General features: G+C 40.6%; 9 protein-coding genes across 11 annotated transcripts; 5 read left to right on the forward strand and 4 right to left on the reverse strand.

Moving 5' to 3' along the window:
- Positions 1 to 2,017: 2,017 nt before the first annotated feature.
- Positions 2,018 to 6,119, reverse strand: si:ch1073-303k11.2 (LRRN4 C-terminal-like protein). The gene is made up of 2 exons (XM_066642674.1): positions 5,989 to 6,119; positions 2,018 to 4,193 (listed from the first exon to the last, which is right to left on the reverse strand). The coding sequence occupies exon 2, from the start codon at positions 4,184 to 4,186 to the stop codon at positions 3,440 to 3,442; it is 747 nt and encodes a 248-aa protein (XP_066498771.1). The 5' UTR covers positions 4,187 to 4,193; positions 5,989 to 6,119; the 3' UTR covers positions 2,018 to 3,439.
- Positions 6,120 to 18,597: 12,478 nt separating this feature from the next.
- Positions 18,598 to 62,950, forward strand: slc16a2 (solute carrier family 16 member 2). Of its 2 annotated transcripts, XR_010795154.1 has the most exons (8): positions 18,598 to 19,388; positions 39,010 to 39,154; positions 43,299 to 43,794; positions 46,776 to 46,919; positions 48,034 to 48,262; positions 54,378 to 54,615; positions 54,803 to 54,933; positions 56,870 to 62,950. XR_010795154.1 is itself a non-coding variant. In XM_066641749.1 (7 exons), the coding sequence occupies exons 1-6, from the start codon at positions 18,983 to 18,985 to the stop codon at positions 54,596 to 54,598; spliced, it is 1,641 nt and encodes a 546-aa protein (XP_066497846.1). In that variant the 5' UTR covers positions 18,598 to 18,982; the 3' UTR covers positions 54,599 to 54,615; positions 54,803 to 62,950. The 2 variants fall into 2 exon arrangements, 1 of the variants encoding a protein (XP_066497846.1); XM_066641749.1 differs by having other exon boundaries at positions 54,803 to 62,950.
- Positions 62,951 to 68,300: 5,350 nt separating this feature from the next.
- Positions 68,301 to 71,922, reverse strand: LOC136664448 (uncharacterized). Its single transcript, XM_066641630.1, has 3 exons — positions 70,427 to 71,922; positions 70,085 to 70,123; positions 68,301 to 68,421 (listed from the first exon to the last, which is right to left on the reverse strand). Exons 1-3 carry the CDS (start codon positions 71,920 to 71,922, stop codon positions 68,301 to 68,303), a joined length of 1,656 nt encoding a protein of 551 aa, XP_066497727.1.
- A 1,039-nt stretch (positions 71,923 to 72,961) lies between these two features.
- f8 (coagulation factor VIII, procoagulant component) lies at positions 72,962 to 91,026 on the reverse strand. Its single transcript, XM_066642119.1, has 25 exons — positions 90,826 to 91,026; positions 90,541 to 90,638; positions 90,122 to 90,244; positions 88,353 to 88,565; positions 87,748 to 87,918; positions 87,109 to 87,333; positions 86,714 to 86,990; positions 85,704 to 85,860; positions 85,439 to 85,526; positions 83,958 to 84,175; positions 83,436 to 83,586; positions 83,052 to 83,261; positions 81,595 to 82,756; positions 80,797 to 80,962; positions 80,140 to 80,385; positions 79,783 to 80,008; positions 79,450 to 79,632; positions 78,929 to 79,045; positions 78,752 to 78,823; positions 78,548 to 78,633; positions 77,693 to 77,854; positions 77,055 to 77,199; positions 75,738 to 75,886; positions 74,329 to 74,511; positions 72,962 to 74,157 (listed from the first exon to the last, which is right to left on the reverse strand). Exons 1-25 carry the CDS (start codon positions 90,972 to 90,974, stop codon positions 74,002 to 74,004), a joined length of 5,133 nt encoding a protein of 1,710 aa, XP_066498216.1. The 5' UTR covers positions 90,975 to 91,026; the 3' UTR covers positions 72,962 to 74,001.
- A 1,854-nt stretch (positions 91,027 to 92,880) lies between these two features.
- ints10 (integrator complex subunit 10) lies at positions 92,881 to 105,354 on the forward strand. Of its 2 annotated transcripts, XM_066641548.1 has the most exons (18): positions 92,881 to 93,083; positions 93,737 to 93,804; positions 94,681 to 94,784; positions 95,223 to 95,362; positions 95,492 to 95,573; positions 95,809 to 95,949; positions 96,842 to 97,013; positions 97,276 to 97,445; positions 97,792 to 97,931; positions 98,450 to 98,603; positions 99,080 to 99,162; positions 99,288 to 99,434; positions 99,793 to 99,904; positions 100,424 to 100,503; positions 100,796 to 100,961; positions 101,357 to 101,450; positions 103,518 to 103,586; positions 104,471 to 105,354. In XM_066641548.1, the coding sequence occupies exons 1-18, from the start codon at positions 92,955 to 92,957 to the stop codon at positions 104,625 to 104,627; spliced, it is 2,208 nt and encodes a 735-aa protein (XP_066497645.1). In that variant the 5' UTR covers positions 92,881 to 92,954; the 3' UTR covers positions 104,628 to 105,354. The 2 variants fall into 2 exon arrangements, with proteins under 2 accessions (XP_066497645.1, XP_066497646.1); XM_066641549.1 differs by lacking the exon at positions 103,518 to 103,586 and having other exon boundaries at positions 104,471 to 105,351.
- Positions 105,355 to 105,460: 106 nt separating this feature from the next.
- tlr1 (toll-like receptor 1) lies at positions 105,461 to 108,875 on the reverse strand. Its single transcript, XM_066641547.1, has 2 exons — positions 108,744 to 108,875; positions 105,461 to 107,912 (listed from the first exon to the last, which is right to left on the reverse strand). Exon 2 carries the CDS (start codon positions 107,906 to 107,908, stop codon positions 105,467 to 105,469), a length of 2,442 nt encoding a protein of 813 aa, XP_066497644.1. The 5' UTR covers positions 107,909 to 107,912; positions 108,744 to 108,875; the 3' UTR covers positions 105,461 to 105,466.
- Positions 108,876 to 112,338: 3,463 nt separating this feature from the next.
- Positions 112,339 to 119,369, forward strand: klb (klotho beta). Its single transcript, XM_066641631.1, has 5 exons — positions 112,339 to 113,091; positions 114,116 to 114,629; positions 114,855 to 115,123; positions 115,585 to 116,719; positions 118,942 to 119,369. The coding sequence occupies exons 1-5, from the start codon at positions 112,339 to 112,341 to the stop codon at positions 119,367 to 119,369; spliced, it is 3,099 nt and encodes a 1,032-aa protein (XP_066497728.1).
- Positions 119,370 to 121,080: 1,711 nt separating this feature from the next.
- On the forward strand, positions 121,081 to 128,508 carry ube2ka (ubiquitin-conjugating enzyme E2Ka (UBC1 homolog, yeast)). The gene is made up of 7 exons (XM_066641550.1): positions 121,081 to 121,451; positions 125,247 to 125,340; positions 125,646 to 125,704; positions 125,988 to 126,070; positions 126,350 to 126,449; positions 126,540 to 126,668; positions 127,683 to 128,508. Exons 1-7 carry the CDS (start codon positions 121,389 to 121,391, stop codon positions 127,755 to 127,757), a joined length of 603 nt encoding a protein of 200 aa, XP_066497647.1. The 5' UTR covers positions 121,081 to 121,388; the 3' UTR covers positions 127,758 to 128,508.
- A 4,937-nt stretch (positions 128,509 to 133,445) lies between these two features.
- Positions 133,446 to 139,575, forward strand: LOC136664450 (neuronal acetylcholine receptor subunit alpha-9-II). Its single transcript, XM_066641632.1, has 7 exons — positions 133,446 to 133,461; positions 134,507 to 134,652; positions 135,865 to 136,019; positions 136,554 to 136,734; positions 137,346 to 137,697; positions 138,818 to 139,141; positions 139,283 to 139,575. The coding sequence occupies exons 1-7, from the start codon at positions 133,446 to 133,448 to the stop codon at positions 139,573 to 139,575; spliced, it is 1,467 nt and encodes a 488-aa protein (XP_066497729.1).
- The last annotated feature ends 4,604 nt before the right edge of the window (positions 139,576 to 144,179 follow it).

The raw sequence follows: 144,179 nt of genomic DNA on the forward strand, positions 1-144,179 counted from the left end.
TACATCTCCTGTTTAAGGAGGCTGTTTAAAACATATTCCCAGATTTGCTGACAAACTTAATGTGAGATAATATGGGATTATTCTCATCCTCCATAAAGCGCACCAGCACCATCTTATATAAACCAGCAGGGGGCTGCAAATTCCATGGTAATATAGGGAGTAAAACTACCAATAGAATGACAGGCCGCTGCATATGAACCTAAAGACACACTGCTCAGAGCCAAGCTAGAGGGGTATAAAGTGGATCTGCACTCTCTGGAGTGATGCAACTCCATCCAATACATTTCAGATGAGTTGGATGCCATTTATGAACCAGAACTAATCACCCAACATCAGTAACTGACATAATTAATGTTAATGTGACTGAAGCACGTGTCTACCTTTGGTTCTGTGAGACTTTTCTTCTCCATAGGGACACACTTCTTTACCCTTGTTAAAAGAGGAGGTGATGCAAGGTGTTGGTTAATGGCTGCTGCGGTCCACATCTACAAGCCCAGTAAACACCTGACACTCAGAGAAGGTGCAAGTGTTTTTTTCTACCCACATTAATAGCTTAGGGCACACTGAAATGTTTCCTTTATCATGTTAAATGTGTATAAATGTTTATCTTTTCGGCTAAACTACATGTTGATACATGACACAGAACAGAGAGCTAGAGATGAGACACGTCATCTACAATAATTAATCGAAAAATATTTTTAAAAATGAGCAAACACTGTTTATATTAGCATTGAATTATGATCATTTTTAATAATCCAGTGCAAGTCGTGTGATGGAAAACAAAGCTACTATGAGGTAACCATAGAGCAGGTCCCCCACCAGAGGAAGGCCCTTGTTTAATAACAATTTAGCACAGAATCTCTGATACATCCAGGCTACCAGTCAGTAACACTGCTGTTTATGCAATAAAGAATCATTTAAAAAAATGAGTAATTCCTCCTTTGAGTAGGAAAGGAGCGTCAGAGTTGAAAAGAGGAAGAACTTTTTAGAACGAAGGGAAACCCTAAAATATCCTAAGTGGCAAATGTGATGAGGAAAAACTGAATATATCTTGTGAAAAATGGGTATTAATGACTAAGCCTCCAGTAATATTAGCCATTAAAATGTTTCTAGACAAACTGAAGTCATAAATAGCAGGGTGTTGTCAGTCAAAAATGGTCAGTTTTCGTTTTCATGAGCCAATAAGCATTCATTATTTCAAAACCAAGACCCTGATTGGCTGTCCAAACTCTGCTTGATTGGTTTATAATTGTATGTGATCAGTAAATATGCCCACCTTCTGCAACACACACTCAGTTCTGCTTTAGAAAGGTGTAACAATTGTTTGGACTGCAGTTTCCAAATCTTATTTACACCTTAGATTTAAACAGGTTTCTTTGGATACTCTGTTGTTATATGTTAATAACCTATGTTCTGATTGACTGATCCCTATTATACCATAAAGGGTGGCAGGTAGTGTGGCTGTCACACAGCTCCAGGGGGTGAATACACTAGTGAAAGTCCCGCTCCGGGTGAATGTCTAAGAGTAGATCGTGTGTTCTCCCCATGTCCATGTGGGTTTGCTCCGGGTGCTCAGGTTTCCTCTCACAGTCCAACAACTCATGTTGGTAGGTGGATTGGTGACTCAAAAAATGTCCCTAGGTGTGAGTGAATGTGTGAGTGTGTGTAACCCTGCAAAGGACTGGCGCCCTATCAAGCTATGCTTACTGGGAATCCATGGATATGACGAAGAAAATTCTCAATTATCAACATAATACAACACCTGGTCAAGGGTCTCTGGAAAACTGCAAATGGATGTGTAACATTAATCTAGAACTATGGATGGGTCACAGGGACAAACTACAAAAACGTGTTAACGGCTTTTAAAAAATAGAGTTAATGTTTTTACCAATAAAACCTCCTAGATGAGTAAAAAAATAATGTAGATATTTTCTCAGTTTCTCACAGTGTTTCAGTGGACAATGGACAATATCTTTAAAAACAAACAAACTTGACTTCATTTGGAAATGTACAGTTAAATAAAACTTTATTTAAAAAAAGTTAGTTTTGAAAAAATGAACCATTTAACAACATATTTAACAAATTATATCACACTTACAATCCAAAAATTTACAACGAATTATCCATAAAGCCTTAAAGAAGCACCAGGCTTCTCCCAATGTTCCAGCACCATTAGTGGAATCAAACAGTAAAACAGCTATCAAAATGTATTATTATTATTATTATTATTATTATTATTATTATTATTATTAACTTGAAACACAATGAACGTATAGAGTAGCTTTCAGCAGGTTTGTGTTGGGCCTAAAGCAGTGTTACTTTAAAGGCCAAAAGTCTGGAAGCAACACATACATGTTTTTCTTGGGGTAATTTGCTATGTGTCCAAAGATCCACCACCAGCAGCCGCTTTGGGCTGTGCGATGGCCACCCATTCAGTACCTTTGGGATGAGTTGGAGTTGGGTTTGTGATCCATAGAAAAGGAATAATTAACTCAATCCACATATTTGTCCTGTTTAAAATGCCCCTGAACACTTGATCAAGTCATCCAAGTGTGTTTCAACTGGAGCTTGGGTTTCTAGACATCGATTAATCATAATCTTGGGCTAAATTGCAGTATCAGTGATTAATCATCATCTTTTCTGTGGTTAAGTTATATTTCAGGGAAAGCTTTGTACTGATAGTTTAAACATCATCCTCATGACAGTACTCATATCCACTTCGTAAACACTATACTCTTGGGTTTGCACTCCTTTGCTTTCACCCCTCATTGCTCACTAGCATCTCAACACAGAGTAACCACATTTCACACTATGTCTGCTAGGCAATCCAAGTAGCTGATCATTAATTACAATATAGGTACAGGAATATTACAGTTTACTAAATGTAGTAACAGTGTAAATCTACCTTTAAAAGCACAACACAGGTTCTGAAGTCCAGTTGTGTTCATTAAAGGTACATTACATTCCCTCCATTCCCTCCATTTCATTACACTCCAGAATGAGAGTTGTCTTCACAGAACATCTATATAATAAATCAAGTCCTGGAGATTAATAAAAGGGGCATATGAAATCAATGCAACTCTACAGTTCACATAGAATATGTTACAATTATGTTCCCTTAGATACCACCACAGTGAGTTTTTCTGAGAGTGTATAGAAACAGCAACCACTCAAGTGAAACCTAGAGCAATTAAAAATGAATGCAAGTGCTTCCACATTTTTGGCCTGTAGTGTATGTGTTTCATAACTCACACAGCGGTGCAATATATTATTTCAACTTCTTAGTAGTGCTCTCTTCTACCTTATATTTAATACTTTATGTTAGCTTGTGGTTAACATTCTGTAACACTCCCTCAGTGTAACCGTCTCACTTCTTTCACTGTTCAAACAGTACATCAATGTTCAGTCACAGTATCTTTACTGTCCCTCTCTTGACCGATCACAGCGTTTCATTGGTGGTGTATGAGGGATTCCTGAGCCCCTCCCCATCCAAAGTCCCACTCTTCCTGCAAGACTTCCGTCTCCATAGTAACACCACAGCCAATGAGAGCAGTATTAAAAAGCCGACACATCCAGCTATGATACCAGAGGTGAGAACAAGCTGGCTTGTCTTTAGAGGCTCAAAACGGGCACATGACTTTTCAGACTTTATGCTGTCCCCAGCGTCATTGACGGCCACCACACACACTTCAGACCCAGCCTTCAGTCCCTTGATCGTTCCATTGCGGGTAAACTCCCCATAGATGGAGCCATGGGCTTCTCCGTCTTCGGTCATCACTTTGTAGTGTGTTACTCTAGAGAGTGGGGCACACCAATGGACTTCCACTTCCCCAGCGGACCCCGGCTTGACCTCCCGCAGCATTGGGGATTCAGGGGGCTGATCTGGACCCGTAAGCCCGGGACAGTAGCACTTGGTCTGTGCAGAAAGAACGGAGCAGGGCACGTCTGGAACCACACAGGGGTCATATTCACACTCTCGAGGCGGGAACTGGGCAGTGGTTAACCGAGTAAGGCCAACATTTTGGGAGGGCTGGGGGGTTTCTTCATAGTCATCATCATCTCCAATGTACAGAATACGAGTTTTTGTGACAGGAGGGCGAGAGCCTAAGGGACTCACAGATGCAGCCCTCAGGAAGTCCACTAAGAAGACCACCAGGAAGAGTGTGTAGTTTGACACAAACATCATCTTGGCTCTGTAAGAGACATATAAAACTCATTAACGTTTACGATTCAAACATTCTCCCGCTCTCTCTTTTGTCTTTTTTATGTTGAATGTTGCGTTGTTTTATTAATGAAAATTGTCCTTTATTCAACAAAAATGGCCTATAATTGAAGCTGTTTGACCATTACCCAGAAGTGGGTGCATTCATTTGTTCTGTTCTTGGGAACAGTTTTATATTTAGATTTTTAAAAATAAAATTACACAGCTTAAATGAAAGGAAATTTAATTATGCCTGTTTGGATTGTGTGAGCGGCGCGGTGGCGCAGCAGGTAGTGTTGCAGTGGCACAGCTCCAGGGACCTGGAGGTTGTGGGTTCAAGTCCCACTCTGGGTGACTGTCTGTGAGGAGTTGGTGTGTTGTCCCTGTGTCCACGTGGGTTTCCTCCGGGTGCTCCGGTTTCCTCCCACAATCCAAAAACACACGTTGGTAGGTTCAAAAGTGTCCATAGGTGTGAGTGAATTTGTGAGTGTGTGTCACCCTGTGAAGGACCTTCGCCCCCTCCAGGGTGTGTTCCCGCCTTGCACCCAGTGATTGTGTGTAGGCTCCGGACCCACCGCGACCCTGAACTGGATAAGCACTTACAGATAATGAATGATTGAAGGTTTGGATTGTACTTTACACATAAAACGTACTTGTACACCTACATACATAACACATACATAAATACATAAATAAACTCTCTTATGTAAGTGGCCTGTGTTCTGATTGCCTAACCCCTTCACAAGTGAAACGAAGCACACTACATTCATGAAATAAACAGAACACATTGTGAAGTTCAGACAGAAACCCTCAGTGACCTATAAAAACTTTAAGCTGCTTGTTTCAGGTATGTTAATCCTTAGAAAGATTACAATAATACATGTCCATACACACAGCCATTTTCCTGCAACTTCAATGTCATTGACTAAGCGAATATCCACAAGAACAACACTTTGAATTACTTCTACTGAAATGGTTTGGGATGAGTCTGGAACTGTGTGTGGGCTCCAGAACTAAGAATCTGACATCAGTAACTGATCTTACTAATGTCTATGTGGCTGAATGCAAACAAATATCTACTTTAAAGCCTTCTGAGTAGAAGTTGCTGCAACAAAAGGCGACCAACTTCCTATTAACACCCTGAATTTCAGAAGTAATATTAAAGAATTGTGAAATAAAATTTACCCGAATTGTGTTTTATTGTGTATAGTGTCCTTTAAAATAAAAGTCCTTAAATGGCTCCTACAGCCAGTGTACCTCAGACGTCGGAACCCAACCTAGCGTAACCAAGTCCAGTTTGTTTCCAACCACCATGTGAACAAAACACCAAAGCAAGCCACAAAAGTCAAGTACAGTTCCCTTCACCGTTCCATAGATGTGGGACGTTCTGTTCCCATAGACGGACAGATTCACACAGTAAACATTGGAGTCTATTCTTACAGACTGCAGCACTCTGGCCAGCTACTCAAGACATACTTCATCCCTGAAACCCTTCTGGATTCCAGCCAAACTGTTTCTGTGGGAACCTGGCTAGTCCCCAGGTCCAGGAGAAAAAGATCTATTACATTATATTGAAACATAAAATCAATTCCATTTAATAGAACTGGATTAAAAATGGTAGCCAGTGTTGTATAAGAATAGTGGTACCACTATGTGGACCAACAGTTACCAAACTCATCCAGAAAGTTATTATAGCATTGGTGCACCCTTAATCCTTGTTGCATTCATTGTCATGGAAACCTGTTTCTGTACCGACAGACAGAGTTGAGAAAAACAGAAAAACATACCTGTAAAAAGTTTTTCTGTGGCCCTCAGATCTTCAAGTATCTCTTGATTCTTGTCGGACTCCTTTCCCTCTGAGCCACACCAGTCTTTCACCTCCCTCTTTTCTATTCTTCCCACTCAGAAGTGTTCCCTCCCTCTCTCCAGCCTCATCCTCCTCCATGCACACACGACTCCCTGCTACTATAGGGTTCTCTCTCTCTCTCTCTCTCTCTCTCTCTCTCTCTCTCTCTCTCTCTCTCTCTCTCCCTCCCTCTACCTCTTTTTACTTTCATCTCCCTCCATCTGGCCCATTCCTCTTTTCTCTTTTCTTTCTTACTTCTTCTCTTTCTGTCACTGTCAGCTGGGGGTGAGCAGTTTGAAGTTTGTTCCCTGAATGTTAATTACTTTCAGTAGTTGAAAACATGTCTAAACATATTACACACTGTGTTAATGTGTGTTTGTTTTTATGCAGTTCCAGAACATAAATGTCCTGACACAGTAGTAAAAACACAATAAAAAGGGTCTTATTTCTAAATCTTAGGTACTGATATGAAATATACACACAAGTCTGAGGCCTGTGCTCTGGAAATCACAGACAGCTTCTTTGTTTCATTTTCTAATGTTAATCATTTGTGCCTCTTCCCTTTTCTCAGTAATGGCCTCTTCCCAGCTCCTCATCCTTTCAGACCCACAGTGACGTGTTGTCTTCTTACAGTGGAAACTGAGGACAGAGTTTCTCCTGTCTCTCAAAGATGAAAGCATTCAATGCTGTTTAAGTGATGGGTCCTTGTGTGGTTTTTAATACATTTTTGAGCATTTAAATATTTCTTTGAACTTATTTACAAAACTGAACACGGAATTTTCTGAAATTAATGAAGTTTACATTTTATTAGATGTATAAATAATTTTAAAATATTTTTGTGTCACTTATAATTGTAATTCAGATTGTGTAGTATTAAAATGATCCATTTTTATTTTATTATTCATCATTCATTCATTGTCTGTAACCGCTTATCCAATTCAGGGTTGCAGTGGGTCCGGAGCCTACCCAGAATCATTGGCCGCAAGGTGAGAACACACTCTATGGGGGACTCCAGTCCTTCGTAGGGCAACACACACACTCACACATTCACTCACACACCTGTAGACACTTTTTGAGTCACTAATCCCCCTTCCAATGTGTGTTTTTGGACTGTGGGATGAAACTGAATCACCCGGAGGAAACCCACGTTTTACACGGGGAGAACACACCACACTCCTCACAGACAGTCACCCGGAGGAAACCCATGTGGACACAGAGAGAACACACCACACTCCTCACAGACAGTCACCCGGAGGAAACCCATGTGGACACAGAGAGAACGCACCACACTCCTCACAGACAGTCACCCAGAGGAAACCCACGCAGACACAGGGAGAACACACCACACTCCTCACAGACAGTCACCCGGAGGAAACCCACGCAGACACTGGGGAAACACACCAAACTCCTCACAGACATTCACCTGGAGGAAACCCACGCAGACACAGGGAGAACACACCAAACTCCTCACAGACAGTCACCCGGAGGAAACCCATGTGGACACAGAGAGAACGCACCACACTCCTCACAGACAGTCACCCAGAGGAAACCCACGCAGACACAGGGAGAACACACCACACTCCTCACAGACAGTCACCCGGAGGAAACCCACGCAGACACAGGGAAAACACACCACACTCCTCACAGACAGTCACCCGGAGGAAACCCACGCAGACACTGGGGAAACACACCAAACTCCTCACAGACAGTCACCCGGAGGAAACCCACGCAGACACAGAGAGAACACACCCCACTCCTCACAGACAGTCACCCGGAGGAAACCCACACAGACACAGGGAGAACACACCACACTCCTCACAGACAGTCACCCGGAGGAAACCCACGCAGACACAGGGAGAACACACCACACTCCTCACAGACAGTCACCCGGAGGAAACCCACGCAGACACAGAGAGAACATACCACACTCCTCACAGACATTCACCCGGAGGAAACCCATGCAGACACAGGGAGAACACACCACACTCCTCACAGACAGTCACCTGGAGGAAACCCATGCAGACACAGGGAGAACACACCACACTCCTCACAGACAGTCACCCGGAGGAAACCCACGCAGACACAGGGAGAACACACCAAACTCCTGACAGACTGTCACCGGGAGCAGGACTCAAACCCACAACTTCCAGGACCTTGGAGCTATGTGACTGCAACACTACCTGCTGCGCCACCATAATTAAAAAAATTAAGGAACTCTAACATCGAAATCACCATCTTTAAATTGTTTAAACCAAACCTCACATGTATTTTGTATATAATATTATCCCCAAGAACAGAACTAATTGCTGCACATGCTTTTGTGGTGCTTTTTCCTGCCTTTTTTCCTTTTGTGGCGCATTTTTTTATTCTTTTTTTTTTTTTTTTTTTTTACTTTTTGTAAAATAAAATAACAATTGTCAACTTTTAAAATTGCACATATCCAAATTCACATGGAAAGATGTGAAAGACCCCGTGACTTGACATGACATATTGTGTGTGGGTGCGGTGTAATAGAAAATATTACGAAAGTCAGGGTTTGATCACTAACCACATAATTACTCATTTCACTACCTCCAGTTATTTGTACTCAGCAGCATAAAGAAACATAATATGTGTGTGTGTGTGTGTGTGTGTGTGTGTGTGTGTGTGTGTGTGTGTGTGTGTGTGTGTGTGTGTGTGTGTTTATTTCCAAAAGCCCCTGCTGTGACATTCCTGTGGACGAGGCCTAGGGAAGGTGGTCATAAACTAAAGTCACATCCATATATGGTCCCGCCAGAACATCTGTGCACGTCTGCATAAGAACTATGTCAGTACCTGCCCAAAGGAGGTGGGGCATAACTCACCTTGGCATTACTCATAGCTTCTGACACACCCTGGGCACACACTTATTTTGGCTGGAGTTTGACAGCGTAGATAAAGCCTGCACGGATGTGTCTGAAGTCTTCAGGTTAAAAGAGCCCCAGCCTCTCATTCATTTCCAGTCACTGATGTTGTCTGGACATGTATCAAAACTACAGAGACGTCCCTTTCAGTGAAGCAGGGCCACAGCGAGAACAGAACAAATATACAAAAACATGATAAGAGCAGGCCCACTGCTGTGAGGCAAGTTTTCTTTTGTTGTGTAACCAGACAGGTTTTTTCTTAAATACACAAGATCCAGATGTGAGGCTGATGAAGTTCCTGATAAATAATTTCAGCCTTGAGTTCAGCCATACTTTGGTTACAGAGGTCAATGCATGTCATGATTAATATGTAATCACCCTACATTCAAAACAGTTTTCAAATGAAAGACATTGCTTGGAACATTGCTGTAAGGATTTTATGGCATTCATACTGATGTTGGATGATGTTCTGCATGACAAACCCCACTCCAACTGACCCCAGACGTGTTCAGTACTGCTTTAATATCACTTTAGAATTGGGCAGTTAGCATTCTCCCACAAGTGTGCTGAACTCTCTAGAGGCCTTGTGTTAGCGGCAGTTTGAAAAGAAGTTGTGTTTGGCTTCACGTCTTAGATGTAGTACATATGAGTTGCATAGTTTAGTTTTTACGAATCAAACATCAATAAGACCTTCAAACATTTCTTGTCATGTCCTTTGGAGATGTTATAGTCTTCATTAGGGACCCCTCCCTCATGCAAACCCCTTCATTACCTAGAGCACCTCTGCACTAAGAGTTCAGAAGGTGACATGTGCCCAGCCTATAACCCAATCATTAGGGTGACTCAGAATTTTACGAGTGAGTCACGCCATTAGGAGAGAAAATGTGTCTCAGACATAAGGGATTAGTTAGAGTGGGCAGAACACACAGAGGTGTGTGTGGTTGTTTGTTTGTTTAAGAAAAAATGTCAGGACAATATTCGAGACAACACATACTTCTCGGGACAATGTTCAGTTTTGGTGATATTTCAGGACAAAAAAGAATACCCTGACTTTTCTACACATTTTTATTTCAAATATAAGGATTTTATTCCAAAAACTAAAAGTGCCAACATGTTACATTTAGTTACTGAGGTTAGTGTTTAGTGTGTGTGTGTGTGTGTGTGTGTGTGAAAGAGAGAGAGAAAGAGAAAGAGGATGAGAAGGCAGACAATACGTATCGTCTGGGCATGGGCACAAGCATATCCCAATGTCTCATACATGTGTATGAGACACTGGGATATCTCACTGTCCTGTCCCTGCATCAGTCTGTCTCTCTTGTTATCTCTGTCTCTCCCACTTCTTTTTCTCTTTCTTGCGCTCTTACACCCCCCCCCCACCCCCATCTCTCTGGATCCCTGTCATTCATTCATTCATTCATATTCTGTAACTGCTTCATCCTGATCAGGGTCAACATGGGACCTTCGGCCATGTGGCAGTAACACTGTAGCACCACCACGCCATACCACCACCTTGTTTTATAATGTCTAAAATGATTCCATTGTCCTTATGTGCATCTATGCAATAGAACTGGAGCACAAACATATGGAGTTCATCCACGGTTTCTTTGGCACTTTGCCAAAATGTGTTTGTATTACACCACTATAAAGAGTGTTCCTGGGGGCTCACAGCTGTATAATCAGATCAGTGTTTAGACTTCATAAACTATATTTCCAAGAGTTTGTTCAGATTCTATTCTTTTAATGATACAACTGTGTAATAAATATTTATATAATCTCTATAAGTGAATTTGAAGTGCCCCAGCACTGGCCAAAGGAGCAGTGGAATTGGATTCTCTCAATTAATGGAGCTCCATCCATCACTTACGGGGTGATTTTGAAGGAGCTTGTGTTCCACAAATAGTCACCATTCACTGGGGGCAAACTCTCAGTGAACGCCCTACAGGCCACCGTAGGTGCAATAAACAAAAGACATTGATGAAAATCTTGTTTATTGCAATTATTATTGAAAGTACATTAAATTACTCATTGAACCATGGTGTATTTCATCAACTGTACCTAATTTTTCATTCTTTTATAGAAGTAATAGGCCAGTGTAGTAAATACACTGAAACATAAGGCTTCTTGTGGTGAATGAATTTCATTATTGAGACTGAAACAGCCAAACAAGGACTGTGATAAACAAGAGATTCCATCTGACCCTTGGGACCTTAAAATCAGGACAAGTTTAAGAAAACACAGACACACACATACACACACACGCAAACACACACACGCACACACACACACACACACACAGACCCCTATTCTGTATCTCTTCTCCGTGTCTCTGCTATATGTATTAGATAATGTCTCACTTAACTACACCCCACCCCTCTCACCCCCCTCTCACCCCCCCAGCCCCCACTTTCTCTTTCCCTCGTCTTCTTCTCTCCTAGGATTAAAAGAATCTGAGCGGCAGGAAATAATCTGACCAGCTCCTGACCTTCTCACCTTTCTCTTACTCACACAGTCCAAAGTTCTATTTTAGGTTGAGAAAATAAAAATGAAAGAAAATATAATAATGATCAAATATAGTGAAAACATCATCTGCGGTTTACATCATGTGAAAATTTGACATTGTGTAGACCGTTCCAAGAAAAAACAGTAATAGGTTTCTATATTGAAAATGATTATTCTTCCTGCAATAAATCACTGGAAATATGCCATCCATAAAATATCCTGTAATCTATATCTGTATTTATTTATAAAGTCTTTTAAGAATAAAATATGTGCTTTAAAACAGTCCAAACACTGTCCATTAGAGTGTGCATTACAATAATGTCGCTAAAATTGACCACTGGGCTTTGCTAAACGTTTTATATTACTGTTACAGTACATTCTATTGATGACAATGATAACTCCAGACATGACTGATTTTCTAAGCATGGACTTCAAATAAACTGATCTCATCGATTATGTTTCTGAAACATGACTCACTTTTTCTGTATTTCTCCCCCTCATTGAATGTAGCTTTATATAGTCATCTGCTGTGTGTCACTCATTTTACAAGAGCACGTAGTAGCTTCGTTGCATCATATACAGTGTGAATGATTACAGCGAGGAGTGACCATGGGAACTTAGGTTTGCTGTGTTCATAATGAATGGCATATATTTCTTTCATTCATTCATTGTCTGTAACCGCTTACGCAGTTCATTATTCAAACATCAGGACCCCCTGCTGCAACTAAGTGAAGAGTTTTTTAATTTTTTCATTTATTTTCATAAACTTTGCAAAGCTTTTGATTCTTTATAAAAACTTCGCTTTCCCTCAGTCACAGTGTTCATCCTTGTTTTTATGTAAATTCCTCTGCAATTATTTATTAGATTAATATAGGTTTAGGTATGATACATTAAAGTAAGATGGGAAACTCCTAACTGTAAATCTCTCTGAAACATATTTTGCATTCTAACAGCTCCACAACATATTACAGAAAAGAAAGGAGGAAAAAGAGTAGCGGAGTAAAGATTTAATGAATGTTTTTATTAGAAAATGAAACAACGCAGTGCCAGGCTGATGAGGGTTTTTAGTGAGAAGTTCTCAGGATTCAAAAATGCCGAAAGGCTATTTAGAACATTAAGCCATAATTGCCTCGAATTAATTAGTTCCAGTCGTAAAGCCTTCATTCCAACCACACTGACCTGATGGTGGCCCTGAAAAAGGGGGTTTTCAGACTTTGTGTATACACAATTATACAAATGGTAAATTCATAACTGCTGATGAAAATGACCAAAAACATTAGGAATGTATTCAGATTTCTGATTAAATTGTATTAAGTTATAATTATTATGTACTGCATGTTCAAGTCCCGCTCCGGAGTTTGGTGTGTTCTCCCTGTGTCCGCGTGGGTTTTCTCCAAGTGCTCCGGTTTCGTCCCACAGTCCAAAAACACACGTTGGCAGGTGATGACTCAAAAGTGTCCCTAGGTTTGAGTGTGTGAGTGAATGTGTTTGTGTGTGTGTGTGTTCCCCTGTGAAGGACTGGCGCCCCCTCCAGGGTGAGTTCCCGCCTTGTGCAAGAAAATGAATGGGTTACTGTTCCATTTTAATAGTGACTATTTTGACATGGTCTCTGTGTTTGTTTGTATTTGTGCCATTTGATTTATTTTATATTTTATTAATAATTAAAGGTGGCACGGTGGCGCAACAAGTAGTGCTACTGTCACACAGTTCCAGGGTCATGAGTTTGTGAGTTCAAGCCACATTCCAGGTGACTGTCTGTGTGTTCCCCCTGTGTCTGTGTGGGTTTCCTCCAGACACTCCAGTTTCCTCCCACGGTCCAAAAACACACGTTGGTAGGTGGATTGGCGACTCAAAAGTGTCCATAGGTGCGAGTGTGTGAGTGAATGTGTAAGTGTGTGTGTTGCCCTGTGAAGGACTGGCGCCCCCTCCAGGGTGTATTCCCGTCTTGCGCCCAATTATTCCAGGTAGGCTCTGGACCCACCGCGACCCTGAACTGAATAAGCGGTTATAGATAATGAATGAATGAATAAAGGTGGCACGGTGGCCCAACAAGTAGTGCTACTGTCACACAGTTCCAGGGTCATGAGTTTGTGGGTTCAAGCCACATTTCAGGTGACTGTCTGTGTGTTCTCCCTGTGTCTGTGTGGGTTACCTCCCATGGTCCAAAAACACACGTTGGTAGGTGGATTGGTGACTCAAATGTGTCCATAGGTGTGAGTGTTTGAACGCGCCCAGTGTTTCCAGGGAGGCTCTGGACCTACCTTGACTCTGAACTGAATAAACATGAATAATATAATTTAATAATGAATAATATGAGTAATAATTAATAATTAATATGAATAATAAAAATGTTTTGAGTTCATTTGGGCAGCTCAGAGAAATATACTTCAGTAGTATTACAACAATACTGAAAATGTTGAATGTTAAATTTCTGTAGAAGCACAGTGCCACCACTTCCTGTCTGCCCAAGATCAGTCACAAGGTTCTGACCACCAAGGATTGATTACAGTGCTTTTTCAGCACTCTTCAGTACTTTCGGAATCATCCTCACTGTGAACAATAATAAAAGCATGAGGTAATTTTATAGTAACTTTATCTGTTGAAATCAGCATTCTTTGCCAGCTCAGGGGCACCCATGATTCTGCAGTTCACTGTGTGACGAAGGTTTTAAACTCTCTCTGATACACCTTATCACCTTAAGGATGACCTTAGCACTACGACACTTTTGAGGAACTGTACTCTGAGCAGTTATCATTCTCCTCCAAATGTGTTTACTGTTGTTGTGGTAGCAACACAAAAGGAAGTATATACGTCTTCACTTCTTAGAAGACCTATGTGTTTGCCCTCCCCCTCGTATCATTGTATCAATCTCAGAATTTGCAAGTGAGCAAAATGTGTTGCATGCGAGGATACCACAAAGAACTACTTCTGCGAGGATAAAAAAGATTGACAAGATTGTTGTGACTGCTCTGTCAGCGGTCAACAAAGGACATCCAGTCTCAACCAAATTCCATTAAAGTGTAGTAACCGATCTCATGTTACAGCTGTTGTACCTGGGCCTCATCATTTTGGGAATGCTTCATTTGAGGAGAGTTTAAAGTCATAACAAAAACAAACGAAAAGATAATAGATAACTGTTTGAGGTTCATGATGAATTTAATATTGTGTCAGAGCATCTGTGGGCCATATTTTCAACACTAAAAAATTAAAATCACCTTTCAGCTCGCAGTTCTAAAGGAGAAGAATGTGTCTGATGAAGAGCAAAAGCAGAAGTTTAGACTTGCCCCATGACGTCATACTAATCTATGATTCCCCCCTTGACTGAAAGCGTGGGCTTCTCCCAGAGCAGGCAACCTACAGCACATTACTGCGGCATTACAGACCTCTCTAGAGAAGTGTGGGTGTGTGAGGGGTATGGGTTTAAAAATACTTCCCTGTGAACCTAGTGGGAAAATGCAACACATTTGCATCTGGAAATAATCTGTTTCTTTCCAGTCTCAATCCGAAAGCAAATTAAATTCCTGTTTGTACAACTATTATCACATTGACTTCGTTTAAATGTAAACCACATTCATATGCACACTTAGTTTCGAGTATTTTTAGTACTTCTATTTAGAAAGCACTGTGGTGCCACAGTTAGTGTCACTTTCACACAGCTCCAGGGTTCTGAAGTTGTGTGTTCGAATCCCACCTCACTGTCTGTGAAAAATCTGGTGTATTCTCCCTACGTCTGTGTGGGTTTCTTCCCACAGTCCAAAGACACATATTAGTAGGCGTAATGGCCATGCGATAGTGTCTGTAGCTGTGAATGTGAGTTTGTGGCGGCCTGAGAGGGACTGGCGCCCCGTCCAGCGTGTGTTCCTGCCTTACGCCCAGTGATTCTGGGTAGGCTCCAGACCAACCGTGACCCTGAAATGAATAAAGTGGTTACAGACAGTGAAGAGTGAACTAATCTTTTGTTTGATCTATTGTTTCTAAAACAAACAAAAAGCTGCTGTGATTTACACTCCCCTCCAAAAAAGAGAGAAAATTGAGCTATTCTTCATTTCAGAGTTGTGCTTATTCAAATCTAAGTTGTATTATTAAGCCGTTGGTTTTTACTATATATGCAATACTAGTGAAATATACATCTAACTTTGTGATCTTGTAAAACATGTAATTAACACATTTTTATTAAGAGGAATTCATTTTTAGTGATTTAATTGATGAACAAAGTGGGAATGTCACAAGGTTTCTACAGATCAGCATTAAAAATGTAGGGGCAGTGTTGGAAAAGTAGAGAATACATTTGAAATGTTTTAAGATTAAGATCCTATTCAAACCAAAATAAAAACACATTTCATGAAATATGTTTACAGGAAACATCCCAGCATTACCTAAAAACAGTCTGGTGCCTATGTGTAGGCGATTGAGCGAGTTTCATCATCTATCTACAATTCTACATCCTTTACCGAAACTCTTTGCACTTTACACTTGTAATAACACAATTTTTCCAGCACTTAACACCTGAGAGTTTGTGGTAAGTCATGGCCTAAGATAAGGTGACATTCAGTTTAGATGTTTTCATTTCAGTGTCCATAGCTTGTGAAAATGAATAGTTCTGAAGCCTGGAGTTCTGCAGTGCTGTTGTTGTTCACTTTTGCAAAAGTTAATCATCTGGGTTTAAAGAAAAGCCCATTTTACATCATCTAGTATCAACTCAATTGGCAACTTACTTTTATTTTTATTTCTCTCTCGTACATTGAACAACCCCTTATTTAATGTACGCTCTTGTTCCGGCTGTTGTTTTAGGGAATCTCTGCTGCCCCCTCGTGGTAAAGCGGGACCACCACGCCATCAACCTGGGGTTTTCCTGGGAGAAATAAAGAGGACCACTGCCTATGACATGAAGTGGGACGAGGTTCTGCTGAAAGTATCGAGATAGAACGTATGGTTCCGTCACCAGAAATCTGGCCTTTTTCTTCTAAGCAAATTTCTGATATTCTGTTTTGCTGAATGTCTGTTTCGTTCCTTAAACATTGAATGATAATTAAGTCATACCTAGTAAACAAGGAACGTCAGTGGACGTCCAAAATCCATCTTAATAAGTTAGTTAAGTGGTGACCAATCGATAACGTCAGTGGACGTCCAAAACGCGTTTTATACAAGTAATTTATTTCGGGACCAATTAATAACGTCAATGGACGTCCAAAATACGTCTAATAGTCGTCTTTTCAATGTCTGTGTCTGGACGTCTTTTCAACTTTCATTTTCAACCTTAAGAGAACGTTGATTAGACGGCAGTCATTACGTTATTTCAACGTTGAATCAACGGCTAATTGTTTACTGTGTAGGACCCACGGAAAATGAGAGTACGACTAATATGGCAGTTTAACTTGGCACTACTGAGCATAAATGTTGTTAATATGCGTGGACTCGACGGCATAATGTTTACTGGGTTAGCAGAACTCTAAAATAACTATATTTAAAATATTTATAATAATATAAAAAACATTATAACCTTAGTTTTTGTCCTGTTCATTTAAGTGACATATTTTAATTGTAGTGATAATATATTAATAATGTTTCGTTTTATATTAGCAGTTTTTTGTGTGTTAGTTTTCCCAGGTAGGTTTTGTACTATAAACTCGTATGACGACCGTCCACATTTTTATCACAGATCATCTCTGTCAGTTTCAGGCTGCTGTTCTGTCCTCTGTCCGACAGTGACGCGCGTCATGTGTCCCTCCCCCTCCATATCACAGCCCATAATGGCTACCAAAACACAGACTTTACATCAGCGCCCGTCCTTCTTTACCGCTTCCAATTCCCCGCGGCTCAGCTCGGCCTCGGACCGGGCGTACGGAGAGGATGATGTCTCGGAGCGCTGCACTCTCTGTAGGAGGTGCGTTTGCTGTTATGGAAAGTAAAATAATGTCTTATTAGTCGCACTGAGCACAGCATGGAAAGACTGTAAGAAGCTAGGTCAGACAGACAGAGCTATAGAGGAAATAATTATATGTTTTGTATTGATTTCGACTTGATTTCCCCACACTAACGCCTGGACCCAGTGTCAGTGGTTCAGGACATTTATGAAGGTTAATGTTTGACTTCTCTCCCGGCACGTTGTCGAAACTATCTGGAGGTCGCGCATGCGCACACTTATAGCTGACAGTTCTCACGACAGCCTTCGTTGCTCAGTATTGGCTCGACTCTGTTAGCCAATGCCAGCGCGGGAGAGGGATGCTACTAGCCAATCGCATCGTACGAGGCGGATACAGTGTGTCAGTCCAAGCACATGAAGTGGACAGGCTGCTACAGCACAGGACACTGACTACCCTGGACAATCCGAGCATAGGAGGCAAATCGAAGACATCCAGTCTCAGCACTGGAGGTGAATGCTGCTTGACACTCCCAGCTCTGGAAGCAAATACAATCCGATCTGAGTGAATATTAGTGGGTTGCAGTTACCCAGCTCCAGTTCAGGACCAAATCACATTACAGGAAGCAACAAATACTATCCAGCCTCAGAGCACTCTCATATAGAGGAATCCTATTAGCCAATCACAGCTCAGGAGGTAGATGCAATCCAATTTTATAGCAGAAGGGAGGGGCAAGTCTGGACATTGCTGGCCAATCATAGTGTAGGAAGCAAGACAATAGCCAATGCCAGAGCAATGCTGCCATATTTCTAGCCAATCCCAGTTCGATGCAGGTAATACTTACGTTTAACTCAGGATGGGATTAGTTGTAGCCAATCTCACATTGCTTGAAGCAAAACAGTAGCCAATGTCAGAGCAGTAGGGCGAGACTAGGAACCAATCCCAGTGCAGGATTCAGGTATTATTAGCCAGTTGTAGCCCAGGATGGGGGAATACTGTTAGGCGTGACAGAGCTAGACAAGCATAGTGCGGAAAGCAGGATAGTAGCCAATCCCAGAGCGGTAGAGGTATATTACGAGGAGGCGGAGCCTGTCGGATTACGGGTGGGAAAAGAGAGGAGGGTGTGAGGGGGTGAGTGAGTTGGAGAGTGCGAGGGAGGGAGGGAGGGGGTGGTGTCTGCTTTCTGATCCCCTGTGTAAACCCCTGCGCTGGAGGAATTTTTAAATCCGAGGCTCTGACTCGCCATTGGTGCTGAAGGTGGGCAGGAGGAGGGGGAGGAGGAGGAGGATGGGCTGGTTGCATGGAGATTGTTTACTTTAAGTTGATGACGGAGACTCAGGGAATCAGCAGCACGGGCTTTGTGCGCTGGAGAGCGGACTAGAAAGCGTTGAACTTATCAGAGAGGAGGAGCCGGGCTTTCATTCGTCGGCGGATAAAGGGGATGTGGAGTGGAGTGGAGTGGAGCTGGGGTCTGAGTTCTAGCAGCGCAGGTCCCGTGCGTTCCTGAGAGGAGAGGTCTGTTGCAGTGCCAGCATGCAAACCCTGCTTGCTCCTTGGCGTCCTGGTGCTGTTTAGGACCCGCTGGCACTTTAGTTTTTGCTGTTGAACATTGAATTTCCAGCCCCTAAAGGGATCCCCCTGCTGAAATAACCAGGCTGCGTTTGGATGTAGGCTACAGACATAGGGAAGCGAGATGCACGCGGATAACAGCAGTAGCAACCCCGCCTCCGGGGCTCCAGAGCCCGGGGACCGGAGCTTAGAGAGCCATGCGGAGACCGCGGTCGCCTCCGAGGCTCCGCCGGGGAACAGCACGCCTCCACCCCCTGAGCTGGAGAGGAAACCGCTGCCGGAAGATAGCAGCGCCGTGCAACTGATGCGCACCGGAGGTTCTGACAAGCAAAGCACCCTCCCGCCAACGCCGGTAGTCGCGCCCTCTCCGCCCGCTCCGCCCGAGGGAGGCTTTGGCTGGCTGGTGGTGCTCGCCGCCACCTGGTGTAACGGCTCCATCTTCGGCATCCAGAACTCGTTCGGGATTCTCCACATGATGCTCGCCGATGAGCACCAGGACCCCACTGACCACACGTCCCAGTTTAAAGTGGGTGAGTTCACCAGCTCGGTGCAAACACCTGTTGCCAGTGACTGCACATAACTGTATGTTATTATGTGGTGTGTGTGTGTGTGTAAGCTGATGTATCAAGTAAGTGAGAGTTCAGTACTCTATACACCACAGGTTAAACCTGGGCTGAAATGCACTCAGTTACAGGGAAAGTGACGGGACCAAGGAGGGTTAAACATAGGATAAGGGCATTCCACCTGAAACCCCAAACTCTCTAAATTTATTCAACCCACCTCTCTCTCAGAACATGTGAATATTTATTTTATTTAAGCTGTGCAAAATATACCTCTTGGAGAGCTAATGCGGTGTATGAATCAACACAACTTAAAAATTGGGGGTACTGCCTCAGTGGTGGTTTTTGGAGAGTGTTTGAGCCATATTTATCTCATATAAGCAACCCATCAGGGGCCCACTAATAGCCCCCATAGCCAATGCCAATATTGAGCCCAGCTATAGCCCAATCCATGGGTTCCTCTCGAATGTGTGCTGACTGGGATCAATTCTGGCTCCACATATGGATGCCCTCCAGGGTCAGTGATGGGACCAGGATGGGTAAAACACCATAGAGCCAATATAGCAGCTCATAATACTAATAAAACAATACTGTCTCTAAACTATCAGGGCCCTATATGTAGAGAGGACTGCCCACCAGTGTCCCACCAAAGCATATGCCCATATTGTTCCCAGCTAACCCGTGTTTAACCAATGTGTGCCAGCTGTAATACTACCTTTAAAATACCATTACTGTAATTCATATCTACTGTATCATACTGTAAATCATAGTTTAGTAATGTAATGCTATTCTGTACCATAGTTTTACAACTAGACTCAGACCACAGCACTGCAAATGGTGGGCACCTAATAGAATAATTGAAATGAAACTGAAAAATACTTTAAAATGATCACACTCATGAAAACATGTATTATTTGTTTATTATTGTGGAAACTACAGAACGTCTTGACAGATCTAATGCTGAAAATCAGGTCTTTCTGAGTTAACAGAGCTAGCAGACACTAAATCTGTTCTTAATGCTGTCTGGATCATTTTTTTCAGCCTGTGTACATTAGCGCTGGTGGAATTAGAGTGATGATGGACCCGTGTCCTTACTTTAAAGGCGCTTGTTTAATAATAGAGTGGAGAGTTCATCCTGAGTTGCACGGACTGTAATCTAGGCAGTAATCTCCACTCTTCTTAGTAATTGAGAGTGAAACAGAGTGAGTGAAGTCAGAGACAGATTATGGAATGGGTTCAGTTGACTTAGTGGAATTATGTGACAAAGTATTTGAATTCTGGGTGTGGAGAATAATCAGCCATGAACATCATGAAAAAGGGAGTTAAGTGAAATGTGGGCCTACGTAAGGTTCTTGGAGTATAATGATAGATGTAGAGGCTATGATCCAAGAGATAAGATCATTGGAAGGATAAGAGAAATAGGGAGTGTGTGTGTGTGTGTGTTATTAAATAATGAAGGACTAGTTGTGACCGTCTGTAAATCGCCTGATAATTTGATGTAAATGCAATTTGAAACAGATCAGGAGTTTATTCCTAGCACCTGTTAAATTACAGTAGCCTCAGAATATATTTGGACTCTGTGGCAATGGTTAATTGTGTAGAAAACAAACTGTGAACTTACATTACATTTATTTCAGACTGTTGTAGGTCGAAGAGTTTATGTGCAGCCAGACATTGTACATTTGTGAGTGCATTATCCTCTTAAATGTAGTCAGTACTTTATCTGGACTTTGAGATAGTGACCAAAAGCATGGACTTGGATCCTTAGATATATTTAAATGCACCAAATATCTGTGTTAAATTTTAAGCACGTTCCTAACAGAAGCCAATGGGCAAGTGTTAGAGCAAGTGCACTTTAAATCAGCACTTTTCCGTTCCTTCAGAGAATTTATTGCCCGTGGTAATAGACTGTGTGCTGGAGATGCAGTAGATAGAGGTTAGGCCTGTAATCTCACAGCTCCAGTGCTGTTTTGTCAGGAAGTCTCAGGAGCGAGCCTGAGCTCAGATGGGCATTGTGCCCCTGCCCGTTGTGGTGGGTGCCGGGCATGAAAACAAAGGCAGAGGATGAGAGAAAAGGGATCAAGCAGCGTGTTACCGGGAATTGTGGGAGATGAAGTCCTGTTTGCTTTCATTGCCAGATGGAGTGACAGGATGGAAGTGCAGGGTGCTGGGTGGCACAGGATGTAAACAAATCTGGATAAGGAATTAACAGTGAGTTCTGATGTCGGTTTATGCGAGCACGTGAGTGTGTGTGAAAAAGAGAGAGGGAGAGAGAGGCTACTTGAAAGTGTCCCTCTACCAGTCCCTAGGAAGTGCAGCAACTTGTGTGTCCAGTTTGTAGAGAAAGTGACAGCTGAGTAAAGTTTGTAGAGAATGTTTCAGGACTAGTTGCAAACACAACATGCACAGTATCTCTCTCTATCTCTCTCTCTCTCTCTCTCCCACTGCCCTCACAATGTGGTCAGTTTTTGTGCTGTTTAATGTAGGAAAATGGTTCCAGTGTTGCCACATGAAAGAAGATTTAATTGGGCCAAGTGGAGCTGCTGGACTGAAACAAGCACATAAAGGGCTTAAAGCAGTAAACATTCCCTTTCCTTCTTTCTCTCTCTCGCTCTCTCTCTCTCTCACTCTCACTTTCTCTCTTACATAATGCGTTATCAGTTGTTTCACTTCAATTCAAAGTACATTTACCATCCTAAGTACAATATAGAGGTCCTTAATCGCATATTATAAAGATATTTTAGAATGATAAAGTTGTTTAATTTAGGTTTTCGTAGGTATTTGGAGAGCTTAACAAACTCAGACCACCTGAATGTTTTATTTCAAAGTGGTAGATGGTGAGTAAACAAGCTGAAGAAGATCTGAGAGTGCACTTAGGTGTGTGAAGGTCTGATTTAAAAAAAAAAAAAAACAGAGCTCCATTATTGAGAGCATTGTAGGTGAGCAGGAGGATTTTGAACTGAATGCCATATTTAACCGGGAGGAAAAACAGGCTGATGTGGTGGTGGGACCGGGTGTGGGTGAGGAGACGAGCAGCAGAGTTCTGGATCATCTGACGTTTATGGAGTTTAGCGAGAAGCTAATGCCAGGAATAAATAAAGAAAATGGCCGGATGGGACTTTCAGCAGCGGACTGGGAAAGAGTTGTCAAGGTGAAAGAAGGAGGTTTTCATAATGTAACCAGCACGGGAGAATCAAATGTGAGAGTCAAGGATGACACCCAGATCTCGGACCACGGAGGAGGGGGGCAGAGCAACATCATCCATTGAGAGTTTGAGGGAATGGGTTAAGGTTTAATCTCAGCAGGCGATTAAAAGAGATCGGGGCTCGCTGTTAGCTTTAGTACAGACTACAATCCAAATTGAACACTGTCGTGTTCCCAACCACTGAACCTGCTTGTCCTGCGAGAGAAGCGTGTTCAGCCACTTAATTGTTTTTTTTTTTATCCATGTCTAATCAGATTTGTGCCACTAGTGTTGCTGAAGATAAGATAAGACAGGTTTTACTGCCGTCTATTTGATAGTTCGACAAGGAAAATGAACACATACAGGGCTCTGATTGGCACTCTGCTCTGGAAAGTGTTCTAGGGGAAATGGTTCTCTTATTATTATTATTATGTACTTGCTCTGGTCTAAGCAGTGCTGCGGCTTGTGTGTGTGTGTTGAGGGGGGTGGTGATTCTTACAAAATATTGTTAAGACATGGGGCAAAGTTCAGAGTTTAGATCACGCAGGAGAGAAAATCCATTTAAAAATATTAAGCGACTTGTGGCTTACGTGTGTGTGTGTGTGTGTGTGTGTGTGTGTGTGTGTGTGTGTGTGTGTGTGTGTGTGTGTGTGTGTGTGTGTGTGTGTGTGTGTGTGTGTGTGTTTATTAAAGCCCTTTATTCAGAGCAGAATTACACTTCCTTGATGTAATTTGAAGTATTATTAGTAGTAATGTATTAATATAAGTAATAATTCCAGATAAATCGTTGGTATAATGCGAGACATTTCTCTCTCACACACACACACACACACACACACACACACAGGCGATTTGCAGACAATTACTCCTGTTCACTCTGGCATGCTAAAACCTCCTCCAAAGAAAGTGCTGTGATAAATATGTGGAATTTTCTCCTCCGTAGGAAGGTTTGAAACCATGCTGTAGCCATAATAATACTTTCAGAGTACTTAGAGCATGTAGCGTACAATGTCTTATGAACCATGCTGGTCTTTTGTAGGGCTAACTATAGGTGACCGTACAATCCACTGTACAAGTCCACTGACTGTATATGCGCACTAACACACCACCAACACCTCAGTGTCCCTGCAGCACCGAGAATGAGCCACAACCCAATTCATACATGCCGTGTGAGGGTTTTGTGGGGGTCCTGACTACTGAAGTGCAGGCTAAAAGTGGGCAAACTAAGTATGCAGAGCAACAGCTGGACCACAGTCTGTAATCTGAGAACTGCAGAGTGCCCCTGTGTGATCAGTGGAGCTGATAAAATGGACTTGAAGTAGTAATGTTATTGCTGATCAGTGAATATGCTATTTGTCCATAAAATTAGTTGCTCATTCAAAATGTAAAATGTATCTATTCTGAGGTGCACCTATTGATTACAGTTAGTTTTGGACTGTGGGAGGATGCAGGAGACTTGGAGGAAATGCACAAAACCCCTCATAGGCAGTGACCACAGGACCATGGAGATGGGTGAAAGTGACACCACCTGTTGCGCCACCCTTAGAAAATAATAGTTCATTCATTCATTATCTGTATCCTCTTATGATCACGGTGGGTCTGGAGCCTACCCAGAATCATCAGGCGCAAGACAGGAACACACCCTGGAGGAGGCGCCAGTTCTTCACAGGGCGACACACACAAACACACACACATTCACACCTAGGGACCTATTCACACTTACACCTAGGGCCACTTTTGAGTCAATCCACCTACCAATGTGTGTTTTTGGACCGTGGGAGGAAACTGGAGCACCCGGAGGAAACCCACGCAGACACAGGGAGAACACACCACACTCCTCATAGACAGTCACCCGGAGGAAACCCACACTGACACAGGGAGAACACACCACAATCCTCACAGACAGTCACCCGGAGGAAACTCATGCAGACACAGGGAGAACACACCACACTCCTCACAGACAGTCACCCAGAGGAAACCCACGCAGACACAGAGAGAACACACCACACTCCTCACAGACAGTCACCCGGAGGAAACCCACGCAGACACAGGGAGAACACACCACACTCCTCACAGACAGTCACCCAGAGGAAACCCACACAGATACAGGGAGAACACCCTACACTCCTCACAGACAGTCACCCGGAGGAAACCCACGCAGACACAGGGAGAACACACCACACTCCTCACAGACAGTCACCCAGAGGAAACCCACGCAGACACAGGGAGAACACACCACACTCCTCACAGACAGTCAAGTCACAACCCCAGGTACCTGCTGCACCACTGTGTCGCCCCTAGAAAATACTCGTTATTTAAAATTGCAATAACAGTATTGATCAGAAAATTACAGCTAAATATTTCTCCCATCTTTTTTCCCGCCCTAGTTCTCTACAGATATTTCCCAGATACCAACACAATTTCTGCTCCCAATGGAACAGCTTAATCTAAAGCAAGATTCATGGGACAATGTAGGGTGCGAAACCAAGTCAATGACGCTTTGTAGGCCATTGTAATCTCATGATACTTGACACACCATACAAGAACTAATACTGTTTCTGTGCTGCAATTTTTCAATACAATGCCATATTCTCAATGGCAGCTCTCCAACATTGTCAGCTAGAATCCTTTAAGAAACCATTCTTTGTGCTGGAGTAATTGAAGGCACATCACTATACACATGCAGGCACATTTTGGTGAGATCCATAGAAACAAACATATTGTATGTCAGTGTATTTATGTGTCCAGCTCCGTCTGCCTGCTGTGTAACTCAATAAGGGCCAGTGCAGTGGCCAAATCAGCTCAGTGTCCAAGCTAAAGGAGCATAATGAAATCAGTTGTGTGAGCTGGGGTGAATGAAAAATGGGGGAAAGTGAGAGAGCTGATGTGTTTATTCAGGTGTGAGAAGGAAAAGGGGCAGATTTTATGAAAAAAGGTGAAACAAGGGAGGCATTGACTGTCTGGCGAGATAGGTGTCCAGCCAGACGTGTCTGGACTTAATGGCATTCACTTTCGCAGATAACTATCAGTGGAAACCTATACTTCACACTAGGGATGTATAGAGATTAACTCGGTTGTGAATGTCCTCCCATTACTCTGAGTAGCTTCAAAACCCTTTCGCATTTTCACACTTTCAGAATTATCATTATCACAAATATTTGAAAATTATTCTTATATTTAATATTTTATATATTTCCCCATTGCTAAGATTTGTATTCAATTAGCATAATTAGATAAATAACTGATAAATAATTCTTTCTGTAATGACCATTCTGTATTAATCTGTAGGTTTGGGGCAGTCTGAGTAAGGTCCTTTCTGTTCTCAACTGATAGTCCTCTAGCGAGTTCTTGGAAAGAAATGCACTGGAGAGTATGCTATCTACGCTATTCAGAGCAGTAGGAAAGCATTTGGACTGCACTGTGCCATTAAGGTATTCATCATCTCAAACAATAGCCCTATTAAAGACAGGTATGGTGCTTTTAAACTGCAGGGTCCCCACTCGACTCAACACAGCTCAACTATGCTTTTAAATTCGGTCCTGTTCTTGGAACCGGGTTCCTTTTTAGTCCCTGCTCTCTTGTGGTTCTGAGCGAGCCGAGTAGGGACTAAACCATGGCGTGTAAACCTTGCACAGCACTGATTGTCCAGAGAGAGTCGTCACTCTACGCCACGCAACGCAGACGTCCAGCACCAACTTTCCATCTGTAAAATCTTCAGCTACAGCAGAGATAACATTTGTTTGTATCCGACTCACAACGGGAGCTCGTAAAATTACACTGTGGTCTTTTGAAGAGGTTCAAACACTCTTTGGATCAGTGGCCAATGTAAGAATCCAGATTCTGGACGCTGCAGCAAGGAAGGAACAAACTGATGACAGAGCTGTGTTCAGTCCCAAACAAAAACAACAACAACAACATGCCAAATCACGATTTGTAAATGACAGTTAACGTTACTGCTGTCATTGTTCTGGTTTTTAAAACCTGCTGTTTCTGTCAGAGAAAGGGGTTTTGAGATGACAATGGATAGATTTCAGGGGGGAGCTGTTGTAGCGGAAAACAAACCAGGTACCACGGACCAAACAGAGTAGAGTCGAACAGTCTGGCTGTAAGATATTGCCAAGATATCTCGCTAGCATTGACTTACAAATACTTCTGTGAAATACTGTTGAATATTAGTGGACTAGTCCATGGCCATGAGAATAAGGACTGAAAATCTGTAGCCCATTAGAAAGAAAACAGATGCCAACCTTGTATGTGAGTACAGGAAAAGGTTTCACTGGTTGTAGCTGCTCTGTCTCTGTTCTTTCACAGCGGTGGTTTGTATTAAGTAATCCCGAGACACTTCCTTGGCCTCCATGCGGATGGATGACAAATAAGCTCCATGCTGGGAGAAACAGCACTGCTTACTATTCATATTCAGTCATGCTAAAACGATGTTGGTCCTAATGGAAGCATTTGTGTACGTGGTGATGAATATCATCATCTGTTTTGACAGCAAGAGTATTTAACTCTAATCCGGATTTATTTACAGTAAACTGTAATACTTTACTTGCAGCTTAGCCAGTCCGGCATTGTATTGTGTATTTCACTGTAATTTCACTTACAGTTATTGTAGTTTTGGCTGGATTGGTTCAGCAACAGTTAGTGTCACTGTCACATAGCTCCAGGGTGCACTGTTTACTATCACTGTGTAAAAGAAACACCATGCTACCTCTGATGTGTGTATCAAACTCTCTCTCTCTCTCTCTCTCTCTCTCTCTCTCTCTCTCATTTACACACACTTTCCATTATATCAGTGCCAGGCTTAGACCATATATAATAATATCATCTGCTGGATATGGGAATAAAATGAAGCGGCTTCAGAGGTAAAAAGAACTCAAGATGAAAGGACTCATTTTCCACCTGTTTCTGGCACTTAACTCTGGGCTTTGGATCAACACCAGTAATGGGCAGGCATTTGGGCTGCACGCCTTGGCTTTTCAATGGAAGGAAAAAAATAGGCCTCTATCCATCTGTCCATCCATCTAGTAGTTCTGCAATTACAGGCTGCAGTCTACCTGTTCCTCTTCATACTTTCTCATCCCCATATTCTGCATACTTTTTTTATCCTCTGGTAGGAGTCCAGACCATTGCAATGGGGATAAGTAAGTATGCAGAGCAAGAGATGGGTTATAGTCTTTAATTGTAGAACTACAAAGTGCTCCTGTGTGGTCAGTGGAGCTGATTAAATGGCCAGTGAGTGTAGATTCAAGTAAAACAAATCTAATACAGTGATTGTTCAGTGTGCAAGACAGGAACACACCCTGGAGGGGGTGCCAGTCCTTCACAGAGCAACACACACTCACACACCTACGAGTCGCCAATCCACCTACCAGTTTTTGGACCGTGGGAGGAAAGTGGAGCACCCGGAGGAAACCCACACAGACACGGAGAACACACCACACTCCTCACAGACAGTCACCCGGAGGAAACCCACGCGGACACAGGGAGAACACACCACACTCCTCACACACAGTCACCCGGAGGAAACCCACGCTGACCCAGGGAGAACACACCACACTCCTCACAGACAGTCACCCGGAGGAAACCCACGCAGACCCAGGGAGAACACACCACACTCCTCACAGACAGTCACCCGGAGGAAACCCACGCAGACACAGGGAGAACACACCACACTCCTCACAGACAGTCACCCAGAGGAAACCCACGCAGACACAGAGAGAACAGACAGTCACCCGGAGGAAACCCACGCTGACACAGGGAGAACACACCACACTCCTCACAGACAGTCACCCGGAGGAAACCCACGCAGACACAGGGAGAACACACCACACTCCTCACAGACAGTCACCCGGTGGAAACCCACGCAGACACAGAGAGAACACACCACACTCCTCACAGACAGTCACCCGGAGGAAACCCACGCTGACACAGGGAGAACACACCACACTCCTCACAGACAGTCACCCGGAGGAAACCCACGCAGACACAGGGAGAACACACCACACTCCTCACAGACAGTCACCCGGAGGAAACCCACGCAGACACAGGGAGAACACACCACACTCCTCACAGACAGTCACCCGGTGGAAACCCACGCAGACACAGAGAGAACACACCACACTCCTCACAGACAGTCACCCGGAGGAAACCCACGCTGACACAGGGAGAACACACCACACTCCTCACAGACAGTCACCCGGAGGAAACCCACGCAGACACAGGGAGAACACACCACACTCCTCACAGACAGTCACCCGGTGGAAACCCATGCAGACACAGGGAGAACACACCACACTCCTCACAGACAGTCACCCGGAGAAAACCCATGCAGACACAGGGAGAACACACCACACTCAAACATATATACATACAAGTATACAAAAGCTCATATTTATATGGTGCTTTCCTTTTCTTTACATTTTAACACATTACTGGGCTGCTACGATTAAAAAAAATAGTAGCTGATTTTTACCTTTAGTAATGTTGAGATGTGTTCTTTCTTCAAAGCAAACAAACTGATAGTGTGTAATTTGGAGGTTTATCTTTGTAAAAATAAAAGGAATAACAGTGGAGAAAAATAACCTCTGATTTTCTCTGCATGTTTCTATGAGCTGTAAATGAGTAATTGTATTGAATTACAACATCCTTTTCTTGTTGCAGCTCAGACCAGCCACTTCTGATGGTAAACTAATTGAGTAAATGAACTTCTAACCTTCTATTTTTTTACTGCTGAAATTATGCATGTGACAGCAAGAGTCTGCAGAATTTCATAGAGTCATCTAACATTAGCAAGCCTTCTGCAGGAAAACTGAGCGGGACCATCTGCTGCATGTCTGCATTAATGGCATTTATGTAAACTGTGTAGGATTAATGTTTAATACACATGGCCTCCATGCGCATTATTAGGTTTATAGCTCTGCTGAATCATTTACATTAGCCAATATATGTTAGACGAGCACTTTGTGGCTTGGATTAAAGCTGTAGTATGATCCAGGCACATCTGGTTTCAATACAAACTGTTTAGAGTCCTGTCCAAAAGTGTGTGGATTCCCTTTTACTAAAAACAGCTACTTTAGGATGCAGCCGTTGTGGATGCAGATGTTCAGTTGTGCAAAAATCGCTTGTATAATCCCGATAGAAAAGCATGAAATGAGAAGCTCTGGAGCAGATGCTCATGAGTGTAAGGTCACCGTACCCAATGCCAGGCTTCAATTAGAGGGGTCTAAAGCAGTGATGGAGAACTATCTGGTTACTTTGCGATAAGTTGGAGTTGGGCTTGTGAGTCACATCTAATCACCCCACATCTACAACTGACCTCATTACTGTACTTGTCGCTGGATGCCATTAAATCTTCATAGCAGTGTTCCAACATCTAGTGTAAAGCTGGACGTGTACTGAACATGGTTGCATTTACGTACACGAATCCCTGCTTTAATCTGAGCTGATGTCTATGAGTAATGTATTAGAAATACAGTTGCTTCTTATAATTTGTAGCTCTGGCAAGTCGTTTTATATTTTCCAGCTGTCTCTCCATGCAGATTCAGTCTCTAGGGATCCAGAGCTGCTGGGCGCTTCTGTGGTTGTGTGCAGACTTCAGATTTTAACTGTAGTTGTGCCTGTCTCACACCTTTCTGTTACGGGGCGTCAGGGTGACGACAGCGTGTCCTGAGCACGAAGTTTTAACAAATGCCATTTTAAGAACGGTGATAAGAATAATGAGCTGTTTTTAATTGCTTCGGATGGAGTCCGGTGATGCTTTCTTTTATGTCTTTTTTTAAAGAAAGGGACTGGAAGAACAACTGAATTATGTGCTCGGATGAATACTACCTTCACTGTCTCTCCATAACTGTCCCTGAGGGGAAATCTGGGATATGAAGATGAATTTTCAGCATGCCACACTTCAGATGGAATGTAGCCTCTTGTTGCAAGACCTTGGGTTTCCAGATAAAAGCCACAGATGCAACGAGCAGCTTGATCTGCCATTATAAGACCAACAATGGAAAGTGCACAGGCACTTGCTTAGTATTGTATTTAGCTCAATGGCACTGTATAATTTACACCCACCAAATTGTGTGTCATGCTAAGAGACTTTAGTCTTCTAAATAACGTGCAGGAAACAGGCAGGTTTTGAGATGTAGATTTGTGCAAAGAAGCATTTATCGTTCACATTGCGGATTTAGCACGGACAGTTTATTGGACTACGCTGGAAATAACTTCACATTAGGATGTGTTTTTGTTGTTTTATGTAGAGGATGTGGGGCGGCACGGTGACGCAGCAGGTAAAGTCGTAATCACACAGCTCCAGGGACCTTGAGGAGTTGGTGTGTTCTTCCTGTGTCCGCGTGGGTTTCCTCCAGGTGCTCCGGTTTCCTCCCACAGTCCAAAAACACACGTTGGTAGGTGGATTGGCGACTCAAAAGTGTCCGTAGGTGTGAGTGTGTGAGTGAATGTGTGATTGTGTGTGTTGCCCTGTGAAGGGCTGGCGCCCCCTCCAGGGTGTATACTCGCCTTGCGCCCAATGATTCCAGGTAGGCTCTGGACCCACCACGACCCTGAATTGGATAAGCGCTTACAGATAATGAATGAATGAATGAATGAATGTAGAGGATGAACAGTGCAGGCTCTTTCTCACTGGCCTGATTTTTTTTTTTTTTATTATTCTTATTGTGTCTTTTGCTGAAAATAAATAAATAAAAAAGAAAGCTAATAATAAACACTATCAAATAAAATAAATGTAAAAATATACTCCTGAACCCACTGGGGGATATGTTTTATTTGGCTAGTCAGTATAAATTTACAACAGCACAACATCATATGTGCATCATCAATCAAATGGGACACGGTAGCAGCCACAAATGAGCCTCAGAACCAATGCCAAGTGTCAGTGAGGGGTAAAAAGCCTCCCAGCGTTGGGCTGTAGAGCATTGGAACTGCATTTCCCTGGCGTGATGTAGCACACTCCAATTCATCTGGGATGAGTTTGGAGTGTGTGAGTGGTGTTTGAGGTCCAGACATAATCATCCAACAAATTTGAGCCTCCGAATACCCCAAAGTCATGCTGTGTTCCACATAAAATGCTAAATGCTTTCTGTTTATCATCTGTGTTTGTTGCTTTCCTGTCAGGGACTTCCTGTTTCACTTTCTTTTTCCTTTTCTTGGATCTTTTTCTGAAAGAAAGTCAAAACGTTTGAAAATATATTTTTAAATTAATTATCCTAATTGAATATTCATAGTCATAGATCCATGCATACTGAATGAAACAAGGCTTATAGTGACTTCTAAGCTGTTTTAGGCGTTGGGAGACTTTTAAATATGCCGTTATGTTGAAGAGAGATGGGTGTTTAGGTGTTTAATCCGTGACCAGAGGGGGTTTTAAGTCAGGCCACGTTGTTATGGAACAAATATTATTTTTTCACTTTGCTTCTTTACATAATTCGTAACTCAAGCCGTGCAGAAGTATGCTTCTGTCAGTGTGATGAGCTGAGGAGGATAGTTTTCTTCTTATAAAGGGTTTTTTGTTTGGTTTTTTGAGAGGAAGTGAACTGTCAGACTACAGCAGAGGAGAAACATATTAAAAGGAGATGGATAAATCAATTATTTTTCCTCTATTTAGCGTCTGAATACAAGAACAAAGCGGGCACAGGATCAAAGCAGAGGGCTTTAGGGGCTTGTGTTTACTGTGGCGATGGCTGACCGGAGTTTGATTTGTGCGGCTTACTGTACTGAGTTACTGTACTGTGCTGAAGAATGTTTTCCTATTATGAATCCCTCAAAGACAATCAGAGTTTGTTGTGAATGGCTGAGCTGGGAGTGTGAAGTGATGATGGGAGGGAGAGAGAGCGTTTAATAGCTTGAGGCAATGAATAACTCGTATACTGTGGAGAGTAGTGGTCTTGTATATTAAAGGCAAGAAAGTGAAAGTGGGCAGGAAGGAGAGTGCTACAGAGTTGAAATCTGAATTTATATCACATCAGGACCCCTCCACAACGACCCTCCAAAGGGTCACAGCAGCGACACAGCAGTGACGCTGGAGTTTTTAATCCCTGTGTCCACTCTGTTAGACACACCTACCTCATTGGCCCATCTTGTAGGTGTAAAAATCAGAGACAATAGCTCCCCTAGTCCTCCATCAGTGGACACAGGATGCTGTTGGCTGGGTATTTTTAGTTGGTAGACTATTCTCAATCCAATCTCAAATCATACCTGCTCTGTGGGGGTCCTATGAGGGTCCTGACCATTATCCATTGTTGCAGAAGGAGTAAAACCTTCGCTTTTCTCAAATTTTGCTGTTGTGGTTTCTATATTTAATTTTCATACCTTGTACACATTCCTGGGTTAAGTCACAACCACTGTCTCTTAGTAATATGTAAAGAATGAAAGAAAGTGAAAACACTGTAGTGATACCAGCTCTAATTCAGTCTGCTCTGGGCTCCACAGCTCCTTCAGGAAACTAGAACCCAGTGGTTTTTTTCTATCTGATATTATAAAGCATTCCTTCCATTGCTTTGGCAACAGTTATTAATTACACTCTATGCGAATACAGTTAGTTAGAGGTTAAATCTTGAGACAGACAGAGAGAGGGAGAGAGAGAGAGTGTGGGCGAGATAGAGAGGGAGACAGAATGCTGAATGTGTTTCTCCCTCCTTCAGCTGTGGAGCTCTAGCCGGAATCTGTCAGAGAGCATCTGTCAGTGTTAGTGGGTCATGCTCTCTCTCACTTTCTTTCTCTCTCTCTCTCCTAGTTGTTGTCTGAAGTTGCCTGTCCTAATTCTTTCTAATGAGGCTTTTTTGATGTTTCATTATTAGACCCTTTAGCTTCAACAGAATTGATGTTAGTCAAAGAGAGAGAGAGCAGTACATGCTCTCATAGAGAGAGAGAGAGAGAGAGAGAGAGAGAGAGAGAGAGAGAGAGAGAGAGAGAGAGGATGTAAGAAATTGAGATAGTTAGGAGTTGTTAGCCAAAACGGAGATTAGAGGGAGAACGAGGGGTCTTTAGATGGAGGGATAGAATGTGCTTTGGGTGCAGATGGAGGAGGAGGTGTGTGCATGGGACAAACACATAGAGAGAGATGTGTGTTTAACATTTGGCCTCTGTGGAGCTGTTCTAACAATGTGGTATTGGTTTAAAGCCCAGAAAACCTGAAAACTTTACGCCATATAATATTTTCTTCCTTACTTTGCCTTCCTAAGGATGTGCGTATGTCCAAATTATGTAAATGAAATCACTTTAAAGTCAATACGTGTTAATGTAGGGATAAGGATAAGGATAGGGTTTGACTAGTGGCAGTTATGGTTAAGGTTAAGTCTCCACAAAATATATGGAAAGCTATTTGATGTCCCCTGAAACCATGGTGACGTGAGTGTGTGAGTGAGTGATGTAACATTTATTATTAAAAGCATTTTTTATGTTTTCTTTTTTTTCAACCACCAGTATTGACCTGTTGTTAACATCCAACACAATACTCTTATTGCTGCTATGGCTTTTCCTCCCCCACCCCCTCTCTATTCTTATTTATGTAACCTCTCTCTCTCTCCCCTTTGCTCTCTCTCTTTCTTTCTCTCTGTCGTTCTCACACATACAGACCATTGCCTCAGTTACTTTCCATCAGCTCAGTCACTGAACTGTGAAGATGATTAAACCCTGTTTCAATGATTTCAAACAACACAAACATGAGCAGAATTGGAACCCAGAGGCTTGCTGGCTTGAACCCTGAGTAATAACCTGCCCAGGCTGATGCTATGATACTGCTGTCCTTTCTCTTTCAGCCAACTTTGCTATTGTTTATTGGCAAAGAGTGTCCTCGGGTTTAAAAATCCCTTGTAATAAACCAAACGTACTACACAATATGCTTAGATTGTAATGGAAAGTGTAGCATGACATTTTTTAAAAAATTCATATATTTTTGACTTATTAGTTTGTCATTTGAATGTGGTTCCTCTGAATGTTCCTTTCACCTTATTTTTCCATGGTCAGGACCCCCACAGGACCACCATAGAGCTTCAGTGACGCTGTCGTGGTGGTGGTGTGTTAGTGTGTGTTGTGCTGGTGAAAACAGGATCAGACACAGCAGTGCTGCTGAAAACAAATGATATCAATATTTGCCCCATTGACCATTGAGTTCTCTTAGATATTCAGTGTATGTCATTTTATACTCAACTTTAATACCCATTTTTCCCAGTGCTGTCAGTGTGGAAAGATGTTTTACATCTGCATCTGTCTCAGAAGTACATCCAGCCTTGATTTTATACTACGAACGCTAAAAAAAAAAAACATAATCCTGATCGAAAACATCAGTATGTTAAGCTCAATTCAACTGAAATAATTCACAAATAAATCTGCCCTAAGTAAGTGTGTGTATGCGGGTGCCGCTAGGCCCCAGCCTGCCGCCCAAAAGTGATTGGATCATACACTTGTTTCGTGATGCAAATCATGGAGCTTACTGTATGGAGGCAGAGATGATCAAACAAGAAATGTCTTTGCTTTCACTAAAGGTTTTTTTACAGTCTGAGGAAGTAAAATAATCCATTCTTAATAATGAGTGGAATGTCTAATCTTTTGGGTTTAGGGGCAAAATCCTTTCACCATGGCCTTATGAGCCCCTTAACGCACACACACACACACACACACAGAGTCGCACACAATCACACACAAACACAATCGTCTCATGTTTCCGCTTTTCTCTCCGAGTTTTCCATAACAGGCCATTCTTGACGGAACTCTCTCTCTATTGTTCTGCAGCGCTCCAGTCCCATAAGAACATCAACCAAAGACCCTTAAACGGCAAAGCCAACAAACACAATGCAATCAAAGTCCTGCACATGTAATGTGGTAAAATGGGAAATATGGGACAGGACGGTCAGTGTGCTGTGGATGCACAGGTCCGTGCTGGTCAGATCGGGGCTTAATTTAAACCCCGACATCCCACTTTTCCGAAATATGTGTAAACACTCGTTTGTTTTCACGTGTTTGTCTACCGATGGCTTAATGGGGGGCCGGGTTGTTGCATTGAGCTGCAGCCAAGGTACACTAACGAGAACATCTCACACACACACATCCAGTCTGATGAACACACTTGTACAAACACACACACACACACACACACACACACACACACAAAAGAAATCTTGTGTGTGTGAACTGTGAGGGCATTACACAGATTTACATTTATTTTGTGGGAAAGTACCATGGACTTTCCTGTAAGGACTGCTGGCTTAACTCTTAACTTGAACTCTAACTCAACTTTAAAATATGTCTTCACCTTAAAATGGCCCCGCATTGTATATTCCTGGCCCACACACACACGCCATAACAATACACACTCCAGATGCAGCCAGCACTATGCAAGAATACTGTACACTGCCTGGGAAACATCCCTGGACACTAGGGTTAGATTGAATTTTACAGCACATTTCAAAACTACAAGTGGTGTTGCTGTCACACAATGAGGACGCTTTCTCCTTCTCAGTCCTACGTCCCACGGTGGTGCAGCAGGTTAGTGTCGCAGTCACACAGCTCCAGGGACCTGGAGGTTGTGGGTTCAAGTCCCGCTCTGGTTGACTGTCTGTGAGGAGTGTGGTGTGTTGTCCCTGTGTCTGTGTGGGTTTCCTCCGGGTGACTGTCTGTGAGGAGTGTGGTGTGTTGTCCCTGTGTCTGCATGGGTTTCCTCCGGGTGACTGTCTGTGAGGAGTGTGGGGTGTTCTCCCTGTGTCTGCGTGGGTTTCCTCCGGGTGACTGTCTGTGAGGAGTGTGGGGTGTTCTCCCTGTGTCTGCATGGGTTTCCTCCGGGTGACTGTCTATGAGGAGTGTGCTGTGTTATACCTGTGACTGTGTGGGTTTCCTCCGGGTGCTCTGGTTTCCTCCCATGGTCCAAAAACACAGCTTGGTAGGTGGATTGACAACTCAAATGTGTCTGTAGGTCTGAATGTGTGAGTGTGTGTTGCCCTGTGAAGGACTGGAGTCCTCTCCATGGTGTGTTCCTGCCTTGCGCCCAGTGATTCTGTGTAGGCTCCGGACCCACCGCGACCCTGAAATTAATAAATGGTTCCAGACAATGAATAAATTATGTTGGCAAACCTGCTATTCATAACACTTAATACACAGTGATGAACACAAACATTGAGTATTAAAGCTATATACTCAGTCAATGAGCTGTTTTTGTGTTAAATATTTAAAATAAATCCCAGTTTATCTCCTCGGATCATACTGTAATACTAAATAAAACTGTATCTTTGCTGATGTATCATGATCATATCTTGTCGTTAGTGCTTCTATTCCCAGCTTTACTGTATCAACACTGGTGATGTTTAATAAAGTCCTCTGAATATTTAAAAAAAATTAATCTTTTGATGGCTGCACTCACTCACACACACACACAGAGGTGCCAGATGTGCATCACAGATGTCACATACACACCATGAGCCTCCAATGTTTAACCAGTGTGCTCCAAACCAAACAAGTTGTGCAGACGTTGATCTACCTTTGCACCGTCCAAACACACCATCTGTTGGAAAACTGGACTCAGTGTTCAGCCAATGTGGACTGTCTGTCTGTCTTTTTTTTTGCATAACCATGTGAATGTGCGCGTATGTTTGTATATGTATGTGTGTTTTGTTTTCTGTTTGTCTGTGTGTGTGTCTTTTTATCAGTCATTTTGTACTTCTACAATTACAGATTACGTATTAATTTGTTATCGCTTTTTTGAAGCCTGTTCAGGAGCATTAAAGAAACACTATGTAGCATTTCTACATTAAAATTACAGCTTCTAAATGAAGGTTATGTTCCACGGAGCTGTAACAGATAGAATAGGGCCTCTGCGGCTGCTAAGCTGAGCCCGCTGCTGGTTTACTGGACTAAGCAAGTTCTGGAGCGGAGTGCTCTCCTGAGAAATGCTTAATGCTTTACGGCACAAGTCTCACGGGTGGTTACCTAGCTACCAAGAGAATCTAGGTTTGTATTCCCGGTATGGACTTTATGGCAGAGAGTGTGAGAGAGAGGATATGCAGACACAATTAGGAGTAGTAAGTAACTTGCATTGTAACTACTTTCATGTGTTTTGGCATTAGTCAGTGATAGGTTTACGGCACAAGTCTCACGGGTGGTTACACACAGACACACACACACACACACACACACACACACACACACACACACACACAGAGAGAGAGACTTGCATTGTAACTACAAAACAAAAAGTGGCAAAAGTGTTGAAAAAAGTGGTTGAAAAAAAAAAAGTGTTTTTGGGAGTTAATGTGCAGTGAACCAGGGTTTGTGGCTGCGGACTTTAGCCAGATTAGCTCACTTTTTAGTGTTGGACATTGATTCTGGTAATAAGTGCTTTTCTGTGGTTGCTGTGTGGTTATAACGGCAAGGGTTAGACCAAATTTACATTTTATGGTTTTAATAACATGGTCCAGTTTATATTATGAGCAATATATTGCTTTTATCATGTAGGTATGATCATTTTATTTGATTACACACTTTCCCCTGGCTCAACATCAGCGGAAGCCCAGAGAGCCGTTTGCGACTGATATAAATATCACTCGGTGAGAGTGAGAGAGAGTGGCAGGGGGAATTTTGGAGACAAAAAAAGCCAATTCCTGCATTGTATTCCTTTAAGTTCAGGTACTGTTGAGGCCTGAATAGTTCTAAATCACAAATGCCACTCCAAGTGATTACACAGAGGTACTGAATCGAGGTGGATCACTCCAGAGGTGGGGACGTATTAACAGAATTAACAATAAAAAGGGATGACGGTGGCGTCGCAGTCACACAGCTCCAGGGACCTGGGGGTTGCGCGTTCAAGTCCCACTCCGGGTGACTGTCTGTGAGGAGTGTGGTGTGTTCTCCCTGTGTCTGCGTGGGTTTCCTCTGGTTGCTCTGGTTTCCTCCCACAGTCCAAAAACACATGTTGGTAGGTGGATTGGGGACTCAAAAGTGTCCATAGGTGTGAGTGAATGTGTGTGCTGCCCTGTGAAGGACTGGCACCCCCTCCAGGTTGTATTCCTGCCTTGTGCCCAATGATTCCAGGTAGGCTCTGGACCCACCGCAACCCTGAACTGCATAAGCGGTTAGAGATAATGAATGAATGAATGAATGAATTATTATAAATTCTGAATGTCAATTTTGATTCATTTTCAGTTAATTGAGCTTTACTCAACACAACACAGTTCATCTGCTGCACAACTTAGCTCTCTTCAGCACAATGTGTGTGTGTGTGTGTGTGTGTGTGTATGTGTATGTGTGTGTGTGTGTGTGGAATTCTCTAATGGAAAAATGACCTATAGAATAAAATTCTTCTCAGTTGAATGAACTGAAACTGTCTTGATAATGTGCACATTAATACTTTAAGATGATTATTATTCACAAGTAATGTCTCTCTCTCTCTCTCTCTCTCTCTCTTCACAGCATGGGTAGGAGCCTTGGCAATGGGGATGATTTTTTTCTGCTCTCCCGTGGTCAGCATGTTCACGGATCATTTCGGCTGCAGGAAGACAGCCGTGGGCGGAGCCTTTGTAGCCTTCCTCGGACTCCTGAGTAGCTCATTCGCCACGTAATACTCCTTCATCTTCATCACCCTCCTTACCTTCCATAGAGTCTCACAGTTCTGCTGAAATGCTTCTCTCACTTTCTCCCTTTTACCCCCCTCTATCCCTCTCTCTCTCTTTCTGTATCTGCCTCTATATTTCTCTGTCACTCTCTCTCTCATGTGTTCTCTCTCTGTCACACACAAACACACACACTTACGTGCACATGCTCACACACATACCAACCTGTCACTGCCTTGCTGTGTTGGTCTCTAAGGCAGCTGGTGGCTGACAGGTACGGAAGAGATGAAGGTCCTAGTTTTATGTGCATCTTTTTCTATCCTGTCATTCATGGAGCTACATGGTGTTCTCCTCAAGCATTGTGCATACACAGACACACACTTGATCACAGCGTCTTTAAAATCGGAGGCAAATAATTCTTGTTTTTGCAAACTAGAAAACTTTAATAACTCACTCAAAAATCATATTTACAAGTAGTTTCTTGTATATTTAAATTAACGTGAATGTCCTAAAATAGCCATAATATCTGCGTCTTTGGCTCATATATTTTAATGTTGCTTTGATTTGTATATGTGTGTATGCCTCTGACCCTATGCCCCTGATAGCTAGCGTTCCTATTTATGATAGTTCCTATTTATTCCTAAAGTGCAATCTCTTGAGTCAGCTGAAGTTAAAGTAGTTGCTTCCATGTTAACAATTCAGTGCATTTGGTTACAGCTATCAACTGTACACAGTACATAGGTCCAAAATATCTAGAGGCACACTTCTTCAACATTTCTTCTGAAATGAAGTGTATTAATAGGATGTTTGTCCCCCATTTGCTGCTGGAACAGTCTCTTCTCTTCTGGGAAGGCTTTGTACTGGATGCTGGAACAATATGTCAAGGATTTAATTCAAATACATCTTGGCAGTGCTTTTCCATGGTAATTAAACAAGTTCTTTGTGCTCAACTGAATCTCTTTTTTAGCAGTTTCTTAGGGGTGGATAATGACCATTTTATTGTTTTGTATGTTACAGCATCATATGCTTTTCTGAACATATTGTGGATAAAAGTGTACATCACCTCTGTCCAAAGAAAAAGAAAGAATGAATGAATAGAAAAAAAAACAAGAATCTCAGGGAGGCTGAGTCAGAAGTAAAGATGGGGATGGGTTCAACACTGTTAAAGACTGCACAGGCAAACAATGGAAAAATTCAAGACATGTTTCCGTAGTAGAAAGCACTGCATGGGCTAAGAAAACACTGAGAAACCACTGTTCTGTAATGGTTTATTTTTGTATACGCAAATGCAAATGAAAACTTATCATGCAAATATGAAACCATATATAAGAAAGGTCACCACTTCTCTGGTAGCTAGTGCATTTAAGATCACCTGAGGTGAAGTGGAAATGTGTCCTCTGGTCTGACAAATCAAAATTTAAAATAGTCTTTTGTAACTCATAGACTCTGTTCTAGCCAGGATTTTCATAAACACAGAGTGATTTGCACATCTGTGAAAGCACTGTTAATGCTGAATGATATATACAGGATTTGGAGTAACATTCTGCCATCCAGACATTGTCTTTAGGACATAGTCCTTTGATTATTTCAGTAAAACAAGGCCAATCCACATTCTGCATGGATTACAGCAGCACTGTCCCATAGTAAAAGAAAGGTGCTAAAATATTATAGTAATATTATATATAGACCCGTTGAAATCACTAGGTGTGTTATGAAATGAAAAGTGCAATAACAGAGATCCAAAATGTTGAGTAACTAGAATCCTATATCTAAAAAGAATGGGAAAATATTCCCCTTTAAAAACTCCAGCTGTTGGTTTCCTCAGGTCCCAAACAGTTACAGAGTTTTGTTAAATAAGATTTGAGGAACACAGTGGTAAACACTGCTCCTGTCAAAATGGGCAAATATAAAAATATATATGATATATGTATGATATACTTTCATACCCAGAATCACTGGGCACAACAATGCAATTCTCCGTTTCAAAATTTAGAATATTATCCATGGTTTCAATGATTTGAACACCATTGCATGCTGTTTTTATTTTGCACAATGTCCCAACTTTTCTGGAACTGGGGATTGTACATTGTACATTTTGTAGGGTGTCTGGATATTTATGAAAAAATATGTTTGAACAATCTATTATTGGTTTTGAGGATTAATTACCTCATCTACAGCAGCTTTTGTCCTAATGATGAGTGCTATAGAAAACAATTCAAGCAAGGAGAAGGTGTTTAATGTTCTGAGCATGTTGCCTCTGAGTAGAGCAGCATAAAGGGTGTGAGTGAATGAAATTGAGGAGAGAATAACACTGCTGTCTGCAACAAATAAATACACACACACACACACACACAAACAAAACATCAGACATCGAAATGAGACTAACAATAGATCCCCTTAGAAAGTTTGGACAGTAGAGTCTGTTCCAGCCATTCTAATTTTGAGACACTCACAAACACACTGGGAAAGAACAGCATGGATGATGAGGCACACGCACTCAGGGACGCACAAGGACACAGACGGACGTAGGTACTGTGGGGACATGATCAGTTTTTTATAGAGAGGTGGAGAAATGTTGGACAGACTGTAGTGTGCAGTCATAAAACCGTTGCCTTGGTGAAAGCATCATCAGTGAAGATCGATGATTAACAGAGGAGAGCTTTTGCAGTGTCCATTGTTTAAGGTGGAGAAAGGCAGACCTTCAGTGGTGCCTAGGATTGTACAAGAATTTGAGAAAATTTGGACATGTTTTCTACTTGTATTTGTAATAAATGTATATTATACAGACTCTATATTATTGTATAGAGTCTGTTATATTCCATTCTAATCTGTAATGCTATTACAGTCACAGTCCTTGATTATTTTTACTTCAAAATTACAGCTACAAAATCACCGTGATGCTTCACTGACCAATAAGGAGAATAGAGCCACAGCACTGCAGAAACTGAACTATTTAGAAAAGAGTAAGAACCTCACCCCCCTTGCTTTTAATGACAGGACAGTGCTGCAGAAGTGAATCACCTAGCGTTCTTTTAAATATATTACCCATTTATGTTAAAATAAATGACACCTCTTATCCAGTTCAGGGTCACAGTGGGTCCGGAGCCTACCCAGAATCACTGGGCACATGGCAGGAACACATCCTGGAGTGGGCACCATTCCTTTGCAGAGTGACACACACATTCACCTTACCCTCACACCTATGGACACTTTTGAGTCGCCAGTCCACCTATTAATGTGTGTTTTTGGACTGTGGGAGGAAAAAGGAGCACCCGGAGGAAACCCACTCAGACACAGGGAGAACACACCACACTCCTCACAGACAGTCACCCGGAGCGGGACTCAGACCCACAACCTCCAGGTCCCTGGAGCTGTGTGACTGCAACACTACCTGCTGCGCCACTGTGCTGCCCTTAAAATAATATTTTACAATTTTTAAGAACAAATTCCCTGTGTAATGCACTCAGTTGAACACGGATTCTTTTGTGTCTCCAACTTCACAAAAGCAGGGGGTGTTTTCTTGAACTCACACTTAGGCACTTGAGGTGAGACCTGTGTAATTATTAACTGTGTTAAAAAAGAAACAAGATGGAGGGGGCTAAAGGCAGAATGCAGAGAGAAAAATCCTTTCATGTGTTCATATTATCATTCAGGATGACATACACTTATATTCTCTCTCTCTCTCTCTCTCTCTCTCTCTCTCACTCTCTTTTATTTATACACACACACACACACAAACACACCCCAGAGGCTGCTGCAACATTTGAGGTGGAACTGGAAGGAACAAAAAACTGCTGAATAAGAAGCTGAATTCAGCTCCATATCATAGAGGGTGAGGATTGGGTGATGATAAAGGATTGTGGAACTTCTCTGAATGAATTGACACATTAAATGTATAGAGCACCGCTGATACCCTGGAGCACTGTTCTTTTGATTCTAACATTACACTTTGTAAGGCGTAAGATGACACTCGAAAACAAAGTGTAGGGGTAAAAGTAGAAAATGGGCCATACGCGTGCGCACACACACACACACACACTCACTGTACCCTATTTTGACCTGTCCTTTTTACTGTTATTACGTGATTTAAATATTAAAACATACATTAGATTCAACAAAATGTTTCTCTCTCTTTTTTTTTCATTGCAGAACCTTAGGGCTACGTTACTTCACCTACGGCATCATGTTCGGCTGTGGATCCTCTTTTGCTTTCCAGCCGTCTTTGGTAATCCTGGGACACTACTTTCGCCAGCGCCTGGGCCTTGCCAATGGAGTGGTCACCGCCGCCAGTAGCGTCTTCTCCATGGGCCTTCCGGTCCTCCTTAAGAAGGTTGTGGGGCCGCTGGGCCTTTGCAGAACTTTCCAGGTCCTGAGCCTGTTCATGCTGGTCCAGTCAGTGCTGGCCCTCACCTTCCGGCCACTTCTCCCAAGCGGAGGCTGCCCAATGGCGGGCATGGGTCCAGAAGGAGGACACCAGGGGCTGCCTGGAGCTCCTGGGTCTGCTTCCAGGAGCCGGTGGAGGAGGAGCTTACTGAAGATAAGAAAGTATTTCAACGTGCGTGTCTTTAGCGTGGTGACGTATCGTGTGTGGGCGTTCGGAGTGGCCACAGCGGTGCTGGGATACTTTGTGCCCTACATTCACCTGGTGAGACATCACTTTTTTAGCCAGCATGGGCAATAGCAGAGGAAAATAGTCTTCAGGATTGCTTCTGCTGCTGGTTATAGCTAAGAACTAATCTAATTTACATTTTTAGAGATGAGGATGGTTATACAATGTCAGAAACTTCATTAGTGAAGCTAAGAGAGATTATTTAACAACTCTTTGTGGTTATTTACATTTCAGTTAGTTGTAGGCTACATTAGTGTCAGAGCTATCAAGCCAACCTTGGGTACCATTTATCTTGGTTTACACATTGCATTTGGACTTGAGTGGAAATGAGTTTTTTGAACATCCTTCCACTTTAACCCCTTAAATTCAGCGTGAAGTGGAATTTTAAACATATTTGACTTCAGTAGCCTAGCATACATCAGAGCGAAACATGACTATGTATGTAGAAAGTAACTAGGGGAGTGCACCATTTAATCTATTGATATAAAGCTAGAATTTACAGCAAATGACTATATTTTTATTTGAAAAAAAACAAGAATTCATGAACCCACAAAGATAGAATAGTTCCATATTCATTTTCGATTTGCATCTTCAAAAATAAATAATTTGGGTTTGTGTTCAGTTACTCCACAGTCCTGTGTTGTACACCATAAGTTTGGACACCAAACCTACGTTTGAACACAGGTCCAAATATGTCCAAAAAAGTGAATATAAGCGAACATTCTCCACCGAAAGCACATTTATGGACATTTTAATGTGTAGTAGCTGTATACATTCCAAACAATGCCATGCATTCTTTTACTGTTGAGTACATCAGCATATTTTTATGTTGGTAACAAACAAAATATCTCATAAGGTTCACCAAACTTTTGCATATGACTGAAAAATTGAATTGTGGACCACATAGAGCCCATGTGGAGTTTGAGACAGCATTAAGTAGATTCCCCTTTAAATTCAGTCCAGTTTAAGGTTAACTTATTCATAAAAGGTCATTCAGGGAGGAGTAAGAGTTGCATATTTGTGTTGTTAAATATTACAAGAGCAATATTTAAAATCATAAACTGACACTGGGTCACCACTGTTGGTCTGAACTACAGTGATGAAATGTACATATATTTTGCAAGGAAGAGGATGAATTATTGATTCATTGTTCCTCATCGAGCTTTGTCTCCCCACTAAAAATTACATTATGATACACTTAGATGAATTATAAATTCCTGAGTGATACAAAATTAATTTTGCATTGATAAATAAGCTTTATAGCTTTATAAGCTTTAAAGCTAATTGATAAATAAGCTTGGGTGGGCTGGAGTCACTGTCAGCTTCATTTTGCTGAGTACTTTGTAACAATTTGATCTCCTTTGTACCCTCTTTTTTAATGACTTATGGATCTGTGTTCTGCTGGAATGTTAAACACAGCCCTTCTGCTCTTGCTCCTTTAGGAAAAGTCAAGTCATTAAACTTTCTGAACAGTTCAGACCATACTGTACACATCTGCATAAACCTCTGTCACATAAACAATCCGCTGCAATGTAAGCAGGCTTTCATTAAAGCGTTATAGATTGAAACTGTGTTTGCACTACAGAACTTTTCTCTGTGAGTTCAGCGGTATAGGTCCTGTACTCCAGCTGGCATTATTTAAAACACAGCCCATCCATATGCTCTTTTCTTTTTTTATTCATCTCTGATCTCCAGGCCAGTTCTGTTTTTATCAGATATCGGCCCACCAGAGTTGTTCACTCTCAGGTAAAAGGAGTTACTAGTTGAAAATATATCTTTAAACTTACAACAGTGGTCTTAATGTACTTTAAAGGTACATTATGTTCTCTTTTCCATTTCATAATATAACTGTAGGCCATTTGCTGCCTCAGTTTATAAGCCACTCTACCACAGTAATCAGGGGATTGACCCCTAGATAGGACCACACTGTTCAGAACAGAATGAGGTTAAATGAGGTTTTAAAAAGTGTAAACTTTAGCCTATAAGCTTTGATTACAAGCCCATGTGGTCTTACTCAGTTTATTAGCTAAACGAGCTGTGTGTGTGTGTGTGTGTTTGAAATGAATTGCTGAATTTGAGGTGTGTGTCTGAAAATGTATCTCTGTGTGTGTGTGTGTGTGTGATATAGATGTATGTGTGTGGGTGTTGAGGATAGATAAAGGATAATGCATGTATTCCGGATGTGTGTGTATGTGTTGGAAGAGTGTGTATGTACTCCGGATGTGATTTGGGGGTGTGTATGTACTCCGGATATGAGTGTGTATTGTGCATATGAATGTGTGTGCGTTACGGATGTGTGTGTGGGGGTGTGTATCATATGTGCCTTTGGGCCGTCTGAAGTATGAAGTCGTAAAGATGAGAAGCTGCGGCACCCCCCTCTCTCCCACCTGCAGTCCTGTTTTTGAAGGCTCTGGATCAAATCTAAACATTACCCCCGGCTTTTGTTGTACGTGTGGGTGTGGGTGTGTGTGGGTGTGTCTGATTGTGTGTGTGTGTGTGTGAGGTTTTGCAACAGTTTGGTGCCAGTAAACTTGCAAATTTCTCTTCGTAACTCTCTGATCGTGCAAATGAATGGCCACCATGGCCTTTGACTTGTTTTACCACTCTTTCAAAGACAGCAAAGTGCTGTACCAGTGCCCACGACCCCAAGTTCAGGACACGCTTCTGAAGAATGTTTACTCTTCCACACCCCTCCCTCCTGCCACCCCTCCAGTCATTTCCGAGAAACAAAGGAGAGGAAGAGTGGAATTGGTTTGACTTATAGCCCCCTCTCGTGCTTTCCCAGCAGTGACATGCATTACTGCATTGATTAGAGATGCATCAAAGCTCTTTCAGGGACTCGGAGACGAAGGTGGGCCAGGACACTCTGAGCTTTATTCACCACAACAGTGGACCTTACCCAGGAGTCTCTCTCCTACTTAGTAAAGCAATGCATGGACATTTAAGGTCATGTATTCATTATGGTAAAATATTGGCTTTTTAATGTGTGTGTGTGTGTGTGTGCGCCCATGTCACAGATCAATTTTGTGAAAGAGCAGTTTGCAGAGACACAAAGGGAGTGGGTGCTGTTGGTGTGTCTGGGAGCGTCTTCAGGAGTCGGCCGTCTGCTCTTCGGAAAAGTGGGCGATCTCATCCCTGGAGTAGGAAAGATTTACATGCAGGTACCGGAGCGCAGCTGGAAATTTCTACATTTTCTCTATATTAGATATTATTTAGTGTTTGGTGTAGAGTAGTGGACCACTACTTTTCACACAGCAGGCCAAGGTTCAATTCCCAACTTAGACAAGAACATCATGTGTTCCAGTAATAGTCCTTAGGCAAAACTCTGAAGTAGCCTACGTCTTGTTAATAATAATTATAATAATAATAATAATAATAATATACCTTATTTTATTTCATATTGTTGTAAAAAGAGGTAAAAGTGTAGACATATGATTATAAAAAATATTAAATAATTGGAATGGTACATAGGAAAAAATGGAATAAGACGTATATAACAATAAGAGGTATAAACACATATATTTATGTTTACATAGGCATACAGTACCCATCAAAAGTAACACTCAGAGTGGGTTTCCTTTGTTTTGGGCCATTTTCCACATATGTCATACGTTTGGACATCTTCTCATTCAATGTTTTTTTTTTTTTGTTTTTTATTATTTTCTTTGTTGTAAATGAATGTGGAAGACATTAAAACTATGAAGGAACACATATGGAATTATGTAGTAAACAAAAAAGCATTAAACAAACCAGAATATGTTTGATTCTTCAAAGTAGCCACCCCTTGCTTTGACGACAGCTTTGCACACACTCTCGGAGTTCTCTCAGTCAGCTTCATGAGGTCGTCACCTGGGACGGTTTTCAGTGAACAGCTGTGGCCTCTTCAAGAGTTAATCTGTAGAACCACTCTCCTTCTTAATGTGTTTGAGACCATAACTTGGGTTGTGCAGAGGTAGGGGCAGGTACACAGTTCTATGCAGTGAATAGCCCCATGTCCACCAATGACTAATGAGATGTGTCCAAACTTTTGATGGGTACTGTATATAAATTTGTAGGTCATAAAATTGCAAGTCATTTTGAATAGCTGTCTCCATTATATGTAAATGTAATATGAAATTTGTGGCTGATCCTGGTTTTAAAGAGCTAAAATGTCTAGTAGATTATTCTCAATTTAACTAACTCCTAACTAATTCAAAAAAGGTTTGAATTAAAGTGTTTAAATGACTGATAGCTGGCAAACATGTTTGCTTTTGTATTTTATTTTCTGTGTGCTAGGTGGCCTCGTTTATGGTCCTGGGACTGATGTCAATGATGATCCCCCTGTGTAGAGTATTTGAGGGGCTTGTGGTGGTGTGTGTGTTCATGGGGCTGTGTGATGGCTGTTTCATCACCATCATGGCTCCCATCGCCTTCGAGTTGGTAGGGCCCATGCAAGCATCCCAGGCAATTGGCTACCTGCTGGGCCTCATGGCTGTACCAATGACAGCAGGCCCCCCTATTGCAGGTGAGTACACAACACTAATGCCACGCATAACATACATAACATTAAACAGATGAGCCGAAACATTCAAGTGACATTTCTACAAATCATTGTCACTTTGTAGTCGTACAATTACACAATATAGTCCAGTTTTTCCTCTGAATATTTTGTTAGTCCTTTTCAATCTCTCCTTCAATGGTATTAGGTGTGTTGCAGGGATCTTGACGTGGTGGTGTGTTATTGTGTGTTGCAATGTCCAGTATGTGTAGCTCAGACTCAGCAGTGCCCTGGAATTTTTTAAAACAGTGTCCACTCAGTGTCTACTCTGTTACACACACCTGCACAGTTTGGTCCATCATCAATTGTCACAAGATGCTGCCTAGAGGATGCTATTGACTAGATATTTTTGTGATTTTTTGACACTGAAGTATATTAAAGAGCTCCAGAAGCACTTGCTGTGTCTGATCCAATCATACCAGCACAATTTATAGAGCAGAGAAAATACCTGCTTTGTGGTTGCGTTCTGGGGACCTGACCACTGAAGAACACAGTGAAAGGGGTGTTCTTCAAGGTATGCAGTACAACAGATGGAGTACATTGTGTAATTGCACAACTAGAAAGTGCACCTTATTGATCAGTGGAGCTAATAAAATGAGGTATTTTTAATGTAATGGCTGATCAGAAGATATATAGGGTGTAATCCTTAGGACTTTTGTTGGTCTGTGTGTACTGTGTGTAAAAGTGGCCCAATGTTATGTTTTATTTTTCTTTTACTCATTTACACACTGAATATATCTTGCTTGCGCACTTTTCGGTTTCTTCTCTTGGATGAAAAGCTAGTTTTATTAAGAGACATTTGTGTAGGTATTTTTATTCAAGCGCTTACAGCAGAGCCTCTGTTATGAGTGACTGAAACAAAACTACAGGGTGAGATCTCTAAATACACCTCAGGACAAAGACTCAGCATGAATATTTGTTCAGCTTCCACGGCCCCCCTTTGGTGTTCTTCTAAATAGTTTTTTATGGCATGGTTATTACACAGTGTTTATGCTTCTTAGTTAAGTGGCTTCCTTTTCAAATAGGTCACATTTAATAAGCTGAAGGCTGAGTGCTTGTAGCTGGCAGAAAAGGAGGAATCTTTCCTTAACGACTAATTATTTGTAAATCATTCTTTCAAACTCAAATGGGTTCAGGCTACTTATATCTTCTTGGAAAATGAACCTCACTACCCATTACTCACACACTCTCACATGTGGTTTGCAGACTTTCAATCATTCATTCATTCATTATCTGTAAACACTTATCCAGTTCAGGGTCGCGGTGGGTGGAGTCATTGGGCGCAAGGCGGGAATACACCCTGGAGAACACACCACACTCCTCACAGACAGTCACCGGGAGGAAACCCACGCAGACACAGGGAGAACACACCACACTCCTCACAGACAGTCACCCGGAGGAAACCCATGCAGACACAGGGAGAACACACCACACACCTCACAGACAGTCACCCGGAGGAAACCCACACAGACACAGGGAGAACACACCACACACCTCACAGACAGTCACCCGGAGGAAACCCACACAGACACAGGGAGAACACACCACACTCCTCACAGACAGTCACCTGGAGGAAACCCACACAGACACAGGGAGAACACATCACACTCCTCACAGACAGTCACCCGGAGGAAACCCATGCAGACACAGGGAGAACACACCACACTCCTCACAGACAGCCACCCGGAGGAAACCCACGCAGACACAGGGAGAACACACCACACTCCTCACAGACAGTCACCCGGAGGAAACCCACGCAGACACAGGGAGAACACACCACACTCCTCACAGACAGTCACATGGAGGAAACCCACACAGACACAGGTAGAACACACCACACTCCTCACAGACAGTCACCCGGAGGAAACCCACGCAGACACAGGGAGAACACACCACACTCCTCACAGACAGTCACATGGAGGAAACCCACACAGACACAGGGAGAACACACCACACTCCTCACAGACAGTCACCCGGAGGAAACCCACGCAGACACAGGGAGAACACACCACACTCCTCACAGACAGTCATCGTAGAAAAAGAAATATGTCAAAGAATGAAAAAAAAAGCCATTTTAAAACAGATGTTTTTAGTATTTACTCAACTCTATCACAAAACTTATTGAATTTTGAAATTTAAATATTTATTTTTTTTTGAATATTTAAATATTTATTTTTGGCAATCTCAGATTTCCCCTGCACCCCCTGCATTTCCTTCACTAAGGAAGCATGGCGCACAGTTTGAACACCTCTGCCCTAGATTTATGTTTAGTTCTGGCAAAACTCAGAAGTGCTCTGGCAGTTTGTATGAACACTTCTTAAAAAAATCTTGGCTTGGCTGGCTCAGCTGGTGATATCACATTTCTTCTATTTACACAAAATGTCAGAGAAAATAAAACAAAGCAGTCTGGGTGGGTTTGAGTGTATAACATTTCCCCATCATTTTTCTGCTTTACAATTAGCTTACACTAAAGTAAAAAAAAGACAGAAAGACTTCTTACTGACACTTGCGCTGAACCTGAAGAGCCACAGCACCATTAATAGGGATGAGTTCAGACGAAACAGGAGTGAAGAGAAACTGACAGGGTTGTGGGGGAGGTAAATAGGCTGTGACCCTTGCAGCAGATTTTTTTTCTATGGCGTAACTATGGGAAACAAGAGCATTAGCATTCATATGAGCTCTGAATCTACAGCAGATATATCTGAAGGCAGGTGATTAGCAGCTAATAGAGCTTTGCCGTACTGCTGGTTTAAAATAGAAGAAACGCAGTGGCAAAGTAAAGTGTAAGGAGAGCAAAACATATGAAACTGTAAAGTCAGTGTAGATAGGTATAACAGTATATTGTGACATTGTGAAATCACAGTGAAAATGTGGCATAGTTAGCACAACGTCATTATGGACATTGTATTTATTATGATTATAGTCATTATTTTTCAGACTCAGGTACCAGGCAGCATAGGGGTAAACAAGTCCAATCCTGACCTTGGGTCACTGTCTGTCTCTGCATCTGTGTGGGTTTCCTCAGAACATTTAGTTACAGTATCATCTCACAATCCAAAAACACGTCGGTAGGTGGATTGGCGGTGGATTGTTTGGGTGAAATTGTATGTACGAGTGAGTGTGCGACACTTTGTCTAAGATATGTTCCTGCCTTGCACCTGTAGATTCCAGGTAGATTCCTGACCCACTGTGAACCAGACCAAGATTAAGCAGTTACAGAAGATGAATGAATGAATGGATGAATTGATGAAGGAATGAATGCAGTCTTCTGAATTCAGTATTTGTGCGGCGTATTTGGGCTTTGTGTACTCCAGCAGAGAGATTAAGGTTGAAGAGGCTCTTGGCTTGGATGTACACTTCTAGGAAGCACCTTTAATTGGTTTAGTCCTTCATTGAAAAGGTCACCCTGGAAAGACTGCATGCTTTTTATGGCTTGTTTCTAAGTAACATTTATACCACCTATATGTTTAAGATTGTAAACATTTGTGACCAAAGTTTGTAAAATGAATGAAAAAATTGCATCCCTCAAGCATGAATTCATGAAGGTAAAGCATCTACTGTAGCTGCATTGCCAGTCTCAGTGTTGTTGGATGAGCTGGAATAAGGCAAAAGAAATATACCTCATGAAACTAAAGTTTGGAAAAGTTATTCCCTGACACTTAGAGCACCGCCTGTTTCGGAGCATTGAAAGTAGTTAGAGCCTCTGGGGAGGGAGAACGTTAGAAGTGTTTGACTCTAGCGTATAAAGGAAGGAATCCATTGTCTTCAGAAGCCTGTCATGTGAAGGAATGCTCTTATTTATTCTGTGTGGTACTACCAGGAGTGTTTTGGATGGCAGATGGCAGACAATACTTGGCCTTGACAGAATGAGAGCCAGGAGAAATGGTGGTATTTAAGTAACAGATTAAAAAACCCTCTTAGGCTTTCTTTTTTTTTTTTTTTTTGGAGATGTGGCCTTTTCCATGAATTTAATTTCAGAAGTTCTGTGATAACAGCACAGAGAGGCCTTTAAAGGAGTGAAAAAAAGTCATTTTTTACTTTCACAGTGCAGCAGATAATTACTAAAGTGATTCATCTTCCGGCATTTTCCATCCAGATAGAGACTAAAACCTACCAAAAATGGAGGACTTCACATTTCTTGGGGTCTTGTTCATGAATGATGGGAAGTGGGATTATGAAATGAAATGTAAAATGTGAAATGTGCAATTATTTGCCATTGTACAACGAAATGTGTCTTCTGAGATTAACCCATCAGTGGCGTGAGACTGGCAAGTAAGTGCAGCAGCAGCAGTAAGGCTTTAATTATACCAGACCAAAGTGATAAAGAGGGAGCTGAGCCATACAGCAAAGCTTTTAATTCACCAGTGGATCTACATCCCTGCCCTCATCTATGGGCAAGAGCATTGGGTAATGGCAGATACAAGATACAAGCAACAGAAATGAGTTTACTCTGGCAGGTTGCTGGTCATACTTTCCGTGATAGTGTGGATCTGTGCATTCCAGGAGAAAGCTTCTCTTCCAGAGTTACTGCCCTGAAATACCATTGCCTCAAGTGGCATTTTTCCCAGTTCTCGAAACGAATAAAAATATATAATAAAAAGTTAATAGAAAAACATGAACTTTTTGATTTCAGAGTTTAAAGAGCAGGAAAATGAGTGACAAGCAGGCAGTGCTGTTCCCTTGATATGGTCCTTTTATGACATTATCTTTAATAATATGAATGCTTTATAATTAAAGTGTGTGGGTGATGTGTGGGTGTGTTTTATTCTTACTTTGCAGTTTGGTTATTTGACATTTATGTCTTGTTACTGAAGAATGAGTGTGTATCTGTGTGTGTTAGTGTGAGAGAATGAAAGCATATTTAAAACACAATTAACAACTTAATTAAAACACAGTTAATACGTTAAAATAATTTTATTCAGCCTTCTACCTGGCCACACTCTGCAGACCCTGTAGAGGATATGGAAACACACACACAGACACAATCCATAGGTTTATGGGTTCAGTAAGTCGGTGAGCTGGAAATAGATTTATTTTTGAGGGTAAATTCCAAGGCTCTGACTTTCACCTCAGTTTGCTGAGCCAATCATTGTAGCCTTTAGATGTTTTTCCTCGTCCTCCGTGACCCAGGGCTGCACTGGAGCTGTATTACACATTTTTGACAGATTTGGAAAATTTGGCCTTTTTTTTCAGGACTTCCCAGAACTTTGACTCCAGTTCCAGGACATTAGGATAATCCATGAGGCATTAAGTGCTCTTCAGAGAATTATTCAAAGCACTGGCGTCCCTAGCAATGCTTGTTTTAGGTTTAGGTTGGCTCTCATTTGATTATTGTTCCAGATACTTGGCAACCCTTCTGAAACCCCTGCTAGTACCTCAACACTGTCATGTTAATGCTCCATCCCCTGCTGCATACACTAGTGTCTTTAAAGTTTTAATGGGCCTTTGGATGTTTTACTGAAATTGAATTTTTATATCGCAAGCATTAGCATTTTAGTTTATGTGCAGTTTCGGCTTTCATTTGCATACATATTTGCATAATTTATCATCACTGTCAAATGAAATTTTCACACAGTCTGAGGGAGAGTCCTCAAATGATGTAGTAAACTAACATTTGACTAAATGCAGATGAATGTTTTTCATTGGACATCAGTCACGGTATGGCATTTATTTCCTTTAAAATTCATGTGAAGAAATGAGAGAAGCAATTTTTTTCTACAAACCAAGTAGGATCACATCCTCTTCTGTTTAGCAATATTTCAAACTGAAGTTTAGGATCTGCTCATTGTGTGAATTACACCATGCTGTTGCTTCAATGAAATAAATCTGACCCATGTGCCTCAAAGCAGAACACGTGCCTCTTAAAACACCTGTATCTGATTCTTTAGAATGAAGGTCCGGTGTTTTAAGTGTAGTGTGAGATTCAGATAACAGCAGTGTGTGGCTTGGACCTCCAGAGAGAAATTCAGGATGAGTCAGCATATATAGGGAAAAGGTCTCCATGTCCAGTGATATTTGTACCTTAATTACAGTATTAGCTTAATATGAGTTATGGCACCCAACCAACCTCTTCCTCTCACAGGTCTTCTTCATGACTACTTTGGGAACTACCATGTGGCGTTCTATCTGGCCGGTGTACCCCCCATTGTCGGTGGTATTGTGCTGTTTTTCGTCCCGTTGGTGTATCGCCGCCTTCAGAAGCAGCAGGCCGAAACCTCAGACCCCAGCACAGACCGGATGTTGAAAAACTGTACCAATGGAGACATGTTACCTGGATACACAGACATGGAGACACACATATGAGCTACACCAAGCCAGAGGTGGGTAGAGTACCATGATCCTTTGCAGCTATGGAGGAAAAGCACACAAGGGATTTGAAGTACTGGACTAAGAACACGGATGTTTTCTTGTTTCCTTGTGTGTGTGTGTGTGTGTGTGTGTGTGCATGGTTGAGCTTCACTGATATTCTCCTTCATCATATCGAATTTTTTCTCACTTTTAATCCAGGAGTAGAGACTATCAAAAACATCCCCAGCACCCTTTCTCCACCACACGCTGGGGGATTGTGGAAGACTTGGAAACCCCCTCCATCCTCTGCTGTGCCTCCGGAAGGGAGCTGAAAGATATACGCCTAGAAGGTTTGAGGCCCTGATAAAACATTTGAGAAAGAGTAAGCACCAGGTGGTCCCAAACACTAAGAGTGGCTTTGAATCAAAAGACAATCGAAGGCCTCTATGATTTTACCCAGGAGAGATTAGCTTCTCCACAGAAGAGAAAGAAGGGGTTGCTGTTTAGCAGAAGAGAATTTTTCATTCCCTCAGAACACTTGGACGACAGTTTTTCCTCTTCTGTAACTTCTTTGTATAATAATTTCATGTCTACACCTACTTTTAGGGATTTATTTCTACAAAACATGATGTTTTCCTGCTCCTGTGTGCTGAGGCTGTCCCAGTAGATCCTTCTCTTCTTCATGTAGCTTTCTCCCATGAACTGATAACCTCTAATGTGGTTTTGGGATTAGACAAAGCAACATTACAGGTACATTGCCACATTCAAACCTTAATGTTAAGTAAATCACTTTTTAATCCCTTGAAATAGGTCAACTTTCATAACTACAAAATGTAAATATTGGTTCTAGAACAATATTTGGCAACCACCTGATAAGTGCAGTTGAAGGGGTTAAAAGGAGATTTTCAAAGCAAACTCTTTACAGATCTATTACGAACCTTAGATAAGGGTTTTACTATGCAGTAACAAAACTGTTACACTGTGCCGATTTTTTGTTTTGAGAGCCAGTCAGTCAATTGAAACTCTTGGTGCCAGTGAGCTATGATTATAGCCTTATTTCATTATCGATGGGAACTACCATACTTCAGAATCTGTTCAGTGATTTATGACAAACAACACCAACAAAATCCTTCACAGGTCAGGAAAAATCACTGCAGTTGCATGAAGCGTGATTATTATGTAATTTTTGCTTGATTTTTATCAGCTTACCTTCATTCGTCGGCTGTAAACCGTAGCATAGCTCATATATTCTAGAACAGTTAAAGTGAATCTTGATAATGCTGAGAGTTCCTGTCTGTTCCTGACTTAAAAAAGGCATATAGAGCTGCTACTTTCTGTATCTGGGGAAACAAGATGTTAAAGTGTGTTTTAATGAAGCAACAGGGAGGAGGGATTGTGAATCACAATGCTGGGTTGGTTTATGAATGGGGATGCTGGGAATGATAGACAGGGTGATTCAGTAATGACACAGCAAAAATGTACAGGACATGGCTAGCTGCTGGCATTGAGATATTTTTAGTATTACTCAGAGTCCAAAGTGGACAGTATGTAGGTCAGTATTTCTTCTTTTTGGAAAGATTTGGAATCTCTTCAAGATGATTTTGTTTTGTCCTCTTCTAGCTGTTTTCTGTTTGTGTCTGGGTTTTATTTTACTATGACTACACAAATGTGAACATTAATCGGTCTGAAAAAGCACTGATCAACTTTCATTCATCCTACCCTTCATCATACCCTTCAGCCATATAGCCATTGGAAATTTTGTTGCCATTATAATCAGTGACAGATAATATCATCCGGTTCTGGGATTCAGATCATTAACTTTATTGACCGCTGTGATGCTGTCATGGATGTCTGAGTAGCGTTACAAGGTGAAATTTCTATGCAAATTTAGTTGTTGGAAACCTATGTGCAACTAAAATTCAGTATCCTGCACCTCACTTAAAACACGTTTTAAAAACGCTTCATAAAACATTTACATTTAGAGCATTTTGCATGCTTATTTCACAGATGTAGGTAAATGTATCATTAGGAGTCATGCCCAAGGACTCACTGATATAGCATAGTTTTACTTGCCTGAGCTGACACTTGAACCTCTGCCATGTGAATGTCAGTAGTTTTACCCACTATGCAACACCAGAACAGTCAAAATGTTGTAACACAAAGTGTCTGCACTAATAGACACAGAGAGGGCTTAATTTTCTGTTCTACTGCCCTCACACTGTACAAGTGCCCTCTTGTTCTGTGTATATAATCACTGTATTTTATGTTGCCTTCGTTTTTGTTCAGGATCTCTTGAGTGCAGCGCAGCTGCCTGAGCTTCAACCCAAGAAAACCGCTAGAGGGTCTGTTTGGATTCCATGTGCTTCATGGCTCTTGGGCAACCACACATCACCACAGCACTGGAAAATATGCAGAAATAATGTCTTGTGTAGAAACAATCACATTGAATAATGTGGTCATTGTAAACAATAACCAGCCTTAACTTTGACAGTATAGGTGCTAATCAACTGCTAAGGTTTTCTTGGTATTGTTAAAAAGTCATTCATTCAGAGCAGTGTCCAACATTTACCAGTTGATTTAAGATTAGATGAGCTCATACATACTTAGTAACACAAAAATCATTTCAGCTCATTGATTTCAGAGCTGCATGGAGGCGCACACAGCTCCAGGGTCCTGCGGTCATGGGTTCTGTCCTCACCTCAGGTCACTGTGTATCCGCAGTTTGGTGTGTTTTCCCCTTGTCTGCATGGGTTTCCTCTCACAGTCCGAAACCTCATGTTGGTAGGTGGATTGGCAGTGAGTGACTGGGTGAGTGTGTGGTGGCCTCTCCAGGGTGTGTTCTTGCCTTATGTCCTACTCAAGGTAGGCTGTGGATCCACCGCAACCCTGATCAAGATGAAGTGGTTACAGAAGTTGCATCTGAATTGAGGAATAATTGATTTCAAAATTAATGTTGTTCTGGTAGAATTCCAGAATACCATCCACTTTGGTAGCCTGCTGTATTTTGATCTATTAGGCTAGATTAATCAATTGGTAACATAAAAACAGACTTTATAAAGCCAGAAGGTAATGATGTAGGAACAGTGCTAGCTACGAATTAGGTGGAACTTTGGTTACTTTTTGTAGCTGTCAAGTTGCACACAAAATACATTTATTTTCAATTTGAAATCTATTTCACCTTGAATGAAATTTCACCTTGTAACACGAATCGTGGAGCTATGCATTTCCAAATAGGTTTGCTTTTTGCTGCATAGAAACTGCCTGGTCAAAGTTATGAGGAAAAACAACTAAACCAAACTGCCTCAGTATCCCCTCTTCAGGTTTATTCATGAAACAGTACTGATGTTCCTAAACCACTGGAACCACATACCTCTGGAGATGACTCTCTGAAAGGAAACGGATTAATAAGAGCTGTTTGAGAGAACGTTAAACGATGTTACTTAAAGTTTGACTGTGTCTGGCTTTGTCCAGTAAAGGATTACACTATATTTTCACATTGAAATATTGACACAGTTGGGGGAAAAAGGCTTTAAACCCTTTTTTTACATCTAGGAACAACACAAGGACACACATACCTCAGAAATCTACCTGCTATGATACATGTTTTCACTATTTAAGATTGTGGTGCACGTCAGCCATCTTGTGTGATTCACCTGCTAGGATTCAGTGAGCAGAATTTTGAGCCTCAAAGCTGATGATCCTCAATACGAACATCTCTCTTTCTCTCTTTCTTTCCCTTTGTTCTCTCCCTGTCTCTGCCTGCAATGAATTGTAATCAGTTCTGGCTGTGGGAAAACCCTGAACTGAGCCTCTGTGTTTTTACACTCTCTTATACTCAATTTTCTTTTTTTTTTTTTTCTTTTTTTTTATTTTTTATTTTTTTCTTTTTTTTTTACTGAGACTAGATGTAGTCATAGCCGTAGTTTCAGAGTTTTTCTGTAGTGCCATTTGTGTCTGGTGTGTGTGGATGTATGTGAGTGATCCCCAACAGCAGTTTCCATTTATAACCTGTCAAAACCTCAGGGATTGCACTTTGAGAGTTTTTACATTTCTGGATTCATCACATTCCAACCTCACAGAGCCAGTTTCGAGGCATCCTTGTCAGTGAATGCTACCATGGTACAGCTGCCATGTGCAGACTGGCATCTGAATGTTGGGTAACACTTTTCTGTAGCTCACCTTTAATAACGCTACAAAACACCTGCCTAAGCCTTGACAACTGGCGTAAATCCGTATAAACGATTATTCTAACGAGTGTCTGTTGTCATGGAGGCTGCTTCAGTCAAATGTAATGCTGACCAGGAAAAATAAAAGATATTAAAGATCTATTAAAGGCCTATTCAATTTCAGCAGAGTGCCTGTCTTTATTTTTGTGGTTTACCTGCCTAGCCACCAGAGATTTAGCATCACAAATATTGACAAATAACTAGGTAATTACTTAAAGGAACCTCCAGCAGTGCAGAATCGGAACCACAACAACGACAGCCATTCTTTCACAGAGTGCAGTATAACAAACAGCTTTTCTCAGGCACAGATTGCACTTACGCTGATACCATTTTTAATCATGTTCTTCATATTTCACACTTAATTTGTACTAGTTATAAAAACAAATATAATCTTCTAGTGCTCCTTTAAAGCTCACTTTATTGATTTATTAATCTATGAGATATCATTAAAGCCCTATGTCTTTTTGCCTCATGAACACTGACATACAGTAAAGTGTTACCGAATGTTATAAGTTATGACCTGTAAACGAATCAGTAAATTTACGTGAGATACAAACGTCAAGATGTAATATTTCCTTGTGCCATAAAATCAGCTGAGATATCCCCAGACCCATGCTACATTTGTAGTGAATGCTCCTTGTCACCATAGTTACAAAACGCTGCAACCCTAGCGCAGTTTGTCTTCCATAATTTAGCATAATGTAGTTTCCAGCCAAACTGAACTATACATGTGTGGATGCGGTTGTAATGTGTGCTCCTTATTTTCTTTCCCCAGCCCCTGTCTTTCATCTTCATCTGTTTCTGTCTAATACTGCAGATTGTGAGCATCTGATATATTAATTTTCAATGTGTGACAGAGCATTCAATATCTTAATGTGATTTCCCTCTCTCCTAAACACATTAGACTGGATTATTTTTTTCCCTTCCTCTTTCAATTAGCCCAATTGTTCACAAATTAAAATACAGTACCTGGCAAATGTCAAGACCACCCTTCGTTTTCTTAATTTTCACTCAGAATGGCTATTTAGTTCAAGCTGTTCATTTTTGAGGAGATATGTCAGGTGAGGGAGAAATAAAATCTAAAAGAACATGTCTACAGGTCTTTCCTTATTCCCACCTAATTGTTAGAGAATATAAAGACAATTGGACCCTTAACTACCAATTAAAACCTGACAGATCACCAGACTGGGGTGAACTCTCCGTCCTTATCCAGACGTTAGATTCCACAGCGTTTAGAGTTACTTGGACTATAAGAAGCAGTAAATACAACCAACTTCTAAGACTGACATTTTTTGAGACTTATGTGTAATTTGCTGTAGAAGGTTTCCACTTTTATTCTGATGCTGTGAAATGTATTAGCTGGCCATTGTGTTTGGAAATTAAACGATGGGTGCTCTCTCATTGTTGTATTGTACTGTAAAGACTTACAGACTAATATAGTTTAGGTTTAGTATACGTTTTTTAAATATATTTTCACATCAGAAGACATATTTCCTGATTAAAAAAAGTTAGCGTGTCTCTCTCTTCTCCTCTCTGTGAATATTTTAATTGATTGATGTGTATGGTTATGTTATATATTTTGAAGGAATAACTTACCCAAACATGCTAATGTAGCTAACAGTGAGCGGAAGCCTGTTAGCACTTGTATTATGCTAATTAGTGGCTGATTGTTTTGATTTATTGTTAGAAACATTAGCTTTTTTGGGACTGAAGTATTTCTGAAACGTTATATTTTCTTTCTGAATATAGCATTGTTAAATTCATTACGTTATGTACCAATTAGCCAGTGCATCTCCTCAGACACATGCTTAAAGATAAATAATCAGTTATCAGTAATCATTGATCTGAAAGCTCAATGGTCACTTGCATAAACATTGTGTATGAGCTATAGTTTGGGCTTTAGGGTTTCCCTTTACCCACGGGAAACTGCATTATTGTAAACTGAGTGTTAGGCTTTAGGGCTGGATCTGTAAATGGCTCCATACTCCCTACTTACTACACAGAAATAAGGGTTTATTACCCAATGAATGTGCTCGAAAGTGTCCCTAGGTGTGAGTGAATGTATGAGTGTGTGTCGCCCTGTGAAGGACTGGCGCACCCTCAAGGGTGAGCTCCTGCAGTGCACCCCGTGATTCCGGGTAGGCTCCGGACCCACCGCGACCCTGAACAGGATAAGAGGTTACAGACAATGAATGAATGAATGGTATATATTATTACAAAAGAACGCGGTTGTGCTGTTAATAAATAAAGGGTGTCTTTAGGTAGGTAGTCTTTAAGCAGGGAGGAGAAAACTGTTTGTGATACGGCCTGTATTCTAGCCCAGTTTTTCACAGGTTGGTTTTAAATCAATTCCTTAAGCTTTTAACGTAACTGCTTAAAATGTTTATGCAAGTGGCCTCAGGAGTCTGAAACAGTCTTTAAATCTCACCATCACAAACGGTGCCTGCTTTAAAAAGGGCCAATAGATCCTCACCATGTTATCAGCTGTTTTTATTGATTAATAATTGATTCATTAATTCATTAATAGTTGAATACCCTTCCACAGATCTGATGGACTTTATTATGTACTGCTACAACTGTACTGAGTGCAGAACCGTGTGTGTGTGTATACACACACAACATTTTATTTTTTTTAATCTTGTACATATTTTAATCACTCTATGCTAAACCTGTAGCTTTATGAGCACGTTGAGTTTTGCGAGTGTCTTTCTAAACCTGTTCTTTCGTAATTAAAGATATGATCGACTGTGATGATGATACTTCGAGGACTGAACACACATTTTGTAGGGCATTGGACAAGATTACAAATGTGTTTATAATGATGCTCCCAGAGCTACTCTTTAAAAACCTAAAAGGGTAATTTACTATTTACCTTTCACACCAAGCTTTGACTTTGCCACCCTGTGCTGCTGTTTCTTGTCTATGGCAACACTTTACCTAGGCAGCCACGCTCTTCTCTGTGTTAAAGGCACCTCAGTCGATGTCACCGGAGTGCCTGTCTGTTACTGTAGTTCACCTACCTACAGGTCATGCATCCCAAATCTCGACAAGTGAACGAGTGAATGCATTAGCAAAGATTCAACACACACGACCTCCCAAAGCCCAGTAGGTGAACCATGGTAACACAAACAGTTACTCCAGTATTTTAGCTATTTTGTACTGCCTATTGCGTCTTTAAGCCTGACATACATGGCCAAATGTTTGTAGACACCTACTCATCCAACATCATTTCAGAAATCAACGGTATGTATACAGAGCTCTTTCATTCCTCTTTGCTGCAGTAACAGTTCCTACTCTTCATGGAATACTTTACCCTAGGTTTTGGCAGTACATTTCTGTGTGCACTTGATGGCATTCAGCCATGAGAACATTAGTGAAGTCCGGTACTCATGTTGGATGATTTATCCTAGACAGCAAATACCACTTCATCCCAGATGTTTTGGATGGAGCTCTATCACTCCACAGTGAAGTTCACCTGCTCCACAGCCTGAAGCTGAGAGTGGCTTTATTCCCCTCGGCTGGTCTCTTGGCGCAGGGCATGGCGACCACAGGGTGTGCAGAGTTCAGTGTCTGTATCCAAAACAATGGGTGCGTCTAATGTGGTAGGATTTGCTAATTGTTAGGGGTGTCTACACACTTTTGGACATGTAGTGCAACAGTAAAATCGTGTGCCCAGAGCTATGAATCCGAACATAAACTGTCCTAAGGATGGCCGGACCAGGTTTGCTTCTTTAAAGCAATATTTATGGTGGAGTTTAATCTACAGGAGTAATTACAGCCGGACACAAGGACAGAATCAAATAAATATTTAATCTGTTTCAAGTGTTGCCTTATTTTCTTGTAATGTCACTTTGCACGTCTCTTTTAAAAGCCTCCCTTTCTATATCTACGTTTTTGTGTCTGTTTCTCATTCCTTCTGCGATGAATTCAACACGAATTAAAAGGATTAAAGTTATGCTGCTAGATCCAAGGAGTTTTGTGTTCATGTGAATAGTACTTTTGATCATCATGTAATAAACAAATCTGTTTCTCATTTGTTTCCATTTTGTATGTAATAACGCAGTAAACGTCACACACGTTTCTTCCTGTTAACGATTTCTCCTTTAATTTTTTTTCTTTTTTGCATTTGTGTTGCAATAATATGACGTAGAACTATTTTGTCACGTCAATAAAATAATATTTCTCTTATATTTGTCTCAAGACTGATAAAAGAGTTCATTAAACGTGCTCAATTCAATACAATTCAATGTAAATCACTGTAATTAAGCTGAGAGAATAGATAATGAATAGATAATGCTCTATGCTTATTGTGAGGCCACAATCACACTACTGAAGTCATGGAACTGATGTTGGATGATTAGTTCTGGATCACCAACCCCACTCCAACTTATTCCAGAGGTGCTGGATTGCTCTAGCACAGCTGCTCCAGAGGAATTATACAAGCTGTGTGCATATTACAACATTAGTATCCACATTTGCTGCTAATTTTAGCTTTATTTCAAATAATTGTGAGTGTTTTTACACACTTTTGGATATATATAGTGAACATGGAGGGGAATTCAACACTTGAATTATCTACAGAAGAGTCAGAACTGTCCCATAACTGGGTGGAGGGCCCAGCTGGTCAGTGGTGTTCATGTGTGACCTACTTTCCTAAATGACCTACAAAAAAACAACAACAACACACACACGGGAGTGGCCAGTGTCAGAAAGACATTGATTGGCTCCATCCTCAGTATCTCCATAATCCCAATATAATGCATGATATAAATTTATAAACTATTGTTTCTACAGCAAGAATTTCACTCTTCCATCTGGAGACCTGTAGTGTGTTTTCTATATATTTCAAAGCTGTATTTGGGTGCATGAGCCTTTATTTCAAGCCCTGAATAGGACATTATGTAGGTAATATGGAGTAATTTGAGATACAGCCGTTATTTTTATTTTAACACCCGTATTCCGCAGAAACCTCGACCCACTCTAAGACAGGCTTATGATTGGCTTTCAGTGCAGAAGGCGGGAAGCGGGGAGCCAATCGCATGCGCGCAACAGGTACATTATGATAACGCCACCTGTTCTCTACAATAAAAAGACTTCACCACAAGAGGGCGCCACGGTTCTGTTCAACAAAAGGCCTAATAGAAATGTGGTCAAAACGTTGTAAATTGTAAAGTTATTTATGTTTAATACTTAATTTTAGTACCTACATATTTGTCTATCTTTATTTTAGGTATCTTTGAATAGATTGATGTGTATGGACATTTGTCCAACATTTCTTCTGAAACAAAGGGTCTTTTTCATTCATTCATTCATTATCTGTAAGCACTTATCCAATTCAGGGTCGCAGTGGGTCCAGAGCCTACCTGGAATCATTGGGCACAAGGCAGTCACCCGGAGTGGGAATCGAACCCACAACCTCCAGGTCCCTGGAGCTGTGTGACTGCGACACTACCTGGTGAACCACCGTGCTGCCCTGAAACAAAGGGTATCAGTTGGTAATCTGTCCTCTTTTACACAGTAGCAGCTTCTACTGTTCTGCAAAAGTTGAATGGTAGATGTTGGAATAGTTCTGGAAATATGTGATTGTATTCAGCCATGTTAGTGAGGTCAGCGAGATATGCTACTTAGCTTAGCTCTTGACCCACACATCATTCCAACTCAAACTTTACGGCGTGGAGCTCCATCCCACAAGAAAACACAGTTCCAGTGCTCTACGGCATAATACAAAGGGACTTAATACTCTTTCGGTAATTTCCCATTTTTTAAACAGCAAATCAATTTTACAAATGGCTGCCAAGAGTCATGCTAATTTATTAAAACATTTAATTTAGCCTTTTAAATATTTACAATGTTGAAATGTAGATTCATCGCTCAAAGAAAGCTTTGTAGTACTTTCATTTTGATGAGCGTATAGTTCTGTAACTGAATAAGTCTTTACCATAGTATTCACAGTTTCCCTTAAAGGGGAACTTAAGTGGTGTTTAAACATTTCCGCCTAATTCGTTAATGTAAACGATGCATTTTACAGAGGTTTCATGTGAAATGCATAGTTTCAGAGAAAGAGCCGAGTTACCACAGAGACGTACTTCCTTAGTAAAGCTCTCGATTTCAGGGAACATGCTGGATTTTGTCCATACAGATGAAATTGTTTAGCCATATAGTGTATAATACATTAACACTGGTATTTATGGCATTTGCTCTGATACAGAATGGCTTGCCATTTTACACATACGACAAATGTAGCGTTAAGAGTTTGGCCCCAGGGCTGTTATAGGGCCAGCTATGACGTAATAGTTAGAGAAACAGGCTTGTGTCCAGTTCTGTCTGCTCGACTGGCAGGAAAATTTGGACGGCCTGGGGAGGTAAGGAACCGTGCTCTCTCCCCCCTAACTAAAGGGGTTTTGAGCAAGACACATGACCCCCAAAGCCTTTGTGGGTGCTGGGTTAGCTTCCCCCCACTCTGTGTGTTTGTGTTCACTGCCACTGATGACAAAAGCACATTTACAGTACGGTTGTCCGGGTCAGGAATTCAAACTCGTCATATTTCTTTCTTAGAGAGTAGACATATGTTTCCAGTCACCCTCATACTTTAAAAGAACTCACTCACTCATGTACTTAAATGTCTTTCTATAGAATGTGTGTATCTGCTTAATGACTCACTGATGATTTCCATGTGTAAAATGTGTTGTGTCATTTGGTAAAGCTTGAGAATTGCTGCACCAGCCACTTTCCTGAGGAAGAATTGGCTGCTCAATGTACCTGGGGTGATTCTGTGAAAGTTGCCATGATTTCAGCAGCTAAATTTAGAAATGTGGTTTTAGGAAACACTATAAACCACTTCCTACGGTGAGTATAGAGTATAGATATATGGAAATTATTCCAGATGAAGTCACTGAGCTCTGTGGGGGAGGTGCCTAGGCTACGTTTAGTCAATGGATGATTCACATATGTCATATAAAGCATTATTCACAAGTTACTCATTTTTCTTTATTTATTCTTTAAAAGACTACGGAGTAGTCCACACGGATCTGCCAGGTCTGAGTCTCAGTCTGAGTTAATGCCAGTAGCAGCAAGGAGATGATGTAAGGATGTGGTTGATAAAGAAAGGAAAATTCTCTATGTTCCCCTTGTTAGGTGCAACGTAAGACATTCCTCAGTTGATATATGGTTTCCTTTCTGAGGAAAAGCTTTTATTTAACCAAGAACATTAGTGAGGTCTGTACTCATGTTCGATGATTAGGTCTGGATCCAAAATATTAAGGCATTAACTGATAATTCACCACTGCTCCACAGCCCAGAGTTGGAGTGACTTATACTCTGTTGCTTTAAATGCTCAGGTTTGTTCGGTACAGTAGAGACTGATAAAGCACACTCCAGGAGTCACATTCCAGTGGGATAACTCTAGGGAAATTATCTCAAACCACAAAAGACAAACCACAAGTATAACCTCATCTGTGGAATCCTCGAGTCCTTCTCATCTCCTCTCATCGTCTCCATGAGTTAGTCAGGCTGCTTCTATTTGTCTACCAGTCTCGGCCACAGCCAGTCACATTGTCCACTAAAGCAGATGTCCAAGCAAAATATCTTGGCTACGTGATGTGTGTGGAACACTTACCTGAAGCCAAACAGCTCCCACTTACTGCTAAGAATTCACCTTGTACATTAATTCTGTTGAGTCACGCTCCGATGAGACATGGAAAGTGAAACACACTGAGACATGATGTGTAAATGAGTCGAAAAGACCCAAGTTTAACTTGCTCATTCGTTACGTTCAGGGAAAACATGCACAGTGATCGGTACTAGTGTATCAAGCACCTGTAGTCCTTTAACTGGCTGCAGATGAAGCTTCCAGGCACAAATTTGCCAAAAGTGTCTTCTGAAATAAAGGGTATCTACAGGAATTCTGTCTCCTTTTTAGTTTAGTACCAGATTTCCTTAACCAAGTCTAGAGATAGCAATCCGTTGCCAATATACAATGGCAATTGTTGCCTAGAAGGGCCTCAGACCTGTGCTGTGGAGCTGTGGATGAGTGAAACTTCATGCTTTAGAATTACAAAGCTCCCTCTAGTATATTTGGATTGAGTTGGAGTGGTGTTTTTGATCCAGAACTAGTCCTCCATCATCAGCATCTAACCTCTCTAATGTTCCTACATCAAACAAATGTCTCCTCTGAACAGTAGACATTGTTACTGCAGCAAAGGGGGTTATAATCTCTGTTAAAACCCTTCATTTCAGAAGAAATGCTGTATAAGAAGGTGTAGACAAAGAGTGCAGCTTCCAACGTAAATCTCAAATGGAGCGTAGTGAATTAATTTAATTGCATTGAAGGGATTAAAAATGAATCGTGTTAAATTGAACTCATTTTAAATTCATGTGTTCGGAGAAGTGTGAAACAACTTATAATGTGTTGCAGGGTGAAATAAACATCAGATGTGAAGGTGCTTTAAGTACTGCTTAGCAGTTCTGTTTAAAAATGCTCATCATACGAGTTACAGACCTCCACACACTTTCAAAATATGACGTTACAGAAAAACTAATAGAAAAGTGGATATTAAAACCTGTGTCAGTTATTGATAGGCAAGGTTGAAGTGATGACTGTTGTGGAAGCATTTAGAGCATCAAGTTAATAGCCTGGGAACATTGTGTCTGCTACTCTGTGCCAACTGTTATCTAACATCCTGTGTGGTCTGACTCGGTCAGTAGTCCACCACATTTTTTACTGAAACAGTTTTTTTTCTGGTTATTTCCTCTACGTGTTCAGTCTTAGGGTGTTTTCACAGTTACCTTGTTTGGTCTCGACTTTCTGACTTTTCCGTTTGGTCCGAGCCAAAATATCAGATGTGGAAGGTGCCTCGGACCATGGTTCGGTCCAAAGAACCAAAGTTTGGCCCGACCAAAAGAGGTGGTCTCGGTCCGGATCAAACGGGACCATGGTAAAGTGTGTAAAGTTCTTTAGTTTGCTCATTAAACTGCAGTGAAACCAGGATTTACCAGATCAAATGTATACAGTGTAACAAAAACACAAACCTTGGTTCGGACCTTGGTACAGACTTTCAGGTTTCCCCAAATCATCCTAAGACATAAGACTCGTAGGTGGTAGAGTAAGCCTCAGTAGAGACTGAAAACACTCGCTCCTTGTTAAAATGATCGTAACACTAAGATGTTTTTAGGGAAACAATTCCAAGAGGCCCATAAAGACAGAGGCTCTACTAGATAAATTTGACTTGGTTTACAGCAGGTGTTGTGTGGGGTAGACATGGGCCGACTGTTGATTTGGCCCAGATTTGTTTTGTTGCACAACACACCTGTTATCTGGATGGGATCTGTGGCTGAGTTGTAGCTGCCAAACTGAACCCAAGCAATTGCCATCATTTAAGGCCAAATGTGGGCCATAACAGAACTGCAGATGTGCCACATTTGGGTCAAGCATTCACTGCTATTTGTTTAAGCTTCATAAATTATGAAAAGGTTAACTCGAACCATGAAACAGATTATGTCAGCATTATAATCTGACCATGCATCAGCAAGTAATCCAGTTCAAACATGTCCTCAAGTCCCACTTTGTCAAAAGGCCAGTTTATAATCATCAGCACCCTGCGTTTACTCAGTGACCTAAGAGCGATATGAAGAGGGAAAGCACAACATATGTTTCTGTTTGTCTTGTTTTGTTTTGTTTTTTTTTAAGTTGCTTCTGTTTAGGTTCAGATAACAGGTTACGCACGGAGAGAACAAATCTCTTCCGCAGAGGGTTCTGGTTTGGGACTTCAACTCTCTCTTCCTCTCTCACAAACAAGCCCACCAGAACACTTCCTTTCACGCCACAACTGATAACAAATGTCAATTTCAATGTCAATGGTATCTTTGTGAGAGTGTGGAAATAGTATTTCTATCTTTCAGTTCTTCATTCTCACACAAACACACTCAAGGAGCTTCTGCTGCATGTCAGGCCACCACTACAAACAAGAGTATGCTCTATGACTTGGTAAAATCAACAGTTATTTAATGAAAATATATAAAACATGCTATTAGAACAAATGTTTCTTAAATGATTACGGGTTTGGACACATGGATGTAGGAAAAACCTTATGTTGGTATAGGACCTTTACATTATATGCAGGTTTTTTAAGCTGGTTATAGGGGATAATATTAATATAATGTAAATATATATATAATTCATTCATTCATTATCTGTAACCGCTTATCCAGTTCAGGGTCGTGGTGGGTCCAGAGCCTACCTGGAATCATTGGGCACAAGGCGGGAATACACCCTGGAGGGGGCGCCAGTCCTTCACAGGGCAACACAGACACACACACTCACCCCTACGGACACTTTTGAGTCGCCAATCCACCTACCAACGTAGGACTGTAGGATGTTCCCCATGCTGACACGGGGAGAACACACCAACTCCTCACAGACAGTCACCCAGAGTGGGAATCGAACCCACAACCTCCAGGTCCCTGGAGCTGTGTGACTGCGACACTACCTGCTGCACCACCGTGCCGCCCTGAATATATATATATATATATATAGGTGCCATCTAAACAGATCACAGTCTGAAGCTTCTCCTCTGCTGTGGTATGTTCTGAAACCGTTTTGACACACAGATGTTTCATCAGCTCTCTGAGTCTGGTTTTTAGGGTTTTTTTTGGGGTTTTTTTTACACAGAACAGATAGTTTCAGTTTAATATTTAGCCTGTGGTGCCTTCATTACATTTTTGATAAAATTACATGAATCAAAACTAGTTTTAACGCACAAAAATTTTAATAAAATTCATAAAGTGATTTCCTAAAAGTAGGAAAACTATGGTATATCAGTTACAGGCCTCATGCAAAACTCTTAGGTTACCTCTGGAACATGATAATTTGTTCAGTGTAATAACATCTGTCATATGGTTCAAACCATGCAAAAAATAAAAAAAGTAAGATTACGGATTTTCTGCTGCTGGGGCTCTCCCTAGTCCACTTAATTTTTATTGAACTGTACTGAAATCAAAGGTGAAATCAAAGCTTCCTTAATCTTGACTGATCTGAGAGAGATATATAGTAGAGAGAGAGAGAAAGAGATTGCAATATTTCAGCACCCTAGGAAAGTCTTGCTTAAGTATGTGTTGTCAGAGGAAGGACATTAGTAAATCTTACCTATCCTCTTAAAAGTATTAGGACATTTAAAGGACAGCCCAGAATTGAACAACAAGCCTTTAACTCATTGTCTGTTACAAGATAGTTAAGCAGATCATGTTGTTTTATATTTAAATTAAAATACACAGCACCCACCCCAGCTTGTGGCTCATCATATTTCTGTAGACCATGCACCTGATACAAAGAGGATTACATGCACACAACACACAATATGATAACCAAGCTACACCCACAGTATCCCTAGGGGGTGCTGTATGTAACCAAGACTGTAACCAATACAACGGTTTAAGTCAAATATGTTTAGTAAGATTTAAGTGAAATTAGGTAAGTGCTCCCTCTTTACTTTCCTAAGGCAATCAGTATATTATTTAGAGTACATTTTCTTTCTCCCAAGGCAGGGTACAAGCTTCCACAATGGGGGGAACATTAAATAAAGCAAGAAAACGAGAGATTAGCGAATTGTCAGTAAACAAGAACCGAGCCTGAACTCCTGGAGCAATTCCCATAGGAGACTGGTATTCGTAGATGAGATAATCTTTAGATTCATCTTCCTCCTCCCCCACCTCCAGAAAGTTGGAGACCCACTGATAGTGGTAATAGTTGTTGTCATCATCCTCTTCACTGGCGTAGAATCCAACCCATGAATGGGAGAACTCCTCTTTCCAGTCTATGAAGGACTTCTGTATGTAGAGCCGGGTGCAGGCGTAGCCACCTTTGGTGAAGAGCTGTAGGCTGGCATCGTAGCCGCTAAGGTCAGAGGGAATGATTCTGTTGGCACTGTCAAATTCGGTCCCTCTCCAGATTATAGAATAACGTATTCCCATCAGTCCTGGCTCGTTGACGAACTTGTAGACAATCAGTTGGGGTTGAAGTCCATTCTTTAACTCTTTCAAAGTGTTTATGGATCCTGATGTTTGGCCTAGAAGGGGAATGAAACCAAGAAAATCTAACCCAGAATCACTTTTTACAATTATTAATTCAGGGTTCATTTTGATTAGGTTTTTGGGAAGTCCTTGCCAGATGAGTCTTGCGCAACCATTTGGTGTAGTTCTCACCTCCAGCTTTACCACACTGTGGCCTTCACACAACGTCTGATGGTCATCTACAGAGCGTTTCCTGTGAAAGATGTCACTCGATGAGCAGGCCCAGATTTTCTTGTGGATGTCAAATCTAGCATCCACATCATACCCCGCCAAACTCAGAAACCATCTCAGATCCTGTTTGGCAAAAATGGTCTTGAGATGTCCTACTCTTTTCATGTGATCTAGGAAGACCTCTTTGTTCAGGGTAAGTCTGGGATCTTGTGGGTGCACCTTAGCTACGTCCAGAGGGTAACGGTCATATTCATCCTCGGATTTAACAGCTTGATGCGACTCAAGAGATTTCCTGAGAGCCTGGACTTGCTTCAGGAGATCAAGGCTGATCTCGTAGGTCTGATCTGGGTCATAGATCCTTCCGTGTTCTGTGTTCACTTCTTGTGTAACGAACACTTTGTCTGCTGTCGTTGGTCTGCTCTTTTGCACTCGAACCACAATCCGATCCAAATCCCTGTTCAGATCTTCTGGGAAGTTGTGAAAGTCTTGGGTGATGTAAGATGGCATCTGCGAACGAATGGTCACTGATTGCAGACTTCCCACTGAATAGTATACTCTGTTCATGGACTCGTTAAGGCATGGAAGTGCTCTTCTCTCCCCATTCCCTCCAGGAGAAAAGACAAGACTGTTCTTGTAGAGCTGAAACCCATAGTCCGTCTGAGCAGGGTTGAACCGAAGACGCAAGAAGTCTTCACCTGGATGGAGAGACACTTGGTTGGCGAACCAATATATCAAAAGAAGACCATGCCGAGGGTACTTCTCCCCAAATCCATTTATTTTCAGACTCTTAATGTTGCGGAAGCTGCGGAGCTCTGTGTCACAAACGTGGGCAGAAACGAGAGAAATTAAGAGGCTGCAAAAAAGTCTCCTGCAATCCATGACAAGATACTCAAGACTAAATGTTATTAAATCAAAAGAACTGCCTCAGTTGAAGTTGAAGTGAGCCTTAACTGGAAAACAAAGCAATAACCTGCTGATTAGGTGAACTCCCACATTCCAGGTGTTTGTTCATGTGGAAGTTGGCATGCCTCCGTTTGTTTTGGCATATTCAGTTGTGGGCAGGGATGCAAAAGCATTGCAATGATTAGTCGACCTGTTTTTCTTTTGCTGCAGAAACACTGGCATGTGATTTATAAACACAATAGCAAGCTCCAATAATAAACATGATTTATGATGTGAACATGGTTTTTTTCCAAATGTGAATGACAAGCTTTCCTTTGGAGGCAGGTCAAACCAAACATGATAAGTATTCATATATGTGTGCCTTAGCTTTTGTGGACACCTGGACAACAGCTTTTAATCTTCTAGCTGTACGTTGACTCCTCTACATTTCTGTGAGGAGTCGATGGCACTCAGCCATGAACGCATTAGTGAGGTTAGGTACAATGTTGGATGAGTAGTTGGATGACAATAAACACCACTTTTACTCATCCCTAAAGTATTGGATGGATGTGTCCAAATCTATTTCTTTATCAAAACAAGAAATCTTGCTGTTTTATTGTATTTGTGTTCATCTGCATTATATCACATCCTCAGATTACATTTAAAAATGTTGTTTTATTGTGATTAATGTAAACCAAAACACCAAGACTGACAGCACGTTCTAGACACAAGACTTGAAAGAACACATTTATTTACAATATTAGGATATTGTATGATTTTTCCCTGTGGAGGAATGCTTATAGAAAAAAATAAAAACATCCTCCAGAGAAACTTGCGTATTTTTTGTGAACATTTTTTAATGGTTTCTATGTCTTTTCTAGGTTTAAATGTTCAGTAAACTTTGGACCGGACACACTTTCACTTTTTTTTCGCATTTTGTCAAATGTACTAGAAAAACAAAAATGGAAACAGTGGTTTTATTTAATATTAAATATTTTTATTTAAATATGAAGCATATAAAATAAAAATAGGATTCCCTTTCACAGTGCAAAGGCTTAAGGCTACAGTATCAATCTTTCTCAGTAGTATCATTTGTTAGCACAGATTACAGGAATCTTCTCATTGATGAGTCTGTCTAAAAGCAGGGGTACAGAATACAGAGAAATAATAATAATAATAATAATAATAATAATAATAATAATAAACTTCTACTAACAATGCCAATTTACTCCCTGCAGTTCATACGAGACGATTATACTGACTTTGGATAAGCAGCTTATTTGACAGAAAACACATGAAACAAGTATGCAATCTTCATTGCAAGCACTGCAACCTTTTACAAAATTGTTTGATGTTTTGCTTTAAAAGAAAATAACCTGGATGCTGAAAAACATGTGGGATTTCTAATGGAACAATAACAGAATCATCATAAAGGATAAGGAGGTAACTGTTTTAAAAATGAATGTGAAATATCGGTTGGACATGTATAAGGTGTACATTTTGTGTTTGTGACTAACAAAATATAAAACGAAATTCTGCATTTATCAACTCATAATTTAAACCAGGTTTTATATACAGCTCGAGAATTCTATTTACCCTTCTAATAAAATCTAAATAAGCCCTTGTAATATCTTTCAGCATGGATTACACACAAAGCATTTTTTATTTTGGGGTTCTGGCTGTTGTTCCATGATCCCACACTGCACTGCAATATCTAGCGCATATTTAAACCTAGTAGACAGAGAATACCAATAATCCACTGCATTGTTTGATCCTGAGATTGAGAGAGTTCAGTAAAGAGTAAGTTATTACACCTATGTAATATATTGTCCAAAATCATCCTTACTTAGTAGTACTCTATATAGTGGTCCACATTGAGAATAGGGAACAATTTAGAACACGGAATTTATCAATTCATCATTAAATGAAGCCTTTAGGGCAACCAGGTTACTTACTTTTTAAAGTTCAAACACTGAATCATATTCAAGAGTAAGTAAAGTGAAAAAAAGAATCATTTTACATTCAGTGTCAGTGACTCTCTCTCTCTCTCTCTCTCTCTCTCTCTCTCTCTCTCTCTCACAGTCTCTGTTGTGTATCACAGCCCAAGAACTCTACTCTAAGCGCAATGTCGTTGATCCAGCCTTTTGGATGAATTCGGATGAACCTGGTGAACAACGGAGGCTCTAACAGGTTCAGCTTCTCTTCATCATAGTCCATGTTTCCTTCAAATATCTACAAAGAAACACAAATATATATAAATACACACACACACGCACACACACAGTCAAAAGTATGTCAGGTTTGTTGAGTATCTGAGTGAATATAAGTTCTCAACAGACAACAAACTTCATCACGTTTCATTTCAAAATCACTGTTTATTTGATTAATTTAACCAAGAATGACCTTCGCTTGTTTCATTCCCTGCTCCATGACGGTGGACCAGGCTCGTCCATCGTCACTTACAGAAACTGTGAACTCTGTGACCATCATGTGTGTGAGCATGGATCTGGCTCCCTGAGTCAGAATAGCGGTCACTCTCTTCACCACATCAAAGTCCACCTGCAGCCACTCATGGGGGTTATTACTCTGAGAGAGAGAGAGAGAGAGAGAGAGAGAGAGAGAGAGAGAGACAGACAGAGACAGAGGTGTAAGATGGCTGTGATCTATCCAATTGATCCCTTCATTATTTTTTTTCCATACATAGATTAGTGAAATATAATGAGCCCAACCAGGCAATCTAAGTTGCCAAGGAGTGTTCCAGCATTAGTGACAAACCGGTTACTGCTGCTGAATGATTATTTCTAGATGACAAACACCACTTTAGATCATCCTGAAGGAATTTCATGGAGCTTTTTCTGAAGAATGCAATTCCACTGTTCCACAGCCCAACACTTGTGACACCAAGTGATGCTTGCCATTGGGCATCCAGAAGCATGCCATTTTATTTCATGCTTTTTGATGGAAATTATACAAACTGTGTATTCAAAGCTAAACAAGGCAAAACCGGAAAGGCGGCATTCCCAACGGAACTGAATATAAACTCATTACACTGAATACTAACAGCTTGTAAATTTAGTAGATGGGTTGTGTGTGTGTGTGTGTGTGTGTGTGTGTGTGTGTGTGTATGTGTGTGTGTGTGTGTGTGTGTGTGTGTGTGTGAGTGAGAGACTGCTTTCAGAGGGAAGTGGAAAGAATGATAACAATCACACACCTCAAAGAGTGAGAAAATGGCCAGTCATCTTACTCCCACAAAGACTGATGGCCAGAGGAAGCTTACCACAATGGTGTTTAAACTAAGGAGCTGCCGGCCTGGCCAAGGCACTGATAAAATTCATTTGTTATAAGTGATGGGGCAAACATTGTTTTAGAAATGGCACTAGCAGCTAATTCTTTGCCAATTATTTACCAAATGTAACAGAAAAAGTAAGACACTGCAGTGCTAAGAAACTGAAAACTATAAATGCACAGCAGTGTCGGTAGTGTTATGATTATAGCTTTCTCTATACCTCTTACAGTATAGTTTCTACTCCAGTGGGATAAAATAAATCAGTTTAATACTGTTCATAAATTTAACCATTCATTCACTCACTCACTCACCCGGTCACTCACACCTGTGGACAGTTTCACACAGTGACTCCACCTACCAACATGTGTTTTGGATTGTAGGTAGAAACTGCTTCAAATGGAGAACATCCAAAAATACAAACTGAGAAAACTCCTCAAAGACAGTGATGAGGACAGTGGAGTTGTGTGGCAGTGATTGTAAATTGTATTTTAAGTTGTATATTTATTTAATTGGTAGAAGGAGGTACCTTTGGTCTCCAGGCGTTGGCTCGACCCTCCTGGTTAAGTCTGGCCAGATCAGGGCTCCAGGAGAGCATCCAGCTCTGATGGTAAGAAGAGGCACTGATCCGACTGTTGGGAATTTGCTTTCGCTGCATCCCTAATGGGAAAGAACAACCTGGAACAAGCAATACACATTCATTGAGTTCAATCTCCAGAAGTATTAAATGCTTCAGACATGTGGTTCCTATCACCCCCCGCTGTTAAGACATGTTTGTGCATTTATCATCAAAACCCTTTGAAAAACTTCACATGTTTACACTTTATAACTACACATATCTGACACTGCTTATCAGTAGTGAGGGGTGAAACAGGAAACTGAAAATCAACTGTCACCTTAGATTTGAAAAATGTCACCTTAAAAAAGTTGTCATTCTTTCACAAGAACAGCAATCATGAGCACACAAGCACACACCCACCCACCCACACACACACACACACCCACACACACACACACACACACACCCACCCACACACACACACAAAGGAAATGAAACATTCCAGCCCTAAACACAAAGCATATTTTTCATATTTATTCCAGAAGGGATGCTTCAGTTCATGGTTATTTTCTGATCATCAATATTCTGTTGTTTTGGATATTTTAATTTAATTCTTAGTCTTATCTTTTTGAAAAGCTGCTAGATATGATTCATTTAATGCAAATGCAACTTAAGATCCATAGAAAAACTATTAGAATACTGTCATAGGTGTATTTGCATGTTTGCCCCATTTAAAAATGATTTACTTTACATTATATAATGAAAGGGCCAATTCAATTTGCCCAAAATTAAATCTGGTCACAGTGAGAATCGTGGTGTGTTATTACAGAATGACAACAGGAGAATTCAGGTAAAACCTAAGAGGGACAGCCATTTCCTAAAAGATTAATATGTGTTCATTGCTGTGCAATTATAATATATATATATATATAAAACTGGCATTCCAAGTCCAGAAATACAGCAGTTACTGGCAGACTCTAAATACCATTATAGAGTTTGTATGTGTGTATGTCAAAGATGATACATGTTGGCAAACAAATCAATCAATCATTCCACAGCTTCTTCTACAGAGGAAGATATTCAACAAATAATTATATTGTTTCAGGGCAAATACAGTGGCTGCCAGGGCATTTAACACCCAAAAAAAATCCCAAAATATATATTTTTTAAATTGTTAACCACATTACAGTATAATTATGCCCCAAATTTATTTTGCAATGTATAATTACATTATAAAAATACATACATATATTCTTCTATATGTGCTTGTATAAGGTGTATACTCACTATTGAGGTCACAGCCAAGCAGTTCGAACCTCAGTGCTGGACGGTTGTTGTAGGTGAGTGGATGGATGCGGATGTATTGACCAATGATCGGAGGTGTGAAGATATTCTCTTTTATATTGTAGCTTTCCATGTTTCCATTAAATTTCTGAAAGGTAATAAAAATGCTTATTTAAAGGTTTCCTTTGCTAAGTTGTAGGATGCAGTATTGCTAAGGGGCCAGACTCTATGTGCTGTTGGCTCCCACATTTATGCTAGGTCTTGCAACTAAGTATCAGAATTTGAGGAAAGAAATTAGGGCTAGGTTAAGACCAGACTGTTTTTTTTTTTTTAAAAAAAAGCAAAACCTTTAGATCTAGATATGACGGTGGAGTTTCAGTAAGTGTTTAAGCTAAAGCTTAAGGCTATGTGTAGGGGTTCAAAATTTGGGCTATGTGCTAAGGCTAGAGATTGAGGCTACGATTTTTGGACAAGCTATTTGGGCTAGGAGTTGATGACTAGCTTTAAAACTAATTGTTGGTGTTGGAGGACGAAGGTTAGCTTTAAGGCTAACTGTTTAAACTTTGGCACTGGATGTTGGGATAAGCTACTCAGGTTTAGATCTTTGTGATAAGCTAAACTAAACTGGCCTTGATACTAACATATACAGACTCGCTGCTGTTTCCTTTGTAAACCCTCCAGGTTTTCTGGTCAAGGCTGTAGCTGATGGTGAAAGTCACTATTGACATCTTGTTCATATGCATCGAGGTCTTCACTCCTTGGGTCTGGATCCCGTGCACTAACATAGGCCGCAGCAAATCCACCTAATATGAACAAATGTGGAGGAAAACAAGACATTGGTAAGGCAGAGTTGCTGGGAGTGTTTAAGTTAAAGCTTAAGGCTATGTGACCAAGTACAAACAAGATAAATGATAAATGGATAAAATATACTATTCTGACTCAATATTCATCATAGTGTCAGAGTAAGACCTCTGTAGATAACATAGAACGGGGCAGTTAGCGTTCTACTACAAGCATGTTCCGCTTCAATTACATTGTGTTAGAAAAATAGTAAAAATAAATGGATATAATTTTTCCTTGATTTATATTTTGATTTCACTTGTAAAAGAGGCAAATCAGTACTTGCTCAGTCTCACCAGACATGTTATGTTTTAGTAAAGGACAAAGTTTCTCTGTTGCAAAAAAGTGGGAACTCATTGTGTCCTTCAAAACATAAACTTTGGTTTTCACCAAAATAATATTCCATTTCCCAAAATATCAGAAAAGAAAACATACCATGGTGGGACCTGTTTCAAAGATTCAGAATGTTCTGAATTTACAGAGTAAACTGTTAGTGTAACGCTAAGTTTATTTTGCCAGTGTGAGATGTCTGTGTGCTTTGCAGATAGAGCAGTTTGAGTCACTACTGAATCTTCTGAGACATGGATAAGAGTGCAGTGCCTTGGGAAAGTGTCAATAAACATGTGTTGCCACTTCAGACAAGAGTGTTGTTGTACCTGGATCCAGGAAGCCTTGCCATTGCCAATCCAGGCATTAATAGATCCAGATAAGTGAAGTCTAGCTAACCTTGCCTCCCAGTAACCTAACAAAGGAAATTATATCAAATGAGTTAATTTAAGTGAAACAGACTGGTTTCATTCAAAAGGATATTTCGAATAAATGGACAATAAAGGCAGGATATAACATTGTACTAGCTTTACCGTAATGATCAGATTCAGTAATTTGGTCATCTGTTATCCATCCTGTCTGCATTCCCAAGGGTTGAATACAGACTGCAATGCAAAACCATACAGAAATTAATTAGAACATATTACAAATCAATCTACAAAATAACGTGTATTATTATTATTATTATTATTATTTATTTATTTTATTACATGGATTGTAGACGAGGAGTTTGGCCCTCATGCCAGAAAGCTGGTTTTCTCCTATGGTGCACTCCACAAGCCACGTGCCAGCTATAGCCGGCCTCAGCTCTACTGTCCCAAACACACCTGGAGGAGAGAGAGAGAGAGAGAAAGAGTTTAGATCTGGCATATGATAATTGTTAAAGTTAATATATACTGCATTTTAACCATTACTATAGTAGCAAGAACTTATTACTATGTAAAAATCTAGTGGAGTAAATGTGTCCTGAGCAGAGAATAAAGTCACACACCACCTGGGTGTGTTGTTCTCTGCTCTTTGTTTTCATAGCCTGTCCGGTCACACGTGTATATTAGTGGAAATGTTGGTCCTTCCCACATTTTATTCTGCCCTCCCAAGAGACCAGACATTGACTTCCCACTCAGCATGTGAATATAAGATGGCAGATGTCTATATGAAAATTCTCATGAGTTTGGATAAGTCAGAAATCCCTTTAGAATTTGGGGCAGGTTTTAAACTGCCAAAAAATTACCAGGATAAAGGTTGAAGACTCCCAAGCGGTGTTCCTGGTCTTTACCAACACTGAAGGGAATTCCATGGAAATGAACGGCATGGAATTCTCCTGAGCCCCCCACATTTAACAGATGCCATCGAGAGGCCTGGTGCTGTGCCACCTCCAGACCAGGCAGAGTCTCTGCAACATATCCATTTATCGCTGCATAGAGAGAGAGAGAAGAATAGAAAATAAAATTATTATACGTTTTTGTATATTCATTTTAGAACAGTTACTACTGGTGTCTTCATTATGAAAGGTTATATATGGCAATATTTTTATCATTTCTATATTATTCATTGTTAGTTGCACCTGCAAATCTGTTGTTGGTTTCAAACCAGGGATCTTCTCTGCCCCGACAGGGTGGGGTACAGAACTTGGCGAGGTTGTAATCCAGGTACCAGCTTTTCTTCTCATCAAAGATGGTGAAGAGGAGGAAGTAATCCTGCACTCCGGGCTGTAGCTGGGCACGACTCTGCAGAGTCCCAGGACGACAGATCAGCAGAGGACCTATTAGACCAGAGTTTATGTCCTTCTCCTTTGATTGGAAGAATGAGACACATGCAAAAAAAATAATAATTATATGAACACATTTAATGTATGAAGTTAAAATACATATGCTTGTTATGCTTGTAAGAGTGTTGCTCTTGAGGCTGTTGCTGTGTTTACCATGTTTACTGTAGAGTAGTATGCCCCGGCCTTGCAGTCAAAGTCTTTGGCTGAAGGACCTTGTCGTTTAGTGATTCTCCAGTTATAGACCCTCTCCTCCCCAGGAGGAACCGGGTCCCCAGGGTTCTGTACATCTCGTAGCCCCGCTCCAGAACCCTGTCCAGGGCCAAAACCCCCTGTGGTCTTATCATACACACCATGAAGTTGCAGTGAGTAAGGCCTGGTGGCAAGGTTCTTGAAAACCACCTGATAGAACAAACAGAGATCAGAAACCATCAGCAGTAGGTTTAACATAGTTCATAACATAGCAGGGTTCAAGTCCTTGCTTGAGTAAGCTAAGAACACCAAGCTACACTAATTAAAGTCATAGAGAAAGACAAATAAAACTGCATTAATATCTAAATCTGGTTACTCTTGATAACATTATCTGCTAAGTGCCATAAATGTTAAATCTCTCTTAATGTGTTTTAATATTGTATTTAATACCCGATGTTAACCAGGCATGCTCTAATGTAATATTGTTTTAACTTATATTTGATTGAAGATAACTACGTACATTCTTGGCAGTGAAAATAAAATCATCCTGTACATTCTTTAACCAACAGTACTAACTCTAGTCATAGATAATGTAATTCAAGAAGATTTAAGCAGACTTACGGTGAGGACATCGTTAACCTCAGCCTTAATGAGAGGACCCATAATCCCTAGATGTTTATCCAGTTCACCACGTTTTACTGGATTCTGAAATTCTTTGTCATGGTACGCTCTGTACACTACTTTCCTGTAGGACGACAAAAACTTCCTTTTTCCTCGCCTCATCTCCCTGCAAAACACAAAAAAGGAAACCCTTCAATATGAATTTGTACTATATTTTCTTTCATTTTGTGGTATATTAACTAGGGGTGGACCGTACATCTAGAACATAGAATGACTGCTTCTAACAGTTACAGGGGAGTCTGTGATCATCAGCAAAGTGTATGTATGATAACTGCTTTAAAAGAGAAGTCATTGTTATTAGCAAGATCTAATTATAAATTAAATAAATTATTTAATATTTCACAATTTCTCTATGAAGTGCAGCTGAAATGACATGAACAATGAAATTGGTTTAAGGTCCTGAAATAAACTCGTTTTCTGCTCCATAGTTTGGGTCCCAATAGGGAAGCCATGTTTACAAGTGGTTTAGTACAGAATCTCTGACACATCCAGGTCACTAGGTTTTATTATTGGAAGCAGAATCATCATAGAAATGAATACAGACTGGATATCAGTTGAATTTTACATCATTATTTATTCCAACATGTTGCCTGTCTTCTCCCATTTGAAATGCTTTCAATGTTTTTTTTTGTTTTGTTTTTTTGCCACATTGCCCACCCTTCATATCAACTTGCTTTCACAAGAAATGTCACATTGACATTTATGCTGTTTCTACAGACAGTGACATATGTACTACACCTGAGACTGATGAGATGTGGAGGTGTGTCAATCCCATAATTCCAAAATATTTCCTCTGCTGCGATATAGTAGCTACGAAATCTTGATTCCGGGGACCTGATGTCCAATTCACCATAGGTGTTGAAGCTTGCCACAGAGTCATTCCCTTCACTTTCATAATCATCATATTCAACTTGCAAGGTCTTCCCTGGGTGTGTCTGGTTCCCTGAGGAGCTTGATAGAGAATCCTGGGCCTTCGAAGAGGGAATGGGTTGTCGATGTTTTGGAGGATATTTGTGAGGATCCAGGCTTTCTGCCATCTTGTCAATCTGTAGAACTTCATCTTTCAGGATGTCATTATCACTCAAAGCCTCTTTGGGTATTGCTATGTCACCTGCCTCTTTACTAACACCCCAGGTCTCCCGTCGACTCCTTTCAGTCAAATTGGACTTAGGTTCTAACACAGCTTCTGGGTCTTCTTGTAAGTCATCCAGTGGTTTACTAAAGTCTGAGGTCATGTTCCACCCTGATCTCTGAAGGAATTGCTTGAACAGATCAAGCGAGGTATTCTTCCTCAGGCCGGAGACCATTTCACCTTCGTCCTTGGATTTCTCTGTTGGAATAATGTTTGTTTCCGTCGATATCAGATTTAGATCTTCTTCATCATCCACTTCCAGATCTGTTTGGTGGGAACCAGAGAAAAGCTGATCGTCCTGTGTTTCGGGAACAGTCTCTCCTGACGCAGATCTCCTCTGATGTTTTGAGGAGCTTCTCCCCTTCTCCATGTCCAGTTGATCCAGAATGTCCTGCGGAATTCCGCCCTGTGAGAGAATGTCCAGATCCTCAGCTTCCTCCACAGGGACGAGTTTTATCTCACAAACCAGCGTGTTCTTTCTCCCTTCACTTCCCAGAGTTTCCTTGCTGGAGTTCCCATGGCCAGCTAGGAGGTCTGTTTGTGTTTTGTTCCTGGGTGGCCTCTTACACACCCGGATGGCCATCGTTCGATTCCTATCCCTGAAGCCTCTTGGGACCGGGAAGTTCTGTTCAATGTAATCCTCAAAGTCATATTCCTCATCCTCATTGTCTGCCAGGGGGAGGACTCTCTCGCAGTTAATCACAGAGTAGCGCACACTCATGCCTCGCTGTTTTAACACAGGGTCAAATGCTCCAATCTCCCATTCTCCTGAGGAAATAATTGTGAAATGATTATAATTTAGGGACGACCAATGATGATTAAGATTCAGTATTCCACCTGCTTGAGAAACAGCTGGAAATGCCATAACATCTTTGAATAGTTAATTATTTTTCTGTAAAAATCTAATCTGACTATCCAGATTATGTTGACACGTGTAGCACGTATGTTGACTTTCCTGTTTCATGACCCCAGAATTACAGTCATATTTTACAACATTTGCACTGAGTCATTTGCAATAATCAATTGAAGTAAAAAGTCAGTACTGAAACTATATGACCCTTACCCTCAGTCTCCATCTCAATGGTGACGGTGTCTCCAGTCATGGGAAAAAGTGTGAGGACAGTGCCATATGTTTTGTCTTTCTCAAATGGGTTCCCCATGAAGTACACAGACAAGAAGTCATTTTCTATACCCACACTGGCCACATGCCAAAGAGTAACGTCTCCAGCGCATATCTTAAACTGCAGACTGTTGTTCATGAAACCGTTCACACCTGCAGGGAGGATGTTTAGTTACATACTGACCAGGTTTCAATAGCGATTGTGCATGCAACAAGTCAGGCTAAATTCACTTGATTGAAAAGTAATTAATACCATTAAGGCTTAAGCATAAGATTTTTTGAAGTTAAACAAAACAGTGTCTGTGTGAGAGACAGATAGATACTTACTGTACTTGATGTTGGAACTGTAAAAACGAGGATCATAGCGGTCAACCTTGGAGGGATCTTCGCTGTAGTTCTGAATGTTCTCCTCAAGGTACCAACTTTTGTTTTCATCAAACACAGAGAAAATAAGGTGGCGCTCTCTGTCTGAAGTCACCTTAAAGTTAAGAAAGTTCATAAAATCAACTATCTATTCATCTATTCATCTACATTTTTAAACCTCCATCCATTTACGAATTCTTCAAATCCGTACACCACTTCTTTTACAAGTCAGGATATTATAAGTGACATTTAGGTCAATTTCTCTTGCTGAGTGGGTAACCCTCCCTATCCTCCATCATTCAACACAATGCTGATCAGTTAAGTTAATGTACTTCTCCAAGTATGTTGAGTGGCCAATGCTGTGCCTTCAGTCTCTATTTGATATTTGATAACATGATATGGATACTGTGAGACTTAGCTTATGAGTGGAGGTGGCTATGATGAAACTAGAAATAAAATTGGGAAAATATTTTAATGTTGCCTCACCACTTTCCCTCGCTTATCCAAACTCTGTGATTTGCAGATGATGAGGGGTCCAACCAGCCCAGATGCCACATCCCTGTCTGGGTCCACTGTGCTTTGGTACAGACGGGTCAGACAGCGAGGGTCAGCGTCAGCAGGAGCATCATCTGGGGTCAACTTCCACAGGTACATCATAATCTCCCCAGGAGGTACAGCTAGAGAGCGAAGGTCCACTTGCTTCTCTTCATGCCACAGAGAGCCAAAATAGGAAGAGTTATTCCCATAAATCAGAATACATCACATCATGAAGCTCTTCTTTAAAGTATATCCCAGCATTAAATGTTTATATGAACAAATTTAGTAAGGAATGGTAAGGAACTCTTACTAAAAAAGTGAAACTGGGCATGTATTAAATGATATAACTGAGATTGGCAGTTAATGTTCTCTTCCAAGTGATTTGAGTTGTCTACTGCAATAATGGTGCTTTGAAAAGATGCTGACGTGCGTTGTGTTTCTTGGAAGGAGCTTGTTCTAACCCTCACCCTTCATCATCATTGAATAGTCTCATAATCAGTACCTGCACAATACGTTATAACATAAATTAATTGTGAGGTTGGAGGTTTTCAATTCTTTTTCAGAGTGCAGGAACACCCATTAAACTTATCATCCATGGTAACTGAGTACTGGTGCAGTATTCAGAGGTTTTCTTTGACTTTGGAACACATGCAATCATTTATTATTTGTCCATTAAAATAGTTATTCAAAATTTTAACTCTTGAACTCTAATCAATTTACAAATCCTCATTTTTGTTAATACAAGTTAAGTTTCTTAACATATGAAATAAATGTGAATGGATGAGTTGCTATTTCAAGAACAGAAGACACCACCAGACTGTGGTGTGTTATAAACCTTGGAGGTTCATGAGTTCATGGTTCGGTTTAAGGTTTATGAGTATTGAGGGAATTAGAATTTCCCATGTTCTGGACTAAAAGACTATAAAGGTCTAGAATGGTGATGACAGAGAAACCTCACTGGAAAAAGAACATCAATAACAGGAAAGCAGCAACGCCTTCATTTCCCAAGGAAAACTAGGTCCTTAAAAACTTGTAAAACTTTGGGGCAGTGAAATAATTAAGATGAACATTTGAGGTTTATCATCACAGAAGACATTATGGTGAAATTATATGATGCCATTACGTATATATGTACCATTACCTGGACTTGACTAAACTAAATTTTTTAAACAATTTAACAATCATGCATCTTAACTAACAGATCAGTTATAAAACGATTTAATATCCCTTTTTCTCGATGATTTGTCTGCCAGACAATCCCTTGGCTGAAAAAGCCAGCTGACCTTTCTAGAGAGGACCAACCAAAATGGTCCAAAGTCTGAGAAAGTGTCTGTATACAACAGTAATCAGCCACTAGGTAAAAACCATGGATGGGTGACGTTAATAATATCAATTATATCCTTATAGTGTCAAAACAAATAGGCACTTACCTTGACTTCTCTTCTTCAGTGGATGAACACTGGCGAGTCCATTCGGATAAATGTTGTACGGTCGGCTAGCCTTGTTTTTGAAAATTATCTGAAAAACCATGATCAATGTAAATGAATAACGCTTCTATAAATTTTGGTAAATAAATATATAAATTTATCTATAAATCTCTACATTTTAGTCAAATAAATCTTTACCATTAAAAGCTTTTGAAACAAATTCACTGTGATCATGAAGTATGCAGTATATACACTGTATAAACTTCACCTGGAATTGGTCCTCAACCTCTCCGGTAAGCTCTGGACCAATCAGAGTGCTGCCTTTGCTCTTCCTCACAGTGAAGGTTTTGTCTGTGTACTCCACGTACACCACCTTCTTATAAACTTTACCCCAGCGTTTTGCTGAACGGTCTGACCCCAGGGACCTGGAATAGAACCAAACAGAGATCTTGAGTGTACAAATACATACAAACACATACACATACACTAAAACATGATAGTTAACGATCTCCTCTATGCATGTTGAGCTGTCCAATCATGCTTCAAATTAAAGCTGTGAATTCCATGTGAGAAATGTAGCATATGTTAGCCAACAACATAAACAAAATATCACTTTATACGAACTTTTATGTAGTATTTAATGTTTACTTCAGTTTAAAAATGAATGCAGATATCTAGAAGTATCTAAAAAGAAAACAACAATAAATATAACAAATATTAAACAAATAGGAATGACAGTCAAAACAAAAAAATATAAACTGAAAAGGTGTGGACTGAATGCATTAGAGTATTGTGTCTACACGTTTTACTATCAATTAACAATCCTTTTACTTCTGTTTTTATAAAAAATATAAAAAATTATCATGAGGATTTGACTGTAGTTAGCCATGAGAGCATTAATAACATTAGTAATAATAATTAGTAATAGTAAATAGTAAATAGTAATAATATTAGTTCTGAATCTAAGTGAATCCAGCTCATCCAAAAACTTTTAATGCTACACAATCACTAAAGAAACTCAGGCCGACATTTTGAATTCAGCGTAATGACCTTAGACCAGCGTAGTGACGACTGCTCGAGAGCATGTCAGGTCAAATTTATTTATAACCACTTCTTACGACCTGATGGTATCAGAAAGCAGCTTCATAGAAATGTAAACAAATTGTAAACGAATGCATTAATTATAAATTGCTCAAAATGTAATATTAATCAATTATCAATTTCTATAGTGACTACATATGTACGTATGTATATATTATTTAAATATCTGTCTAATACCTGTCACTCTGAGGGTTGTAGTCCCAGGTGACCTCTTCGGCGCTGATGTAATGGACCCAGACTTTGGGTCCTCCCCTCCCAGTGGACCTCAGGACAGATGATGGCCCACCCGGTTGAAACACAATGGTGGAAAACAGGTCGTCTGCTGAGTAATCTTTATCCCCCCCCTCCTCCTCTTCCTCCTCCTCCTCTTCCTCAGTGTGCTTGACATTTCTTTTGTCTGGCAGTTCCACAGGTTCTGGACAATCCTCCACAGTAAAATATGCACTCATGCCAGCTGACCACACAAACACACACACACACACACACCAAGAAAACACATGTATAATGTGCACTACATGGTCAAATATTTGTGGAAACGTTTCAACATTTTGTCTTTAGTCTTTGGGTGTTACCTTGCTGGTGTGAGTGAATCCTGCAGGAGATGAGAAACTTCCCCTCAATGGAGGGCTTCATCAGAGCCGTGGTGTAGGTCATGGGTGTTATGTCTACTGTAACCCGCCTGTGGTCCATGACTTTAAGGGTGTGGTCCTGGAATTGGATGGTGTGAATGTCTGGAGTGGAGCCCAGACCAATCAGGTGCCATGGAATAATTGGGGTTTTAAGACACAGTTTCAGACCTGTAAAGAATGAAGGTAATTAATTTTTTTTCTTACATTACTCAACATTTATTAATACATTAATAATACATTTATTAATGAAATATATGTAGCTGTGACGCAGCAACAGGTTGAGGGGTTTAAACCCACATCTGGTATTTCTGAGATACATAGCCTTCATGATCCAACATCAGTATCTGGCCTCACTAATGTTTATGTGGCTGAATGTTATCAAATCCTCACAGCAATGTTCAAATATTTAATGTAAACACTTTCCAGAGATTAAGAGGGGGTAATCACCCTATTAAAACACCTACAAGGTTGGTCGAGCATAGATGATAATGGTAAGAAAAATACTGGTCAAAAATGATGTGTAAAACATTGTGTTTCTATACATTTGTGTTGATAAAGATGTTGTAACAAACTAGTCCAGACCTGTTAATGTTGAGTTAATGTATCCGTTGATGGTGTGGAATTGTCGACTGGGTGTTTTTCTGGGTTTATCCCCTCTGCTTATTTCTCTGTACCAACTTTTATTCTCATCAAACACAGCAAAGAGCAGCACAAACTCTGGAGTCTTCCTCTCTCTTTCCCCCGTCACAGCACCTGGACACAGGGTAAAAGTCAGATTGGCCAGATTCTAATAGTGATTCAGTGATGGGTTTGGATCCTGTGCTGAATTATAGACCACAGGGCATGAGCCCATCTCAGGGAATCATAAACCAACACACTCACACCTGTGATGGTTTCACACACTCACCTAATCACTCACACACACCTGTGGACAGTTTTAATACTTTTGTCCTTTTTCAAATTTTTGGGCATCATTTGAAATTACTAAACCTTCTTTAACCTGTATCACATTTTTATTATAAACAGATCAATATAAATGATCAAAACTACTTCTAAATTATAAAGAAATGTTCCATTAATTTCCATTAAGAGTTAAGAAGATATCCCCTTCTCCTGAAAGGTAATATCGAGATCCCAAGTTTTGTTGCAATAGCAATGAAATCTAACATTAGAATTGATCCTCAGACCTGACTTGCAGATGAGTAAAGCACCGATGAGTCCAGAATTGAAGTCCCGTACAATGTCCACCTGAGAGGAGTAGGAGTACGTCAGGCACTCGGGGTCAGTTACTGTTGGGCCACTGTTGGGGTGAATGTCCCACACATATTTGTAGTAGCCACCAGGAAGGACCGCGTCATCCTCTCTCTCTTGGACAGAGCTGGAGTCGTCATATCCAGCACCTGGACACATCAGAACAGGACAATCAAGAAGCTGTCAGTCATGTTCGGTCATTATACTGACATCTAATGACCTGGACGTACCAAAGAATCTACTACATCTGTTTAAGACATGGCCACCCCCATGTGGGGGATCCATTCTATTGAACAACAGGAGAGCTTTGTGACAATGCTAAATTTAAACAACACAAATATTGCTTCAACAGTTTCTACAGTTACACTAACTGTATTTAAATTCTCCATATTTGTTAGCAATATGTGTATTTGACAATATGTGAATTTTTGGCTGGAAACAAAACCCAAATTCTGTATGGTATCTCCTATTGGTTAAGACTTCAACTGAGTACATTACACATCAGGTTACTACCAACATTAGGAAGAGCAGAGAGTGGAATTGGTCTTCAGATCAGCAGTTAGCCAATAAAAATGTACTATTTCTCAAACACAGAGCTGGATTCCAGTCTACACAATCTCACAGTAACACTTCCTTCTCTAGCAATGGCAGAAAATCTGTATTTAATTTTCATTTCTTAATGTAATGCATGGGTTTACGTTATTGTTGCTAATCCTATCCAATATCAAATTAAGTCTCTCTAAATATTAACATTTCCTATCATATGTGCAAAGTTTCTTATTAATCTTAAATTATTAACCTTTGCTCATGCTCTTAAATTGGGAAAATGACAACAAAACCAAAATCAAAAAACACAATCCTTCTATAGGAACAGATAACAGCAGAGATCGCACCCAACTTTGAGCAGATATGAGTTTCTAAAGAATCACAGTTTTTAATCAATATATGGGCTTCTTAAGGGAAAGAAAATAAGATAAACATCAGCATTGCAAAATTACATTTGATACAATCCATATCAACAAGGTCATGGTAAACTTTGTGTGACACAGACAGGACCGTGTCTGGAGGTACACTGCATATTCTCCAGTGTTAAATCAACGCTATTAGTGATAAATTAACACTGTTAATGTAATAATTTAATACTCTCAGTGTTTAGTTAACATTAATAGCATTGATTTAACACTGGAGAATTTGCTGTGTATGCATTCTTTTGTTCACTGCGTCAACAAATGGGTTGACACCACTTAAAATGACTGAATTCAGGTACTTACTTTAAGTTGCACCTATTTTGGGCACAGCACAGACGGCTTATATAAAAACACAGTGATATTTAAATGATATGTATAAAGCTACAGTCTGTAACTGCAGAACTACAAAGTGGTCCTGCGTGGTCAGTGCTGCTGATAAAAGGACATTCAGTGTCAAAACAGGAGGTTGATGTTATGGCTGATAGGTGTATGTACCTGATCTCATTAAAGTTTATGATTGAATGCCATTAATACCCACACAGAAATGTCCCAACATGTTGTCTTAAAACTTTCTATAAGCCTATTAACCAGCAGCAAATGGGAACACACTTTGTATAAATACAAATAAGTGACTGATACAGATGCTGCTGATGGTTATTAAGGGATTGAAATGTGGATGTGATTTTGATGTGTTTCAAAAAAAATTGTGTTGAGGAATAAAAGCCTGTAAACTTCACCTTCTGATTGTTTCCAGTATGGGACACCAATGGGTGAGATGCTGTAGTTCTGTGAGGCCTTGTTCTTGAAATGGATGACCACTCTGTCATTCACCACTGCTCTGATTGTTGGACCCTGAATTCCTGCAATACAATGTAAGAAATCCAGTCAGTGTTATTGATATGAGGCTTCACCACAGTGTTGTCTTCTTGTAAGATGCCTACTATCTATTTGCTGTGCTGTATGTTTATTGTAAGTATAGAAACATTGGTCTTTGGCTTGACTGTATCTAACTGGAGGACTGTTACACATAATTCTGCTTGCCTTATTACTTGGTAATAGCTGAGTAACTTTTCTAGCTGAGAGTAATCAGTAACAGAAGCTAGGAAAATATTAAATGAACTGCATTGTCATAAGGAATCAAATCTACTGCACTGACCAGCCCATGGAGGTTTGGATTTCTGAGTGGTGAATGAAGAGTCTGTGTATTCTGTGTACACCGCTTTCTTAAATTTCTGGATACCGGATGCAAATCTCCTAAAATAAGAGATAAAAATATAGGTCAGTAAACATCCCACATAATTGGTGAATATAGCTGCTTTAATTTATTAAAGCAGTGAACAATTTTCAAATGACATTTTAATATTTCAAGAAATATTACACAAGCAGGTTGGTAGGTGTTTCTAATAAACTGACCGCTCTGTTGTATGAGGGTTATTATTACCTTTGATTTGCGCCCGGGTCCGTGGTGTCCAGGTTGAGATAGTCCCATGTTGTTTCCACAGCAGCGATGAAAAATTCCTGTGTTATCGCCACCACACTGGGGTCACGCAAATATACGGTGAGGAATAGGATGAGCTGAAGAGCCTTCATCTCTAGAGCATCTATACACACACACGCACCTTCTATACACACACTCACACACTCTTTCCTCTGTGGTGCTCCTGTTCTAATGCAGTGAAGCTGATGAACTAATGAACTCAGAGGAGGTGAAGGCTTTTAAAGCTTAAGAGACAGAAATGGGAGGGGGTGGTGGGTTCAGTACGGGGGGAGGAGAAAGAGGGAGAAAAAAAAGTCAAAGAGAAACAGAAAGGCAAGTGACTGTGACAGAGACAAAGTTTAAAAAATGAGAAAAGGTGAGAAGGAGGAAAAACGAGGAGCGTGACGCAAAGGAAGTAGCAGGAATGGTGTAAAGAGTTGATGTTTGATTATATATGCTGGGATATGATTGTAACTGATGTCAGTGAGTGAGAGAAAGAAGGAAATGGAGAGGGCGAGAGAGAATATCAGAAAATAAATAAGACAAAAAGAAGACTTGCTAAGCTTTATTTTTTTTTATTTGACCAACATGTGATATAAAGCCCCAGGCGTTTCTGTTAGTACACTATCCAAGAATATTATTTTATGCCAGGTTAATTAACTTATATCACATCATTATTTATGATGTTGCTTTTCACATTAATATATTTATTTTGGTTTTTAAGCTTAATTTAAAAAGAAAAAATTTTTTGCTTCTGTCCAGATAAACATGTATCTCCATTTCTGTGTATTTTTAGTTTACTACATCATTTGAACACAGCAGCTGTCCTTGAGAGACATTCTAGATGAGGGGATCAATAGATGCTCCAAAATTACTTGGAATAAAACCTCTTTACAATGACTTCCATTAAGAGTTAAGAACGTTTTTCCTTCTCCTGTAACGTTATTATTTTGGAGATACATGTCTTCTCTGAACCACGAGTTGTAAACTGGCTGGTTTTGGATAAAACATCAAATATTAAAGTACACAAGGTCAGGTTATGCTCTGAGACATTTATTTCTTAGAAATATAATATTTAGAAATGACTTCCATGATAACAATGCCCTAGTGCCTTAAATCTGAACTAAATGTAAATCTACACGTGCACAGTATGAATACATCTATGAATACTCATGTTTCTTTATATCCACCCACCCATCAGCCGCTCCCTTACAACTCAAAACCCTTCCCCTGCTTTCAAGGATTTGGTTTGACAGGATTGGCTCCTTAGGTTTGTGATGTATGAAACGCTGGCTGAATGTATTCGCCTGTTTGACACTGCAGTTCCAAAGTTGAAATTCTCAACAGGTTATGGCACCCATTATACATGTAATACATTTTCTGTCGTGTAAGAAACACCACACGAGCATGTAAACAAGGTACAAACCCTTGATTTTTATTAAAAGTGTTCTTTAAGGTACATCTTTACGAGAGTAAGAAATACACAGGGTTGTATCTGCTGCCACCTGCTGTTTCATTAGAGCACACGGTGAAACTTTACAGATAACTGAGAAGTTGCTTGTGGTATACAGTAAACTTGAATTTAAATCTCATTTTGACTGATGTTTATCACTGGAGGAAAAGACACATTTTGATGGGGCACAGAGATAAGAGTGATACTATTATTCTGCAGTGTACTTCTATCAAAATTATCATTTACTTCTGTCTTATTTAAATTGTTATTGTCTTTGTTTGTTTCAAAACCCTGTTACCCTAACCGTAAAACCGTCTTTACTTTAAAAATGTACGTTGGCCGACCCCACTGCCACAATTTCAGTTTTCCCAAACCACCATGTGATACCATCATTTCCACATACACACACAATTAGACAGAAATACATTTACTTAACTTACTTACTTCTAAATTAGTCATATGTTATTTTTAATCGGTTATTAATAATAATTGATCAATCTTTTAATCAACCCAACGGAGGGGGGACTTTTATTTTGATAGCTACAGTTCTCCTGTTGTGAGTCGCGGTGCTGTTGTTTGTAGCGGGGCTCCGCTGTAGTTCGCTAACGCCGGTTCTGGTGCTGGGTAATTCTCGGTATCCATGTCGGCGCAGGGAGACTGTGATTTTCTGGTGAAACGGGCCCGTGAGCTCGTAACTGAAGACCCCTGCGCCGCTAAAGCGTGGCTCATTACCGCGAGGACCCTCTACCCCTCCGACCTCAGCATTCAGGTGAACAGCGGCGGGCCGGGCCGCGTCTAAATCCACACCTAGTGGCCTATGAACACTTGTAGTGCGATATATTCATCAGCATTTATGTTCAGCCTCAGGGTGCAATGCACTTATTTTAGCGATGAATGAATTATTGTCAGAAGCTACAGTGTCTCCCGTTAACCTAGCGCGTGTGGCTCGGGCAGCTATATGACATGCAGCCGTTTTTATAGACTAAAACTTTTGTTCTGATGCTGCGAGGTGTTCACTTCAGACGTTCAGTTCCACACAGTGTCTGTGGTATTCGTAGAAAGGCATGGTCGGTAGAGTTGGGCGCTCTGGAGCAGCCACAGTGATGAGCAGCTTACTATACTCAATGCTAAGAGTCGGCTAAAGTGGAATAAAGCCCCTTGGAAATGCCCTGCAGAGTAGGGATCACTTTTGGGATGAGGTGAAAGGGCATTTGTGATCCAGAACTAATGATTCATTGTCTAGATGTCACCTTGCTAATGTTTCTGTGGAAGAATGCAAAACCTGACAGCAATGTTCTGACATATAGTGCAAAGCCTTTCCAGATTAGAGACTAGAGGCAAATGAATTAAAATCAGGAATAATATGTAAATGCCTTTATGCTTGATATAGCTATCCTAAGTCCTGCTTTTTCTCTCCCCTAGTATGAGATGTACATCATCGAGCGCAATGCTGAGAGGACGGCTTCAGCTGGACGACTGCTCTATGACATGTAAGGCTCCATGTTTCTGCTCTCACCTTATATTTACTTTTGTATCATATTCAGAACGTTATGCATGAACTGTGTACAAGCGCCACAGTGGTGCTGCAGGTAGTGTTGCAGTCACACAGCTCCAGGGACCTGTAGGTTGTGGGTTCGATTCCCACTCTGGGTGACTGTGTGAGGTGTTCTCCCTGTGTCCGCGTGGGTTTCCTCCGGGTGCTCTGGTTTCCACCCACAGTCCAAATACACACGATGGTAGGTGAAGTGGCGACTCAAAAGTCTCCGTAGGTGTGGGACTGGCGCCTCCCACCCACCGCAACCCTGAACTGGATAATCGGTTACAGATAATGAATGAATGAATGAATTCCTGTGTACAAAACCCCTCAGCACGCACACTGCTACTGATTTATTTTCTAATTTTAACATGGGCTTAATCTTAAATGTGTCACTGTCACACAGCTCTGGGGTCCTCAGGTATGTCTGTGAGGAGTTTGGAGTGTTCTGTGTGTCTACATGGGTTCCCAGTGGGTACTCGAGTGTCCTTCCACAGTCCAAAAACACACATTTGACAGGTCGACTGGCTTTGTAAATCTGTCCACGGGTCTGAGGGTGTACATGATTGGATTAGTGAGGGATGCTCTACCTCTTACAGCTGCACATCAATTTAAGGGCACCATAAAGGGTTAATACCTTTTACATTTGGATGTGTAAGTGTCCAGAAACATTTAAATGAATAGTGTGTTTAGACCAGTGTTTTCAGATATTGTAATTTATTGCACCAGTTGTGCTCTGCTTGGCAGTACTCGAAGGTTTCTTGTGAATTAATTTGGACTTATATGACATTAGTCAATTTAATATTTCTTGTTTTGTCTTTGTGTCCTATAGATTTATCAATTTTCCTGATCAGCCGGTGGTATGGCGGGAGATTACGGTAATAACAGCAGCCTTACGCAGCGACAGCCAGGACAAGCACGCTCAGTTCCTTAAAGGTAGGGAACACACTACAGAAATCACACTTCACTAAATATTATAGTAGATTTTATTGTAATATTTGACGTTATTTGACATTAAATAGTTTATTTTAGAGAAATGAAGCAAATCAGATTGCATTAGCAGATTGCATTTTGCAGTGTTAGCACTGCAAAAACCTGGCAATGTGACTATTATCTAAAAATAATCAGTGAGCCTACAAATCATCTAGGTGTTTGTATGTAATGTTAATAACAATAAAATATCGCTGGTCTAAATCTCAAAATAACAGCAAGATGGAATAGTTCAGAGTGGATCACGATTCACCACAGTTTTTTTTATGCCATTCAGTTTTATTTCTCATTTAAAATGCAGTATTTTAATCATCTTTTAGCATCAAACCCTTTTTCTTTTCAGTGCTTCTCTTATCTTCTAGTCGTGTGTGTGTGTTTATATAGGTGTGTTTGAGACTCTTCCAGGCCCAGTGCAATGTCAGATGCTGCTGAAAGCAACTGAGCAGTGTTTCAACACTCTGGAGAAAGCTGAGATGCTTCTTTTGTTGCTGAAGAGGTTCCCAGAGTCTGTTGTACAACATGGGGTGAATGATTCTTCATCATACACACACACACACACACAAACACTCCTGAACAAGTCCTCACAGTAGTGCTCTAACATCTAGTACAAAGCAGGTGTCCACAAACTAACCTCTGACACCTTGTCCATCTAGGTCAGTTTAGGAGAATCGCTGTTGGAGGCGGAAAATGTGGAGGACTTGGACACTCCGGTCAACTGTTTCAGGAAATTGTTTGGTGAGCCTTTCCATGAACATGATTAAAATAATAAATTCATCATGAATTTCTTCAATCATGAAGAATCAGATTGATTTGTAGTCCCTGAATAAACCTGTTTATGCTCCATGTACTGGGTCCTCCACATGTGGGCAGTTATGTTTTAAACATTTAATGTACAGGATTTCTGATTTGTCCGTTACTCCTTTAGTGTTTTCTTTGTATTTCTCTTATTATCCCTCCTTCTCTTCCTCAGTCTGTGATGTCCTGCCTTTGATTATCAATAACATGGAGATGCGTCTTCCAGCCAGTCTGTTGCATAAATACTTGCACAAAGCAGCTGAGTTTTACATCGGATACATAACACGAGGTCCTGGTGCAGATGCACAGTTACAGGGTGAGGAACAGTTTGGTTTTCACTTGTAGACACCTGATATCCAGTGATTATATAACCACTAATAAATAAAGTAGTAAAGGTTGGTTTTTGTGTAGAGTTACAGATGAAAAGTTATTCAGGGTTGTGCCATGCTTTGCATTTGAAGTAAAGCTGTGTATTTTCTTTGCCACGTGAGCATTGTAAAAACTTTGTACGACCTCAAATTAGGTAAAAAATGGGACATTTTATTCATTCATTATCTGTAACCCTTATCCAGTTCAGGGTCACGGTGGGTCCAGAGCCTACCTGGAATCATTGGGCGCAAGGCATACACAGGGCAACACAGACACACACACATTCACTCACACACTCACACCTACGGACACTTTTGAGTCGCCAATCCACCTACCAATGTGTGTTTTTGGACTGTGGGAGGAAACCAGAGCACCTGGAGGAAACCCACGCAGACACAGGGAGAACACACCACACTCCTCACAGTCACCCAGAGGAAACTCACGCAGACACGAGGAGAACACACCACACTCCTCACAGACAATCACCTGGAGCAGGAATCTAACCCACAACCTCTCTGGAGTTGTGTGACTGCGACACTACCACCGTGCCGCCCACTAAAGAAAATACGATTTCTAAATTTTTCTGTGACTTGTGTTTATTCATAGTATATAATCTCTGACACTTCTGGGTCACTTCTGGGTGAAAGTATAACAGCTGATTCTGAACGTGAAGAAGATTAATATGTTCATGACAAATGAATGAAGGAATTAGTAGAATGAAAATAATTTACTGTTAATCCTTTAATATGTTATCAGATGTACGAAAGCCAGTTTAATTGCTTACATAAGTTGATACAACCACATATAATCTGTCCATTCACTCTTATTCTCACTCTCAGGATCTCAGGAGGTGGCCGGGCTGAAATCCCCGGGAATGGGACGGGGCCAGCGTTATGTGATTGACGGCCTGTCAGAGAAGTCGTCAGTGGTGACTGAGCCGTGGGAGAGGCTGCTGGAGATTGTGGGTGTGGTCGGGGCGCGATGTGAGTGGCAGGGAGAGAAAGGGAGCAGGTAAATGTATTGTTATAGATTTGTTCTAACTATTTTGTTACGATTCAGATTCTGTATCCAAAACTAGATCCACCCGTTAGTTTGGACTCCCCTGAACACCCACAGTGCCACGACCCTGGCAGGTTTAAGGCAAGCTCATGCTTCCTGTGGCTTCATGTGCTGCCAACTATCACTTCTTTACTAACTGCCAAAAACACTGCAGCATTGGACCTGTATTAGCATGTGTATGTAATGTTGTTTGTGTATTGTGTGTGTTTATTAGAACCTACACAGAACTGTTACAGCGTGTGAAGGAGTTGTGTCGATATTTACCCGGACTGGAGGGAGAGACCCTGTCCCGCTGCTGTGGTCAGATCGTCATCTGCTCCACCCTGGTGCTGTTCCGCAGCGCCCACTTCTATGTCACCACTGTCCAGCCATCACTGTTCCAGGGTGAGTCTGTGTTGTGTTCGGTCTGTCCTGGACTGTCCATTCAAGTTCCATGGTCTGGCACTGTTGGCGATCACTCTAGAGGTATAACATACTCAAGCCCAACTGAACCATACCCAGACCACTGGGGGTCAGCACTGAACCGAGCGAACACACTAATAAAATTAACTTTATTTTGGATGTCAAATTGCCTTTTGATCAAACTGTATTATAGTCTGTTCATAAGTGTTTATAGATTATATATACTATTATACTACGGTGTCACTCTCACCCTCTCTTATTTGTTATTTCAAAAATTGACAGCTTGTGTGTGTGTGTGTGTGTCCACCTGCCTGTCTGTGTATATAAGGTCATAACTCTCTAGGTTCCACTCCGTGGGTTTTGTTGGAGGATCTTTCGAGCGTGTTTAACGACATTGAGGTGGAGAGATCTAGTGGAAAACACGCACACAAGAAACGCAAGCTCGCTGACGGACGAGAGAAAACCATGGTGAGGTGCAGCCAGCGCAGATTTCAAATGTCAATGATATTAATCATTGGGTTAATATGTGCATTTAGATTCCTGAGGGAGATGGAGGAGAATGATCTGTGACAGGAATCTAAAGCTAATGGGCCCACACATGCATCTAAATATTTACATGTTTATGAGCTGACATAAGTGCTATAATATCAGACTGATAATTATGATATTAAATGTAATATTACTCCTCTGTGTGCAGGAGAAACCATTTAAACAAATCTAACTTGTTCTCTAGCTCTTATTGAGACCACATATGTAACAAATGTACTATATGCATATTTAAATTCTATAATATTTTGTCTTTAATATCTATTAAATCTAACTAAATATAGACACTTAAAACATATGGGACACTTTTTTTTATCTACATTTTTCTGCTTGGCTTTGAGATTAAGAAAAATGGTCTAGATAAGGGATGTATTTAAATGTGTGTGTATATATTAACGTATTTGTCAAAGCAAACATGTATATTGTGTGTGTGATTCTAGAGTTCTGACGATGAAGACACTCTGGGGAAGGGTCGAGGTCGACATATCCTGGTGAATAAGGCAGACATGCCGGGGTGGACAGAGACACTAGAACATTTCCGAATAGCAAGGGAGAGCTGGGACCTTCTACATTCCCATGATGCTCTAGAGTCAGGTACTGTGTGTCTTTGCTATTCATGTGGTTTTCAGAATTGATAGTACTTTAATGTCAACTTTGACTTTACTCATTTTACAAGATTTGTGACCAAACCACAGCGAGCAAAAGAGTACAGGCTCTAGCTACACACTACACAATATACATACTGTACTAGTAGCATGTAGTATTTGTCCTGGGGGTGTAAAAATGCACTGATTTGAATTACAAGTTTAACTTTATTTATTTAGGGATGTTGGCATTAGTTGTTTTTATTGGTTACAAAAGTAAAAGTTAAAGTCTACACCTTTTTTTATTCAATGAAAAATCTTGTGTTGATTACTACTAGTACTATAAATAGTTCCTCCAGTCATAATAAACATAGCTGTATATTACTCAAAGATTTTTGAATGGTGAAAGTTGAGCCTTCATTTCCTAAAGAATATGATTGAATTATGGTTTTGAACCTAAAAATGGATTGATTTTTAATCTTACAGAGTTCAATAAAGTCTGCATGGCATGGAAGACTGAGAGCTGGCTGTGGTTCAGAATATTCCTCACAGACATGATCATATATCAGGTATTAGCAGTGATTGATTGGTTAGTAATATGTCGTTTGTGATTGATAAATATGCGTTTTTTTTTTTATTATTTATTCCAGTATCATAATGAATTTTAATTTGTTGGTGCTTGTATGTGTTTTAGGGTCCATACAGAAAAGCACTGTCCAGTCTGGTCCAGATGTCCGCTCTGCAGCCCCAGCAGAGCTCTCTCACAGCATCGTCCAACCTGGAGATAAACAGAGCATTAATCCAGCAAGCGTCATGCCATTATGCACTGGGAGAACACAGGGTAACACATTTTTACACACACACACACACACACACACACACACACACACACACACACACACCACTGCATCTTATTAACATGTCAAAAGATGAAAATGTATGGAATTATTTCAAGTAATATATTAATTCTAAAAATACATATATCGTCTAGTCCTCTATCTGTATTAAATCTCTCATATTTATAACACAGTGTAAATGGAAACATCCTAAAGCTAATAAGAGAATTATTCATGTTTTATTATATAACATAACGTCATTAGTTATTCTTGTTATCTTAGTCATGATACGTTTAAAAATCTCTTCTCCGGTTGTTTATTTTGTCCTTGGTGTGTAAAAGTGATTTTATTCTTATTCCTTAGCTGGCATGTGAGAAGGTGTTGGAAGTGGTCAGTGGAATGGTTCCTCAAAATCAAGAGCCTCTAAAGTCAGCCAGTGAGGAGCAGGGGAGAGTCAAGACAAAACCCAGGAAAGGTGGGTCTGTCAGGGCTTAGCTGAAGAGCAGAGACTCTCAATAACTTTTTGCTGCCTACTGTTTTCTTTCTATTGATAAATATGTGGTTAGGGTAGGAGCTATGATTTTAATGCTACGTCCTCATTGATTTTATAGTGTTGTGGTGCCTGGTCTTCCCGGGAATATGATGATGAGACATGGTTGATTACTGTTCAGACAGATAAACTCATTATGTACAGTTAAATTTAGATGGCATAGACATTTTATTTTTAATTTAATGTCTATACCTTTGTATGCTTTATGTAATAAATATAACATAAGAGTAGTGTACTGTAAAGTCTATATATAAGTGGACATAGGCGGATATATTTAAAATAGCATATAATGTGCAACATTAAATTGCTTCGTGAAGCTATAATATTGCATGCAATTCACAGCATCCATCTGGTTACATGAAAGTAAAGCTAACCTGAGTTCTAAAGTGATTTTGATGTTTGTCATGTCAATGCAAAAGCGCTCCATCTCTCCTGTATCTCTAGGCAACGACCTGAGGCTTATTCCATGCACAAGCAAAGACATCCTGCCCTTCTGCCTGCAGCTGATTCTGGCCTGTTTTAAGGTTTCTAAACACTTCAGCACATCCACATCTATTCTCTTTGGATCACGTAGCTCTGAAAACTGATTTTCTTGAGCTTTTCTTTTTTATAGTGTGAAATATAAAAAGTGGGTCCTGGACCCTGCATCTGCATCTTTCACATAAAAAGTCCAACAATTTAGAAACATTACCTGGAACATGTTTATAATTTACAGTAAGATTGTAGTTATAGACACCTACACACATCTGTCCATCCAAAGAACACAGCTACTCCAAATCTAAGAGATGACTACAAACACTGTTTTTCTTCACTCAGATGCGGGCTTTCGCAGAAGGTAGCAGAGATGACTTGGCCCTTGGTCATGTGATAGTCCTTCTGCAGCATGATTGGCCCCAGGGAGAGGCTCTCTTCTTGAAGGCGGTGGATAAAATTTGTAACCATGGAAGTTTTCAGTATGAGAACTTCTTCAACTATGTCACCAGTATCCTTTACTTGTGGGTGGGGTGGACAACAGTGGTTAAGTATAGGTAAACGCTAAGAGGCCGTTAGATATGGGAGTTTTTAAGACGGGTGTTTAAAAAAATGATTAAAGCATATAGATCTGACTCCTAACAAACAACAAACAAAAAAAAAAATCCACATGTGTTTGTGCTCATTCTTCCACTGGGAGAATATGACACAGTGCTCTGGGTCTAAAAGAATGTGGCGCTGTCAATAAGCCATTAGTAAGGAAGGGAAAGGAATCAGAATGAAGAAATGGACTTATCATTCCAGAGCACAGACATCAGCATCACTGTATGTGAAATGTATACAAATGATATAAAATGGGCTTTTCTAGCCTGATTGTGGTTAAAAACTCTTTAACCTCTGACCCAGACATTGATATGTTGGAAGAATTTGCGTACCTCCGGACAACAGAAGGGGGACGGGTCCAACTAGAGCTCTTACCCAATCAGGGGATGTTAATTAAGTAAGTCCCTCCATTTTCATCTACTATAATGAAAAGGTACAGATGTGGGAGAAATTAACAACAAATAATCATTCAGTACCTTTTTTTTTTTTAAACTTATTTTGCATTCTGTTTTGTTTTGGACATGGGAACTCAGCTGTGTTTCTGAAAAAAGAATAATGACTTTGCTATCCTTTCTTTTTCTTTCTTTCCTCGCCCTTCAGTCGTTAGCTGGCTTAGTTATTAGAGATGTGTTGTGTGATTGGCTGATCTAGTTTGTGGAGCTGAAACCTGGAGCTGATTCAAGACGAGTTATAAATTACTTTTATTAAATATATATAAGACGAATTACAATATAAGCCTCTCATTTAGTGGAAACCTTGAGAAGGCCAGAACTGGTTTTATTATTAAAAATTTGGCAATTGTAAAAGGATCCTCTAGGTGGCAATAGAAGGAGAGCTGCAGTAAAAGAGACACTGAATGTGAAAATTATCTATTGCTGTATCTTAATGACGGTATGTGTGGCTATAAACTTGACCTAAATGTAGGCGAAACACTCTGGAGGATAACGTTATTGTAGATGTAGTGGAGCTGAATATCGTATTTGTTTCCCCACCCAAAAAAATCTGTAAATAAATAAATAAATTTCAGACTAAACCAACCGTTAGGATTTCATGATGTCAGGTACCAGGCCATATTTCAGACTGAACAAACACTAGTGATTTACAGCCATTTGTTACCACTTGGTTAACAATAGCTTTTTTATGTGAAAGGGAATGACAGAAATGCTTGTTGCTCTCCTATCCCCAGCTCTAAGGCTAGGCTGCACTGCATCATGCAAAGTTTAAAGGCTAAGCACCAGCTCTATGAAAGTGTCAAACAAATAAATACAGTGGAATTTGAGTTCCTAACTTGTGTTTATTGATAGTCAGAAAACATGTTATTTCCTACTAATTCAAGGAATATGGTTTAAAAGACCGTTGGACAACCCCCCCCCAAACGGTGTTCAGAAACTCTAATAAGCGTCTTGCCTGTGACGTAGATGGTGGACAACAACTGTAGAAGCTGCACTTAATTTAATGCAAAATGACGAAACAATTTCCAACAATATGGGCATGTAAGGACACCAACGAAAGGTGTTCAAGAGCCTCTGTAACATGGAGATAAACAGGGTAAGGACACTTACTTCGCCTGTTTTAGTTGGTGTTAGTTAACGTTAGCTTGTCTTGCTAAACTCGGTGGATCAGATTATACTCGGCTACGTAGCTGCATTACGGAGGTTTATAGTGTCGGATGAATTCGAGTTCGACTTCGATCACATTTACAAGAATAACGGTACCTCTAAATTTGAGTTTAGCTTATTGCTAGGCTATTGTCATGAATAATGTTGGTTATTTAGCTAGCTAGATACTGTCATAACAGTGTTTTACCATGGCGTTGTTCAGCTGTTGTCCACCAGTGATGTCACGGTTGCGTTCAAGAATTTCCGTAGTGAGCTCGGGTTTTTCCGTCAATTTAATAAAATTGTCAGTTTTAAAGCAAATTAAGCTGCTATTTTCATTTTAATTCATACTTATATATGTCAGTAACTAAATTAATGTGAAATATTCATGGAGGTCCATTACGTGGTGCTTAGCCTTTAAAAACAATACTTTATTAGAGTGAAGATCATATGACCGATCAAATTATTTACATCAGTGCTGCGCATCACATTTAACAGAAGGTGTCTGAAAATGCAGAGGTAAATTTTCCATGTTTGGTGTGAAACAAACCAGGATGTATTCCTGCTGTCCATTTTGTGCTAAAGAAATGTGCTCTTTGCTTAAAGATTTAGTCTTTAGTAACTACTGAGGTGAAGTTTTATGCTAATGCTAGCTCAAAATATAACACGACCTATACCATAATCTATTATAAGTCTGGATGCCCCCTTAATAAATGATCATAGGAGGAATATGTTACACTGTTTAGTAACGTTACATTGGTATCTGTGGTGTGGATTCTTTGGTATCTTGGTGCGATCACACTGTTATAAAGTGCGTTCAAGCCGTGCTCTTGGAGCGCTGATGAACTGGTGTTTGCTGTCCATAGGAACCCCAGCCCCGCCCTGGGGGTGGAGTTAAATACCCTGCTGCTTCCAGGGGCTCAGAAGGCTGACAGGTACCCCATCCCATCACCCAAAACCCCTCCCACAACCTCGCCTCTGACGGCTCCTGTTCTCCCATCCCCTTAGTCTGCTCATCTGCTTTGATGTCCCTGTATTTAGAATTTGTTTTCCCCCTTAATTTATGTTCATTCTTCCAGGTCTTTGTTAAAGTTTAGTCTTCATTTCATAAGTGTTTTGGTTTTGGTCCATTGCATCAATTGCACAGTTCTGTTATTTTTAATTTTGCTCATTTCCTGATTGTATGTTTTGTATGAAAAGTGAAGCGAAAGGTCGTGAGTGCCAGATAGGGCTGGCCAGAATAATTTGAATACTCGAGTATTCATCCATTACATTGGCAATATTTTTAATATTTAGAGGCTTAATATTTTAAGCAAAGGTGTCTAAAATTGCACTTTAAATGACTGGGAAAATAAGAAAACTTCTTAGTTAAAACTTATTAAAAATAAATTTTTTGATGTGACCAATAAAAGATTGCGCAAATAGTCTGGCTTTAATCTGTCGTGTTGAACATGGCAAATTACGAAATTAAAAATATTTATGCAGTTAAGGGTGCAATCGGTATTTGAACATTCACTAAGAAATACCAAGTATTCAAAGCCTGCAAGTTGCTGTTCAGACCATCCCTAGTTAAATAATCATTTTCAGTATTTCTCACTTTTTGTGCCAAGGTTTGCAACATCATTGTGTAAATCTTTCTGACCTGTGGATTCTGTCACATGCAGAATTAAATTTTGTGTGTGTGAATCTGTGAGAATGTGGTATTTAAAATGGTTTTGTATGTGGAAGTGTTGCCAAAATGGTTGACCGAAGTTAAAATGGAACAAATTGGTAATGACACAAACACAACACACTCACAAATTTGCTTCCCTTCTTTCAGACACCACACTGTGACCCGTGGCATCACCAAAGGCGTGAAGGAAGATTTTCGTTTGGCAATGGAACGCCAAGTGTCTCGCTGTGGAGAAAACCTGATCAGTGTCCTCCATCGATTCTGCATGAATGAGAAAATCATACTCATCCAGTCCTTACCTTGACCTTTGCAGTATAGCGTCTGCTTTGTGCCCTGCATTTTAAATGTATCTTTTTTTAATGTATAAGGTTTCCCTAATAACAGTGTAGGAACATGTTTATGAATGTGACTACTATAGGGGTTTAAGTACGGATAAAGGCACACAGATTAAGCATTTGCACAGCAATTCCAGACTTAATCTACAATCCCAATTCCACAACTCCTGGGACACTGTAAAATGCTTTATTAAATGCCTTATTAATTTTTAAAGTGGAATTCAAATGTCAACAACAGTCATGATTAGTCATGCCCTTTGTATCTAAGTGAGTTTCACAATATTATATTTTCTAAAGCGATTCCAGTTGATTTCTTACTCTGGAAATATGCAGTGCCAAGACTAAAGCTCATTAAGAACACAGTGCAGAAGCTGCTTGTCAATGAGCAATCTGGAATATGTTACATGGTTTGGTAGTAATCCAAATGCAAAATTTCCCTCTCATTGTCAAATAAGTGAATCTAAATGGTTTAGAGTGTAGGCTGTGGAAACCTACGTAAAACAATCTGTTTATTATTTACGTCTTAAATGTTTCCAGATTGTGGAATGTTGTGAGAAATTAACAGCATTAAAAAAAAATTAAAGCGTGACCAAATTATACTTAGGAACATTCGTGGTTACATATTTCCTGTTGTTGGATGACTCATAAATTGGAATTTGGGGCTTTATCCACTTTCTATGTGTTTGTACATAAACTGTAATAAACTTCTTGTTTCTGTTTGTATCATGTTACTACACTCCAGTGTTTTTAGATGCCTTCCTCCTTCACTACTGTCTATTTCAAACCCTGGTGTCTGACCGCAGATTGTTCATTCTTCTTGTCCTTCACTCTGGGGAGGAGAAGGTAGATCTGCCTGAAGAACTGCACGCAAGTTTGCCCAGAACATTCTCTGTTTGGCCTTGTCCTGTGGCCATTCTAGGAAGGTCCGTCTGGCCATCATTGCCTTCAGGTGATGGTACTTGGAGGGAATGAGATAAGAAGGCAGTGGCTCTAGAAGAATGAGGATGATGTTTTCTAGCCCTCTTGTTAGCCTCTGGTGGCTAGCAAAGTAGAGCTCATAGTGGCACCACTCGCTCTGGACAAAGTGGGAGGACAGTACAAAGACACAGCATCTACTTTGTTCTATACAACGGAGTATGTTGTGTACGATTGTCTTTCCTGGAATGAAGTCCCTCTCATGATGACACACTCTGAGTCCATTTTGGATTGCCTCAGGATCCTCCCCCTCCAGCTTCGGCAAGAGCTGGCTTTTTACCCAGTCTGCGTTCTGTTGGCTGTAGGAGATGAAAGCATGGAAGTACACCCCTTGCAGCTCTTCTGGCCGTTGCTGGTGTATCCGTGCACGATGCTTTGCACGAGTCCATTTCCAGATCATTCCCATGTACCATGGAATATCCAGTTGACGACAAAGTAGTCCCATGGCAATGACTACAGTGATTGAAGGAATTAAAATTGTGGCTGCCAGTAGTCCAGCATTGCAGGTGATCTCAGGAAGACTGAAGTTTTGAAGCCTTGTAGTCCTCCAGTTTTCTGGGTAACTGCAGCGGTATCCTGCTGGCCAGTGCTCCAAAGAGATCATGTGGTCTTTAGTTCTGCCCAGTGTGCCCTTGTCATTGATGAGAGCGGTGAATGTTCGCAAAGGGCAAGTACAGATGTAGGGGTTCCGACTAGTGTCCAGAGCCGTCAGATTTAGACAAGTCTTGAGTGCTCCCAGTGAAGGGACATGGATGGCATTCCCACGTACAACAAGCTTCTGCAGGCTTGGATACCCCAAACAGTCAGGGAGATCAAGCAGACGATTAGATGTAAGATCCAGAACTTTAAGAAAGTCCAGACCAGATATATTTGTAGGAATTGCAGTGATCTGATTGTTCTGGAGGTTAAGGACTTTTAGGGAATTTGGCAAACACTTGAACACAGTCTGGTCGAATCCATTGGAAGATAAATCAATGTGGGTGATTTTAGAAGGCCAGGTACAGTGTCCCTGGTATTCCTCATAAGTCAGTGAATTCTGGCTAAAGTCCACATGTGTAAGGGAGCTCATAAGCTTCACTCTTAATGTCAGAGGCATTAAATGTCTTAGGTTATTGCCCTTCAAGACCAGTATCTCCAGATTGGTCAATGTGTTACATTCCTCATGCAGACCTTTGGAGAAGACGTTTTCAGACAAGGAACAGTCAGACAAATCGAGAACCTGTATACTGCTCACAGTTTTTGGGCAGGTCATATGGACTATTGGCGACTGAGTAAAGGTCAGATTCTTTGCCGACATTCCAATAAAGAAGTCATATAACACTTTCTGAGGAAAAATGAACAAAGTTATTGATGACTGCCTGATAACGAAGGAATCTATGGAGTAGTTTTTCAACACTGGCGTGCCTCCATTCATAGCAGTTATAGTAAGGTTGGACACACTTAAATGGCTTATAGAGGACATGAGGACACTGTTCATAAAGGCTGACATTACATTCCAGGAACTCCGAACTGTAGATAAGTGCAAGTGTGTCACTTGAATGCTTGCTCTACGCAATACCAGTTCTCTGAGAAAGTCTTTAGGGTCATATAACCAACTGATCTCTACATCCTTAAAATATTTTAGGGCATCAACAATCACTGGGTAGTCAATGGCTGTGTTTGACACTACAATAGAAACCTTCTCTGCATTGGGAATTCCGAGGCTTTCCTCTTCGTAGTGCTTCAAATACTGGGCATGGATGTAGAGAGTCTGGATGGTCAGATGGGAGATGCTAGCAAAGTCATTTTTCTGAATTCTTTCAGCACCAAGTCCAAGCCACAGAAGGCTGGTGAGTTTGGAGAACTCGGTGCCAAGTGCCATGTCTGCAAACAGGTTGCACGAAAGGTCCAGGTACCGTAGGCTTTCTGCTTGCAGTAGGTATGGCTGAGTGGACAGGTTTCGGAGTCTGTTGTGGGACAGATCTAGTTTTTCCAGGACAGGGGTGTATAAAAAGGTGTCTTGGTGAATGTCCACTAGCACGTTCCAGGAGAGGTTTAGGAAAACGAGGCTAGGTGTTCTGTTGAAATCGTGTTCTTGCAGAGTTTGAATGTGATTCTCAGAAAGATCCACACCATGAGCAGAAGATGGTAGATCAGATGGAACAGCTGAGAGGTTTTTGGAAGAGTAATTGAGGATGACTTTTTCCATGGCCAACACAGAAGCTTGGAAAGATACCACTAATACACCCATTAGCAAACATGGGTATCTAAGAGTCTCCATTGTTCTTATTAACATCCGTCTGTGAAGGATACACAGACAATTTGGGTAAAATTGTAGGTTTACAGCACAAATGTAATGAATAATTAAAATAAATGTATTACTGTAACCTTTATACAAGTGCATAGAAATGTCTAAAAATGATCCAGTATAAAGTGTTAACAACCCCATGGAGGTTGTTCTGTAAGGCATTTTGAGCTACATTTATTCATGAAAAGTGCTATAAAACCAAAAATTATTATAGAAACTGTAGTATTGCTATATTGTTTTTAGAAAAGTCAGAGAGGTGACTATTTACAAAAATGCCAAGAAGCTTTAAATTAAATTGAATTACAATTAATCACAAAGAATTGAATGATATTTACACATTCATGACTACAATTTAAATGTTAAAAAATAAATAATTTCTTTTTTTATTTTCACAGATATTCTTACCTAAAATGATTGGAAAATACACATCCATTTAAAATTTACTTAATTATACCCACTACTGATGAGCATTACTTGTGGCTGCAAACATTTATGTTCCTTTAGTAATCATTAGTGCAGTTTTCAATACAGAATAAAAACACTGTTATGTATTTCATGGTCAGTTTTACTAGAGAAGTCTATTATAGTTACACTATAAAACTTAAGTTAATAAAAATGAATAATAGCAAGTAAATCTCTTGCTGTGAAATATCTGAATATCCCTACATTAAGACATTTTTACAGATGGTTACATAACTGACATAACATAACATCTGGTGTTAGTAATTATTCAAATTTCATTTCCTATGCTGCAGTTTCACACATTTTCCTTAAAATAAGGCCCAAATTCTTTACAAATCTAATTTAAGGACACTGTACGTACCCGTTTAGTGAAGAATAATTGCTGTTTTCCTGTTATGGTGAACGTCTAAGCAACAGTGGTTTAGTTAAAGTTGGATAAAAGCATCTCCAAACTCATCCACATGATTTTAGAGAAGCAGAGAAACTGTGAATGTGAAAGCAAGTTATTTAAATAATGAAGGTTTTTACTTCTGCTTTTCTTGCTCCTGTACTTCTTCAAAACAGAGATGGTTCCTGATACTTATCCTATAAAGGAGATCATCACTTCCAGTTTGTGAAGAGTTAAGATTCTTGACCTTTGAACCTTATTAATTGAAAATTTTCAATATTTTGTTTTGAGAAGGAAACATATATGAGGCTAGGTTTTTATTTGTTGTGAAGTGACTAAATCTTCCCTTAGTGTTTTTATGTCCAATGATTTTCATTTATTCTGGTTATTCGTGTTATAAAATAGCCATTATACCAACAACTAGGGGGCCTGGATATATCAGAGCTTTATGTGGAAATTAATAGAGAAAACTAAGTAAAAATAATAAATAATCACTTTATATTAACTGTTTCAATTTTTTTGTAGGAATTACAGGCATATTTTTCATTTGTCTTCTATAACAACTTCATTCATTGGTCCAGAGCCCTCCCAGAATCACTGGGTACAAAGCAGAAATGCACTGTGGAGAGGGGCCAGTACATTACAGGGCATCACACACTCTCAGAGTCACTCCCAAATTCATATATGTGGACACATTTGCACAGATAATCTACCTACAAGCATATGTGTTTGGACTGTGGGAGTAAACTAGAGCGTCCAGACACAGGGATAACTAACTACACTCTTCACAGACAGTGATCTGGGGCAGAGGTTGAACCCTGGAACAAGTGTGACCATTTTACAGGCATATAAATGTTTTTGTGTCAGTGTCATCTTGTACAGACTGTTTTAATTGTGAGCGTTTTAACCTGCTGCTGGCTTTGTCAACACAGCTTTTCTTCCACTTGAAAAAGGAAGTACTGTGATTGGCTGATAGGTGTTTCATTAATTTTGCCAACATTTGGATGCCCCACAACTCGACTCAGCTCATATAGTCATCCTCAATTTCCTTTTAGTGTGTTGTCAGTGGCTGGTAGTGCACTACATGAGCACTGTAGCAGAAAAACTAGGTCACTGACTTGTTTGATTGTTCAGGTTTGTTTTTCTTTTTTTTTTAATGAACCTGCAAATACACACTTCCATACAAAAACACATCCTTACAGCCCTGGTGTGTATGAAAGGGGTCTAAAGGACAATGAATAAAATGAAAGCCTTTGTTCTCCTTTCCTATTCATAGAAATGGCAAACCATGGTAAACATGCTCCAATTGTCACGGCAAAGCCCAAAAAATCTGACAAAAGCACTTCGTAGTGTTTGTTTAACTATAAATAAGCAACATGGACATGAGATGGAAAATACAACCTATGTCCAAGACACTGAAAAGGCTCCTGTTTGTTGCTGAATGTAAGTTAAAGTAAGGGACTGGGCACCTACCCATGAGCCTACGATCAATATACCCAATACCAAATGTAAGCTAGACAGGTATTGTAATGTCTACAATACATTACAAAAAGACTTTAAAACAAGACTGAACCATTATTACAAACAGCAATCTATATTTTGTGCCCTTACAAGGGCATGAGGCATAAAGAGCAATGGAACAGGCAGCAATTTGTTCTTGTTGTATAGGGAGATGTAGGGGCACCACACATCCAAAGGGCCCCTCCTTTAAGGACGGTGAACCCCGACACAACAACAACACCCCACCACACTCCAAGCCCCAAACACATATACCACACACACACACAAAACAAATCAACATAAATAATCAATTAAAAATGTAGAGGGTGGCCCTGAGCATGCTTTTCTGTGAGTTTTTATTCACTGAATTATCACAGAGGCTAGTTTGTAACTTGAGATACTGATTTTTGTAGCACTTTTGGTCTGTGTTTACCTTCATGCAGTTAGCGCTCTTCTGTATTTAGAATCAGTTCCATCTACAGAAGAAAAATAAAACAATATTACCCACCTATAGAGCAGGAATAAAGCAGAATCCTCATCTCTTTTCATGATTTTCAACATCTGGAGGATGCTACCATTTCTCTGCTGTGAGCAGAGAGAGAGAGACAGGAAGCCTAGCATGTCTGACCGAGCCACTTTGTATGTTACTCGTTAACAGGTTACACATTAGACCTATCATTATCGTAAAGACATTAGATCTATTTTCAGCAAAACCCGAATAGAGAGCAGCAAACGGTGCTTTTATAAAAAGTGTTTTTTGATTACAATCTTGAACGTCTATTTTTAATACTCTTCTTTCCAGAAGGCATGCTGCATGAGGTATCTACACACTCTTGGACATACAGTGTAACCAGTGAGGGTATCTCTTCCACTATCTGAGCGTTACTCTGTGCTCTCTGAGCGTCACTCTGATCTAATTTATCCCTGCCCCTGGCATGTTCATTCACACCATTACATCCACCTCTTGAGCCCCAAACAGAAATCTTCATTAAAGCCATCATCACCTTGGCCCCCGAAATCTGATCAACCTTGTTTTATTGGGTCATTGTGGATGACTCTATGTCATACAGCTGTTCTCATGAAATTGTTTTGTTGTTTACCTTGAAAGGTTTTCCAACACCAAGCAACAGACAACATCAGACTGAGTGCTTCAAGATATTGAGGATGACGGGTGAAAGGAGAAATCAAATGTAGGATGTGTTCCCTGGCCTTTTATCTGTTATACCTGTTATTGTTACTGTTATCTATGATTTTGTTCAAAGCCTTGATCAGTAAACTGCAAAACAGTGCCTCCGCCAGCTCAGCGCATGCTGCAAACAAATATATGACAAAATCAAATACAATGTCTCCTCTAAACAATAACCATTCAAAGTTTGCAGTTACTTGTCATTATTTATTTATTTATTTATTTATTAGTATTTTTTTCTGTGGAAAAGTTCAAACTTATATATTACATTAAGTTTCAAGTACAAAACTTTTTCTCACTCATGACTTTTTGATCACTACACAGATTTCAGATCCATAGCTCTGAGTTTAAATTCATTCTGAAAGATGTGTCCTGCAGAGTACATGCACAATAGAACGTTTCTATTCGTGATTTTTAAGTGTTAAACTATTGTTTGTTTTTTAAACTATTATCTCATCACCCCTCTCTCTCTCTTTCTCTCTCTCTCTCCTTCACCCCCTTAGAGAGTTGGGAGGGGGAGGAAGGAAAGGAAAGGAAGAGAGGGAATGATAGCGGTGTGTGAGGATTAGCGTTCATGTTAATCATTGATTGAAGGCCCTCCTTCCCGGCATCAGTGAGCTTTGGAGTAGTTACATGTGTTTGTGTGTGAGTGAGCAAGCCGAGGAGAGAGAGAGAGAGAGAGAGAGAGAGAGAGAGAGAGAGAGAGAGAGAGAGTGTTCAGGCAGGTAAAGCAATCAGATGTCTTCTTCTCTTCCTGCTGGATTTATTTTTTCCGTGTTCCTACGGTAGTGGTTCAGAATGAGTCCAGGTTGTGACCCGGCCCCTCTGTCCACTCTACATCAGATGTGATTGGATATATATCTCTGCAACATTTTCTTCAAGATGACCCAGGTCCACCTGGCTACCTTATCATCTTCAGGTCATCTATGCCTCTTTCTCCTGATGACCTGTGTGTGGGAAGGATTGGAGTGCATATCTGGAGACGGGAAGAGACTATGGCAGCATCCGCTGAACCACAGCAACTTTCTGAGGGGAATTTTCCCTGAGGGATTCCTCTGGGGTGTAGGAACATCGGCATACCAGACAGAAGGTTCCTGGGATCAGGATGGGAAGGGGGCATCTATATGGGACCATTTTACCCACAATCTACATCAAAAAAGGAGTAACATGGCAACTGCAGACATAGCCAGTGACAGTTATGTTCTGTGGGACCAAGACATAGAATCTGTTCAGTACCTGGGTGTTAGGTTTTATGCTTTTTCACTTTCTTGGCCAAGACTGTTCCCAGATGGCAATGCTACAGGAACACCCAACCATGCAGCGGTGGAGCATTACCAGGACCTGATTGGCAAGTTGAAGGGGCTGGGTTTTGAGCCGGTAGTGACCCTGTTTCACTGGGATCTCCCCCAAACCCTGCAGGAGAAACTGGGTGGCTGGAAGAACTCAGAAATGGTGCAGATCTTTAGTGACTACGCTGCATTCTGTTTTGAGGCATTTGGCCACAATGTCAGATACTGGATCACGATGCATAACCCTCTCCTGATTGCACTTCTGGGGTACGGGACGGGGGCTCATGCTCCAGGGGTGACCGGTGACCCTTCTGACCCCTTCATCGTGGCACACAATCTCATCAGGGTGAGTGTAAGGGCACAAGGTCAGAGGTGTTTGGTGGGGTTCATCTGTCTTTGGGGGACCTAGTGCCGAATAATAGTGCTTTAACTTTTGTAATACTACAAACTGATGTGCCTTGCTGAGACAGCAAAGCTTGAGGGCAATTCTCACATTGAACTTTGAACAGCACTTTACGTGTACTACCTTACTGCAGAGTGTCAGAACCTCCATGTTTTCCTACTTATCTTAATGTGCTTACTGTCAGATGATAAGTAATCAATCCACATCTGTCTAAGTATTATTTCTTTAAATGTTGGTTTCTCAAAATTGGTATGTCCCAAGTAAGATTCCTCTCAGGTCCCACAAATCATGTCCAACTAGGAAACATGAAAGCTAACACTTAAACTTGTAATGTAATTATCTTTTAATTTTAGTAACTATATGAGCACAAATTCGAATCCTCAAAATGGGACAGAATATTTCATTTTATTTTAAAGGAATATTACATAATATTTTTTACCTTTAAAATAAAAGATTTAAAATCATTGTGATGCTCCACTGAGCTGTAATGGGGGAAAAGGGCCTACTTTGGGTTCAGCATTGCAGTAACTACACTGTGTAACTTTTGGAGAATAGGCTGGAACCCTTCCAACCCACAGCCCCCCCCCCCGTACACTCTAAATCTTACATAGTGTTCCCTTAATGATGACATAACCTAGTGGGTCCCATTAGGTTTTCTGCCGCACCCCCCTTTTTTTAAAAGACAATCTTTTCTTCTCAATGGAGGAGTTGTAATGATAAAACAAAGGCCCTCATTATTAAAGTCCAGGAGACAGATTAATCATTTTCCATGTCTTAGTGGATAAAGTGACTTTTTAGTGATTTATTTCTGCATAAAGCTAAAGTCCAGTCTATTACCCCTGCTTTAAGTAATGAGATTGTGCCTGCCAATTGCTGTTGAATTTTGCCTTATTATCATGGCCTGGTAGGAGGTTTTCATTTGTTTAGTATATGTTCGTTCTCTCATTTGCATGTTTAATATCCACAGGCTCATGCTAAATCCTGGCACATATACGACAAGAAGTTCCGTCCCCTTCAGCATGGCCAAATCTCAATAACACTGGGCACGCACTGGGTGGAACCTTCTAAAGGACAAGCAACAGCAGCCAATGTCGAACTGTGTCAGAAATCTATGGAGGCTGTGATTGGCTGGTTTGCGGAACCCATACATGGTAGTGGTGACTACCCATTTTCCTTAAAGGCCTCACACCAGGAGTACATTCCAGTGTTCACCCCAGAAGAGAAAATCTGGGTGCAAGGAACTGCTGATTTCTTCTCCCTGGCATTTGGCCCAGACACATCACGGGCACTCAGAGACCTGTCCAGCTTTGGCCAGTGGGGGACACTGAACTTAAGGAAAGTTCTAGTATGGGTTCAGCATGAGTATGACAATCCCCAGGTGTTGGTGGCAGAGAGCAGCTGGTTCTCTGATGCCTCTGTCGGAGTGGAGGATACACTAGCCATTTTCTACATGAAAAGGTTTATTTACCAGGTGCTTCAAGGTGAGTGAGGGTTGTGGGGGTGTAGAATCTCAAACACAAAATATAGGGGTCAGAGGTTTGGGCATAGGTATGGGGTTACATTGTTGAGATTTCCCTTAAGGACTTGCTGTTTAGAGCAGGAATTAGGTGCTAGGATTTGGGGCTTAGCATCAGATGTAGGGCTTATTGATTTGTTATGATCTCAATAGGAACATTAATCTCACATTTTTTGTTTATATGGCCTAGCTGTGGTTTTGGACCATGTAAAGGTGTTTGGCTACACTGCCTGGTCTCTGGTGGATGGCTTTGAGTGGAATAACGGGTACAGCATGAGAAGAGGGCTCTTCTACATAGACTTCAGTCAACCTCAACGCACCAGGGTCCCAAAGACAACAGCCCAGTTCTATAGGCAAGTCGTGAAAGACAACGGATTCCCTAGTGACAAGACAGTACAGGACATCACAGGGCAGTTTCCCTGTAACTTCCAGTTTGGAGTGGCAGATTTCACACTGCAGGTGAGTGTGGGTAAAGGGATCCATAGGTTCTGACCCGTTGTCTGAATCCATTTCCATCACCAGCACTGATATAATGTTCTTTTATTTTACACAGTTCTATAGTGAAAATGTTCAAATATTCATCTCTCCTTGTGGAGAAGAGAGTGTAATGAATCTTTAGGGAATGAAACAATGTTCCTCCAGGATCAGAATGCAAAATAAAACATGAGTGGAGACTGTACAGAGCAATTACTACGAAGGATGTAAAACAAATACAGACAGTAAAGTTCTAATAAAGGTCCGGTGTAGTTCTTTCCCCTCAGCCTTTGCATTGTGTTCTCATTGGCTGTAACTCGAATCAATTCCAGTCATGTAAAGTAACATTTTCCACAAAAATCTTGAGCCTTGCCACCCTGGACGCTTGACTCAGACTTGCATAGATAGCCTTGTAAACATCTCTGGTATGTCTGTTATTTCTGCAGGTACATCTACAGCCATTTTCCCCGCAGTTTACTGATCCTCTCCTGTACCGCTGGAATTTCACGGGTGATGGTAGTCTCCACCCTGTCGTTGGGGTAAGGCTTCGCACTCGTGGTTCACAGTGCAGCGACTTCCTGGCTATTCAACGTCACATCCGCCTCCTAGAGATGACAGGAGCAACACATTATCGCTTTGGCTTGGAATGGCCCCAGCTCTTACCCAAAGGTGGCATCTCATCAGTGGACAGAGAAGCAGTGCGATATTACCGCTGCATGCTGACTGAGCTCCAGAGGAAGGGAATTCAGGCAGTTGTCACACTCTACCAACCCAGCATCAGGTCACCCACACTAGGCCTGCCCAGCCCACAGCATGACAGTGGAGGCTGGATGAACACAAGCATAGTGGAGGCCTTTGCCACCTATGCTACCTTTTGTTATCAGGAATTTGGGTCACTAGTGAAAGTTTGGATCACCATTAATGAGCCTAATCGGCTCATAGAAGTATATAATGCAAGTACATACGACAAAGAAAGGCTACTCCGTAATGTGGTGCTGGCACATGCTCACGCATGGAATATTTACAACGCACAGTTTCGCCAAAAGCAGAGGGCGGTGGTGAGCTTTGCAGTTCATGCTGATTGGGTGGAACCAGCAAATCCTTTTGTGAAATCACACAGTGATGCTGTTCAATCTTTTATGTTGTTTGAGATTGGACGTTTCCTCGATCCATTCCTTAAGGAAATGGATCAGCCTGACAAGAAATCCTGCCCTGACTGTTTTCACACTACATCTAATCATCTGCCATACTTCTCTGTGGATGAGAGGGCTGCACTCAAAGGGGCTCTAGATTTTATTGCTATTAATCACTTCACAACAAGATTGGTGCTGTCCAAGGCTCCCTTGACCAAGAACCATAACCATGGCTACTCCCTCACGTATGACCCGACATGGACCTCCTCAAACAAGGGGCAGGCTCTTGCCCCCTGGGGTCTTAGAAGAGTCCTAGGCTGGGTAAAAGATCGCTATGGAGACAGTTGCTCTATTGTGGTCACAGGGACAGGGATTGATGATCAGGCATCTCACGATGACCAGCTGAGGCAGATCTATATAAGGAGTTACCTGCAGGAGGCGCTTAAAGGTACGTTCGAAAAAAGAGTACTTGACAATTTAACCTCAACTTGCCACAGGGCTGTGTCATTTCTGGAGTAAGTGAAAACATGTGGGATATTGGTATTCCTTTTATTTAAGGCACTGTGATCCATTCACTCAAACCACTTTCAAAGGTGAACAGGGATACATCTGTAGCTGGATACTAAATCACTGTAATGTGTTCCTTAAAGAACTTGAGGACTACTTTAACTGTGTCATCACATCAGAGACAAAAAAAAGTTTCCTCTTTGTTTACTAGCTGTCTTGGCAAACTAAGAGACCCTATCATGGGCAAAAAACACGTATTCAAATCCATTTATCAATTCACACTGTAAATAGCAACACCATGTCTCCTGAGATGAAAATGTCAAGGATCACCTGTGTTCACATCACTTGAGATGGATGTAAATCCTAGGTGTGATGTATAATATCTTTGAAAATGCTGCATGTCCTGATCACAAATTTAAGCTCAGATTCCAGTAACAAACTGCATTTGCCCTGTTGATTCACTAAACAAAACATTGTATTCAGAGCTGCTGTGGCTGCAGCCAGCACATCATGCCATGTTAAATCATTAAATGAATAAATGCACATTCACAGCTGTTTATGACCATTAGTGGGTCAAATACATTCTGTTTTGCCACTTTCTTCTGCTCTTGCTGCTGTTACAATTAATTTCCAATCTTCAATAAGGTTTCCTAACCCCAGGTCAAAGGTTGCAGTACGTAGTACGGCTGAAGAATTTCCTTACACACAGCTCCTCAGTCTTATCAGCTGACCTCTCCCTCTTGAAGCTGTGCTTTATTGATGAACTTTGAACTCATAACCACTAAGAAACAAAGATTGGTATGTGTTCATTTCACAGTGAAACTAGCTTTAAAGCTGTGTGGGCATGAGGTGACTGATGGTACTGTGAATATGTTGCTTATTATATAAAAATAAGTGTATTTATTTAAGTGATGTTTGCTGAATTGTTATAGAAACATTACAAAGTCCTTATAGGACAGTTATTTCTACTCATACAAAAGCAGGTTCTGTTTGAATGAGGAAAGACCTATATACCTGAAACTAAAAGCCAGAGTAATGTTTCAAAAACATTTAAAATCACCGGTAAAGCTTGACAAAAACTGCATGAATAGTTCGTGTTTGGCTCAAGCTTTAGCTTGTGTACATGAGCATATACCTCCCCACGGTTGTTCTGTTAGCAGCTTTTTCCAGCAAGCACAACTCTTAGTTTCTAAACCACCAGTCACCATGTTGGAACTTACATGCTTTGCCATTCAAATTTCAACTAACAATCCAGTTCTTTTATAATATAACATCTATGAACATGTGAGAGAGAGAGAGAGAGAGAGAGAGAGAGAGAGAGAGAGAGATTGACAAAGTACATAATCTATAGTCTAATGACTTCATGTCTGTTATCAATAATTAGATAATAAAATCAACAAATCCAAAAAATGGTGCCAGCTTGAGATATTACAATGGCCTTTGGGAGTTTTTTAATTAATCTAACTAAATTAAAGTAACTGAATTAATTTAGTTACTTTAATACTGTCACAAATCCAGATTATTAAAAACGTTGTTATTCCAGAAAAGTTGGATTATTAATAGTTGCTTATTTCATAATGTAAATTGCTATTGTAAATACTACTACTACTACTACAATTTTATTCATAAGCGTCTTTCAAAGTATCCAAAAACATGGAGGTTAAGTAAATTGGCTTCTGTAATAACTGTCCTGATGTGAGTGAATGAATATGTATGTTAATGAATATCTGTATGTGTGTTTTCCCAGATATGGATTGGTAATCTGTCTTGGGTGAATCCCTAGTGCCCAATGCAGTCCTCCAAGAGGACGGTCATACCTGGTTGAGAGTATGCTGTGCACGTTTGGCTGCAGCTTCTTGCCAGTGTGTGTGTGTGTGTGTGTGGATTGAACTTTGAATGGGATGGCATACTGTGCAGTGTTTGCATCCTTGGGTGTCTAGAAAGGTGCTATATATGTGTAAAGATAAATAAATTATAAATGTTCTTAAGATAATATAAGCTATTTTGCATATCCGATATGATTATCAAAGAACAATGTGGAATCCCAAGATGTGCTGTTTATTGTCCCTACTATAAAATTAAAAAAGAGCCTTGTTTATGCATAAATACTCACTATTTTTCTCTTCACCCTTTCTGCCCACTCCTGTTCTTCTCCCTCTGTAGCACTGGAGTTAGATGGTGTGAATCTGGGTGGGTTCTATGTCTGGAAGCTCCAAGATCACCATGGTTCCAACTTTGGCTTCTTTACCTCCTCCCAGCACCGTTCCCGGCCCAAAGCATCTGTCAAAGTTTTCCGGGAGCTCATCTCCCGACATGGGTTTCCTGCCACAGCTGATGACCCCATGACCTTACAGTGCAAGCAGAAAGAGAGGAAAACAGGCTGCCTGATTTGTGACAAGGTGGCAGAAAACAAGCCCCTGATCTTCTTTGGTGTGTGCGTGACACTCAGTGTCTGTATGTTGGTTGGAGTCATCATCACGGTGGTGATGAAGAAGAGGAGAATGAGGAGCAGAGGAGTAATCCAGGCCATGCCTCAGTGTTTGCGCAGACAGCATAAGTTTGCTATGCAGAGGGTGGCATACAGAATCTGAAATCAAATTTGACAGATTTTGTTTCATTTATATTTGCTTTCTCACTACAGAAACCAACATGCAATACTCAAATACATAATAGAACACCTGGCAACCCCTGTGATGTTAACCAGGTTGTGTGCTAGCCTTGCTACTGATCTAAAGGCTAATAAATAAAGCCAAGGTAATAATGGTGTAACTCTTAAACCGGTTGTCAAACAATCTTTCACAGTCATTGAAAGAGGGCTAGTTACTATGTTCTTATTTGGCAATGATGTTCTGAAAAAGACAGGGCATAAGCATAATCATGCAGCAAATATCACTTCATCATGTTCAGGGTCACAGTGGGTCACTGGACTGGGTGCCACTCCATTCCAGGGCATCACAAAAACACACCCAGTCACACACCTGTGGACAATTCTCAATAGCCACACTACATAACAGTATGTGTTTTTGGACCTACGCAGACACAGAGAGAACACACCAAACTCCTCACACACTGTGACCACAAGGTGGGGTTTGAACGCACAACCACAGGACCCTGGAGATGTGTGACAGCGACACCACCCGCTGTGCCACTGTGCCGACCTGTAGAACACATACTTTAATGGAAACTATGGTGTTGGCCAGTAGTTCCCCTAAATATCCAACTGATTCACCATTTTATTTGTCAATTCCACATCAGTGTAGTCTGTATTTTAATACATTTTAAGCTAATTGTATATTTAATAGTCATAGCTGTATAGACTGCTACTAGAAGAACTGAAGAGCACAGTTAGAAATAAACTTAGTATGTGTTGGGAAAAGTTTAAACTGTCATAAGCCTTTAAAATATCATGAATGTCACATGCTGTTAATTATTTTCTGTTATTTCTTTTCCAGCACACAGTGTCCTACATGTTTTAGATGTTTATTAAGCTTATAAATGGCATTGTCTGCAGAATGAAATGTATTCACCTGTTATTCTAAATGTATTTGTTAAATGTATGTAAATGTAAAAAAAGGCAAATTTTTGTCAGCACATTGATTTTTTTTATTTGATTGACTACAAATGTATTGAGCCTCTGTATATATGTGCAAATGTATATATTGTGATTATATGCAACAAAAATAAATGTAAAACAAACTAAACTTGAAGGTTATTTGATCTGAGGAAAGCAACACTGGAACAACGGTGCCCTCTGGTGGATCTTAATTTTAAACGGGGGACAAAAACATAAACATTGTAAGAAATGTTAATATTTATTTACTACTTTAAAATTAAAACAAACTAAAAAAAAAATAAAAATAAAAGGAAAATCAAAAAAAGAAACAATAGATTTTTTTTAATCATCACAATAATCAGACAGTGGGGGAATCAAAATATCTCCAAAGCTCCAGATTCATGAGGAAAGTTAGAAAATGTTTTATGGAATAAATAAATAAATAAATAATAATAATAATTTGCTGACAAAATAATATAAATTATATATAAAAATGTGTTGTATTTGTCTATGTGTACCTATATATTATATAATATATAATAATATATATTATATATATATATATATATATATATATATATATATATATATATATACATACACATATAGGTATATATATAGGTACGTACAGAAAAAAAATATATATATATATATTTATTTATTTATTTATTTTTTCTCGATATATGTAGGAAGGGGTTTTATATTGAAATGTGCCGATTGTGTTTCCTCTGAGTGTTTATGATGAAGAGCTCCCTCTAGCGCCACTCGACCCTCTCTCACCGCCTCGACACTGTATTGTGTAACACCGGGACTAAACGTACTGCATTTACAAGCGAAAAAGGCGTATATATATCACCACTGTGGTCTTAAAAATAGATATCGAGAAAAGGGAGAGTGTAGAGAAGCTACAGGACCTGTACAAATAAGGAGAGAGGGAACGAGAGGAGAAGAAAAGAGGAGAAGGGGACCGGTCGCTCCTCCGTCCTCCGTGCATTAGCTATAAAGAGCGAGGCCTGACAGCCGCCCCGGGGAGGAAGCGCTGTGGCCCGGCAGCAGCATGGCCAACATCGCGGTGCAAAGGATAAAACGGGAATTTAAAGAAGTCCTCAAAAGCGAAGAGGTAAAGGTTCAGTGCGCAGCTGTACGGTGTGTTTAGTGGCGTACGACTGTAAATACAATGTAAATAACAGTGACATGGCTGTAGCTGACATGACCCATAGCAACTGTTTCTTCACCTTTAAAACAACAGCAACTTCCCCTCTCCACGCCTGTGCTTTTTGAAGGAAAACAAACCGTGTCAACCATATTTTAATTGACATATGACATATATAGCCCTAGTGTAACTTATTTCGTTTCATGTTTAAGCACTGAAGCGAGGAAAAAAGCATTTAACTGCTAACTAACCTCAGGATCTGTGCTTTATTATTGTTTGTTTCAGGAAAGCGGTTTCAGTAAGACAGTGGTTGGGTTTACAGTACTTTTAGAACGACCAAATACACATTAACTGTTCCTCCAACAACCAATCTAATGTTTTCAGGACGTTAAACCGTTTGTTTCACACCAAATGTCTTTTAAAAATCAGCATTTTAATTCAAGTCCAGGTTGTTTATTTAAATTTCAATTGTTAAAACATAACTATGTGGGTCTTAAACTTTCCCTCGGATCATTGATTAAGCTCCTAAAAACTAATCACATTTCATCAAAATTAAATACTTCTGTTATCCCCCCAAAAAACAATTGCTTTAAGAGTGGCTTAGATATAACTACACTTTTGCCTTCATTCAGTATGTAACAATCTATGAATATACAATTATTAAACGCTGCCCATTCAAAAGCTGCTTGCTTGTAGCACAACAGCCCTCACAGGATTGGATCCTTAGGTTTATGATGTAAGAAACCTTGCCTGTCTGAATTTGCCCATAAGGGACTGTCTTTAGGACACTGTTATTTTAAAGCTGAAATGCTCAGCCATGATCTAGTTGTCTACTGCTTGTTTTACACATTGTGCGTCTTGTAGTTTTTAAGTAAAATCACACATATGAGAAGCATTATAAGTTATAATGCTTTCACAGAAAGGTGTCGAGACGGCTCATGCACCCAACCGTGCATTATTAGTATGATTTATAAAAGCCATGTATGTTGAACCATAAGTTACATGACTGTCTAATACTTCACTACGTGGATGTCAAAGCCATCATTTAATGACAAGTTTTAAAATATTCTTTTTGTTTTGTTTTGTTTTCAGGAGAGTTTAGTTAAACACAGCCTTTTCACACTTTACGTTAAATATTCCTTAAATTAAATAGTCAAATAATAAATTAAACGTAGAAACATGTTCCTTTGGTCGAATATGGTGTTAACATGTGTATTATACATTTCAATTCCGCCTTAAATGGTGCAGCGGTTATATGAGAGATACCCTGTGGAAGCGCTGTAACTTTTAAGGTGGAACGGAATATTTGGAAAAAGGAACACAACTTTAGCACTTAAGTTCATGATAAAATAGAACCATTTCATTGTAGAAATTGGCATGAGGAGTTTACTGCTTACATATATGGCTTATATTTGTAAAATATGTCAGGATATAAAGATAAACATTATCAATATATCATTTAGATACAAAGGGGCCGCTAACCTTACAGTTATACTGTTAGCTAGCTAGCATAGCTGGCTAATATACATGGCAAACCACTGTCAACGCCCATATTAAATCATTATTTTTATGTAAAATATTGTGATAAGTTTTTTACTCTCCTTAAGTAGAGAATGGAATATTCTGGAAGTGAATAAACCTGATAACGTTTGTTAGCTTAGCTTACCTCAGCTGGCCATGAAAATAAATAGGCTTGTCTTAACTTAAGATGACTGTGGTCCGCATTTACGTGGTTCGGTGTGAACTACAATCATTTAATTAGTATTTTCTGCACTTTTTGAATATCTCTTATGTGTGGTAGTAAACACACCAGAGCACTATTATGTATGAACTTTTAAACCGTTATAAAGAAGGCGTCTTTCTTTTCCTCATATATTGCTAATAGATTACTTAGCAATTTGAAAGAAACTGGAGTGTAAAACAAGTAAACTACTTTATTTTAATAATGTGTTTTACCGTTAATTCCTCTATTTAGAACAATGTTTATTTCCATAAAACATAGTTTCAGTGTTTCCTTAAACATAAGTGTTTTGTAAAGTATTTTCATCTTTGTAAATGCTTAAATTAGAAATTGAATTAAATTTAATCATTGTATAAATACTAGAATTATGATTTTTCACATTTCACTTTAAACATTTTCTTGAAATGTGCGAATACATGTATTCAACTTTATTCATTTTAAAGCAGTGGGGTTTTTTTTGTTTTTGTTTTTTTTGCCGGTTGGGTCCATCTGTAGAACTGGAAACCTGTCTGAATATTACTGGAGGCATTTAGATTAGTTAAGGGCCCAACATATGTAAGAACAGCATATGGTTCAATTCGCCCACAGAATTAAGCATCTCCTCAGTCTATAACATTATGTTTCCTGTTGTACACAGTCCTGTCAGTTACATATCAGTAGGTGAGTTGTTGTAGGTGATGGTGAAAGTATGAAGGCTAGTTGAATGGGCCTCTTTGTTCAAGTCAGGGGACTTGATGCTTGCTTAGTGTGCCTCAGAATAGAACAAGTGTAGAATCACATGTATTTAGTAAAAAGGAAATTCATCAAGAGACTTTGTCTTTCACATTTGCTCAGGTAGTCAATAATGCATATGTGAGCTGAGAAAAGGAAAATGCCTTTTACGTAACAAGATCTTCTTTAAATCTTATGCAGTGTCCACTCTGTTTGGTGGAACTGCTTTGTTAGCTGTCATCTTTCAAAATCTTAGAGTCAGTTGGGAATCTTGGCTCAGGAAATACAGACGGTGCCAACTTGTGCAGCATGAGGCTGCCATCCATGTGGTATGCTATAGCTCTGGACAATCTGCTTTTTCTTAAGTGTGTCTTCCACCACTGTATCTGTACAGGTGGAAGTCCACCTGTGGTCTTGGTGTGTTTGAGTCTTTTATTTTGGTAGATTTCTTGCTCATGCCATTGAAAAACCTGTTAATAAACTCATAACATAAATCAGGGTTGACCCTGCAAATAGATTATGACAACTAGAATCACTGACAAGCTTCAAAAATATATTTAGCTTTAATACATTCTAATTTTGGCTGCTGTAGCCCCTAAAGATGTCATGAGAAAAGAAAAGACTAAAGATAATTTGCAATAAGATGATAAGTTTTTTCTTACTGGGATTCACCATGCAATGCATGTCCTTGACACTTTAAGATCCTTCCTGATCTAGTTTCCTGTTCTAACATGGCTCAAGTTGATATGCCATTCCCAAGGATTTCATGAGTGTAAAATGATGGAATCAAAACAAAGTTTCACTAGAAACCACTGTTTTATCATATGAACAACATAAATGATCATCTTTAGTTGTATTACAAACAAGCAATGCTGTATCAGCATGTATTAGCTGTAAAGTGACTCATTTAAAAGGAACTGTTTCCGTTCAAATAGAACCTTAATCATATGTTTTTTTAATCGTATGTTTTTCTCACATTATGTGAGACCACATGCGATATATGAAACTCTATCTAAAAAATCTTTTCCTTGTTGGAAACTAATTAAGTAATTTAGCCTGTTCAAGTTTAAGGAACCTTGCATTGCATCTCAGAATTTTGACATTTTCTTGAACTACATGTTTAAAAATATAAGTTGAACATTTTAAAGCTGACGTAATTGAGACAAAACATCTACACATCGCCTTCTACAGCCTTCTCCATTGTTATTTATCATGTTTGCAACAGATGCAGCTGGCAGAGGTTCCATTAAAAATACATGCTATCTTGATAAGGTCATGTACTTACAGTTATATAAACTTCTTTTACACAGACGAGTAAAAATCAGATTAAAGTGGACCTGGTGGATGAGAACTTCACAGAACTGAAAGGGGAGATAGCAGGGCCACCTGACACGCCATATGAAGGTGAGAATTATTGTTGAGCTTTCAGTTATTGTTTACATTTATAAATAAGCTAAAGTTATTTTCAGGCTTTTAATATTATCACTGGTGAAGATAAAACGGTCCATTTTTTGTTGTTTTAGAAATTTAGAATGCAACTTTTCTTTTAAAATCAAGGCATGTCCTTAGCTCTTTCTAGAAATGGTTTAACAATTCTTATTCCTGAAACTGTTCAGAAGTATAACATCAGCTCAACTGTTTATTTTTGGTGTAACATTTGTGCATTTTCATATGTCTCTTTTGGTAATACCCATGTATTTGTTTCTCAGGTGGCAGATACCAACTAGAAATTAAAATTCCAGAAACATATCCGTTCAATCCGCCAAAGGTATGTGCGATCAGGAGCTAAACTAATGCGCCTAATCTGGTTCTGCTGGATTTGATACAAGTCTGTGTGTGGGTGAGAGGTTGGGGGTTGTGAAAGGATTTTGTAATGGAGAAATGGGAAAAAGAAATTATTGCATTTTCACAGGGATATATTTTAATAAGCTAATCAGTTGCACATGAGAAATTAATGTTTTTTTCCCTCAATATAAAACAGGTATTATGCAAATCCTACACAGTGATATTTGCCTTAAAATTTCAACTTTTTTCTTTCTCTGTCGTTTCAGGTACGGTTCATCACGAAAATCTGGCATCCCAACATCAGTTCAGTAACTGGGGCCATATGTTTGGACATTCTAAAAGACCAGTGGTGAGACATTTCACTATATGAAACAAGACCATTCAAGAGACATTTCAATATATGAAGTGAAACCGGTCAGGGGACATTACAGTAAATGAAGTGGGACCAGTTATGCGGTATTGTCTTATATTGTAGCAGATAAAAGCTGGTTAGGATTTGGATTTAACAAGCATCTATTAGCTTTTTAACCATTAATATTAGAAGTCATTTCATTGTTCTAAAAAAACATTTGCATATATCCACAATGTGTCTTTAAAATAACAGACTTCCCCTCTTTTGTATGCACAGGGCGGCCGCCATGACACTCCGGACAGTGTTGCTGTCTCTACAAGCTTTACTGGCAGCTGCCGAACCAGACGATCCACAAGATGCTGTAGTGGCCAATCAGGTATGGCCTAGATATTTACTTTTTGATAAGTAGTCACCTATGATGTTCTTATTACCATAACGTGATTATTGTTATTATTTTGGTCTTCAGTATAAGCAGAACCCAGAGATGTTCAAGCAGACCGCCCGACTCTGGTCACATGTTTACGCAGGGGCTCCGGTCTCTAGTCCAGAATACACACGCAAAATAGACAAACTCTGTGCGATGGGCTTTGATAAAGTGAGTGTCCCACACACCTACACACAGTAGTGACACGCAGTGTACCTTAGCTGTGCTAATATCAGACTGGTTTACTGCATTGCAAAGGAAATGCATTCATTATTAAACAATGTGAGAAGTTGTGTTACTTGTAAACAGGCAGCACTGATTTGAAAGAACAACAGGGCACCATTCAAACTTGTGTGGGACAGTGCTGTCACTGGCTTGTGGGCATGATCATCACCGTCTATTATAGTGTGGTTTTGTTCAGTTGTGGGGGTGTTTAACACTTCAAAGAATGATATTTTGTAAGAAATTTGTGTAGGCCTTATTTTCCTAGAACATTTAGACAACTCATAGATAAAATGAATAATGTTGATTTTCTTGGCAGAGTCCACTAACTGATGGGAGGGGGTTGGGTCCTGAGGCTCAAGAAAAAAATAGTAAATAGTAGCTTCAGCTGTGGCCACATAAATATCAAATATTTCTGGGAGACAACAGTGAACCTTTAAAGTTAGACGAAAGTTATCTGGTCTGATGAAACACAATTTCCATCACATGAATGCCTGGGTATATGTGCGAAGTTTATCTGGAGACCTGAACTCAGTAGAAGATAAGCCACATGTAACATTATATCTGTTAGTAACAAATAACTACTAACTTCTTTCACTACTATACAAGTAAACAAATGTCAAAACCTGTAGGCTACTGTTTTGTTTTACTAGTGACAGCCATCCACAACAAACTGCAGTTGTCCTTGTTTGTATAACTTTTACTCAGCTATTTTGAGTTCACATTAGGGCTGAAGGGGTGTTAATTATTAGAAGAGAGATTTCAGTGGAGCTCAGATCAGTAATAGCTATCTGACATGGCTTTCGGCCAGACATCATCTTGTGTTACAGACAACATCAGCGTCTTAAAATGTTTTTGTTATCTTACGCAGAGTCTTGAAGTTTCATTGTGTTATATTTTTGCACATCACCCATTGCAAATGTGGAACTGTTTTATTTAATTTTTTTGTCTCGTTTCTTGCAGAACGCAGTAATAGTGGCGTTGTCGTCAAAATCCTGGGATGTGGAGACAGCAACAGAGTTGTTGCTTAGCAACTGAACCCAACTTGGGGAGCAGAAGCACCACCAGTGACCCCTAATTTACTGAATTTTACCCCCTCCACCCTGCCCCCCTGACTCTGCCCACACCAAACCTGGACAATGTCCCTACATGAACAAACTGCTCCTGAAGTCCATCAAGTCTTTATCCATCTGTCTGCTTTTTCATTCTTACTTTTTTCCACCTTGCTCAGCCTCTTACACATTGATTCCATCTATTGCCACCATTTTTTCCTTCTGATTTCTTTCACCCTCTTCTTTTGGGTTTAAACGTGCCTTTTCTTTCTTTCCTCCACATTCTCCCATCTCTCTTTTCTCCAGTCACAACATCTTCATCTTTCTCCTCTGAAGATTGGTCATTCGATTCTAATCTAACTCTTTACCATGATGCTGGACTTTTCCTCAAATCTCAACCCACATTTTCGCACAATCACTCCACGTTTTGTGTGGAATTTCAGTTTTACAATGACAGTAAGTCAGCCAAACAAGCAAACAAAAAAATGGGTTGTCAATACTCAGCACTTGTTAGAGATATTCTTATCTCAATCGTTAAAGACTGGAATATAATTTGAAGAAATGAGAAAAGAAAAAAAGAAAATCATTCCCACCATGCCTGCAGAAACGTCAGAAAAGAAAACAAGATTTCATCTGTAAATAAAGCTATTAAAGTCTGTATAAATTAAAGCAATGTGGCAATGCTCTTATTTATTATTGTTTCAAGTAAACAATAAAGCAGAATGGTTTTGTGGCTAATGGAGCAAGTTCAGCGTCCAGTATGTCAAGTGTTTTCTTTCTGAGAGTGTGAACAGGATGACTTGCAGTGATCAATACTTGCATAGACAGTAGTACTTGTCATTCCATGACAGCATTTTAGGGACACTTAAACATTAAAGATTTTAGAATACAGTGAAAATATTAACTATATTAAGTTTTGAAAAATAGAAACGTCATTTTTTGAGAATAACGTAGAAGTGTCAAGGAAACCAGAATTCAGTCCCCTGCACATAACACCAAATTGTTAGTAGTAAACGCTGTAGCATTTTTATTGGAAACAATGGCACTTAGCGTAAATCTTACCCTCCATAATATTCCATCTGTTAAAATGCTAAATATAATATTGGAAATGTTCAGATAAAAAGATAGATAATTAGTCCAGGGGTCCTTGCAAGTGAGATGCACAACATTTGCAAATGTGATCAATTTCACAAAGTGAAAGAAGTTACCTTGTTACCTTAAAATTGATAGTATTTCCTCCTTGGACAGGTATTATATCTTTCATATGAGATTCCTGCTTTAAATTACATTCTAACCTCCAGGTTTTGTGGTGGGGTGCCATTAATTGTAAGAATGAGAAATCAATTCTGGAACTAATGCTTTACATCAAACCTGCCTTAAGGAATGTGGAGCCATGTCTCTGCAAACCTGAGTATAACAAAACAGTCCTGCATCCTGCACTCTCCAATTTAGTCATAAAAAAAGGAAATTCTGAGGTTCCTTCTTTCCTTCTGTTCCTGCAACTGACTCAAAATGTGTTTTTTTGTTGTTGTTTTTTTTACGCATTTATATATACATTTAACGTTTATAATATAATTTACATATTTGTTGAAATTTAAATAAAAGCCATGAAATATCAAAATAATAAGAATTATTGCATGTTACATTTAAATAATTATTTATTGTAATTTTTAGCAGCCCTGCAATGTACTGGTGCCCCCTCCAGGGTGTATTCCCGCCTTGCACTCAATGACTCCAGGTAGGCTCTGGACCCACCGCGACACTGAACTGGATAAGCGCTTACAGATAATGAATGAAATATTAGTTTTATCATGACTGTGTTTTTAATACATAAGTACAATATCTACAAACAAAAAAACATTAAATTGTAACCTAAATGTATCAAAACATAAGTGAATTAAAATTAAAACATGCTTGACAGTACGAACATTCATTCATTCATTCATTATCTGTAACCGCTTATCCAGTTCAGGGTTAGGGTGGGTCCAGAGCCTACCTCGAATCATTCGGCGCAAGGCGGGAATACACCCTGGAGGGGGCGTCAATCCTTCACAGGGCAACACATACACACACACTCACACCTACGGACACTTTTGAGTCGCCAATCCACCTACCAACGTGTGTTTTTGGACTGTGGGAGGAAACTGGAGCACCCGGAGGAAACCCACGCAGACACAGAGAGAACACACCAACTCCTCACAGTCAGTCACCCGGAACGGGAATCGAACCCACAACCTCCAGGTCCCTTGAGTTGTGTTTTCCTGTAAAATGCAGCTCACAAAAATAAAGTAAACAATTGCTTCGTAGTCCTTGAATGCCCCAGTTTATGCTATGTAAGGGTGGTACCCCACATGGAAAATGATTTAACACAGAATCTCTGAAACATCCAGGCCACTAGGGGTGAGTATAATGTATTCAGGACATGTAAAAGGTTACTAATTGCTCCTTTAAGTCAGCAACTGTTATGCATTACAATTCCTTATACAAGAATATGCAATTAGGTTACAATAACTACACTGCTGTGAGTACGAATGAAAGGAGATTTGGGGATTTATTTTAACCTGACTTTAGCGTTTCATGAGACAGTGATAAGTGTGTTTCTGCGAGTGTGTGTCAGTCTGTTTATGGTTGGTTTCATGTGGTGGAGGTGATGTCACTGAAGCTCAGTTGGATGAGTCCTGTGGTCAGCGAGCCATGTGTTAATGATGGAACAGGAAAACAGCAGCAGATGGTTAATTCAGCACACACTGAGGTATGAGCTAAGGCCATGTGTATATTTTTTCATCAAAAGTTCCATTATAATTTAAATATTCTTTACAAAAATAAAGCTCTCTGGTTTGTCATGGCTGCCTCTTGTTCAGTTCAACACTGACCATTTGTCTTAGCTTTCTCCTCCAAGCATGTTGAGCTCCAATGTTTAACAAAAGAAACTGGGTGGCTCACTGTGTTGTGTGCAAAGTAAAGGCAGCATCATTTTGTGCTTATGCATGCATGAGAGAGGATTAGCAGCCTGCGTGTTTGTGTGTGTGTTTGTGTGTGTCAGCATGCTTTGTTTCACGTGGAGGCCCAGGTGTATGCGTGTGAAAGAGAGAGAGAGAGAGAGAAAGAGAGAGAGAGATACTAATGACTGCATCAGTGTGTTTAGTTAGTATTGAAGTGGCTGTTTTTCAAAAGATTTTTCAGTTTGTCAGTTGTCCCCAAACCTTTGGCCATATAGTGTACATTCTTATAGTCATATCAGTGTATCTTGTTCTCATAACGGGGTGTGTGTGTGTGTGCATATGAGAGCGAGCGAGAGTGCAGTGTGATGCTTGCCCCCATGCTGAATAAGCATCTGTTATCTATAGTTGGATACTAGTAGTGACACTGCTACATACTGCCCTCTATTGGGCAGATGCATATATGTTTTGGCAGAACAGCATAGTGGTGCAACGGGTAGTGTTGCTGTCACACAGCTCCAGGGTCCTGGGGTTGTGGGTTTGAGCCCCGCTCTGGGTGACTGTCTATGAGGAATCTGGTATGTTCTCTCCATGTCCATGTGGGCTTCCTCTGGGTCCGCCTATTCCCTCCCATGGTCCAAAAATGTTGGTAGGTGGATTGGCTACCCAAAGTATCCATAGGTGTCAGTGTGTGTAAATGAGTGAGTATGTGTCACCCTGCGATGGACTTGTGCCCCCTCCAGAGTGTGTTCTTGCCCTGTGCCCAGTGATACCAGGTAGGCTCTGGACCCATCGTGACCCTGAACCAGGCTCATTTTAATTAAATACTTCTTAATTCTGCTTTGTAGCTCTGATTCTCTTTCTGAGACTCCCACAAAGCAGGTTCGATTTAGGTGGTGGATCATTTCTCAGCGCGGCAGTGACACTGATGGGGTGGTAATGTGTTACTGTATGTTGAGCTGGTACTTGTGAGTTTTTAAAACCCTCAGTATTACTGCTGGACTGAGTAAAGCCCATGAATCTAACAGTGTCCTGTGCGCAGCGTCCTACGACCTCTGATAAAGGACTAGAGGTTGACCAACACAAACTGTGCAGCAACAGATGAGCTACATTCTCTGATTGTACATCTACAAGGAGGACCACCAAGGTAGGAGTGTCTAACAGAGTGAACAGTGAGTGGAGGCAGCAGTGCTGAACTTGGATTAGCAACAGAGGTTCCATTCTCCTTATTACAGGCTATCGAAGCATCACAACGATTTTTAAACTGTAAAAATACTTCCTAGAGTTGCTTCAGTGTATGAATATATGATTTAATTCAGATTTACCAGCAGCCTGTCTGACAGATTAATTGTTGAAAAAATTCATTAATCAAACAAAAATCTAAATTGTGGAAATAACTATTAAGCAATTCCATTTTTCCAGCTGTGTTTCTTTACCTGGACATGACATTTCAAACCCCAACATTCATAACTAAAGGACTTCTTAATTAAGATACCTTAGTTCACGTCAACTTTAGCTACAGGTTCTGTTTTAAAAATCTGGGCTTTGAACAAATGTTGCAAGAAAATGAAGTAAAACATTAATTTACTATTCATTAAATGCCTTAAGGGCGGCATGGTGGTGCAGCAGGTAGTGTCTCAGTCACACAGCTCCAGGGACCTGGAGGTTGTGGATTTGATTCCTGCTCTGGGTGACTGTCTGTGAGGAGTGTGGTGTGTTCTCCCTGTGTCCGTGTGGGTTTCCTCCGGGTGACTGTCTGTGAGGAGTGTGGTGTGTTCTCCCTGTGTCCGTGTGGGTTTCCTCCGTGTGACTGTCTGTGAGGAGTTGGTGTGTTCTCCCTGTGTCTGCGAGGGTTTCCTCCGGGTGACTGTCTGTGAAGATTGTGGTGGGTTCTCCCTGTGTCCGCGTGGGTTTTCTCCGGGTGACTGTCTGTGAGGAGTTGGTGTGTGCTCCCTGTGTCTGCATGGGTTTCCTCCAGGTGCTCCGGTTCCCTCAAACAGTCCAAAAACACGTTGGTAGGTGGATTGGCGACTCAAAAGTGTCCATAGCTGTGAGTGTGTGAATGAATGTGTGTGTGTCTGTGTTGGCCTGTGAAGGACTGGCACCCCCTCCAGGGTGTATACCCACCTTGCGCCCAATGATTCCAGGTAGGCTCTGGACACACCGCGACCCTGAACTGGATAAGCGCTTACAGATAATGAATGAATAATAAATGCGTTAAGTTAATATACATATATTCTCTGCACCATAAACACCAGTCCAGCAAAATTAAGCTTGCTATGACTCACAACCGTGTTGGAGCTTTAGAAGGGTAATTTGTGTAACAGCTCCTTAAGGAATTAACAGTAAGTGAGGTCACTGTATCTTTCTCATCATCTCCGTTTCTCGCCCACCCGCTATGCTGTTGACTGACGGCTGATTATTTGCCTGGCTTAATGAGGCCTCGTAGGGGTCCAGTTTCAGCTCTGTGCGATACGTGATATGATGGGGTCCTGTTGCCCCGTCTGAGCGCAGGAGAGCGTTCAATGTCCTGTCTGCCAAACACCATTTAGTGTAGCGGTCAAGGAAGCAAGCAGACACCAGACAGTGCTCTCTTTCTCTTGGTCGAGTTTATAATTGGAGTTGAACGCTGTTTTTTGGACAGAGCTTTGGGCCACCCAGCTTCTTTTTACTGCATCAATGTGAATCCTGCTCTGTTGGACATGTACGGGACATTATTGTCTGTCTGCTTGGGGATGCTGATGCTGGAGGGTAAGATTTATCATAAACATGTATAACTACATTGTAAATAAAAGTCTTAATACACGTGTACCTTAAGAGTCTGTAACGTATCTACAACTATATTTACAAATACATTAAATGTCCAAATATTTGGTACTTTATGGTGCACCTATTACTGGAATAGTAAACCAACACACACACACACACACACACACACAGATTGTATAGGTATCTGCAAAACTTTAAATAATAAAATGAAACTTTCTGGAAAAGCTACACAAAAGCCTAATGTCACAATGTCCTTTGCCCATAGTTGCCCTGACAGTTTCTCTAGAGTGATGGAGCTCCATCCAGTACCCTCGGAATGAGTTGGAGTGTTGTTTGTAATATCCAGCGCCAGTACATGACCTCACACTTATTTGACTAAATGCAATCCTCAACGTAATGTTCCAATATCTAATGTTTAGCCATCCTAGAGGCGTAGAAGAAGGGAACACATTATTAATCTCATTAACACATTTGGTTTCAGAAGGAACAATGCTCTAACAGGTGTGTGAATTAATTTAAGCTCTCAGATTTCTTTCACAGAGCAAAAAGAAAACCTACTGCTGAGTGAACAAATCCAGTCCATTCATTCATTCATTCATTCCTTCATTGTCTTCTCAGGGTCGTAGTGGGCGCAAGGCAGGTACACACCCTGAAGGGGGTGCCAGTTCTTTGCAGGGCGACACACACTCGCACATTCACTCACACCTATGGACACTTTGAGTTTCCACTCCACCTACAAACATGTCTTTTTGGACTGTGGGAGGATACCGAAGCACCCGGAGGAAACCCACGCGGACACGGAGAGAACACACCAAACTCCTTGCAGATAGTCACCCGATGCTGGACTCGAACTGCAGAATATATAGATTAGGGTTAGGCAAGCACTTTAAGGGTTACGTTTAGTGTAAGTAAACTCTGAACGTTGAATGGAAGACAGCATAATGACCGTATAATACATGGAATCAAACACTTTCTGTGTATATGTGTGTGTGTGTGTGTGTGTGTGTGTGTGTGTGTGTGTGTACAGTAGCTCACTCGGCACAAGGACGCTTTGCTCAGCAGCTGCTGAATGATTTAATGGAGAATTACTCCGAAGCTCTGCGGCCTGTAGAGGACACTGACAAAACCCTCAATGTCACCCTGCAGATTACCCTGTCTCAGATTAAAGACATGGTGAGTGCATACACATATTTCACTACCATTCATATCGTACAGTACCGTGCAAAAATAATGCATAAAACTGTTTCTCTCAGTACTGAGTGTTTATTTCCTGTAAAAACATCACGGTACTCCAAAATAAGTCAGGGGCTTGTTTCAAAATGCATTACACACCCTAAAACAAGAATCCATGGGGTTTATTTTCTTAAGTTATTCATTGTTGCTTGTGGGCAAATGGTGCTGTTGCTATTTATATGGGCTCTTACAACATAGTACAGTGTGTGATTTCTTTTTGATGCTCTGTGTCTGAAATAACACTGATATTTAGCAATTATTCTGTAGATTAGACTATATTTAAGCTATATTTAGGGTAGCACTTTGGCGCAGCAGTAAGTGTTGCAGTCACACAGCTCCAGGGACCTGCAGGTTGGGGTTCAAGTCCTGCTGCGGGTAACTGTATGCGAGGAGTGTGGTGTGTTCTCCCTGTGTCTGCGTGGGTTTCCTCCGGGTGACAGTCTGTGAGGAGTTTGGTGTGTTCCTTCCTTGTGCCCAGTGATTCTGGTTAGGCTCCGGACCCACTGTGCCCCTGAACTAGATAAGCGGTTACAGAGAATGAATGAATGAAAACTATATTTATATTTTGTATTACAAATTATAGCTACATTACATATTACTTATCTCCTTTTTTATTAGTTATTTTCTCTACTGTATTTATATTAGATCTTTATCTCCATTGCTGAGAATGCACAAAAAGCAGTGCTACCAAAAAGTAGTTGGCTGACTTTTTTTAATGGCTCAATTAATACGACCTTATTCAGAGAAATAGCAATGCATTTTTCATGATCATGTCTCAGTTGCTTCAAAAACTCACCATATCGAAATGTGTGCAGATTGAAGTGAACTTCAATGACCTAATGACCTCATTATAATTCAGTGTGTGTATGTACCTAGAGAGTGTTTTGTTGGAGACACAGTTAAAGTGGGAGAGTGTAATATCAGTATACTAGTAACCAGATACACACTTGATCTTACCTGAGACCTGAGGTGTCACATTTATGAGTCTGTGTTTGTGTTTAAATGTGAGCAATTCTTCACATGCATTAGACACACAACCGGAGCAGTGGGCTGCCACTGAACCTGTGACCCTTCAGTCTCATGCTCGCTTCTCTAAGCTCAAGGCCATGGTTGCCTTAAGCTTATTTGTATGTTGTGTTTGTATTTGTACAGGATGAGAGGAACCAGGTGCTGATAGCATATCTGTGGATCAGACAGACGTGGTATGATGCGTATCTGAAGTGGGATAAGGAGATGTATGACGGTCTGGAGGTCATCCGCATCCCCAGCAGCTTGGTGTGGAGACCAGATCTTGTGCTGTATAACAAGTACGCCCCTACGTTCACCACACACACACACACACACACACACACACACACACACACACACACACACATATATAAAACAAAATCAAGGACAAAAAATATTACAGAGTGCTCACTTTTGGCTGTGGTGGTAAGCCCTTACTGAGGAATCCTAATTATAAAACTGTGATGAATTTTTCAGTTGAATAATTCGGTTTAAATAATATTTGTAAAAACAACTTTAATGTTTAAGGATTAATGTATAGAACTGTGCAAAATGAGAGATTTCATTCCATTTATATCATTTCCAGTCATACAACCTTTAAGTGCAAGGTTTTTTTACCTTGAGGTTAAATATTATTAAAGCAGTGGCATAAGATTAAACAGTTTTTAATTCCGTCACTGAGATGTGGATTGATGTGAAAAGCACTGTAGGGGAACACAATATCTCAGTTTTCTACTTTCAAAATGTTACTGTTTCTGTAGTAAAGCAATAATGTAGTAATGTGTGTGTGTGTGTGTGTGTGTGTGTGTGTGTGTGTGTGTGTGTGTGTGCAGGGCTGATGATGACCTCTCTGAGCCCGTGGACACTAATGTGGTTTTGCGATACACGGGAGAAATCACCTGGGATGCTCCAGCAATCACAAAAAGTTCATGTGTTGTGGATGTTTCTTACTTTCCCTTTGACAGTCAACAGTGCAACCTCACCTTTGGATCCTGGACCTACAACGGCAACCAGGTACACACTTACTATACCAAATAAGTACACAAGTAGTACAAAAACAGACCGTACATATGGACTCCATATACATTCGTTCATTATCTGTAAGCACTTATCCAGTTCAGGGTCACGGTGGGTCCAGAGCCTACCTGGAATCATTGGGCGCAAGGCGGGAATACACCCTGGAGGGGGCGCCAGTCCTTCACAGGGCAACACAGACACACTCACTCATGCCTACGGACACTTTTGAGTCGCAAATCCACCTGCCAACGTGTGTTTTTGGACTGTGGGAGGAAACCGGAGCACCCGGAGGAAACCCACGCAGACACAGGGAGAACACACCAACTCCTCACCCGGAGCAGGAATCGAACCTACAACCTCCAGGCCCCTGGAGCTGTGTGACTGCGACACTACCTGCTGCGCCACCATGCCGCCCGCCATATACATTTTCACATAAATTTAACAAAGAACCAATTAATTGGAAAAGAATATGGTGAAAACCCACTACAAGATGAATGAACACAACCAGAAGAATTGTTAACAAGCCAATTAAAGTCCTGAAAATCACATTCCAGTCACACTGTTTAGCATTAATTAGACCTTCTCTTCAATCTGATTCAAACCCTCAGGTGGACATCTCCATGGGCATGAACAGTGGTGACCTGTCTGACTTTGTGGAGAACGTGGAATGGGAATGTCACGGAATGCCGGCTACTAAGAACGTGATCATGTACGGCTGCTGCTCGGACCCATACCCGGACATCACATACACGGTGCTCCTGAAGCGCCGTTCTTCTTTCTACATTTTCAACCTGCTGCTCCCCTGCTTTCTCATCTCCTTCCTGGCTCCGCTGGGCTTCTACCTGCCAGCTGACTCTGGGGAAAAGGTCTCTCTGGGGGTCACTGTGCTGCTGGCCCTCACCGTCTTCCAGCTGGTGGTGGCCGAGAGCATGCCTCCATCTGAGAGTGTGCCACTGATAGGTGAGGGAGACTGGGAGATGCGATGTTAGAACGTTGTATGTTCTTTAGTTGTGCATTAAAGCAATGAGAGTTCCTAATGAGGCTAATGCGGTTCTGTATAAAATAACCTAGGCTTCAAGATGGTTGCCACTACTGTTTTATATTAATTTATATAGAGAACAGCATTTTAAAAGGTATAGAGGGTTACTCACTTGGATAATTCTCCACCATCCAGTCATCTTGCCCCAACAAATTCATTCATTCATTATCTGTAACCCTTACCCAGTTCAGTGTCGCGGTGTGTCCAGAGCCTACCAGGAATCATTTTTGCGCAAGGCGGGAATACACCCTGGAGGGGGCGCCACACACACACACACATACATACACACTCCTACAGACACTTTTTGAGTTGCCAATCCACCTACCATCGTGTGTTTTTGGACTGTGGGAGGAAACCGTATCGCCTGGAGGAAACCAACGCTGACACAGGGAGAACACACCAACTCCTCACAGAGGAGCGGGATGCAAACCCACAACTTCCAGGTCCCTGGAGCTGTGTGACTGCGACACTCCCTGCTGCGCCACCGTGCCACCCCCAACAAACTCACTACTACTATAAATAATTTTGTAGAGGCATGAGGCAAAACCTTTTTTATTTGCATTATTTGCACACTTTTTTATTTTGATTAAATACAGATATAGACTTTAAAAAGTGTATACTGATGATTAACATTTGCTGGTTCTTTACTCACCTATTGTACATTTATTCCCATGCATTCCATTAAATGTGTTGTTCATTTTCTAATTTGCATGATCTAATCAATTTCAAACACATTCAGTCAGGCTGAGGTCTGAGTGTTTGTGGGGGTTTGTCCAATGTTCAGAGGACACCAGCAGTTTTTTTGTTTGATTTACATGATTCTTCTTTCTTTAAAAGAGATTTTTGGATGGTCTATAGTTTTAATCAAGCCAAATATAGTTTGGGCTGAGAATGAATCAGCTTTAAAACTGTATGAGTGATTCACCAGAATAATCAAATGAGTGAGTCACGATGGAACTGTTCATTTCACATGATTCAGTCTTTACTACAATGGGTGGAAACCGACTGAATCAGTGAATCATTGTTCTGTTGTTGTTTCAGGGAAATATTACATCGCAACCATGACCATGATCACAGCCTCTACCTCTCTGACAATCTTCATCATGAACATCCATTTCTGCGGAGCTGAAGCCAAGCCCGTTCCGCAGTGGGCTAAAGTCCTCATCATCGGCTACATGAGCAAGATCTTCTTCGTTTATGAGACTGGAGAGAACTGTGCATCCCCCATAGGACAGGACGAAGACATGGAGGAAGATCACTTCAAGGAGTCTCGAAGGAACCCAAACCAAAACCAGAACCAATACCAGTGCAGACGGCAGCACCTCCAGCCCAATGAAAAGCTGAAGGATCCTCCAAGTCCTGTAGGTCTGAACCCTTACCACCATGGTCAGCAACCACAGCCACAAGCGTCCATCTCTGGGGACCAGATCACGATTTCTGCCCATTTCTGCCAGGCCTCTGGGAAGGCTGAGGGTTTTCAGAATGATGCTGTTTTGAAGGATACAGCATCTTCCTGCTGCCCTGAAGACGAGAAGCAACCCACCACATCTCTGACCTTTGATCTGTGCATATTCTGTGGTCGGCGTAGTAGTGGTGACATTCTTGGGCTTATGGGAAGTGATTCCAAGCTGGTCAGTAACGTGGAGTACATTGCAAACTGCTTCCGGGAGCAGAGATCCACCTGTCTGAAAGTGGCTGAATGGAAGAAGGTGGCCAAGGTGATGGACAGATTCTTCATGTGGGTCTTTTTCATCATGGTCTTCCTGATGAGCATTCTCATAATCGGCAAATCACAGTGAGAGCAAAGCAATGGCAGATCACTGCAGAAGCAGTTCTCATGTAAGTGGTTTATTAGCAATGTTTAGGATACAATACACTTTACTGGCCACTTTGGAAACCCCTACCATGTAGATCCATCTTGCTGATGTATAGTTAGTGGCTGTAGATGACATGTCAAAATATGTGAGTAAATATGTAACTAATATATATATATGAATGCCTTGCAGCCCATACAAAACACTTGCATAAAAAAAATGCTCTTGTATATATATATATATAAGGGCCGATTTTTATGTATGTGTTTTGTATGGGCTGCAAGGGATGTATATATATATATATTAGTTACATATTTATGTATATATATATCGGATGGCGGCACGGTGGCGCAGCAGGTAGTGCCGCAGTCACACAGCTCCAGGGACCTGGAGGTTGTGGGTTCAAGACCCCCTCCTGGTGAATGTGAGAAGTTTGATGTGTTCTCCCTGTGTCTGCTTGGGTTTCCTCCAGGTGCTCTGGTTACCTCCCATGTTCCAAAAACACACATTGGTAGGTGGATTGGAGACTCAATAGTGTCCATGTGTGAGTGTGAATGTGTGAGTGTGTGTCACCCTATGAAGGACTGGCACCTCCTCCATGGTGTGTTCCTACTTTGCGCCCAGAGATTGTGACCCAACCGTGACCCTGAAGTGGTTACAGACAATGAATGAATGTTCATTAATATATTTAGGTATATTAAAAGTAAGAACAAAGCTGGCTCAAGGCTTAAAGTAGAGTGAAAATAAAAGGTAGGGGTTTCTATAATTACTGGACTAATTAGTGGACAGTGAATAGTAATCCAAGGTGAAGGGTTTCTAAAAAAGTGGCTGAATGAAAGTGCAAAGTGTTCCCAATAAAGTGGAAGTACAGTGTAGGTTTTTTTTAAAGTGACCTGTGAGCTGTAATACGAGACATGAGATTCTGATAAAGTGGAGAGACAAGCCAAATGGTTCAACTAAAGTGGTCAGTGAATGGACGTCCAAGGCAGGTTCTTCTAATGAAATGCATAGTATTGCATTGTAGCATGGAAGTACAAAGCTGGGGTATTAGTGCACATACACACACAAATACACAAACACATCCATAAACAGTGCACCTGGTGTATATCAGATAGCCGGGTGTGAAACCGGACTCTTATTCACGCTCCCGCTCCTGTGCTCTCGGCCCATAGTAATTATTTTTGTACCAAAATCAAAAGTGCTGCATTGTTAATGGCGGGGCCGGGAGGGGTAAGCCAATATGAGCATGAATTATGCAGCTTAATGTACCTCTGAGCTCCAGCTCAGACCCATCAGCCACCTCGGTCGTCCTTCCTTTGGCTCCTACCACACACAAACATCAAAGGTTTACTCGTGATGGCACACTCCAGAGCTGCTGTCCAGTTTATTTGTATGTTTATTTATTTAATTTTTTGCTTGTCTGTTTGGTAATACTCTCTTTACAATTAGATAATCACCTCAATATGAATCCCTTCACTTATGGGAGTGGCTGTGATCTAGAACTAATTTTCCAACATCAGTACATAACCTCTCTTGTGTTCCCATGGCTGAATGCATTACAATCATTACAGAATTGTTCCATGATCCAATGTAAACCTTACTGTAAGTGGTCAGCCTGTGCTGCCAGCAGGGGGCGATGGCAGAGGCACTGCTATTCTGGGAGACTCAGAATACTAACTTAATGAGTGGCAACCAGACGGGCCGCCAGGTGCATTTAAGGCTGTGGCACACAGTACACTTTTGTCGAGGGGTGACTGGTATTGTATTCCGAGGCTGTTGAAAAGAAAAAGGAAAGAGAACAAAATAATATATAAAGAAAATAAAACTAAAATAAAGAAGAAATAGAAAATCAGTCTCTTTTCTGTGCTTCTGTTTTGGTTTTTCATTTTGGTTTGGGCAGCCTATGGCCACGCCATTTTTGTGTCTCTCTTGGTGTTTTTTTTCCCGCCTTTTTTCCAGAAAGTTTCCTCAGAGGTGTGTAATTTCGCCCACTGCCGTCTCTGTGCTGGTGGCGCTGTTGTAAGGAATTGAAGGTTGCTGGTTCAAATTCAGCTTGGAGTGACCCCTCCTCCCAAGGTGCACAAAACATTCACTGCCCCGACATTACATCCCTTTTAATTATTATATACGACAAAATAAATACCTCAATTTAACAGTGCTTACAAGACCCATTCACATGGGATTCCTTCTCTGCGCTTGGGGCCCGTTAGGTCGTGACATACTCTCGCCCAAAACAACTGCACCGCTATGTGTTACTCACACCTGGTTAATGGCTTATAGAATATAAAATAATATGTTACAATTTTTAGGCATTTTTATTCTTTTGCGTTGTGGCTTTGTAGCATTAGTCCTACGATGAGAACCTTGCAGGTACAGCCATCCTTGGCTGGCACTTTAATTCTAAAGAACTGTAGATGCCTTTCAATAGGATTAGTCTTTTATTAATCACTGATAAAGCTCTAACATAATTACAGGAATACATTTTAGTAGCTGAGTAAGAGATTTACATATTAAGGCATACATACGCTATTTCCAAGTTATATTTTGGAACCTTAATTTATTCGGATGGTTTGTGCTTGACAATGAGAGAAAATGGAAATTGTGTTGGGCGTTGCCCTCAGTGACCCCAAGACTGAGGCAGTTCTGTATGTCCTCCACTAGAGGGAAGCATCCTCCACCCTCCAGAGTTTTTTTTTTTTTTAGAAGAGTAATTGTTTTGTTCGCATGAACCGTACTGAGCAAAATCAGAGACCACTCTTTCATTTCCAGTCAAAAAGGCCACCAATAGAGCAACATCTATTCTAGTTCATTTGTATTATGCCAGAAGTGGAACATAGCCACATGCTATCAATTTCATTTAAGTTAAATAAAATAAATTTATTATTAAATGAAGGGTTTATATGTTTAGTTAAGCCCAATAAAAATGGTAAGAAATTAGAAAGAAAAATCTGTTTGTGAGGTTTGACTGAGACGGGGAAACTGACAATAATTTGGAAAATAAAGCTTGTGACGCCACGTTTGACTGGTTATGAAATTAAGTGTGGTTATACTGACCATATGTAAGAAAGTGTGTGTGTGTGTGTGGCATGCTAATACCAATACTAGTGAGACTAATGGGATGAAATGGCAAGTGATCAGTAGTCTGCAGCAGATGGAAGTGTCCAGTTGTGAGCAAATCTTATAGCTGTGGTCCATCTCAGCAATCATTTATTATTCACCCACATGAAAACTGGCCAGCGTTTTACACTGCTGGGGTCACATCTGCTTTGAGCAGGAGTCACACCTCCACAAATCATCCTGAGGGGTCATTATGTGGAAGAGGAGCTTGAGCAAAAGTTACACCTCAACTCATCATCCATAATGAGAGAGAGAGAGAGAGAGAGAGAGAGAGAGAGAGAGAGAGAGAGAGAGAGAGAGAGAGAGAGAGAGAGAGAGAGAGAGAGACAGTTAATGATGGGGAAGGTAGTACAGTATTAAGGCCGGTTAACTGCAGGATGATCCTTGTAGGCTATAATCATTGGGAGGCAGTCGGGGAGAGTGCTGAATTACAGAGAACTGCTCTAGCATAAAAGCATCCACCTGTTTCTATTCACATGATGACTATGACTGAACGAACTGATAGAATGGCTTTCATCTGTATTGTTTAGGGAGACTACAGGGGGGTAATGAAAATGGCTTGTTTACAGTTTATAAAAGAGGTGAAGTGGGAAAGTGTGAATAGGCTCAAATGCTGAATTTCAAGAGCACCTTTAGGACCCATTTCAGTGTTGTTTCAGAAATGACCCACTTCAACTAACTGGAAAAAAACAAACCTTGTGCATTTGTGGCTCTCAAACTGTGGTATTCAAAGCATCCTTAGGTGGTAAGCCAGATGACATCTGAAAATGTACTGCATTCACTGAAAAAGGATTTGTTGAATAATTGAAAATGTAAGGTTTTCATGTGTAAACTTCAGTCTCTTCCAGGGTTTTTATAATTCTGTTTAAATAAAAAAAATATTTGTGTTTTGCATAAAAAATACAACATGGGCAAATAACATTTTAAAGACCTGAAGCATTGCACATCCACAAAGAATACTGTCAGTCCAGGTTCCAAATCCCAATAAATATCTTTATGCTAGCTTGTGGATTGTAAAAGGTAAGCCACACAGAATGGATGAAGATCTTTATTTACTTGCCCAAGAGACACCACGACCACTATCTGCGTTTCCTGTAATCCTCATTTTAAAAAGACACTAATGTCTGCCTTCATAGACCGTCCAATCAGAAGATTTTAGGCTACTTCACCACGCCCCCTTCTCACTCAAGCGAGCCAATCAGAGTAGGGGAGGGCGGGACTAGTTTGTGAACGAAACGCAAACCACGTTTCGCCACGCCCGGACATTTTTTAAGTCTAAAAAAGAGGACATGTCCGGATAAAAGAGGACGTCTGGTCACCCTACAGTTATACCTTCACCACTCGCCTGCACCCTAAAAGCCCCAACTTCAAATCACACCAGCTGTGTTCCAAATGGTGCACTCGTGAACACCACTTTGATTGGTAAAGTAACAATAACAAATGGGACACCCTATAGCCTCACGGCTCTTGCG

Source organism: Hoplias malabaricus, chromosome 13, assembly GCF_029633855.1.
Source record: "Hoplias malabaricus isolate fHopMal1 chromosome 13, fHopMal1.hap1, whole genome shotgun sequence".
Classification (NCBI taxonomy): Eukaryota; Metazoa; Chordata; class Actinopteri; order Characiformes; family Erythrinidae; genus Hoplias; species Hoplias malabaricus.

Bases quoted from the DNA above. Each gene is read 5' to 3' on its own strand.
- si:ch1073-303k11.2 (XM_066642674.1), bottom strand. From the start codon at position 4,186: ATGATGTTTGTGTCAAACTACACACTCTTCCTGGTGGTCTTCTTAGTG.
- slc16a2 (XM_066641749.1), top strand. From the start codon at position 18,983: ATGCACGCGGATAACAGCAGTAGCAACCCCGCCTCCGGGGCTCCAGAG. The intron at 39,155-43,298 runs GTAATACTCCTT...TTTTCATTGCAG, and splicing joins CTGAGTAGCTCATTCGCCAC to AACCTTAGGGCTACGTTACT. The intron at 43,795-46,775 runs GTGAGACATCAC...CCCATGTCACAG, and splicing joins TTGTGCCCTACATTCACCTG to ATCAATTTTGTGAAAGAGCA.
- LOC136664448 (XM_066641630.1), bottom strand. From the start codon at position 71,922: ATGGATTGCAGGAGACTTTTTTGCAGCCTCTTAATTTCTCTCGTTTCT. The intron at 70,124-70,426 runs GTTCTTGTTTAC...TCTTTGTATCAG, and splicing joins GCTCCAGGAGTTCAGGCTCG to GTGCATGGTCTACAGAAATA. The intron at 68,422-70,084 runs GTGGGTGCTGTG...TATCGCTCTTAG, and splicing joins ATGATGAGCCACAAGCTGGG to GTCACTGAGTAAACGCAGGG.
- f8 (XM_066642119.1), bottom strand. From the start codon at position 90,974: ATGAAGGCTCTTCAGCTCATCCTATTCCTCACCGTATATTTGCGTGAC. The intron at 83,587-83,957 runs GTGAGGCAACAT...CTTAACTTTAAG, and splicing joins TGGATAAGCGAGGGAAAGTG to GTGACTTCAGACAGAGAGCG. The intron at 79,633-79,782 runs GTGCAACTAACA...CTCTCTATGCAG, and splicing joins AACCAACAACAGATTTGCAG to CGATAAATGGATATGTTGCA.
- ints10 (XM_066641548.1), top strand. From the start codon at position 92,955: ATGTCGGCGCAGGGAGACTGTGATTTTCTGGTGAAACGGGCCCGTGAG. The intron at 99,163-99,287 runs GTATTAGCAGTG...TATGTGTTTTAG, and splicing joins CAGACATGATCATATATCAG to GGTCCATACAGAAAAGCACT. The intron at 99,435-99,792 runs GTAACACATTTT...CTTATTCCTTAG, and splicing joins ATGCACTGGGAGAACACAGG to CTGGCATGTGAGAAGGTGTT.
- tlr1 (XM_066641547.1), bottom strand. From the start codon at position 107,908: ATGTTAATAAGAACAATGGAGACTCTTAGATACCCATGTTTGCTAATG.
- klb (XM_066641631.1), top strand. From the start codon at position 112,339: ATGACCCAGGTCCACCTGGCTACCTTATCATCTTCAGGTCATCTATGC. The intron at 113,092-114,115 runs GTGAGTGTAAGG...TAATATCCACAG, and splicing joins TGGCACACAATCTCATCAGG to GCTCATGCTAAATCCTGGCA. The intron at 116,720-118,941 runs GTACGTTCGAAA...CTCCCTCTGTAG, and splicing joins CCTGCAGGAGGCGCTTAAAG to CACTGGAGTTAGATGGTGTG.
- ube2ka (XM_066641550.1), top strand. From the start codon at position 121,389: ATGGCCAACATCGCGGTGCAAAGGATAAAACGGGAATTTAAAGAAGTC. The intron at 121,452-125,246 runs GTAAAGGTTCAG...TCTTTTACACAG, and splicing joins AAGTCCTCAAAAGCGAAGAG to ACGAGTAAAAATCAGATTAA. The intron at 126,669-127,682 runs GTGAGTGTCCCA...CGTTTCTTGCAG, and splicing joins GTGCGATGGGCTTTGATAAA to AACGCAGTAATAGTGGCGTT.
- LOC136664450 (XM_066641632.1), top strand. The intron at 136,735-137,345 runs GTACACACTTAC...TCAAACCCTCAG, and splicing joins GGACCTACAACGGCAACCAG to GTGGACATCTCCATGGGCAT. The intron at 137,698-138,817 runs GTGAGGGAGACT...TTGTTGTTTCAG, and splicing joins TGAGAGTGTGCCACTGATAG to GGAAATATTACATCGCAACC.